Genomic DNA, 144,179 nt, shown 5'->3' on the forward strand with positions numbered 1-144,179 from the left:
GACTCCTATCTGTAAGTACTGCCATTCTCTTGCATTTCAGGGATGACGAAAAAAAAAAAATGTTTTGGGGGGGCGGGGGGGGGGGGGGGGTGTATTATCTTTTACCAGATCCAATGTGTTATATTCTCCTACATTAATTTCACATTTCCACAAATTTCCAAGTGTTTCCTTTCAAATGGTATCATGAATATGCATATCCTTGCTTCAGTTCCTGAGCTACAGGCAGTTAGATTTGGGTATGACATTTTAGGCGATCCTTAAGAGTGCTGCCTTTAAATATTTAATTGAGTTTGATAGTGCTATCATTGTGTGATGCCTGACATTGGTGATTGTCTGTAAATTACGCATTCTGAATTAGATTTCTTGATTCTTCACAATGGCACCCTCTTCTGGTTATCTTAAGTGACACAGGTGAGTTTTATACATAAAGAGTAGCATTCTGGTTGTGAGATGTGGCATAAGTGATGTTATGGGTATAGGCCTATGAAATGCTTTGATTAAGTTCCATTATGTGTCTTTCATATTTGATGGAAAACCATATATATTAAGGCATGAGGGAAGACAGGTCAGATGTTAGGTTCGGACTAGGGAAGGTACAGGTAGAGGAAGACAGGTATAGACCAGAGTCAGATGTAAGGATCAGGGAGGGTACAGGTAGAGGAGGACAGGTATAGACCAGGGTCAGATGTAAGGATCAGGGAGGGTACAGGTAGAGGAGGACAGGTATAGACCAGGGTCAGATGTAAGGATCAGGGAGGGTACAGGAAGAGGAAGACAGGTATAGACCAGGGTCAGATGTAAGGATCAGGGAGGGTACAGGTAGAGGAAGACAGGTATAGACCAGGGTCAGATGTAAGGATCAGGGAGGGTACAGGTAGAGGAAGACAGGTATAGACCAGGGTCAGATGTAAGGATCAGGGAGGGTACAGGTAGAGGAAGACAGGTATAGACCAGGGTCAGATGTAAGGATCAGGGAGGGTACAGGTAGAGGAAGACAGGTATAGACCAGGGTCAGATGTAAGGATCAGGGAGGGTACAGGTAGAGGAGGACAGGTATAGAACAGGGACAGATGTAAGGATCAGGGAGGGTTCAGGTAGAGGAAGACAGGTATAGACCAGGGTCAGATGTAAGGATCAGGGAGGGTTCAGGTAGAGGAGGACAGGTATAGACCAGGGTCAGATGTAAGGATCAGGGAGGATACAGGTAGAGGAGGACAGGTATAGACCAGGGTCAGATGTAAGGATCAGGGAGGGTACAGGAAGAGGAAGACAGGTATAGACCAGGGTCAGATGTAAGGATCAGGGAGGGTACAGGTAGAGGAAGACAGGTATAGACCAGGGTCAGATGTAAGGATCAGGGAGGGTACAGGAAGAGGAAGACAGGTATAGACCAGGGTCAGATGTAAGGATCAGGGAGGGTTCAGGTAAAGGAAGACAGGTAAAGCTAGATGAAACTGGATAGAGTTAATATACTGGATTATATGTTTGATGTGGGGGGGTGAGTGTACGGGGAGTGGGTGAGATTGAGGGTAAGAAGACGGGTGAGGGTAAGGGGAGGGGTGAGGGTAAGGGTGAGAAGAAGGGTGAGGGTAAGGGAAGGGGGTGAGTGTAAGGGGAGGGGTGAGATTGAGGGTGAGAAGAAGGGTGAGGGTAAGGGGAGGTGTGAGGGTAAGGGGAGGGTTGAGGGTGAGAAGAAGGGTGAGGGTAAGGGGAGGGGTGAGTGTAAGGGGAGGGGTGAGATTGAGGGTGAGAAGAAGGGTGAGGCTAAGGGGAGGGGTGAGTGTAAGGGGAGGGGTGAGATTGAGGGTGAGAAGAAGGGTGAGGGTGAGAAGAAGGGTGAGGGTAAGGGGATGAGGGGATGTTTGGGTAAGGGTAGGGGTGAGGGTGAGAAGAAGGGTGAGGGTAAGGGGATGAGGGGATGTTTGGGTAAGGGGAGGGTTGAGGGTGAGAAGAAGGGTGAGGGTAAGGGGATGAGGGGATGTTTGGGTAAGGGGAGGGTTGAGGGTGAGAAGAAGGGTGAGGGTAAGGGGATGAGGGGATGTTTGGGTAAGGGGAGGGTTGAGGGTGAGAAGAAGGGTGAGGGTAAGGGGATGAGGGGATGTGGTAGGGTCAGATTTATTTAGGTCAACATGACTGTTTCCCTTTCTGACTCGTGGTGGGTTGTCACTACTGTAGTAGTTATTGACTAACTGACCTGCTCCACCACTCACACCCATTGGTCACTAGTCCATCCATACAGACAGACAGAGAGGGGTATTTGACCCGTGTGTCCTCAAGGTTGGAAGACATGACAGTGTTCAGGAGCAGCGTTCCGGTACAGGTATGAAACTCTGAAGTTTTGAAAACCTTAACAGACCCAAATTGAAAGCAATTGCATAAAACTGCTATAGATTTGTTCTACTCCTGACTAGTTTGATAGTTATTATGACCCTACCATTTGTTAAACGTATGATATGTCACGAATTACAATTTCTTATTGCTAACAGCTAGGTGGCTAACACTAACTAGCTCTAGGGGTTAAGTTTAGGGGAAGGGTTAGCTAACTTTCTAACTAGTTGCAACGTAGCTAAAAAGTAGTTACAAAGTTGCTAATTAGCTAAAATTGGCCGTGATAAGATTCAAGACATTCGTGTTATAAAGCCACCCATCCACCCCACTTTTGTTTTTGCCTAAATTAACCAGTCTTATGTAACCATACCAAACATAACATATTATACTAATTTGAGTTGTCCCAGATTTACTTTTACTTTGCATTCAGGTCAAAGAGCAACATTTTTGTCTCATCAGACCTTTTTCCAAACTTAAAGGTGGGCCTTTTCTCAGGAGTGGTTTCCATCTGGCCACTCCCATAAAGCCCAGATGGGTGAAGTCCTGTACAGACTTGTCCTTCTGGCAGGTTCTCCCATCTTAGCCAAGGAACTCTTTAGTTCTGCCAGAGTGGTCATTGGGTTCTCGGTCAGTTTCCTGACCAAGGTCCATCTTGCCCGGTTTGGTCGGACGGCCAGCTCAAGGCAGTCTGGGTAGTTTCATATTTTTTCAATTTCCCAATGATGGAGACCACTGTGCTCTAGGAAACTTTCAACACTCTTGATATACGGCCCATCACAATTCTATCTCAGAGATCTACAGACAGTTCCTTGGACTTCATGGTATAGTTTCTGCTCTGACATGCACTGTCAACTGTGGGACCTTATGTAGACAAGTATTGAGATGGCGCCGACAGAGACGGTCACCTCGCTTCAGATCCTTAGAAAACTATGCAGTTATTTGTTTTTTATGTATTATTTCTTACATTGTTAGCCCAGAAAATCTCAAGTGTTATTACATACAGCCAGGAAGAACTATTGGATATAAAAGCTATGTCAACTTACCAACATTACGACCAGGAATACATCTTTCCCGAGGCAGGTCCTTTGTTCGGACCTCCACCCTGGACATGCGATCTTATCCCAGAGGCCGACCCAAAACAACGAGGTCACCGCAGGAGAGGCAGACGGAGCGGCCTACTGGTCAGACTCAGAAGGCGAGTACACCATCCACCGCTTCCGAGCATATTACTCGCCAATGTCCAATCTCCTCAGGAGGCTGAACAAATTTGGCTTGACATCTCAAACCCTCACAAACTTTTACAGATGCACAATCGAGAGCACCCTGTCGGGCTGTATCACCGCCTGGTATGGCAATTGCACCGCCCTCAACCACAAGGCTCTCCAGAGGGTGGTGCGGTCGGCACAACGCATCACCGGGAGCAAACTCCCTGCCCTCTAGGACACCTACAGCACCCAACGTCACAGGAAGGCCAAAAAGATCATCAAGGACAACAACCACCCGAGCCACTGCCTGTTCACCATCCATCCAGAAGGCGGGGTCAGTACAGGTGCATCAAAGCTGGGACCGAGAGACTGAAAAACAGATTCCAACTCAAGGCCATCAGACTGTTAAACAGCCATCACTAACATAAAGAGGCTGCTGCCAACATACTGACTCAAATCTCTGGCCACTTAAATAAATGGACAAAATAAAGGTATCACTAGTCACTTTAAATAACGCCACTTTAATCATTTCTACATATCCTACATTACTCATCTCATATGTATATACTGTATTCTATACCATCTACTGTATCTTGCCTATGCCGCACACCATCACTCATCCATATATTAATATGTACATATTCTATTCACCCCTTTACATGTGTGTGTATATGGTAGTTGTTGTGAATTTGTTAGATATTAATGCATAGTCGGAACTTCAAGCACAAGCATTTCGCTACACTCACATTAACATCTGCTCACCATGTGTATGTGACCAATAACATTTGATTTGTTTCTTTCAAAATGATGTCCAAACAATTGAATTTGCCACAGGTCAACTCCAATCAAGTTGTAGTGACATCTCAAGGATGATCAAAGGAAATTGGATGCCCCCAAGATCAATTTGGAGCATCGGAGTGGGAATAGTTATGTAAATTAGATATTTCTAGATTTCATTTTCAATACATTTGCAAACATTTCCAAAAACATGTTTTCACTTTGTTATTATGGGGTGTGTAGATGGTTGAGAAAAAAATTATTTCATCCATTTTTAATTCAGGCTGTAACACAAAATGTAGAATAAGTCAAGAGGTATGAATTAATACTTTCTGAAGGTACTATATATTTAAGCAATAAGGCACGAGGGGGTGTGGTATATGTCCAATATACCACGGCTAAGGGCTGTTCTTACGCACGACACAATTGCTATTATAAACTGGTTACCAAAGTAATTAGAGCAGTAAAAATACATGTTTTGTCACATCCATGGTATATGGTCTGATATACCACGGCTGTCAGCCAATCAGCATTCAGGGCTCGAACCACCCAGTTTATAATAGACCTTTACTCCCTCTCACTCACACCGTTGTTGAGGAGTAACAACACACACTTCATGTTAAACGAAACACACTTTATTAAAAAATATCACCACAAATTCATCAACATCCTATTATTAGTCCCCTGGGTCCTTCACGAGGGAAGATAAACTGTGCTCTTCAGACAGGGACATCAGTTATTGCTGAGTAGGTGGTGAAAATTTAAACACTACTCTATTTCTCACTTTCTCTTTCACACTCTCTCTCACACACACAATCACTCAGGTGTAGGGGTCAGCACACCAGAGTTGAGGGGTCAGGGTGAGAGGTCAGTGGACTATAGAGTTAAGGGGTTCAGCACGGATGTTCCCCAGGTCCAGCGAAGAATCTGTGTCCTCGTCAATCTCCCCAATCACAGCACTGCAAAACAGAGGAGAGCAGTTGGGCCTGGGTGTACTTCTGTGTGTTGAAGTCTGATCCCTATCCCCCCCCCCCCCCATCCAAAGTGGCCAGTTAAAGTGTCCATTCCCCTCACGGTTTCAGAAATGTTGTCGACACTCAGTCTCTTCACCAATCCAAGTCCTTGATGGGGAGTGAACGGGCACAGTGAGAGGGAGAGGTCATAAGAGGTCGTTTGGGAGAAAGGTGAGAGTTCAGCCAGAGGTCGACATGATACTTACACGTTGTCTCCTCTGACGATGTATAGTCCCAGGACCACCTGCTCCACGCCCTGAGAGGAACTGAACACACGCTCATGACTCTCATCCAGAATCAGGTTGATGGTCTGGTCAAAGCCCTTCAGGGTGCCCTGAACACACAGTCAGTTCAACGGTCCAATCAAAACAGTACACGGACAGTCAGATCAACGGTCCAATCAAAACAGTACACACACAATCAGATCAACGGTCCAATCAAAACAGTACACACACAGATCAACGGTCCAATCAAAACAGTACACACAGATCAACGGTCCAATCCAAACAGTACACACACAAAATCAGGCTTATGGTCCAGTCAAAACCATTCAGACACATACAGATGCACAGATCTGGAGCCAAGTACGGCAGTGAAGTAGCTAGAGCCATACCACTATCATCCGTCCGTCAGATGTAACGATGGCCACTGTACCTGAAACACAACAGCTAAGGAAAACATTTGGTACACTATTTCCAACCTGGTCTCAGGGGTAGACGTAACATATTAAATGTAAATCTGTAACATTCATCATTTGTATAAGTATTCATTTGTGTATGTCCTTCATCCGTCCATGGGCAGCAGGTAGCCTAGTGGTTAGAGCGTTGGACTAGTAACCGAAAGGTTGCAAGATCGAATCCCCGAGCTGACAAGGTAATAAGCTGACGTTCATTGAAAATAAGAATTTGTTCTTAACTGACTTGCCTAGTCAAATAAAGGTAAAATAAATAATTTATATATGTTACGAAATACAATAAGTATGATATGTTACTAATTCCAATTTGTTGTCGCTAGGCTTGGGGTTAAGGTTAGGTTAAAGGGTTAAGGTTAGCTAACATGCAAAGTAGCTAAAAAAAATAGTAAGTAGTTGCAAAGTTACCAACTTAGCTAAAATGCTTAAGTTGTCCGTGATGAGATTCGAACACACAACTTTTGGGTTGCTAGATGTTCGCGTTATACGACCAACCACCCTACTTTAGTTTTTACTTATTGAGTAACGTACTCTCTTATGTAACCATACTAAACGTTTTGAGTGTCCAGGATTTACGTTTACTATATTACGTCTAGTCTATCACCTCGATCAGACCGACAGCGTCAATGCGTTTTGGTGCATTCATTTCCAATGAAACGCTGCGCTTGCCTTGCAACATTGCGTGGTACATACACTGAACAAAAACAACATGTAAAGTATTGGTCCCATGTTTTATGAGCTGAAATAAAAGATCCCAGAAATGATCCATACACACAAAAAGCTTATTTCTCTCAAATATTTTGCACAAATTCGTTTACATCACTGTTAGAGAGCATCTCTCTTTTGTCAAGATATGCCTATCCTGTAAAGTGGATGGATTATCAAGAAGCTGATTAAACAGCACGATCATTACACAGGTGCCCCTAAAAGGTCACCAAAATGTGCAATTTTGTCACAACAATGCCACAGACTTCTCAAGTTTTGAGGGAGTATGTAATTAGCATGCTGACTGCAGGAATGTCCACCAGGGCTGTTGCCAGAGAATTTAATGTTCATTTCTCTACTATAATGTCGTTTTAGAGAATTTGGCAGTACTTCTAACCACAGACCATGTGTATGGCGTTGTGTCGGTGAGTGGTTTGCTGATGTCAACGTTGTGAACAGAGGGTTATGGTATGGGCAGGCATAAGCTACGGCCAACGAACACAACTGCATTTTATCGATGGCAATTTGAATGCAGAGAGATACCGTGACAAAATCCTGAGGCCCATTGTCGTGCCATTCATCTGTTTTAGCATGATAATGCCCGGCCCCATATCGCAAGGACCCGTACACAATTCCTGGAAGCTGAAAATGGCCTACATACTCAGACATGTCACCCATTGAGCATTTTATTTTACCTTTATTTAACTAGGCAAGTCAGTTAAGCGCAAATTCCTATTTTCAAAGACGGCCTAGGAACAGTGGGTTAACTGCCTTGTTCAGGGGCACAGTGGGTTAACTGCCTTGTTCAGGGGCACAGTGGGTTAACTGCCTTGTTCAGGGGCACAGTGGGTTAACTGCCTTGTTCAGGGGCACAGTGGGTTAACTGCCTTGTTCAGGGGCACAGTGGGTTAACTGCCTTGTTCAGGGGCACAGTGGGTTAACTGCCTTGTTCAGGGGCACAGTGGGTTAACTGCCTTGTTCAGGGGAACAGTGGGTTAACTGCCTTGTTCAGGGGAACAGTGGGTTAACTGCCTTGTTCAGGGGCAGAGCGACAGATTTGAACCGGGGCTTCAATCTTGCAACCTTTCTAGTCCAACGCTCTAACCACTAGACTACCTGCCGCCCCAATCGAGGCATATGAGACCAGGCTGCTATTTCATGAGAAGCTGCACATGCAGCAATACTGTTGAGCTTGCACGACAAATCCATAGTTAGCTTGCTATTATAAACTTGGTGGTTCAAGCCCTGAATGCTGATTGGCTGAAAGCCGTTGTGTATCAGACTGTATACCACAGGTATGACAAAACATGTATTTGTACTGTTCTAATTAAATGTGTAAACAGTTTATAATAGCAATAAGGCACCTCGGGGGTTTGTGCTATATTGCCAATATACCACAGCTACGGGCTGTATTCAGGCACTCAGCTTTGAGTCGTGCTAAAGAACAGCGCATATATCCGTGGTATATTGGCCATATACCACACATCCTCGAGCCTTATTGCTTAAATAACACAGTTGGATGAACATGTACCCATGTTTGGCTTCCAAAATCATTTGTATTATCTTTTATCTAACTAGCGCACAGTTACATGTCATTCTACTAAAAAGCCATATGTGATGCTATTGCTAGCAAAGCTCAATCTAGCAGGCCAAAGCACCCACGCATCAATAATCACGCGATTCATCAGCAACAGTCCCATTCAGGGACTGTTCCAGAATTCATTTAGTTCAAAGGATACGGTTGATGTAGCTCTCGAGGGCAGTCGACATGATGACAAAGACTCGTTCAAATCCGCCGGGTTTATTTGGAAAACACAAACGTAGCTCCACCGTAGATCACAACATCGGCGTGCAGGAACAAACCGGAAACAGCATCAGACCAGACTAGATGATTGCAGACCCACTAATGATTTTGGTGTCCAGAAGATGGCGCCGAATCCACAGAAAATGAGTGTCGCACCGTTCTTTCTACCTCAGTGGTGTCGCCCTACCGATCCATGTTTACCAGACCGCCCTTTCTATGGACAATGGGCCTGTTTGACCTTGGATCATAATTAACTCCTGATTAGTATTTGTAGATCAGTCAGTCACTATTTACCCACAATGCATCATGGATTTGATGCTCTCCAGCCAAAGGGACCAGGGTTCTGGTCTTGAAGCATGGTTTCAACTGCTCCTACAGTTTTGCTTCGGTACTGCAGTTTAACTGACATCAAAAGACAATATCCATAGACGGCCACATAGAGAAGTCAGACTAGAAAATTCCTAATAAGACACTTTAGTCATAACCTTTGTGCACAAAACAGCCATTTAATTATTTGAATTATTTTTTTGCCAGTACTCACAGCTGAAGATAGTGGTCCTGTTGGAGAGCGTCACAGCGTGATGTATCGATTGTGACTGAATGATCTACAAATAATGAGTCGTTATTTATGATGCAAGGTGATTTGTAGATCAGTCAGTCAGCAGTCACCTGCAATATCAAACAAGCCCATTAACGTTTTAATATTCATCCAATGTCTGCTATGTTTTCGGATGACGTAATCGCTACTCCCTTTGCGCATTGAGTGCTAGTGCACATGTGATGTTGGTCGTATAAATCAGATGAAACCTGATCATGAAGAATGTCAGGAGATTAAACTGTCGGACATATGGATGCAGTCTCTAGCGCTCATTATACCTCAGTGTCTCCAACACTGCTTCTGTTTCTATGGCATACTGCACCTGGGCAGGCTGCTGAGACCCACCTGGGCAGGCTGCTGAGACCCACCTGGGCAGGCTGCTGAGACCCACCTGGGCAGGCTGCTGAGACCCACCTGGGCAGGCTGCTGAGACCCACCTGGGCAGGCTGCTGAGACCCACCTGGGCAGGCTGCTGAGACCCACTTGGCTCACTGGAGTGACTTCATCAGAATCTTTCACTCTGAAATACATTAGCATGAATGTACATGATTTGTTGTCAAAAAGGCAGTTACTGACATAAATGACATTTTCGGGATTTAAACGTTTTTATTTCTCACTTCTTTACAAATGTATATGACATTAAATAAGGTAATGTGACAGACAGGGCTGTTGTTGTTATCAAATGCACTGGACTGCTTAAAACAGCAGTGTTAAGGTCTCCTATATCTCGTCTGGTTAAAGACAACAGTCCCTGTCAGGAAGTGAGAGGGGGACCTCCTGAAATACCCATCCACACCATGTAACGTAGTGGTACTACTAGATCTCCTCCACCAGAAGACAGAAGTCTGTGCTGTCAGTCAATAGACAAATAATGTCATCTACATGAGCAGTGTCCGTTCATATAAACACATCCATCAGCCTCCAGTCGAGGTCTCTCTCCTGCCTTTAGGCCAGGAGTGGTGAGTTGATATGGAACAAGTGCTGAGCTTGTAGACAGAGGATCGGCAAAGTAAACAAAACTGGGATTTAACGGGATAGGACAGGAGTATTCAGGAATGAGAGCGGTCTATTCCAGGTTTCTGGGATACGGTGTAGTTCATTGGTAGTGGTTGTTCTTTGCCAGCTGAAGCCGCCCTAGCCTGGTCACAGATCTGTTAGAGCTGCCTTGCTCCTTGCTCAACTCCTATAGCCAATCGGCATCACAAAGACCATAGGAGTTGTCAAAAACACATCTGGGACCAGGCTACTGTTCTTCCTCCCATCTCCCCTCACTTTCCCGGCCAGGAGGCCCTGAGGTTGAGCAGGATGAGGACGTCGCAGGGGGCCAGGCGGTAGACCCCCAGCTCGTTGAGGGCTGACACAGGGCTGGGCTGCTGGCCCTCTGGGGTCCCTGGTTCCTCCTCATCTTCCTCAGCCTGCCTCAGGACGTCTCGTAGAAGAAGAGCTGAGCCCACATTCAGACACAGGATGACGCAGGCCTCCTTCACACTGAGGGAGGGAGACATGACCAATCATTTTTACCTAGAAATTATTTGACAAGGAATTCAACCCCTGTGCAGGAGATATAATAACCTAAGGAACTACAAACAAACTGGAGGTCTCTTCTAAAGATTACGGTACAGTGGACAATGTTTTCAGGTGATATTGTCGGCAGAATTGCCATTGTATGTAATGGCCCACTCACTGTTTGAAGAAGTTCTCAGGCCTCTTGCAGTAGTGTCCAAACAGAGGGAAGAGGTTTCTTGTCATGTCGAATTGGAGCTGGGCTGCACCCCCCTCGTTGAAGTGGTTATACAGAATCACCTGAGGGAGACAGGTAGCAGGTCCAGAAGTTAATAGAGATGTGATTACCCCAAAAAAAACACTCTATTGCTTCATCCTATTTCTTACGTCTGTATTTTATCATTAGAATTAGTCAGTAGCCATTGTAGTTTTAATGTATTTGAGAACAGATGTGTCTAATGATGTGTGACAATCTAATTACCTTCTTTTAAGTCACTCCAGACAGTAGTATCTGCGAAATCACTAAAAGTTCAAATATTTAATGAAGTCAACTATCTGATTCATTCCTATTGTAGCAGGCCAGCAGTGTGACTCACATTCTGGTAGAGGAAGAGGTCCAGCCTCTCAGCCAGGTCCTGCCAGCCCATCTGGAAGAGAGGCAGACACAGCATCTGCTGCAGCTGGAGCAGGTGGTCCCTGAGACACTGCATCAGAGGACAGGCTAAACTGGACAGGGACATGGTGGCCTGGTCACACTGGGACGGCAGAGACAACCACCTGGGAGGACAAGGATACACGTTAGTGTCATTCTACTTTTTAACATTTTGTTGTTCAATTGGGTATATGGTGGCTGTAGCTGATGATCTGAGCTCTACTAGATTCTTTCAAGAAATCACATTTCATTCCTACTGTCCAGGCCTACTGTCAGCCTGGGCCTAAACACCAAGCAAAGCAAGGCGACAGTGGGTGCCTAGTGTTTAAAACTCCAAAGATAAGACTACATCTTGAGAGGAACTAGATTCAACAGAAAGAACCCTTCCTCTAAGTGAAGAGTGTCTCCACTGACCTGTCCCTGCAGTAGGGCTGGGCCTTCTTCTGTACGTCCCTCATGACAGCCTCCAGTAACCTGCCCAGCATGTCTCCTCTCAGCCTCTCCAGCAGCCCCAGGAGCCCCTCAAACAGAGACCCCTCCAGAGAGGCCAGACGGCCGGACTCAGTGACCCCCAGCGGCCCCAACAACTCCTCCTCCCCCAGGGCCACAGCTGACTGCTGCAGCTGCAGGAAGAACTGAGGAAGAATAGAGGAGGAGAGTAAAGAAAGTTGAACAGCCTTGAAGAAGACCTCTGGAGCAGTGCACCTGACCACACGACTGAACAGTAGTCCAGGTGCGACAAAACTAGGGCCTGTAGGACCTGCCTTGTTGATAGTGTTGTTAAGAAGGCAGAGCATCGCTTTATTATAGACAGACTTCTCCCCATCTCAGCTTCTACTGCATCAATATGTTTTGTATAGCAACAGTGTGATGACTCCGAGGGGCCACGTACCACGTTGTCTCCCCAGTCCCCCAGCACGGTGGAGATGTAGTTGGCAGCGTTGAGAATAGCACAGTATCTAGCGCCCAGCGGGTTACGGGACTCCTCCTTCATCACCTGGGTGAGGCGGATACGGAAGTCGTCCACCAGCTCTCTCTGTAGCGCCAGGAAACGCAGCTGGGCACGAGGGCAGGGGAGGGCACGGTAGCGGTCTGGTAGGGGGAGTATTAGAGATTGAGAGAGAGGAGCAGGGGGAGAAGGAGGATAGTGGGAGGTGGAGGGGGAGAAAGGGAAAGCAGAGAGAGGGAGGGAGAGAAGGGGAAAGAGAGAGAGAGAGAGAGAGAGTGCAGTAAGTCAGAGGCTGCCTCAACAGCAGGTCGTCCCTCTACGGCAAACAGAGGGAAGAGAAGTGGCAACCACCAAGACAGACAGAGAGAGTGAGACAGACGAGAGAGAGACAGAGAGAGACAAGAGAGAGTGACAGAGACAAGAGAGAGTGACAGAGAGAGGCAGAGAGAGAGAGTGAGACAGATGAGAGAGAGACAAGAGAGAGTGACAGAGAGAGGCAGAGAGTGAGAGGCAGAGAGAGAGAAGAGAGAGTGACAGAGAGAGGCAGAGTGAGAGGCAGAGAGAGAGAAGAGAGTGACAGAGAGAGGCAGAGAGAGAGAGGCAGAGAGAGACAAGAGAGAGTGACAGAGAGAGGCAGAGAGAGACAAGAGAGAGTGACAGAGAGAGGCAGAGAGAGAGAGGCAGCGAGAGAGAGAGAGAGAGAGACAGAGAGAGAGTGAGAGAGAGAGAGAGAGAGAGAGAGAGAGAGAGAGAGAGAGAGCACAGAGAAAGACAGAGAAGAGAGAGAGAGAGAGAGAGAGAGAGAGAGAGAGAGAGAGAGAGAGAGAGAGAGAGAGAGAGAGAGAGAGAGATAAAGTAGTTAATAATCCTACCAGTGATGACCAGCAGTAAGGTCATGAAGGTCTCAGCGCAGTCTGGAGCCTTGAGTTCGTCCATGTCACTGATGTCTTTGTACTGGGAGCTCCAAGCCCCCTCAGCAGACAGCATGGCATCCACCTTCTCTATCGCCACTACAGAGACACACAGTTGGGATGAGCACACATCACACATTCACTAAATCACATACGCTGACATAAACAGAGTCTAACAGAGAAGTCAAATCCCACATAAAATCAATCTCTTTAGTCAGTCCCAAATGGCTTCCTACTCCTTCCCTTCACCCAAACCCTTCAATGTTTGCAGATCTGTAAGGTCGAAGCGATATGGCGGAAGCTCTGCCAGTACACTGCTTATACCTATCCAGCCCCTTCAGATCTGCAGAAATTGGAGGGTTAGGGCCACGGGGAAAGAGTAGGGAACGATGAGAGATGTTCCACTGCTGCCTCTCTCTCTCTCACTCACTCTTCCTCTCCACAGTGAGCCACTTCTGCAGCACGACCTCGTCCAGCAGGACATGCAGCGCTCCGGGCAGGGTGCTGGGGTAGGAGTGGGTGGTGCGCAGCTCCCTCTCGAACTGCAGGATCTCATCCACCAGGTGGCAGAAGAGAGCGTCGTCGTAGAGCAGCCGTGGAGCATCCGAAGCTAGCTTCTCTTGGGCCAGGGTGAGTAGACCGCGACACAGCTCCACCTGGTGGGGACAGGAGGGATGACATGATACTTCAATAGCTATAACCATTAGATTTTATTATATTCATATATATATATGCTTATATCCTCTCATATGACTGTGGACATCAAGAGCTGCTACGATTGACAGATGACTGCAATGGACTCAGCTTGACATTCAGCTTTGAATCTTGGGGGTGAACAAATACTTCAATGGCACATGAAGTCAGGATTGTAGATGATCATTTAGTGGCTGATCCTCTAACCTTGGCGTTGACGTTCGCTCCATTTCTGTCCAGAATGGGCTGGATCTTCTCCTCCATGAAGTTGGAGCTGTTAGCCATCCACATCAGGACCTGGGTCAGGAACCACTCAGGCTGCATGGAGACAGATGGACGTTATTATTATTCTCACAGTCTCTCTGTCTATGTGTGTGTGTCTGTGTGTGTGTGTGTGTGTGTGTGTGTGTGTGTGTGTGTGTGTGTGTGTGTGTGTGTGTGTGTGTGTGTGTGTGTGTGTGTGTGTGGTGTGTGTTGCTCTAACCTTGTTGAGTGAGTTGGTCTGACGGTTTCCAGTGAAGTGGTATCGAAACCTCTTGCTCAGAGGAAGCAACATGATCTGGACAGGAAGAGACAGGGGTGTTGTCGGGGGCAACCCTACACGGGACACAGAGGTTGGCTTCTCTGATATGAGATCATCACTGAGAAACAGGTTAAAGAATCTGGCCAGGTATTCATCTCAGTACAATGTCTCAATGTAAAATGATAACATCAATATCAGTCAATATCTTAGGAAGTGTGTGGGGAACAGTATGTCTGTGACTGGGAATGTATGAAGTATGAAGCTAGTGTATGAAGAAGTGTGCAGAGTGTATATAATGCACTGTGTCTATAACCCAGTCCTGTCTATACCCCAGTCCTGTCTACAACCCAGTCCTGTCTACAAACCAGTCCTGTCTACAACCCAGTACTGTCTATAACCCAGTCCTGTCTACAACCAGTTAGTGTCTATAACCCAGTCCTGTCTACAACCCATTCCTGTCTATAACCCATTCCTGTCTATAACCAGTTAGTGTCTATAACCCAGTCCTGTCTATAACCCAGTCCTGTCTACAACCCAGTCCTGTCTATAACCCAGTCCTGTCTACAACCCAGTCCTGTCTATAACCCAGTCCTGTCTACAACCAGTTAGTGTCTACAACCCAGTCCTGTCTACAACCCAGTCCTGTCTACAACCAGTTAGTGTCTATAACCCAGTCCTGTCTACAACCCAGTCCTGTCTACAACCAGTTAGTGTCTATAACCCAGTCCTGTCTACAACCCAGTCCTGTCTACAACCCAGTCCTGTCTACAACCCAGTCCTGTCTACAACCCAGTCCTGTCTATAACCAGTTAGTGTCTATAACCCAGTCCTGTCTACAACCCAGTACTGTCTATAACCAGTTAGTGTCTATAACCCAGTTAGTGTCTATAACCCAGCCCTGTCTATAACCCAGTCCTGTCTACAACCAGTTAGTGTCTATAACCCAGTCCTGTCTATAACTCAGTCCTGTCTATAACTCAGTCCTGTCTACAACCCAGTCCTGTCTACAACCCAGTCCTGTCTATAACCCAGTCCTGTCTATAACCAGTTAGTGTCTATAACCCAGTCCTGTCTACAACCCAGTACTGTCTACAACCAGTTAGTGTCTATAACCCAGTACTGTCTACAACCCAGTCCTGTCTATAACCCAGTCCTGTCTACAACCCAGTCCTGTCTACAACCCAGTACTGTCTACAACCCAGTACTGTCTATAACCAGTTAGTGTCTATAACCCAGTCCTGTCTACAACCCAATACTGTCTATAACCAGTTAGTGTCTATAACCCAGTCCTGTCTATAACCCAGTCCTGTCTACAACCCAGTCCTGTCTACAACCCAGTATTGTCTATAACCAGTTAGTGTCTATAACCCAGTCCTGTCTATAACCCAGTCCTGTCTACAACCCAGTACTGTCTATAACCCAGTACTGTCTATAACCCAGTCCTGTCTATAACCCAGTCCTGTCTATAACCCAGTCCTGTCTATAACCCAGTAGTGTCTATAACCCAGTCCTGTCTATAACCCAGTCCTGTCTATAACCCAGTCCTGTCTACAACCCAGTACTCTCTATAACCAGTTAGTATCTATAACCCAGTCCTGTCTATAACCCAGTCCTGTCTACAACCCAGTACTGTCTATAACCAGTTAGTGTCTATAACCCAGTCCTGTCTATAACCCAGTCCTGTCTACAACCCAGTATTGTCTAGAACCAGTTAGTGTCTATAACCCAGTCCTGTCTATAACCCAGTCCTGTCTACAACCCAGTCCTGTCTATAACCCAGTCCTGTCTATAACCCAGTCCTGTCTATAACCCAGTCCTGTCTATAACCTAGTAGTGTCTATAACCTAGTAGTGTCTATAACCCAGTCCTGTCTATAACCCAGTCCTGTCTATAACCCAGTCCTGTCTATAACCCAGTCCGGTCTATAACCTAGTAGTGTCTATAACCTAGTAGTATCTATAACCCAGTCCTGTCTATAACCCAGTCCTGTCTATAACCCAGTCCTGTCTATAACCCAGTAGTGTCTATAACAGCGTGTGTATAACCTAGTAGTGTCTATAACAGCGTATGTATAACAGACGATAATGCTAGTGAGTATGTCTTCGACACTGATAACACTATATTGGGGTGAAGGATACGAGGTCTGTAGAGACAGGAGCTGAGCCACCAGTAATTCCAGCTGGCTGTGGAGCTCCTGAGCATTGGCAGGGGGGGAGAGAGACTGGGTGGGAGGAGAGATGAACGGCCAGTGGAGCTGGATCAGCAACTCCTCAAAATCACTGCCAGACAGAGGAGGAGGAGTTCAAAATCCCATTCAGGTCTGAGGGAGCTTGACTTGGGATCATCATAATAACTGTGAATCACCAAGCCCGGTCCTGGAGAGCTACTGGTCCAACACAAATACACCTGGTCAACTAATCATTTACAGTGAATTAGATGGGTTAGTGCCAGGCTGGAACGAAGGCCTGCATGGCTGGTTACTCTCCAGGACCAGGGTTGCTGACCACGGATCTAAATAGAGATCCTAATAACTAACACAGAGTTCTCCTTCTCCAGTCCTTCTGCTCCGGCCCGGCACGCTAACACAACAAACTGCCTGCCCTGTCTGACCCATACATACATACCCAGCCAGTCTGTCCTTAATGATCTTGTGCCAGAAGCGTAGTGTGTCTCTGAGGAAGGCCTGGAGATGAGAGCAGCCAGATTGCTTTAGGCCCACATCTAGACTGGCCATGCTGCCCACCGCCACCACTGCCTCCCATATACTGTTGGTCATCAGACACTGCTGAATGCTGTCACTGTGGGAGGAGAGAACAACATTTAGCAGAACACCTTAACATACAGTAGGATACCATTTTGTGTGTGTGTATTCCAATCAGGTTCCTATCTTTGAATACTGGCAAATATATCGTTCAACTGCAAGAAGAAGAAAATAATAATACTGTTGCTCACCTGAGTTCTTCAATGCGTGACACACACTGCAGGTATTTCATGTGTTTCTCTGTGTTGTCCAGCTGTTCCAGGGTCCGTCCCAGGCTGTCTGCCCAGGGCTGGGCGCCCTGCAGGTGCTGTATCAGGGTGTTGGACAGGACCCTCTCCCGCTGGAGCAAACCTTCCAGAGACACACGGGACTCCTCGGCTGCAGACAGCGCTGCTGCCACCCGCAGCGGCACCGAACTGGACACCGTCAGAACCTGAGAAGGTGGGTGGAGGAAGACCTGTCAACAAGGGAAATGTACGCCCTTAAACTAGCTAGCAGAGGTTAACTACCTGGATAGATCATGTTTGTATGACTTACGTTAACTAGCTGCTGTCAAGGGGCAGAATAATATTCGCATTATTAACGATTCTATTATTTTTCATGCAATAATTGATACAGCATTGAAAGCTTATTTGCGTGTGCAACATGAAGTTAACAACGCGCTTGCTAGCTACCTGCTCCTCCAGCAACTTGTTTTCCGCTGTCAGTTTCTCCAGGAGCGAGCTAACTTTCTTCAGCGACTTCAGATCCCCTCCGATTTCTTTCTCTATCAAGTCGACAACGTAGTCGGGAAGTGCTCCATCCCCCGCTCCTGTTTCGGAGTCTTCATCATTTGTCGATATAGGGCTTTGTAGATCAGATTCATCACTTTGTCCGTTTTGCTGCTCTGCAGAGGGCGCCGCCATCTTTCTTCTGCGTCTCTTCCACGTCAACAGCACGCAGATGTAAACACAGCACCAAACACAACCGTCACCGGCAATACACACCCTCTAGTGGTGACAGTTAGTACTGCGGGACATGTCACGGGTAAACACTTGGGACATTTCCAACTACTACACAATCCATGCTTCCTTCACTCCTCCGTTCATTGGCTTGGAGTAACCAGTGATATCATAAGTGGAGTGGTGAAAGTTTCAGAAGATTAACCGTAGATGTGTTATTTCAGTGATTACTAAAGGAAATTAGGATTGATGTTTTCAAAACAAGACCCTTCAGTGTTGAGTGTCATGTTGACAATCAAGACCTCACAGGAAACAACTGGACATACTGTATGTGCTCAGTTATGTAGTTGTTGAACTAATCCGTTACCCAGAAAGGAACAGTTCTATTCCAGCATCTTATTCTGTCCTATTCTACTGTATCTTAGTCTATGCTGCTCTGACATTGCTCATCCAAATATTTATATATTCTTAATTCCATTCCTTTACTTTAGATTGTGTATATTATTAGATATTACTTGTTAGATATTACTGCACTGTTGGAGCTAGAAACACAAGCATTTTCGCTACACCCGCAATAACATCTACTATACACATGTATGTGACAAATAAAATATGATTTGAACTCAAACATATTGTAGAACACGTACGATCCCTTCTCCTTCATTCGTACATCCTTTTCCTGGGAATGGGGAATATGCTTGAGTCTGTTCCATTACTATCATATGCTTGAGTCTGTTCCGTTACTATCATATGCTTGAGTCTGTTCCGTTACTATCATATGCTTGAGTCTGTTCCATTACTATCATATGCTTGAGTCTGTTCCGTTACTATCATATGCTTGAGTCTGTTCCGTTACTATCATATGCTTGAGTCTGTTCCGTTACTATCATATGCTTGAGTCTGTTCCGTTACTATCATATGCTTGAGTCTGTTCCATTACTATCATATGCTTGAGTCTGTTCCATTACTATCATATTCTTGAGTCTGTTCCATTACTATCATATGCTTGAGTCTGTTCCATTACTATCATATGCTTGAGTCTGTTCCGTTACTATCATATGCTTGAGTCTGTTCCGTTACTATCATATGCTTGAGTCTGTTCCGTTACTATCATATGCTTGAGTCTGTTCCATTACTATCATATGCTTGAGTCTGTTCCGTTACTATCATATGCTTGAGTCTGTTCCGTTACTATCATATGCTTGAGTCTGTTCCGTTACTATCATATGCTTGAGTCTGTTCCATTACTATCATATGCTTGAGTCTGTTCCATTACTATCATATGCTTGAGTCTGTTCCGTTACTATCTTCCTCTGTACAAAATGTGCTCCAGATGTTTTGCGGGGGTTGCATTGACATTGACATTGTTTAACAATTGGCCCTTCTCTGGATTCCTAGGGTCCCAGTGGGGCTGCGTCTCAAATAGCATTCTATTCCCTATATAGTGCACTACTTTTGACAAGGGCCCAAAGAGCACTAGGGAATAGGGTGCCATTTTCGACGTAGTGTGGTGAGGTCATAGTTGTCCAGAAATGGCTAGTTATGTGATTTAATGTTCACTCACGCCTACTTGTGTAACAGTAAAGCTTCCATCCCTCTCCTCGCCCCAACCGGGCTCAAACCAGGGACCCTCTGCACACATCGACAACAGCCACCCTCGAAGCATCGTTACCCATCGCTCCACAAAAGCCGCGGCCCTTGCAGAGCAAGGGGAACAACTCTCTCTCGCTCTCTTTAATGGGGTGTTATTGGCATGGGAAACATATGTTTACATTGCCAAAGCAAGTGAAATAAACAATTAACAAAAGTGAGAAGAAACAAAAAACAACATCAACAACAAACTATTAGAAATAAACAGTAAACAACACAAAGGTTTCATAAAGATACAGACATTTCAAGAGTTATATTATCAGATATGTCCAGTGTTTTAACAATGAGCAAATAGTTGTAGTGCGAATAGTGGGTGAAGATAAATAAACATCAATATTTACAATGTTGTTTGTGCTCCACTGGTTGCCCTTTTCTCAGGGCAACTGGCCACAAATCTTGCTGCTGTGGTTGCACATCTCTCTCTAACTTCCGGAAGAGCCCATTTAAAGAAAATATAAGTCAAGTTCATGGGCGTTGCGTTCATGCGGGCTAGTCCCTCCCATGACACAAAACCCCATTCAGCAGCATGTCAACACACTCATGTTGAGAAGAAGAAGAAACAGTTATTAAAGGAATCGGACAATCTATTTTCTGGACTTAAAGATTCTGGGCTTCAGCTAGACCAACTCTGAAGTGAACTGCTTATCCAAACTGTTGATTAAACCTGTATAAATGTGTAAACCTATATTTTCCATAGTCTAAAACAACCACAGCACCCCCCTTGTCTGCAGGTTTAATAACCAAAGATAAATCTTTCATTAATTCAATAAGTGCCTGTTCTTCTGTTCTAGTGAGATTTTTCTGAATGTGGTTTGTTTGTCTCGTATACACTGACATGGCTTCTTGTTCGACTAACCTACAATAGGTATTAATCGAGGAGTTGTTAACTATGGGACAGAATTTGCTTTTGGGCTTAAAGTGGGTACCAGTTCGTTGATGTGTTTCTTGGCCCGAAACAGTGTTTTGTGAAAACACATGCTTAAGTTTAATCTTGCGAAAGAATTTAAACAGATCTACTTTCGTATCAAATGGTTTATCTGTACATGTAGGTACAAAAGAGAGGCCCTTAGATAAGACTGAGACTTGAGCGTAAGTAAGGTCTTTTTTGGAGAGGTTAATTACCGCGTCCCTGGTTATTAAACCTGCAGACAAGGGGGGCGCTGTGGTTGTTTTAGACTATGGAAAATATAAAGAAGAAATTCAGAGACAACTCAGTAATGAACGTTTCTATAGAAAACTGAGTGTTGATCCCACACAGGTGTTCCAAAGGGATATATGCTCTAATCTGGAGCAAGCCCTATTAAACCACCTTATCTCAAAACCTGAATATGAATATATTTGCTGTAAATGTGCCATACGTCCTTGCCTGTACATTTTACCGAAATTACACAAACCTAAAACACAACAAGGCAATTATCCATAGGCTCAATGCTAGAGCCATTGTCGAACTTTGTAGACGCTTTTATTAAAACTCATGTGCAAGCATTGCCATCTCATGTAAAAGACTCTATAGACTTCATAAACAAGATCTCACCAATAACGGGTTTAAAAGAAGACTTTATTCTGGTCACATTAGATGTGGAGAGTCTATATACCAGCATTCCCCATGTGGAGGGGCTGGCAGCACTAGCTCACTATTTGGGAGACAGAGATACTAATGAATATCCACCAACAAACTTTATTCTAGAGCTGGCAGAATATGTGTTGAAGTATAACTATTTCACGTTTGATAATGAATACTACCTCCAAACGAATGGAATATCGATGGGCTCCACATTCGCTCCGAGCTATGCTAACCTTTATGTGGGTCTTTTTGAGGAACGTTTTGTTAATAATAAAAACGAAAACCCATTTTTGAATAAAATCCTGAAGTGGTATCGATATATTGACGACATTTTTTGCATATGGGAAGGAACTGAACAAGAGCTGTCAGGTTTTATGGCACTACTCAATGACATTGACCCCAATCTCAAATTCACTATTGAAAGTGACACTCAACGTGTTTATTACCTCGATATGTGGATTGAGAAATCAAATGGAACCCTGTTTACAACTCTGTATCGAAAAGAAACAGACAGAAATACTCTATTACAGGGGGACAGCTTCCATCCTGAGCCATTAAAAAGAGGACTTCCTAGAAGCCAGTTTTTCAGACTGGGCCGTATATGCCACTCCACAGAGGTTTATCTAGAAAAAGCAGCGGATATGCGCATTAGGTTTCTAAGTTTTTCACAATGTGTGGATGAAGCTCTTCATTTGGCATTGGGAAAAACACGAGATGAATTGTTACAAAAAAGACCGCTAAAGCAAAAGAACACTCCGTAATGTTCACAACCACATATACTTTGAACTCGCGAAAAGTGGGAGGTGTGGTCAAGAAACACTGGCATGTTTTATCATCGGACCCAGCTTTGCCGGCAGAATTTAAAAAATCCACCACTTATTGTGTATAGAAGAGGTCGCAATTTACACGATAAATTGGTTCATGCCAACTGCCAGCCACGAAAGAAAATCTGCCAGGCTCTTTTACGCCCTCTACCAAATGGTAGCTATAAATGCAGAGGATGCGCACAGTGCAACAATATGATGAAGTGTGAATATTTCTGCCACCCACACACAGGAAAACGGTTTCAAATAAATGATATCATTACGTGCTCCACCACCCATGTTATTTACATTAATAAATGTCCATGTGGGCTGTGCTATGTCGGTAAAACCTCCCGCTCTCTCAAACAGAGAATTAGTGAACATAAAAGTTAAATCAGGAGAAACGACAGGGATTATCCAGTCGCAGTACATTTTAATGACCTAAAACATGACATTTCTACCTTTAGATTTTGTGGCATAGAGAAAGTTAAGATGTCAGACAGGGGAGGTGATATTAATAATACTCTGAGCAAAAGAGAATGTTTTGGGATTTTCACCCTCCAGACATTATTTCCTAAAGGTCTTAATGATGAAATGCCTATATATGTTATGTTGTGAATTTGAACATGAATTATGTGTCTATTTAAGATTACTCTGATGTTTTTCGTATGATGTACACAATGATTAATGAAAACTTGCTATGTCCTCATTGTGGTTTTATGGACGTGTTCAATGCGTCTTATTTATACACGTTTGTAGTGTTTGTGAAATGCATATTGTTATGTTTGGTAGCACTTATTTATTTTTCCTTTGCCTCCAACCCCTTTCCATGCGTGGAACGGATGTGGGTGGGGCTAGGTCTATATAGAGGTGCTGTTTTCAGAAAATTCACAAAAGCTTATTAAATATCAGTGACACTATCAAGAGCAGTGTGCGGTTTCCTTTTTCCTTCATCCTGTTTCAACTGTTGCCATGCACCTGCAATAAGATTGCTCAGATGTGCGAGTGCCTTTTGAATTTTGTTTTATCATAACCAAATATTAAAATGGAAATAATTAATATCTGCGTAAAACGGGCGTTCATTTTCGTCTGTGTCTTGATCGGGGTAAGTTATCGTCCAGTCTATTGGCCTGTTAATATTCGAGTTGATTTTTTATAGGAACAACGTTTTTTAATGTGAGCAGATTTTTTGTAATTATAGCCGGTTATTTTTGTAACTTCTGCGCACGGAGGGGTGTTCAAGCAGTGAGCGTTGCAGTTCACACGCAACTGAATAAAGAGCGGTGCCACTTTCATCAACAATAATGAGCCGATTGATCTATAGTGCAGTATTGAAAGAAACACGACAATAGAAATGTTGTATTTAATGTTGCAATTAGGCTACTGGGCTTTAATCTAACCTTTCACTGGAACACGTTTTAGCTCTGGTTTGTGGCTGTGTTCAGTTTATTTATTTATGTCGGTCTTTTAGTTCCCCTATTTGTTTATTTGCTCAGTATAATCCTCTAGCGCTGCTACATTCTTTAAAATTATGAGTTATGTTTATTCTCATCTTCAAATAGGCCTACTGACCTTAGTTATCACGTTTTATCAGAATATTAGGTTACTCAATAACTGATATTAGATTTTTATAACCAGCTGACTAAGTAAATATCTCAGCTATTCATTTCTTAATAATGTATAATTTCTTAGTCTATTTATAAATGAGCTATAATATATGTAAATACAATTTACTGTCTGCTTACAAACCATTTGTAGATGGTGTTGGTCAAATGCATTATTGAAGTTATGAAGAAATAGATCCCTCAACTCTCCTCTGAAACAAATTACTGTATCAACCTTTACTGTGCAATATCAGTAGAATTCTCAGTATAATACCCTGTACATTGTAATGATTGATTGTATCATGTGTTGTATTCTCTTCAGATCATCAGCACCCTCTTGCTGGCCATCACATTATTTGGACATGGGTACTTCCACAAATCAGAAGAAGTAATTGTTATTTTTATAGCCCCTATTACATTTACTAATTATATCATACACATTTCGTTATAATAATGATGTGTCCATCTAGCCTGGTCCCAGATCTGAGACCAGGCTAGACTTCAGCAGTATCATTGTAATATTATGATTATAAACCCAGAATTGTCATATCATTAATCTGGCTTGTCTTCCTATTCACAGATAGAGATTCTGCCAGGGATAGCAATTCTTTATGTCCTAGAAGCAGCAACCCTGGTCCTGTCAATCTTTGGGGTTTATGGCGCTCGCAAGGAGAAGAAATGGGCTGTGGTTCTGGTAAGCTTGCCAAGACCTGTCCCAAAGTGTTAGCCTGATCCCAGATCTGTTTGTTTGTCTTGGATAGTTATCATAGGAGTTGGCTATACAGCACAAACAGATCTGGGATCTGGCTACTGACGAATCCTCTCCTGCAAACTGTTCCTTTCTGATAAGTAATGGCATGCCATACAATTCAACTGAAAACAATCAACGCTTTTCCCATGACCTGTTTCCAACATGTTTTCCAGAAAGTGTGATAAGGTTTGAATTAACCTTTAGTATTGATTTTGCTTTACAACCCCTATATGTGTATGTAGTTTTCAGTAGGTATGTCACTGGCCAGCCTATACCTGTTTGTGGAGTGCGTGAAAATATATCAATTCAAACACGAGGTACAGTAGTCATATATATATATATATATATATATATATATCACACACACACACACACACACACACACACACACACACACACACACACACACACACACACACACACACACACACACACACACACACACACACACACACAGGTAACTGCCAAAATAAAGGAAACACCAACATAAAGTGTCTTAATAGGGTGTTGGGCCACAGCGAGCCAGAACAGATTTAATGCACCTTGTCATAGATCCTACAAGTGTCTGGAACTCTATTGGAGGGATGCGAGACCATTCTTTCACGATAAATTCCATCATTTGGGGTTCTGTTGATGGTGGTAGAAAACACTGTTTCAGGAGCTGCTTCAGAATCTCACATAGGTGTTCAATTAGGTTGAGATCTGGTGACTCATCAAACCATTCAGTGACCACTCGTGCCCTTTGGATGGTGGCATATCATCCTATGGGGGCATAGCCATGGTAGCCAAAATCATTTTCATACTGTGCATGACACTAAGCATTATGGGATATTAATTGCTTACTTAACTCAGGAACCACACCGTGTGGAAGCACCTACTTTCAATATACTCCATGTCCCTCATTTACTCAAGGGTTTCCATTATTTTGTCAGTTACCTGTTTATATCTTCATTTTCTAATTCAACCTTGAGACAATGTTTGTTTGCTGTTCTGGTGGAAAGATATTTGAGAAGTTATTGTATGATGGTGCAATACATCTGATTCTTGATAATTCAATGTACTGTATCTGTCCATTTCAAATTCAGAACTGATTCTAGGTTTCAGCTGTGAATATAACACTCAATGTTAACTTGATTCATTTCAAGATGGAGGAGTTAATCAGAGAGGAACATCTAGCTATGATGCCTCTAAGTGGAGCGAATCAAACAGATTTAAAAGGGCTATACAACATACAGACTAAGGTAAGTCACCTTTATTTAATGCTTCTTATGGTCACTGCTTGTGCCAATTCACAGCCCCAGAGTGCCAATTCAATGTATGTGTCACGGCCGTCATCGGTTAAGGAGGACCAAAATGCCGCAGGTATGTGTAAACTCATCTTCTTTATTATATGGAAAGAAGGAAAACCCAAAATAAACACGTATACAAAAGAAACACATCGCCAATAAACAGTCCTGTAAGGCTTGATGCTATACACGGAACAATCTCCCACAATTAAACAGACAAACACACCCAACTAATATAGGACTTCCAATCAAAGGCAACACCACACAGCTGCCTTCAATTGGAAGTCCACCCCAATTAACCAAACATAGACATACAACTAACTAGATCAACATAGAAATACGTAAACAAGAAGCAGTGCCCAAAAACCCCGGAATACTTAAATCAAATGCCCTTTTTAGAAAAACACCACCCCTAACCACATAAAACAAATACCCTCTGCCACGTCCTGACCAAACTACAATACCAATTAACCCTTATACTGGCCAGGACGTGACAGTATGTGTGTCTTTAGGGCCGGTTTTCCATATTATGTAAATCTAGGCCTGGACTAAAAGCACTTTCATTGGAGATTTCTCCAGGTTCTTCCAGGACTAGGCCTTAACTATACCTGGTAAATCATGTTTTTATAATGTCTGTTTCCTTCACTTTCAGTTCAAATGCTGTGGGCTCGTACAAGGCTACCAAGACTGGGGCACAGACATCCCCCTCTCCTGTCTCTGTTCTGATGAGGACTCAACAAACTTTAAATGTGTGAGTCTGCTGCGTTAAATAAGTTAACTTGTTGCTGGTGTTATGTGTATGCTGAGGAGGATGGGTTTCAATGTGTCAGTCTGTGTTAAAAATGTTATCACTCAAATATGAAAGTGTAAATCTCTCGTCTTTCGATAAGAGCAATAAAAAAATTGTATTTAAAAAGTATTTTTAAAACAAAATACAAAACAGATGAGGACAGTGATAAGACAACCATACATAAACTGAGGAAGATGTACATGACAAAACTGTAAAAGCAACAAAAACGATAGAACACATTTGGACCAGACAATTATCATGGATGACATGATGCAGCCTAATAAGAAATCATGCAGCTAAAGTAAAGCACTGTTTTAAACCATGTCACATTCTATTTCAGGTTGCTCCTGGTAACAATACAAGATTTGTTATTCACTATCCCAACAGTGATATGTCTGAGGATGATGACCACAAGGGACTAATGGATGAACACATGCTGGTATATAAAGAGGTAAAAACATGTCATTCCACTACACCGGGGATGGGCAACTGGCAGCCATTTTGAAGTCCCTTGGATCAATTAGGCCATGTCAGCTAATATTTTTTAGATTGCTAAATTTGTTTACCGGCCACCTATCGAAACTTGTTATCATGGCTGAATTACCACCCATGGGGTCCCCATTGATGTTGTGTGTCAGTCTCACTCATGTCATATTAAAAACTGCATACATTTCTCACCACCCTATGGCAAAATGTGTAGAATTGCAGCAAACTTGCTTTAAAATGGCAACATTTTCTCTTCACCCAATGTCAAAATGTGTAGAATTGCACAAAATGAACTCTAAAATAAAAATAAATATCTCTCTGCTGTCAAGAAGTAAAAAGTTGATTTTAAATTTTGCGCCAAAGGTTTTGCAGTACTCATTGATACAATTGTAACGAACGTCGTTGGAAGAATGGTCAGATCAAGGCGCAGCGTGGTTTGGGTTCATCATCTTTTTTTAAGGTGAACCAGCAACAAAACAGAAACCAACGAAACGTACAGCCTTGTAGGGCTAAAAAGCAACAATACAGAATCAAGATCCCACAAACAACAGGTGGGAAAAGGCTGCCTAAATATGATCCCCAATCAGAGACAACGATAGACAGTTGCCTCTGATTGGGAACCATACCAGGCCAACATAGAAATACAAAAAACTAGAGTAACCACCCTAGTCACACCCTGACCTAACAAAAATAGAGAATAAAAAGGCTCTCTAAGGTCAGGGCGTGACAACACTAAACTGATATTTGTTCAAGTTCTGATATAATACAGAGCTGTATACTCTTGTTTTTCACACAAAATGACAAACTCTTAATTGTTCCTTTTCAGCCATGTCTTCCCATCTTATTCTCTTTGGTGGGCTATGGAATCAGCCTGATGATAGGAACATTAGTAGCACTTCAAGCATTATGGGTATGTATTTCATATCTATGTCTGTACTATTTAACCTTTCCAGGGTTGGGGTCCATTCAGTTTTTTCAATTCAATCAATTGAAATTCAATTCCCAAATTGAAAATTGTCCATAGTTTTTCATGTGTATTTTTCAATTCAGGAAGTGAATTTCAATTGACTACCTAAATTGAAAGCTTTAGTAGTATTTGTTTCTGTCACGTCCTGACCATAGTAAGATGTTATTTTCTATGGTAGAGTTGTTCAGGGCGTGACAGGGGGTGTTTTGTGTTTTTCTATGTTTTCTATATCTATGTTTAGTTCTAGTTTTCTATTTCTATGTTGTTGTTTTTTGGGATGATCTCCAATTAGAGGCAGCTGGTCCTCGTTGTCTCTAATTGGAGATCATGTTTAAGTAGTTTTTTTTTTCCACCTTTGTTTGTGGGTAGTTATTTTCTGTTTAGTTAGTCTGTGTACCTGACAGAACTGTTGGCTGTTTGTTATTTTGTCTTTAGTATTCTGAGTTAAAATAAATCTTCAGTATGAGCACTCAACACGCTGCGCCTTGGTCCCCTCTCTACGACAGCCGTTACAGTTTCTTATAATTATTACACGCAGGCCGTATGTGGCAGCTAAAAGCTGAATTGCAGTACACAGTACATACAAGTAAACAACAACAATTAAAACATCTGAAAGTCAGGATGCTAACTGAGGATGGATGAATTGACCCCAGCGCTGTACCATAGTGATTTTTACCGTACCTCTCGAGTGTAGGCCTATTTGATTTAACCATTATCTATCACACTCAGCACCTAGTCACCTGCTCCATTCATCCTGACTGAGCCGTTACTGTGTGTCTGGTCCTCAGGATATTGGAGTTGCCCTGGCCATCACAATACTCTGCCAGATGAGAAGAACGGTTAATGTGCCACCTGTGATCTTCACCTCTCAACCACCTCAGTACAGAGAGCTGTGTGACACAGCAGAGAGTGTCTGAAATGAAATGGTCCTCTTATGAAGGATACTCAATGCACTAGTCTGAGTGCCAGTCTGTTTGTGCCATCATGACAACTCCTGTCACTCATTTGTGTCAAGCCAAACATGACAATGAGTGACAAAGAGTTGACTTGGCAATGACAGACTGGCACGATGGCCTTTATTTAACTAGGCAAGTCAGTTACGAACAACTTCTTATTTACAATGACGGCCTACCGGGGAACAGTGGGTTAACTGCCTTGTTCAGGGGCAGAACGACAGTTGGCATTGGCCAGACCACAAACAGATCTGGGATCAGGTTAGCAATGCACTCATATTTTGTACATACTCATAACACACTTGAAAGGACAACTAGGGACATTATTAGACATCTCTGCTGTGTTGTCCAAAGTGTTACTGTTCAACTGTTCAACCATTTAACCATTGTAGTGCCTCAGTGTTGGTTACAGTGTCTTGAATAAAGGGACAAGCATCTTTTATCATTATGGTCCTTCTTTATTCAACAACCATTTCTTCCAATGACTTTTGTCCTCTCCCCATTCTTATTTCAATTTCTGCCTTTGTCTTTTCCTCCTGCTCTCTCCTCTCCCCATTCTTATTTCATTTTCTGCCTTTGTCTTTTCCTCCTGCTCTCTCCTCTCCCCATCCTTATTTCATTTTCTGCCTTTGTCTTTTCCTCCTGCTCTCTCCTCTCCCCATCCTTATTTCATTTTCTGCCTTTGTCTTTTCCACCTGCTCTCTCCTCTCATCCTCCTCTCTCTTCCTCTCTTCTCTCCTCCTCCTCTTTCTTCCTCTTTTCCACCTGCTCTCTCCTCTCATCCTCCTCTCTCTTCCTCTCTTCTCTCCTCCTCCTCTCTCTTCCTCTTTTCAGCCTACTTGGTTCTATCAGACCCTCCACCATTAAAACCTCGCCACTATTCCACTACTTGGCTTTATCAGACCCTACACCCATTAAAACCTCACCACTATTCCACTACTTGGCTTTATCAGACCCTACACCCATTAAAACCTCATCACTATTCCACTACTTGGCTTTATCAGACCCTACACCCATTAAAACCTCACCACTATTCCATTACTTGGCTTTATCAGACCCTACACCCATTAAAACCTCACCACTATTCCACCACTTGGCTTTATCAGACCCTACACCCATTAAAACCTCACCACTATTCCACTACTTGGCTTTATCAGACCCTACACCCATTAAAACCTCACCACTATTCCACTACTTGGCTTTATCAGATCCTACGCCCATTAAAACCTCACCACTATTCCACTACTTGGCTTTATCAGATCCTACGCCCATTAAAACCTCACCACTATTCCACTACTTGGCCCTATCAGACCTTACACCCATTAAAACCTCACCACTATTCCACTACTTGGCCCTATCAGATCCTACACCCATTAAAACTTCACCACTTTTCCACTACTTGGCTTTATCAGACCCTACACCCATTAAAACCTCACCACTATTCCACTACTTGGCCCTATCAGATCTTACACCCATTAAAACCTCACCACTATTCCACTACTTGGCCCTATCAGATCTTACACCCATTAAAACCTCACCACTATTCCACTACTTGGCCCTATCAGATCCTACACCCATTAAAACCTCATCACTATTCCACTACTTGGCCCTATCAGATCTTACACCCATTAAAACCTCACCACTATTCCACTACTTGGCCCTATCAGATCTTACACCCATTAAAACCTCACCACTATTCCACTACTTGGCCCTATCAGAACCTGCACCAGGCCTCTTTTAAACAATAATAGCATACAGACGTAAACACAGCACCAGACCAATGTTTATCTATTATATTGACTATATAGTGACCGCTCTAACAATGGAAATACATCTCCTCAATGATTGAAGGCAGGCGAGATCAGGTTGTACCATTCTAGCCAATGAGAGGACAGACACACGTGTGAAAAACAGGAAAAACTAAGTTGTTTTACTTAAAGTTGCCAGAATGTCACTTGCATCCACTTATATCAGTACATTTGTAACAGCCTAAACATTACGGAACTATTAGATCAAATAAGCCTCACGTATTTGACGCTTCGCTAAGTTCCGCCTCACTTGGTTACTTTTGCAACCTCAGACATTTTCACTGAAGCCCAGTTCCCCATTCAACCACTGTGGAAATCCCCTCACAATGATCTCAAAGTGTGTTTCTAATACACAATGAAATTAAACACAGACTTCACCCTTGCTAACCAGGAAACTCTTGGGTATGTTGTGGTGGACTGTTATTATAATTGCTTCACTGGAACCTGGTCAAAGCTTCTGTCCTCCTCTGGGTACATTGACTTCAACACAAAACCTAGGAGGCTCATGGTTCTCACTCCTCTCCATAGACTTGCACAGTAATTATGAAAACTTCCGGAGGACTTCAGAGCTCTTCCAGCATGGACTGACATGTTGTCCACCCAATCAAAATATCAGAGAATGAATCTAGTACTGAAAGCATAAGCTACAGCTAGCTAGCACTGCAGTGCATAACATGTGGTGAGTAGTTGACTCAATGAGAGAAAAAGACAATAGTTGAACAGTTTTGAACAAATTCATTTCTTCCAAAATTAAGGAGAAGCAAGAGAGAGAGAGATAGCTATGTGTGTTGTATTTTTTTCTTTCACTTTTACTTAGCTAGCGAATGCAGCTAGCTAGTTTAGCCTACCCAAATACCTTGCTCAAATAGAGAAGAATGCTATTTCACCTAGCTGGCTATGGCTATCCAACACTGGAACTCCTTCAAGTCAAGGTAAGCATTTGGTTTTATAAATGTATTGCCACTGGGGCCCTCTGGTGTAACCGCTAAACTGCTTTCTAACTGTATACTGTACTACATGATTGTAACGGGTTTACTAACATGTTAGTTCTAGTAGCTATGTTGACTATGACGTGACAAAGTTATAGGCTGTGTGTAGCGGTTAGCGGTCATGATATGAAGGTTTGGCTTGTAAAGGTTTTTTCTCCTGGTCACAGACAGCTGATGTGTTGTGCACTAAAGTCCACAAGCGAATGGAAAAGGTGAGAGGATGAGAGCGAGTCGATAGTTGCAAGAAGGAATTATATATACAACGAGCAAAGTGTTCATGCTGTTTTTATGTGGCTGCTATGAAAGTGAATTTTGTTTGCGTGTGATAAGGTGTGTGTTCATTCCGCCGATTCTGTTAAAAAACTTTTCTTAAACGGAAGCAAACGGAACGAAACGGATAAATATACCTGAATTTGTCCAATAGAAACTCACATTTGCAACTGTTGGACTAATGATTACATCTTAGATCAGCTAGATGCATGCAAGAGTGTGCAAACGGCTCTGCATATCACCTATAAAGTTGTTTCATATCCTCCTAGGGAGGAGGTGGTCGTATGGTTTCTACTGGACAGGGCCTAACTATACTGGCCCAATAAGCACATGCCCTAGTGATAGCTGTTATTGGACAGTGGTTAGGGTTTGACATTGGTGCTGTTGTCCTGGGTTCAATACTGTATAGGGGAGTCAACCTACTCTCACATTCCTACCAATATATGTTAATGTCATTATTTGGCAGCAGTTAAACACCTATCTGATCTAATTCAAAATGAGTTTGTCAATGATACAAGTTTGTTGTGCGTTGTATATGTGGTGTAGATTTCAAAAAGACCATGGAGTTATTTTTGAGATGCTCAGCTATGTAGAATGAATAAATACTGATCATTTATGAGGTAGTAGCAATGTGGTCAATTATAATTCGTGCACAAGGGGAAAACGTACATATTCATATCGTTTGATGACAAACTCATTTTATATTCGATCAGATAGGTGTGTTGTAACTGATTACAAAACAATGACATTAACATATTTTTGTTCAGTGGGTCTTGAACACAGGCCTCCAAGACCAATGACAAACACCTTTATCACTGTCCCAATAAGGGATATCTCTAGGACATGTTGGCTTATTGGGCCACTATAGTTAGGCCCTGTCCTGTCCAGAACAAACCCTACTCCCTCCTCACTAGGCACTTGTGTAGGTCTGAAACAACTTGATACCTCTGTTAAAAGTACACACAAGAAAAAGGGATTCAAGAGTACCAATTAAACAGGTTAACATGCACCAGCAACATTAGACAACTGTTCTGAAAGCCCTTAAATGGATTAAATAAGTCAATCAAATCAATGACGAGAATGGTCAGATTAATCAGTACATGATATGGACATGGTGGTGTTGCAGGAAGCTAGACATACCGTGAAACAAGAGGTTATGAGTTCAAATCCCAGGTGAGAACTGTAGAATAATAATGATTGTATAAACTAACATGCACAATGTAGTCAAATATCTAATTTGAAAACATGATGTGATGTTAAAAGCATTCTGTGTGAGTATCCCTTACCAACAAAAAGAACCATGAATGGATCAGTGGTTCACCAATCAGAGCCTTGATTGGCATGACAAGGCTTGACGTGTAATGAAACTATTTCTATTTGTTTTGTTCCATCAGGCGACGTCCTGACAACTGATACACAGAAATGTTCTTGCAACGTTCCCATGAAACGTGTCTAGAACATGAATATCTTATGTTCTGAGAACATGAAGACAGCTTGTCTGTCGAAATGTTGGACATAAATATTTTTGCATCTGAGCTAATAGAGCGTGCGGCTCTCCTTTACTTCATACTTGTTTCTGAGAACATAGCAACCATGTTCTGTGTATATTTGGTGGGACGTTGATGGAATATTCTCCTAACCCTTACAAAACTGGACACATGAACATTCTTGCAACGTCCCATTAAACATCAATATTGTACACTGAACAAAAATATAAACGTGTTGATCACATGTTTCATGAGCTGAAATAAAAGATCCCAGAAATATTCAGTCTGCTCAAGTCATTATGCTTTATAGGTGGTGTGGAACGTTCCAGAGGGAGGATTGTTGGAGTCTATTTGACTTGAGCCAGTTTTAGATGCATAATGAGTCTGTTTATAATTACAAAAGCTGTTTATTAGTAGTAATAATATGTTATTGGTTAGGATGTTGTAGCTGGAGAGACAAAGGGAAGTCCAGAAAGTCACTGTATGGCCAGATATGTTATTTCTGTATATTAACATTTCTAAGGAAGTAGGTAAAGAACCACAGACGAGTCTCAGTTCCTGGTAAGATCAGGCGAGTCTCAGTTCCTGGTAAGATCAGGCGAGTTTCAGTTCCTGGTAAGATCAGGCGAGTCTCAGTTCCTGGTAAGATCAGGCGAGTCTCAGTTCCTGGTAAGATCAGGCGAGTTTCAGTTCCTGGTAAGATCAGGCGAGTCTCAGTTCCTGGTAAGATCAGGCGAGTCTCAGTTTCTGGTAAGATCAGGCGAGTCTCAGTTCCTGGTAAGATCAGGCGAGTCTCAGTTCCTGGTAAGATCAGGCGAGTCTCAGTTCCTGGTAAGATCAGGCGAGTTTCGGTGGAACTAGGGCTGGGAGAGACGTGGAATTAACATCGAAGTTAGGACAAAGTTGAAGAGAGAAGAAACCTCTACGAGGGAGGCTAGAGTTGCACATCCCATCAACCCTTCAACTATAGCCTTATCTCTCTCACACACACATCCCTGCCCATAAAGGTCCTGGACTCTGGCTGGGCCACGATTACACCAATAGGGGGACCTGACTCAGTTCCTGCCCAACAACAGAGACTGATTGTATTCCAGACATACAAGGAGGTGACTCCTAATCGAAAGGTATATATATATATATGCTTGTGTGAATTCTATGTGTGCTTGCAGCTGCAGCATCCAGTTTTGGGTGGAATAAATCTAGTCTGAGCTTCCTTTGGTGTCTGATTGGATTTGCACCATAACTTAGAACCTAACATAGAGATAGAAGGTTCCCCTAACTAACGGAAAACTGGACACTCTCAAACATTAGGGTAACATTACGGGTAACTTTACAAAAACTTTCTCCCTAGCAGGGGTGTCATGCACCCCAAAAATCTGAGGATGGACAAAGTACTACACTGGACTTTGTTCAAACTGGAAATCGCATATCCTGAGGCTGCATTTATTGTAGCTGGGGGCTTTAATAAAATACATCTGAGGAGTATGCTACCGAAGTTCTATCAACACATCTCCTGTGTCTACTCGGGCATCGAGAACTCTGGACCATTGTTTCTCCCCCTTCTGGGATGGCTACATGGCCCTCCCCTGCCCTCCTTTCAGAAAATCAGATCACGTCTCCATTTTGCTCCTCCCGTCCTATAGGCAGAAATTTAAACAGGAAGTACCTGTGGTAAGGACTGTTCAATGTTGGTCTGACCAATCGGAATCTATGCTTCAAGATTATTTCAATATTTGACGATCTGACTTGTAGGAAAGGTGGCATCCTATGATTGATCCACGTTGACAGTCTCTAAACTCTTCAGTAAGGCCATTCCACTGCCAATGTTTGTCTATGGAGATTGCATGGCTGTGTGCTCGATTTTATACACCTGTCAGCAGCGGGTGTGACTGAAATAGCTGAATACACATACTTTTGTACATATAGTTCAGCTCTGAGAGCTGTCTGGTTTAAAGACTTGGAACTGCTGCCTTGGGAGGAACCAATAGGGATCCATAATAAACCCCAGGAAGAGTAGCTGCTGCCTTGGCAGGAACTAATGGGGATCCATATTAAACCCCAGGAAGAGTAGCTGCTGTCTTGGCAGGAACTAATGGGGATCCATAATAAACCCCAGGAAGAGTAGCTGCTGCCTTGGCAGGAACTAATGGGGATCCATATTAAACCCCAGGAAGAGTAGCTGCTGCCTTGACAGGAACTAATGGGGATCATTAATAAGTATAAATACAAATGCAAATACAGCACGTGGAATCAATCCCATTGTAGAGAAGCTACCCTCCAGTCTTCAAGAGAAATGGGTGTCACGGGATGAGCTACAAACAGCGACAGCGTGTGGCCTTTCCCCCCTTTTCACTTTTCTCCCTTTTCATCCGCAATGAGACAAACGTGAGGAACGACCCCAGCTTTACCCTTTCAACCTCAAGTACATCCATGACAAGACCAGAGAGACTCCAAGTAAGACATGAAGATTTAATCCCATCTCAGCACACTAAACAGAAGTTGGTAAACCTGCCTACCAGCAACATCCAGTTGAGGACGCAGACGCAGGGTGTCCTATCCACAAGCTACCACACCATCTCAAGAGCTGTAGTGAATTCAGACAAAAGCCTCTGGAAGAACGTAAACGTTTTCTAAAGGACAACTACATTTGCTTTAGATGCTGCGCCTCAACAAGCCATCATGCTGCACAGAGCGTAACAGTAACCAAAATGTTGCAGCTCTTAATGCTGGCCCAGTGCCCTTGGCTATAACAGAGGTTCCTTCATATGCCATAGAGCATGGCGGGAATGGCGACGCTCACTCTCCCATAGGTGTCGGTCATGGGCATTCCCAAGAGCCCATGTTTGTCAGCGCATAAAAAAACAACCATTGCTGAAAATTGACCGCAGAGCAATCAAGCCTCCAGTCCAACCAAGCTCTACAGCCAACCAGCTTCCAGAGCCAGTCAGCGTTTAGAGTCAGCGTTCCAAAACCAACACGTCTTTACAACTAGACAGCTCTCAGAGTTAACCTATATATACAAAATTATGTGGACACCCCGTCAAATTTGTGGATTCAGCTATTTCAGGCAAACCCTTTGCTGATAGGTGTATGAGCACACAGGCATGGAATCTCCATAGACAAACATTGGCAGTAGAATGGCCTTACTGAAGAGCTCAGTGACTTTCTACGTGGCACCGTTATGGGATGCCGACTTTCCAACAAGTCAGTTCGTCAAATGTATGCCCTGCGAGAGCTGCTCCGGTCAACTGTAAGTGCTGTTATTGTGAAGTGGAAACGTCTAGGAGCAACAACGGCTCAGCCGTGAACTGGTGGGCCACACAAGCTCACAGAACGGAACCACCGAGTGCTGAAGCAATTAACATGTATAAATCATCTGTCCTCAGTTGCACCACTCACTACTGAGTTCCAGACTTCCTCTGGAAGCAACGTCAGCACAAGAACTGGTCGTCGGGAGCTTCATGAAATGGGTTTCCATGGCCGAGCAGCCACACCCAAGCCTAAGATCACCATGCGCAATGCCAAGTGTCGGCTGGAGTGACGTAAAGCTCGCCGCCATTTGACTCTGGAGCAGTGGAAACGCGTTCTTTGGGGTGATGAATCATGGCGACTGTGAGCTAGGCCTAATCGCCAATTATCAGTTCCCGAGAGATAGGATTTTTGTTGCATAGGCTGCGTCTCAATCAACATATGTGGCACTTCCGCATCTGCGGTGAAAGGTGACAGAGCTAGAACTGTGTTAGTCAGACCGTGAGACATCACGAAAATCGGTCTTCTCACAAAATTGTCTGTATTGTCTGAACGGTTTGGCCTCCAAACTATTATGACCCCTCTATGGAAAGATGAGACTTTCTCGAACATGTCAGTTGCTCAAGGACACACACAGGCCTCACAAGACTTGAAAATATGAATGGAAGTATATATGGAGATTGTTTACTTTCAAAAATAAAGGGTTAAGTACATTGCATTTGGAAAGTATTCAGACCACTTGACTTTTTCCACATTTTGTTACATTACAGTCTTGTTTTAAAATGTATTAAATCATTTTTTCCTCATAAATCTACACACAATACCCCATAATGACAAAGCGAAAACAGGCTTTAATGAAATGTTTGCTAATTTATTAAAAATAAAATACTGAAATATGACATTTACATAAGTATTCAGACCCTTGACTCAGTACCTGTTGCACCCTCGACAACCACTGTGATTATTATTATTTGACCCTGCTGGTCATCTATGAACATTTTAACATCTTGGCCATGTTCTGTTATAATCTCCACCCGGCACAGCCAGAAGAGGGCTGGCCACCCCTCATGGCCTGGTTCCTCTCTTGGTTTCTTCCTAGGTTCTGGCCTTTCTAGGGAGTTTTTCCTAGCCACCGTGCTTCTACACCTGCATTGCTTGCTGTTTGGTGTTTTAGGCTGGGTTTCTGTAAAGCACTTTAAGATATCAGCTGATGTAAGAAGGGCTTTATAAATACATTTGATTTGATTTGATACTTTGCTGAACCACCTTTGGCAGCGATTATACAGCCTCAAGTCTTCTTGGGTATGATGCTACAAGCTTGGCACACCTGTATTTGGGGAGTTTCTCCCATTGTTCTCTGCAGATCCTCTCAAGCTCTGTCAGGTTGGATGGGAGCGTCTCTGCAGTTATTTTCAAGTCTCTCCAGAGATGGTCAATCGGGTTCAAGTCTGGGCTCTGGCTGGGCCATTCAATGATATTCACAGACTTGTCACGAAGCCACTCCTGCATTGTCTTGGCTGTGTGCTTAGGGTCATTGTCCTAGTGGAAGGTGAACCTTTGCCCCAGTCTGAGGTCCTTAGTGCTCTGGAGCAGGTTTTCATCAACGATCTCTCTGTGCTTTGCTCTGTTCATCTTTCCTTCGCTCCTGACTAATCTCCCATTCCCTGCCGTTGAAAAACATCCCCACAGGATGATGCTGCCACCACCATGCTTCACCGTAGGGATGGTGCCAGGTTTCCTCCAGACGTGACCCTTGGCATTCAGGCCAAAGCGTTCAATCTTGGTTTCATCAGACCAGAGAACTTGTTTCTCATGGTCAGAGAGTCCTTTAGGGTGCCTTTTGGCAAACTCCAAGCGGGCGGTCATGTGCCTTTTACTGAGGAGTGGTTTCTGTCTGGCCACTCTACCATAAAGGCCTGATTGGTGGAGTGCTGCAGAGATTGTTTTCCTTCTGGAAGGTATACAGAGGAACTCTGGAGCTCTGTCAGAGTGACCAAGGCCCTTCTCCTCCGATTGCTCAGTTTGGCCAGGCGGCCAGCTCTAGGAAGAGTCTTGGTGGTTCCAAACTTCTTCCATTTAAGAAAGATGGAGGCCACTGTGTTCTTAGGGACTTTCAATGCTGCAACCATTTTTTGGTACCCTTCCCCAGATGTGTGCCTCGACACAATCCTGTCTCGGAGCTCTACGGACAATTCCTTTGACCTCACAGCTTGGTTTTTGCTCTGACATGCACTGTCAACTGCAACATTGTTTGAAAAACCTGTTTTCGCTTTGTCATTATGTGTCACGTCCTGACCAGTGAAAAGGGGTCATTTTGCCATAGTAGAATGGTGAGGGCGTGGCAGGGGGGTTGTTTTGTGTGTTTTGGGGTTGGTTTGTTTCTAGGGGAATTTGTTCTAGTTTTCATGTTTCATTTTCCATGTGTGGCCGAGTATGGTTTCCAATCAGAGGCAGGTGTCTTTCGTTGTCTCTGATTGGAAGCCATACTTAGGCAGCCTGTTTTCCTTTGGGTTTTGTGGGTGGTTATTTTCCGTTTAGTTATTGTTACCTGATGGAACTGTTGGTCGTTGGTTATTTTGTAAGTGTATTCATTAAAGTATCAAGAATGAACACTATACACACTGCGCCTTGGTCTAATCCTTTCGACGCCTGTGACATTATGGGGTATTGTGTGTAGAGTGAATGGAAGAAAAATATATTTAGTCCACTTTAGAATAAAGCTGTAACAGAACAAAATGTTACAGCTAATACTTTCTGAATGCACTGTACATGTACAATTTGTTTTTATAATAATGTTCTCCGTTTTGCTCTATAACCCCCACAAGCATCTTGAGACTCGTCTACAGTTGGTACAACCGATCTGCCAACTTCTATCTGTAGTGTCCGAACAGTTTGGGCTACACACTAACATGCCCCACTCTCATGAACACGTACATGTTGGTTGTTCTGCTCTAGGATGCCCACAGGCCTCAAGAGACTTGTCTGAAGGTCCCCGGTACCAGTTGAACAAATTTATGGGAGTACTGTATATATGTAGACAGTTTAGTGCCAAAAATAAGGGGTTAAATAATGCTGAAATAAGTATAGTAACATAACATACCCAAACATATTCCCCATTCACAGGAAAAGGATGTACTGATGAAGTCTACGTAGTGTAGGTATTTTACAATCACAGGAGGTTGGTGGCACCTTAATTGGGGAGGACGGGCTTGTGGTAATGGCTGGAGAGGAATCAGTGGAATGGTATCAAATAGATGAAATAAAAGGTTTCCATGTGTTTGATGCCATTCCATTAGCTCCGTTCCAGCCATTATTATGAGCTGTCCCCCCCTCAGCAGCCTCCACTGTTTATAATATGTTTGAAATGCTGTAATAGAGCTATCGCTTTCTGGGTAACAGATCAGATCAATAACAACGTAACTGATCACATATGTCCAGATGTTTTGAGTTGCAATAGTAGATGAACATTTATAGTTTCGTGTGGAAAATTAGGGGTCTAATATTGATCGCCAGTGTGACACTTGATGCTGAACAGGGTCTTGTTTTGAGAACATCCTTCTTCATTCCCTTGAAGTAATCACTGAAATAACACATCTACGGTAAATCTTCTGAAACTTTCACCACTCCACTTATGATATCACTGGTTACATGAACCAATGAATGGAGGAGGGAAGGAAGCATGGATTGTGTAGTATTTGTACATTTCCTGTGACAGGCTCTGCAGTACTATCACCACTAGAGGGGGTGTCGTGACAGTGACGGCTGTGCCTGGCCAGAGAGGAAGAGGCACAGTGAGAGGATTTATTCCGCCCAAAATCTATCCGCATGAGATAAGCCCTTTTTGTATGGCGGTCTATGCGAAAGTGTCGAATTCAATTTCACCCTTCACTAAGCTTCGCCCCAGAATTTTGGCCAATCAATTGCAGCGCTCCAATAGATAGCAACTGTCGTCCAACACCTCGGACAAGTGAGGGCTATGGCAACAACGACGTTTTCTTCAAAACAAATGATGTTTAAATGGCAAAATATTTGAACAGTACACCAGGAGTACTTCTTACTGTTATTCCTGATATGCAGAGCCGGTTGAGTTCTACTTTTGTTACATTGTTTACTAGCTCAGCTGTCAGTCTCATTGAATACCAAACGATGCTAACGCTAGCTAGCTAGCTAGCCACATAATATAACATTTTTAAATGCTTATGTATGTTAGCTAGCTAAGTTAGCAATGTTATGAATGCCAGTGGTGGTCGGTGTTGTTTAAGATGAGGGAGGATTATAAAACAAATTCATGAGCATGGCTTTATTTCTATTACAGCATATTGGATGACTGTCATTCATATTCCATTCCCCCAGCTCAATGTAATATTGATAGGTTTAGGCTTCTACATGATACTCAAGTTTTCCCTGTACCCATCATGAGGTTGCTACAACCTAGCCTATGAATGAAAGTTTACAATGTAGGTGCACAGGTCGAGAGAATTTTAAGTAATCAAGGTGACAGACAGTGACACCTTCAAAACTGCCTTGCACACTCTTGCCTGCATCTAGTCATCTAATCATTAGTCCAACAGTTGCAAATGTGAGTTTCTATTGGACAAATTCAGGTATGTTTATTTCCGTTTCGTTTGCTTCCGTTTAAGAAAAGTTTTAACAGAATCGGAGGAATGAATCAAACGCAAACACAATTCACTTTCATAGCAGCCACATAAAAACAGCATGATCCTTCTCGCAACTATCTACTCGCTCTCCTCCTCTCACCTTTTTCTTTCACTTGTGGACTTTAGTGCACAACACATCAGCTGTCTGTGACCAGGAGAAAAAACCTTTCCAAGCCAAACCTTCATATCATGACCGCTAACCGCTACACACAGCCTATAACTTTGTCACGTCATAGTCAACATAGCTACTAGAACTAACATGTTAGTAAACCCGTTACAATCATATAGTACAGTATACAGTTAGAAAGCAGTTTAGCGGTTACACCAGAGGGCCCCAGTGGCAATACATTTATAAAACCAAATGCTTACCTTGACTTGAAGGAGTTCCAGTGTTGGATAGCCATAGCCAGCTCGGTGAAATAGCATTCTTCTCTGTTTGAGCAAGGTATTTGGGTAGGCTAAACTAGCTAGCTGCATTCGCTAGCTAAGTAAAAGTGAAAGAAAAAAATACAACACATAGCTATCTCTCTCTCTCTTGCTTCTCCTTAATTTTGGAAGAAATGAATTTGTTCAAAACTGTTAAACTATTGTCTTTTTCTCTCATTGAGTCAACTACTCACCACATGCTATCAAATCAAATTTATTTTTATATAGCCCTTCGTACATCAGCTGATATTCTCAAAGTGCTGTACAGAAACCCAGCCTAAAACCCCAAACAGCAAGCAAAGCATGTGAAAGAAGCACGGTGGCTAGGAAAAACTCCCTAGGAAAAACTCCCTAGAAAGGCCAAAAACCTAGGAAGAAACCTAGAGAGGAACCAGGCTATGAGGGGTGGCCAGTCCTCTTCTGGCTGAGCAGGGTGGATATTATAACAGAACATGGTCAAGATGTTAAAATGTTAAAATGTTCATAAATGACCAGCATGGTCAAATAATAATAATCATAGTAGTTGTCGAGGGTGCAACAAGCACGTCCGGTGAACAGGTCAGGGTTCCATAGCCGCAGGCAGAACAGTTGAAACTGGAGCAGCAGCACGGCCAGGTGGACTGGGGACAGCAAGGAGTCATCATACCAGGTAGTCCTGAGGCATGGTCCTAGGGCTCAGGTCCTCCGAGAGAAAGACAGAAAGAGAGAAAGAGAGAATTAGAGAGAGCATATTTAAATACACACAGGACACCGGATAAGACAAGAGAAATACTCCAGATGTAACAGACTGACCCTAGCCCCCCGATACATAAACTACTGCAGCATAAATACTGGAGGCTGAGACAGGAGGGATCAGAAGACACTGTGGCCCCATCCGATGATACCCCCGGACAGGGCCAAACAGGCAGGATATAACCCCACCCACTTTGCCAAAGCACAGCCCCCACACCACTAGAGGGATGTCTCCAACCACCAACTTACCGTCCTAAGACAAGGCCGAGTATAGCCCACAACGATCTCCGCCATGGCACAACCCAAGGGGGGGGGGCGCCAACCCAGACAGGAAGACCACGTCAGTGACTCAACCCACTCAAGTGACGCACCCCTCCCATGGACGGCATGGAAGAACACCAGTAGGCCAGTGACTCAGCCCCTGTAAAAGGGTTAGAGGCAGAGAATCCCAGTGGAAAGAGGGGAACCGGCAAGGCAGAGACAGCAAGAGCGGTTCGTTGCTCCAGCCTTTCCGTTCACCTTCACACTCCTGGGCCAGACTATACTTAATCATAGGACCTACTGAAGAGATAAGTCTTCAGTAAAGACTTAAAGGTTGAGACTGAGTCTGCGTCTCTCACATTGGTAGGCAGACCATTCCATAAAAATGGAGCTCTATAGGAGAAAGCCCTACCTCCAGCCGTTTGCTTAGAAATTCTAGGGACAATTAGGAGGCCTGCGTCTTGTGACCGTAGCGTACGTGTAGGTATGTACGGCAGGACCAAATCGGAAAGATAGGTAGGAGCAAGCCCATGTAATGCTTTGTAGGTTAGCAGTAAAACCTTGAAATCAGCCCTTGCCTTAACAGGAAGCCAGTGTAGGGAGGCTAGCACTGGAGAAATATGATCCATTTTTTCTAGTCAGGATTCTAGCAGCCGTATTTAGCACTAACTGAAGTTTATTTAGTGCTTTATCCGGGTAGCCGGAAAGTAGAGCATTGCAGTAGTCCAGCCTAGAAGTAACAAAAGCATGGATTAATTTTTCTGCGTCATTTTTGGACAGAAAATTTCAGATTTTTGCAATGTTACGTAGATGGAAAAAAGCTGTCCTTGAAACAGTCTTGATATGTTCTTCAAAAGAGAGATCAGGGTCCAGAGTAACACCGAGGTCCTTCACAGTTTTATTTGAGACGACTGTACAACCATCCAGATTAATTGTCAGATTCAACAGAAGATCTCTTTGTTTCTTGGGACCTAGAACAAGCATCTCTGTTTTGTCCGAGTTTAAAAGTAGCAAGATTGCAGCCATCCACTTCTTTATGTCTGAAACACAGGCTTCTAGCGAGGGCAATTTTGTGGCTTCACCATGTTTCATTGAAATGTACAGCTGTGTGTCGTCCGCATAGCAGTGAAATTTAACATTATGTTTTCGAATGACATCCCCAAGAGGTAAAATATATAGTGAAAACAATAGTGGTCCTAAAACGGAACCTTGAGGAACACCGAAATTTACAATTGATTTGTCAGAGGACAAACCATTCACAGAGACAAACTGATATCTTTCCGACAGATAAGATCTAAACCAGGCCAGAACTTGTCCATGTAGACCAATTTGGGTTTCCAATCTCTCCAAAAGAATGTGGTGATCGATGGTATCAAAAGCGGCACTAAGATCTAGGAGCACGAGGACAGATGCAGAGCCTCGGTCTGACGTCATTAAAAGGTAATTTACCACCTTCACAAGTGCAGTCTCAGTGCTATGATGGGGTCTAAAACCAGACTGAAGCGTTTCGTATACATTGTTTGTCTTCAGGAAGGCAGTGAGTTGCTGTGCAACAGCTTTTTCTAAAATTTTTGAGAGGAATGGAAGATTCGATATAGGCCGATAGTTTTTTATAATTTCTGGATCAAGATTCGGCTTTTTCAAGAGAGGCTTTATTACTGCCACTTTTAGTGAGCTTGGTACACATCCGGTGGATAGAGAGCCGTTTATTATGTTCAACATAGGAGGGCCAAGCACAGGAAGCAGCTCTTTCAGTAGTTTAGTTGGAATAGGGTCCAGTATGCAGCTTGAGGGTTTGGAGGCCATGATTATTTTCATCATTGCGTCAAGAGATATAGTACTAAAACACTTTAGTATCTCCCTTGATCCTAGGTCCTGGCAGAGTTGTGTAGACTCAGGACAATGGAGCTTTGGAGGAATACCCAGATTTAAAGAGGAGTCTGTAATTTGCTTTCTAATGATCATGATCTTTTCCTCAAAGAAGTTCATAAATTTATTACTGCTGAAGTGAAAGCCATCCTCCATTTGCGAAGGCTGCTTTTTAGTTAGCTTTGCGACAGTATCAAAAATAAATTTCGGATTGTTCTTATTTTCCTCAATTAAGTTGGAAAAATAGGATGATCGAGCAGCAGTGAGGGCTCTTCGATACTGCACGGTACTGTCTTTCCAAGCTAGTCGGAAGACTTCCAGTTTGGTGTGGCGCCATTTCCGTTCCAATTTTCTGGAAGCTTGCTTCAGAGCTCGTGTATTTTCTGTATACCAGGGAGCTAGTTTCTTATGACAGATGTTTTTAGTTTTTAGGGGTGCAACTGCATCTAGGGTATTGCGCAAGGTTAAATTGAGTTCCTCGGTTAGGTGGTTAACTGATTTTTGTCCTCTGACGTCCTTGGGTAGGCAGAGGCAGTCTGGAAGGGCATCAAGGAATCTTTGGGTTGTCTGAGAATTTATAGCACGACTTTTAATGCTCCTTGGTTGGGGTCTGAGCAGATTATTTGTTGCAATTGCAAACGTAATAAAATGGTGGTCCGATAGTCCAGGATTATGAGGAAAAACATTTAGATCCACAACATTTATTCTATGGGACAAAACTAGGTCCAGAGTATGACTGTGGCAGTGAGTAGGTCCAGAGACATGTTGGACAAAACCCACTGAGTCGATGATGGCTCCGAAAGCCTTTTGGAGTGGGTCTGTGGACTTTTCCATGTGAATGTTAAAGTCACCAAAAATTAGAATATTATCTGCTATGACTACAAGATCCGATAGGAATTCAGGGAACTCAGTGAGGAACACTGCATATGGCCCAGGAGGCCTGTAAACAGTAGCTATAAAAAGTGAGTGAGTAGGCTGCATAGATTTCATGACTAGAAGCTCAAAAGACGAAAACGTCATTGTTTTTTTTTTTGTAAATTGAAATTTGCTATCGTAAATGTTAGCAACACCTCCGCCTTTGCCGGATGCACGGGGGGTATGGTCACTAGTGTAACCAGGGGGTGAGGCCTCATTTAACACAGTAAATTCATCAGGCTTAAGCCATGTTTCAGTCAGGCCAATCACATGAAGATTATTATCAGTGATTAGTTCATTGACTATAACTGCCTTGGAAGTGAGGGATCTAACATTAAGTAACCCAATTTTGAGATGTGAGGTATCACAATCTCTTTCAATAATGGCAGGAAAGGAGGAGGTCTTTATACTAGTGAGATTGCTAAAGCGAACACCGCCATTTTTAATTTTGCCCAACCTAGATCGAGGCACAGACACGGTCTCAATGGGGAAAGCTGAGCTGACTACGCTGACTGTGCTAGTGGCAGACTCCACTAAGCTGGCAGGCTGGCTAACAGCCTGCTGCCTGCCCTGCACCCTATTTCATTGTGGAGCTAGAGGAGTTAGAGCCCTGTCTATGTTCGTAGATAAGATGAGAGCACCCCTCCAGCTAGGATGGAGTCCGTCACTCCTCAACAGGCCAGGCTTGGTCCTGTTTGTGGGTGAGTCCCAGAAAGAGGGCCAATTATCTACAAATTCTATCTTTTGGGAGGGGCAGAAAACAGTTTTCAACCAGCGATTGAGTTGTGAGACTCTGCTGTAGAGCTCATCACTCCCCCTAACTGGGAGGGGGCCAGAGACAATTAATCGATGCCGACACATCTTTCTAGCTGATTTACACGCTGAAGCTATGTTGCGCTTGGTGACCTCTGACTGTTTCATCCTAACATCGTTGGTGCCGACGTGGATAACAATATCTCTATACTCTCTACACTCGCCAGTTTTAGCTTTAGCCAGCACCGTCTTTAGATTAGCCTTAACGTCGGTAGCCCTGCCCCCTGGTAAACAGTGTATGATCGCTGGATGATTAGTTTTAAGTCTAATACTGCGGGTAATGGAGTCGCCAATGACTAGGGTTTTCAATTTGTCAGAGCTAATGGTGGGAACCGTCGGCGTCTCAGACCCCACAACGGGAGGAGTAGAGACCAGAGAAGTCTCGGCCTCCGACTCCGACTCGCTTAATGGGGAGAACCGGTTGAAAGTTTCTGTCGGCTGAATAAGCGACACCGGTTGAGCATTCCTACAGCGTTTCCCTCCAGAAGCCATGAGAAAGATGTCCGGCTGCGGGGACCGTGCGAGGGGGTTTATACTAACGTTACTATCTGTACTTACTGGTGGCACAGACGCTGTTTCATCCTTTCCTACACTGAAATTACCCTTGCCTAACGATCGCGTCTGAAGCTGGGCTTGCAGCACAGCTATCCTTGCCGTAAGGCGATCGTTCTCCTGTATATTATAAGTACAACGACTGCAATTAGAAGGCATCATGTTAATGTTACTTAGCTTCGGCTGTTTGAAGTCCTGACGAACCATGTCCAGATAAAACCTCCGGGGTGAAAAAGTTGAATGAAAAAAGTTGAGTGAGCGAAAAAGTAAAAATATACGGTAATGAAAAAGTAAAAAACCGTCAGGTAGCAAAGTAAGATCGGCAACAAAACGCACACAGCAGCGTAAACAAGTCTGCAAGTTGTGACCGGAAACAGGAAACAACAGTTATGCACTGCAGTGCTAGCTAGCTGTAGCTTATGCTTTCAGTACTAGATTCATTCTCTGATATTTTGATTGGGTGGACAACATGTCAGTCCATGCTGGAAGAGCTCTGACGTCCTCCGGAAGTTTTCATAATTACTGTGCAAGTCTATGGAGAGGAGTGAGAACCATGAGCCTCCTAGGTTTTGTGTTGAAGTCAATGTACCCAGAGGAGGACAGAAGCTTTGACCAGGTTCCAGTGAAGCAATTATAATAACAGTCCACCACAACATACCCAAGAGTTTCCTGGTTAGCAAGGGTGAAGTCTGTGTTTAATTTCATTGTGTATTAGAAACACACTTTGAGATCATTGTGAGGGGATTTCCACAGTGGTTGAATGGGGAACTGGGCTTCAGTGAAAATGTCTGAGGTTGCAAAAGTAACCAAGTGAGGCGGAACTTAGCGAAGCGTCAAATACGTGAGGCTTATTTGATCTAATAGTTCCGTAATGTTTAAGCTGTTACAAATGTACTGATATAAGTGGATGCAAGTGACATTCTGGCAACTTTAAGTAAAACAACTTAGTTTTTCTTGTTTTTCACACGTGTGTCTGTCCTCTCATTGGCTAGAATGGTACAACCTGATCTCGCCTGCCTTCAATCATTGAGGAGATGTACACTGCTCAAAAAAATAAAGGGAACACTTAAACAACACAATGTAACTCCAAGTCAATCACACTTCTGTGAAATCAAACTGTCCACTTAGGAAGCAACGCTGATTGACAATAAATTTCACATGCTGTTGTGCAAATGGAATAGACAACAGGTGGAAATGATAGGCAATTAGCAAGACACCCCCAATAAAGGAGTGGTTCTGCAGGTGGGGACCACAGACCACTTCTCAGTTCCTTTGCTTCCTGGCTGATGTTTTGGTCACTTTTGAATGCTGGCGGTGCTTTCACTCTAGTGGTAGCATGAGACGGAGTCTACAACCCACACAAGTGGCTCAGGTAGTGCAGCTCTTCCAGGATGGCACATCAATGCGAGCTGTGGCAAGAAGGTTTGCTGTGTCTGTCAGTGTAGTGTCCAGAGCATGGAGGCGCTACCAGGAGACAGGCCAGTACATCAGGAGACGTGGAGGAGGCCGTAGGAGGGCAACAACCCAGCAGCAGGACCGCTACCTCCGCCTTTGTGCAAGGAGGAGCAGGAGAAGCACTGCCAGAGCCCTGCAAAATGACCTCCAGCAGGCCACAAATGTGCATGTGTCTGCTCAAACGGTCAGAAACAGACTCCATGAGGGTGGTATGAGGGCCCGACGTCCACAGGTGGGGGTTGTGCTTACAGCCCAACACCGTGCAGGACGTTTGGCATTTGCCATAGAACACCTAGATTGGCAAACTCGCCACTGGCGCCCTGTGCTCTTCACAGATGAAAGCAGGTTTACACTGAGCACGTGACAGACGTGACAGAGTCTGGAGACGCCGTGGAGAACGTTCTGCTGCCTGCAACATCCTCCAGCATGACCGGTTTGGCGGTGGGTCAGTCATGGTGTGGAGTGGCATTTCTTTGGGGGGCAGCACAGCCCTCCATGTGCTCGCCAGAGGTAGCCTGACTGCCATTAGGTACCGAGATGAGATCCTCAGACCCCTTGTGAGACCATATGCTGGTGCGGTTGGCCCTGGGTTCCTCCTAATGCAAGACAATGCTAGACCTCATGTGGCTGGAGTGTGTCAGCAGTTCCTGCAAGAGGAAGGCATTGATGCTATGGACTGGCCCGCCCGTTCCCCAGACCTGAATCCCATTGAGCACATCTGGGACATCATGTCTCGCTCCATCCACCAACGCCACGTTGCACCACAGACTGTCCAGGAGTTGGCGGATGCTTTAGTCCAGGTCTGGGAGGAGATCCCTCAGGAGACCATCCGCCACCTCATCAGGAGCATGCCCAGGCGTTGTTGGGAGGTCATACAGGCACGTGGAGGCCACACACACTACTGAGCCTCATTTTGACTTGTTTTAAGGACATTTCATCAAAGTTGGATCAGCCTATAGTGTGGTTTTCCACTTTAATTTTGAGTGTGACTCCAAATCCAGACCTCCATGGTTTGATAAATTGGATTTCCATTGATTATTTTTGTGTGATTTTGTTGTCAGCACATTCAACTATGTAAAGAAAAAAGTATTTAATAAGATTATTTCTTTCATTCAGATCTAGGATGTGTTGTTTAAGTGTTCCCTTTATTTTTTTGAGCAGTATATTTCCATTGTTAGAGCGGTCACTATCTAGTCAATATAATAGATAAACATTGGTCTGGTGCTGTGTTTACGTCTGCATGCTATTAACGTGGAAAAGAGGCCTGGTGTAGGATCTGATAGGGCCAAGTAGTGGAATAGTGGTGAGGTTTTAATGGGTGTAAGATCTGATAGGGCCAAGTAGTGGAATAGTGGTGAGGTTTTAATGGGTGTAAGATCTGATAAAGCCAAGTAGTGGGATAGTGGTGAGGTTTTAATGGAGGTAGGATCTGATAGAGCCAAGTAGTGGAATAGTGGTGAGGTTTGTCAGGTCGCGTCAATTCGAATCTGGTATCAGAACAAAATAGTCAGCACATAGTAACTTTTGATTTCTAGGTACTTTAATTAATGCAAACACTTGAATGGTAAATGTGTGGCTCGTATATACGGGCTCCCTGTAACACCACGCAGGGCAGACAGAGAACTGGAATGACATTACAAGTTCTTCCTTAAATACTGGACAGACTTAGTTCCCTCTCCCAGAGGGCCTGTCATAGTAGAGGCTAGAATATGGTTTAGACTTATTCCAGCCTATCGTTGGCGTGCAGGTTGGTCCCAACCTCTAGACGCACTCCTGTTTCCTGGCGTAGCTGTTGTCTCTGGCGGATGTCTCATCTTGTGACTGCATAATGCACAGTTCCCTAAAACACTTACACCCCCCCGCATATACCTTTCACCCATATCCTGTTATTGCTATTATTCTACAGAAAAGCTCTTGCAAAACCCTGTTTCTACAGCATCAGCATTCTGTCCACATGACCCACCATCACATGAGCCACTTCCTCTAACATATAGCAGTATTCAATTATCTTATAGTTAAAAACGTATCATTATAGCATCTGTGTTATATTATATAGGTTATGCAAACAGATTGTTATATTATATAGGATATGCACACAAATAGTTGGTCAAATCCTAACAGGTTTTAATGGGTGTAAGGTCTGATAGGGCCAAGTAGTGGAATAGTGGTGAGGTTTTAATGGGTGTAAGATCTGATAGGGCCAAGTAGTGGAATAGTGGTGAGGTTTTAATGGGTGCAGGATCTGATAGGGCCAAGTAGTGGAATAGTGGTGAGGTTTTAATGGGTGTAAGATCTGATAGGGCCAAGTAGTGGAATAGTGGTGAGGTTTTAATGGGTGCAGGATCTGATAGGGCCAAGTAGTGGAATAGTGGTGAGGTTTTAATGGGTGCAGGATCTGATAGGGCCAAGTAGTGGAATAGTGGTGAGGTTTTAATGGGTGTAGGATCTGATAGGGCCAAGTAGTGGAATAGTGGTGAGGTTTTAATGGGTGTAGGATCTGATAGGGCCAAGTAGTGGAATAGTGGTGAGGTATTAATGGGCGTAGGGTTATTTTTCTTTCCTTTTCCCTTCCTTTTTCCCCTGTACTTTTTGTAGGCTAATGAATTCACACTCCAGAACAGTAGGACACGGCCCACACAGTAAGTGGCAACAAGCATCTCTAACAACTGTTTGGGGACTGCCTATGAGTATGTACCACTGGTCTAATATCATACAGTTTAGAGTCGTTCATTACGTCTTCATTATTTTAAACAACTTTTCTCCCTGAGTCAGACTGTATTTGGTCGGTCCCTCTCCTTGTTCGGGCGGCGTTCCGCGGTCGACGTCACCGGTCTTCTAGCCATCACTGATCCATCTTTCATTTGTTTACCTTGTGCCTTTTTTTTGGAGTAAAGTATGTTGCTCACTCATTTTGCTCTCCTGCACCTGACTTCATGCACCAGCTACACTCACCTTCTGACAGACAGACAGACACTCATTTTGCTCTCCTGCGCCTGACTTCATGCACCAGCTACACTCACCTTCTGACAGACAGACAGACAGACAGACACTCATTCTGCTCTCCTGCGCCTGACTTCATGCACCAGCTACACTCACCTTCTGACAGACAGACAGACACTCATTCTGCTCTCCTGCGCCTGACTTCATGCACCAGCTACACTCACCTTCTGACAGACAGACAGACAGACAGACAGACAGACAGACAGACACTGATTTTGCTCTCCTGCACCTGACTTCATGCACCAGCTACACTCACCTTCTGACAGACAGACATACACTCATTCTGCTCTCCTGCGCCTGACTTCATGCACCAGCTACACTCACCTTCTGACAGACAGACAGACACTCATTCTGCTCTCCTGCGCCTGACTTCATGCACCAGCTACACTCACCTTCTGACAGAATTCAGTTGGAAGAAAGAGAAAGACAAGTTGAAGAAACAAGAGAAGGAGGAGAGGAAGAGAAAAGAAGCAGAGACAAAGACAGAGAAGGTAGAACAGAAGAGGAGAGAGAAAGAGCTGAGGGAGTGTGAAAGACAGGAGGAGAAGAGGGTGAAACAGGAAAAGAAGATGAGAGGAAGAGAGAGGAGGATGAGAGGAGAGAGCAGGAGGAAAAGACAAACGCAGAAAATGAAACGAGGATGGGGAGAGGACAAAGGTCATTGGAAGAAATGCCATTTTTGTGTCTGATTGCGACTTTCTGTGATAAAAATCGCAGGCAATTTTGATAATACTGTGATAATTATAAAACAAATTATATTTTGAGAGTTGTTGGTTGTTGTATAAAGAAAGACCATAATGTTATAATACATTTTCATTTTATTCAAGACACTGTAAACAACATTGAGCACTTCAATGTTTAAATGGTTACCAATTATTTACAGAAAAACAAACCACAGGTTTTTACAGAACCGTTGTTGAAAAATCAGTTGGGACAATAATACCAAAGACAGTGCAGTTTGAAGATAGGCAGAAACTGCCTCTCCAATAGAAATACCAATTACACCTGAAGGCGATGTCATGGTGACTAGTTAAGATAGTTAAGCTCATACACAGAAACACATCATCGGGTCTAAAGGTTGTCTCGCGCTGAACTGCGCATGTACAGGCCGTCAAATCAAAGGCACTCCTTCAACATAAAGTTGTTTTTGACTAACATGAAAACGTGTCAGTTTATCAATTTCACGAGGTTGGAGTAATAACCCATTGGAGTAATAACATTGGATCGAATCTAGGTTGTGCCTTTAGATTTTGGGAAAATGAATAACTAAGGAAGAATTTTCCACTCGACATCTCAAACCCCAAACCACAGCCTGGTCTGCTTGGTCTGTTTCACAAGCGTTTCCGGATGTCTCGTGACATTGTGCCTCTGTCAGGAGGTCTATGTGTAGCTGGTGTATAGGAGTCAGGCGCAGGACAGCAGATATGAGTAAATTAACGTATTTTACTCAACATAATATAAATGCAATACAAAAACACCCCACAATAACAGACCTTCCTACATAGAAACAATCACTCACAAACAAACATGGGGGAACAGAGGGTTAAATAATGAACAGGTAATTGGGGGATTGAAACCAGGTGTGTAAGACAAAGACAAAACAAATGGAAAATGAAAAGTGGATCGGCGATGGCTCGAAGGCCGGTCACGTCGACCGCCGAACGCCGCCCGAACAAGGAGAGGGACCGACTTGGGCGGAAGTCGTGACAGCCTCTGGGTTTAGAAACTCTGTGATAATATGTTGGACAAGACAGCAGAGATCTCCAATGTCTAATCATGTCCCATTGGCAGAAGACACGTCACTGCTAGTTGTCCTTTCAAGTATGTGTAACAACAGAAGTTGTCATGGAGAGAAGACCAAGGCGCAGCAGGTATGTGAATACTCATATTTAATTTCAAAAAAGGAGTAAAGCATCCACTTGACAAAACAATAAAGGTAGCAACAGTTCTGCAGGCTATTAAACGCAGTGCAAAAACAATTCCCCACAACCCCAAAGACAAACACACACACCTATATAGGACCTCCAATCAAAGGCAACTCAACACACCTGCCTTCAATTGGAAGTCCCAATCAACAACAGAATCATTCACATACAAAAACTGCCACGTCCTGACCCCAAAACTAATACAATAGTTCCATCTGCTGGTCAGGACGTGACAGTATGTTATGAGTATCAAGGTTGGGGAGTAACTGATTACATGTAATCCTATTAGATGTGATTTGGTTACAAAAAGCTGTAACGCAAAAATATTGTTATCAGATTACAGATACTTTAGGGGGGAAAAAAAATATTTACTGGTTTACTTTTCAATTCAGAAAGGATGTTTGAGATTTTTTTTCTTTTTCTCAATGACATTCAATGCAGCATTGAAAAAAGGCGCAAATTTAAGTTTGTTCCACCTGAGTGTCTGACCACAAGTCAGAGACCACTATGATAACACACCAAATGATGACCACCAATCAGAGACCACTATGATGACACACCAAATGCGTTTGATGGATCCTTTTTTTCTTAAACGGAAAGTAATTAGGTTATGTTACGGAGTTTGGGTAATCCAGGTAACTAGTAACTCTTAACTGATTACATTTAGAAAGTAACATACCCAACCATGATGACTATGTACACCAGGGATCATCGACTAGATTCAGCTGCAGGCCACATTTTTTCTGGAGCGGATGGTCGGGGGGGCCGGAACATAACTACAAATAATTTGTAGACAGCAAACTGACTGGTACATACCGTTTTTATACACCTGTCAGAAACGGGTGTGACTGAAATAGCCGAATACACATACTTTTGTACATATAGTTTAGCTCTGAGAGCTGTCTGGTTTAAAGACTTGTTGGTTTTTGAGGGCTGACTGCCTTAGCAGGAACTAATGTGGATCTGTAATAAACCACAGGAAGAGTAGCTGCATATTCAATTAAATGTAGATTTATTGCTGCACTTCCGCACAATGATTGCTCCTTTTTATCAATCTCATGTTATGTGTGTATCGGTTGTATGGTTGTCACTGTTTTTAATGTTGTCGTTTTGTATTGTTGAACCCTGACTGCACAACAAATCTCCCAATGGGAACAATAAAGATAAGTTGAACTTGAGGGTTTAAGAAAGGATTTTTAACAGTCTGTGATATCAGTGGGCTTAATATTGACTGTCAACATGACATGAAAACATCCTTCAATCAAGTTGTATTTGTCACATGCTTCATCAACAACAGGTATGGACTATTAGTGAAACGCTTACTTACGAGCCCTTCCCACAATGCAGAGAGAAAGAAAAATAGAGAAATAATAGAAGAGTCAAACATGTAATAATAGATATACAATGAGGTATAGAGGTCCTGGATGGCAGGGAGCTCTGCCCCAGTGATGTACCGGGCCGTACGCGCTGCGGTCAACGTGGAGGATGTGTTGTTGCCTACACTCACCACCTGGGGGCGTCCCGTTGGGAAGTCCAAGATCCAGTTGCAGAGGGAGGTGTTCACCAGGATCCAGTTGCAGAGGGAGTGTTTTCAGTCCCTGGATCCTTAGCTTAGTGATGAGCTTGGAGGGCACTATGGTGCTGAATGCTGAACTGTAGTCAATGAACAGCATTCTCACGTAGGTGTTCCTTTTGTCCAAGTGGGAAAGGGCAGTGTGGAGTGCAATAGAGATTGCGTCATCTGTGGATCTATTGGGGCGGTATGCAAATTGGAGTGGGTCCAGGGTGTCTGGGATGAGGTGTTGATGTGATTCATGATAAGCCTTTCAAAGCTTTTCATGGCTACAGATGTGAGTGTTACGGGCCGATAGTCATTTAGGTAGGTTACCTTGGTGTCCTTGGGCATAGGGACTACGGTGGTCTGCTTGCAACATGTAGGTATTACAGACTGGGTAAGAGATTGAAAATGTCCTGGTCCTGGGGCCTTATTATTGTTAACCTGTTTAAAGGTCTTACTCACATCGGCTACGGAGAGCATGATCACACAGTCGTCCTGAACAGCTGGTGCTCTCACTTATGGTTCAGTGTTGCTTGCTCATTCCATTGTAGTAATCACTGAAATAACACATCTCCTGTAAATCTTATGATATCAGTGGTTACTCCAAGCCAAGAAATGGAGGAGGGAAGGAAGCATGGATTGTGTAGTATTTGGAAATACCATATAGTATCATATTTATTTACTGTGCGTTATCATAGTACAATGGCAGTATAATGCATTCAATAAATAAACCCCCCAAGGTCAAAAGAGGTTGGTTGGTGTTATATTGATGAATTTATATACCAGTATGGAAACTTTCTGATAAAGTCAGAGGCAGGCTACTTGTTGGTCTTAGTTTTCTGTAAAGAAAAAGGGAAATAGTTGCTGTAAAAAAGGGGTAATACTTTCTGTTTTAATAGTACCGTTTTTTGCTAATGTTTGGGTTCCTTGTGTTGCCAACCTGAAATGTGGGAGAAAGTGAGGTATATGGTAGCCACATTTTAGGCATTTTGTAATCATTTACACTATTTATAGTCAATGGGTGTTCCGCTTGTTTCGGCACTCTGAGGAAGCCGCTTGCTCTAGTAGTGGTTGCTTCATGCACTCTCTCTCTACAGTGGCTCTCGCGCTAGCCTGCCTAGTCAGTGAGTCATTTGAATGAGTGAGAAAACTGAAGAGAGAAGTAAATATTTTAAACATTATCACAGTGAGCGAGTTATAAAGCATAGGATATGAAACACCAAGTTAAGCGGAGTGTAATGATATAATTGTTATTTTTTGATGAGGTTCTGAGTTGAATTAATTTATAAAAGTCTTATCATAGAGCTAACGTTGGCTAAAGTTATCTCCAGTCAAGCTAGCCTGTCGTAGTAATGGCGACAGGACCAACGAACATTCACACAGAGTGGAAACAAAGGGAAACATTCTAATTTGCTGTTTTAAGGGATATGTTGAGCATTACATTATTAAAATGTATCTATGAGATAAAATGGTAATTTATACCTTTTTACAAATAGTGTTTTAGTACGTTGGATATTTGGAATGTATAAGACTAGCCAAGTCAGTTGAACGAGAGACAGCCAACTGAAAACTGTATTGAAGAGCGAAGCACCAGATAAACTATTTTAAATCTTTAAGGTTTCAGACTCAATTAACAGGTGTGCCTTGTTAAAAGTTAATTAGTGGAATTTCTTTCCTTCTTAATGCATTTGAGCCAATCAGTTGTGTTGTGTCAAGGTAGGGGTGATATACAGAATATATGCCTATTTGGTTAAATACCAAGTCCATATTACGGTAAGAACGACAGTCCATCATTACTTTAAGACATGAAGGTCAGTCAATGCGGAGAATTTCCAGAACTTTTGAAAGTTTCTTCAAGTGCAGTCGCAAAAACCAACAAGCGCTATGATGAAATTGGCTCTCATGAGGACCGCCACTGTAACGCGGGTCGTATGACGGCGACCAAGGCGCAGCGTGTATAGTGCTCATATTTACTTTTTAATGAAAATACTTCAACAAAACAACAAAACGACCGACAACAGTTCTGTCAGGACACTTGCCAAAACGGAAAACAACTACCCACAAAAACCCAGGAAGAAAAACCCCTACTTAAATATGAATCAGAGGCAACGAGGACCAGCTGCGTCCAATTGGAGATCAACCCCAAACAACCCCAACATAGAAATAGAAAAACTAGAACTAAACATAGAAATAGAAAACATAGAAAGACACAAAACACCCCCTGTCACGCCCTGACCTACTCTACTTTAGAAAATGACATCTTACTAGGGTCAGGATGTGACAGCCACAGGAAAGGAAGAACCCAGAGTTAAACAGTTATACTTTGGACAACACAGCAGAGATGTCTAACAATGTCCTTAGTTGTCCTTCCAAGTGTGTTATGGGTATGTACATAATATGAGTACATTGCTAGCCTGATCCCAGATCTGTTTGTGGTCATGCCCATGTTAAATCCATGTCATTGCCAAGCCAACTCTTTGTCACCCATTGTCGTGTTTGGCTTGACACAAATGAGTGACAGGAGTTGTCATGATGGCACAAACAGACTGGCACTCAGACTAGTGCATTGAGTATCCTTCATAAGAGGACCATTTCATTTCAGACACTCTCTGCTGTGTCACACAGCTCTCTGTACTGAGGTGGTTGAGAGGTGAAGATCACAGGTGGCACATCAACCTTTCTTCTCATCTGGCAGAGTATTGTGATGGCCAGGGCAACTCCAATATCCTGAGGACCAGACACACAGTAACGGCTCAGTCAGGATTGATGGAGCAGGTGACTAGGTGCTGAGTGTGATAGATAATGGTTAAATCAAATAGGCCTACACTCGAGAGGTACGGTAAAAATCACTATGGTACAGCGCTGGGGTCAATTCATCCATCCTTCAGTTAGCATCCTGACTTTCAGATGTTTTAATTGTTGTTGTTTACTTGTATGTACTGTGTACTGCAATTCAGCTTTTAGCTGCCAAGTACGGCCTGTGTGTAATAATTATAATAAACCAGTACTACTACTAATGCAAAAAAAAAGGTAGTCAATTGAAATTAATTTCCTGAATTGAAAAATCCACATCCACTACGGACAATTTTCAATTTGGGAATTGAATTTCAATTGATTTGATTGAAAAAACTGAATGGACCCCAACCCTGGAAAGGTTAAATAGTACAGACATAGATATGAAATACTTACCCATAATGCTTGAAGTGCTACTAATGGTCCTATCATCGGGCTGATTCCATAGCCCACCAAAGAGATCAGGATGGGAAGACATGGCTGAAAATGACAAATTAAGAGTTTATCATTTTGTGAGAAAAACAAGAGTATATATGTCCGTATTATATCAGAAGTTTATTGTATCAATGAGTACTGTAAATCATATTTGTGTATCAAACTAGAATTATGGCATTGTAATGGTGTAGTGGAATGACATGTTTTTACCTCTTTATATACCAGCATGTGTTCATCCATTAGTCCCTTGTGGTCATCATCCTCAGACATATCACTGTTGGGATAGTGAATAACACATCTTGTATTGTTACCACGAGCAACCTGAAATAGAATGTGACATGGGTTCATAAAAATATATCAATTGATCTTACCGAAAGACATAACAGATTTATTTAACACAGACTGACACACTGAATCTGATCCTCCTCAGCATACACACAACAACAACATCATCAACAACAACAAGTTAACTTATTTAACACAGACTGACACACTGAATCTGATCCTCCTCAGCATACACACAACAACAACATCAACAACAACAACAAGTTAACTTATTTAACACAGACTGACACACTGAATCTGATCCTCCTCAGCATACACACAACAACAACATCAACAACAACAACAAGTTAACTTATTTAACACAGCAGACTCACACATTTAAAGTTTGTTGAGTCCTCATCAGAACAGAGACAGGAGAGGGGGATGTCTGTGCCCCAGTCTTGGTAGCCTTGTACGAGCCCACAGCATTTTAACTGAAAGTGAAGGAAACAGAACAACAGACATTTTAAAAACACTTAATGATTTCCAGAACTAGAAGGTGTTGAAGAACACTCCATGGAGACATGAAAGTGCTTTAAGTCCAGGACCAGGTTTACATCATCTGTGTCCGGGAAACACATTGCAGACACTTTTTATCCAAAACAACCCCATTTGTACAGTTGCTACCAGCCCTAAAGACACACACATAGAAAAACCTACATCACTGCAAAGGTGGAAGCACACACCCTGTCCTGGATTGGCCGAGACCCTAAGAAGTACTCAATGAAGGTGACTTACGTTAGCTTGAAAGTAGTACATCTTTTCTATATCGTTTTGTTTCGCTCCACTGAGAGGCACCATGGCTAGGTCTTCCTTTCTGCTTAACTCCTCCATCTTGAAATGAATGAGGTTTACATTGAATGTTATATTCACAGCTAAAACCTATACAGTAATCATCTACGACTTTGCTAGGAACAGACTGAATTATCAAGAGTCAGATATATTCCCCCATCATGCTTAATACTATAACATTTAACTATAACTTCTCTAATATATTTTCACCAGAACAGCAAATAAACATTGGCTCAAGGTTGAATTCAAAAGGTAAGATACATATAGGCTATGGACTGTACCTCGTGTTTGGCTTGATATACTTTCACACAAGCCCCAAACAGGTAAAGGCTGGCCAGTGACATACCTACTGAAAACTACACACACATATAGGGGTTGTCAAGCAAAATCAATACAAAAGGTTAATTCAAATCAAAATCACGTCAAACCATATCACACTTTCTGGGAAACATGTTGGAAACAGGTCATGGGAAAATTGTTGATTGGCTTCAGTAGAGTTCTAAGGCATGCCATGACCTGTCAGAAAAGAACCGTTTGCAGGAGAGGAAACGTCACGTCGGTAGACACTTGCCTGGTCCCAGATCTGTTTGTGTTATATAGCCAACCCCTATGGTCATTGTCCAAGACAACACCAACAGATCTGGGACCAGGGAAGCTACCACTTTAGGGCACAGGTCTTGGCAAGCTTACCAGAATCACAGCCCACTTCTTCTCCTTACAAGCTCCATAGACCCCAGAGATTGAAAGGGCCAGGGTTGCTGCTGCTAGGACATACATAACTGTTATACCTGGCAGCATCTTGTCTATCTGTGAATAGGGAGACAAGTCAAATTCATGAAATGGAAATTCTGGGTTTATAATCATAATATTACAATGATACTAATGGACTCTAGCCTGGTCTCAGATCTGTTTATGCTGTATAGCCAACTCCTATGGTTGTTGTCATGCTAAACTCTGTAGGAGTTGGAAAGACAGTACAAACAGATCTGGGACCAGGCTAGATGGACACATCATTATTATAACAAAATGTGTATGACATAATAAGGAAATGTAATAGGGGCTATAAAAATAACAATTACTTCTTTTGATTGGTGGAAGTACCCATGTCCAAATAATGTGATGGCCAGCAAGAGGGTGCTGATGATCTGAAGAGAATACAACACATGATACAATCAATCATTACAATGTACAGGGTATTATACTGAGAATTCTACTGATATTGCACAGTAAAGGTTGATACAGTAATTTGTTTCAGAGGGTGCTGATGATCTGAAGAGAATACAACACATGATACAATCAATCATTACAATGTACAGGGTATTATACTGAGAATTCTACTCAGGCTTCATCATGAGTCATGAGGGATGGAATTATTTACAGGGTTTGTGAGCAGGGGGTTCATGAGTTTACAATATATCATATGTATCATTTATAAATAGCCTATAAATGATGATATGAATAGCTGAAATGTTAATTTAGTTGGCTGTTTACTAATCAAATATACTTACAAACCCTTTGTGGTATGCCGTGTGTCTGAGTTAATAAGCATGACATAACTTTATAACATGCTGCAGCTTAAGTACAATATGCTGAGACAATAAATAAATATGTTGAACACATCCCCACAAGCCACACCTAAAAAAAACAGATTCCAGTGAAAGTTTAAACATGACAGCTGACAGCTCAAAGGGTAACTACGTAGGCTACAAAATGTATATTTTGTTTTAGTTCTTTGTTCAGTAAACTAGATGAGAACAATCGGCGAATATTTTTTTTAATGTAAGCAGCACCTCTCACTGCTTGGGGACCCCACCGAGCGCATAAAAACTAAAAAAGCGCTGCAATAAATGTAAGAATGGAAGTGATATAACAAAACTTGTCTACTGTCATAAGTGACCGATAAAAAAAAACGAGTTCATCAACTGGAATAAAATAAGGCCAATAGACTGGAAGATCACTTACCCCTGTCAAGACACATACGAAAATGAACGCCCGTTTTACCCAGATATTAATTCTTCCCATTTTAATATTTGGTTATGATAAAAACAACATTTTGGATAAGTGGTTCACTTCAGAGAGCGGCTAACTTAAATCCAGAAAAAAGATCGTCCGATGTCTTTAACCGGTTCTTCTTCTCAGCATGAGCGTGTTGACATTGCCTGACGACTCAAACTGAATTATTCCGCTGCTCTATGTTCGCTACATACTTCGGAGAAAAACTAAGGTCCATGGGCGTGGCGTATCGTTTTGCCGGAGCAAGGAGTTTGATGTTGACATACTGCTGAATGGTGTTTTGTTACATGGGAGGGACTAGCCCACATGTTATGTTGGCCAGTGCACGATGGCTAGAGATCAGGCAGGCTAAAAGGAACTACATGGTCAATCTGCATTGGCCCTGCAGCACTTATGGTGATAGCAGCGCAGAACTGTTGACGTTTTGATCCCAGCGCGACCGAAATGAAGCGCCCCGCACGTTTGGCCTCACACGCCAGCAGTGAACACTTTGGGGAAACAACGCTGTGCTGCATATCTCACCGCTTTCTTTCATGTGCTATGCTCTCCTGAAGTCAAATAATCAACACTTCTTCATATTGATTAAATGGATTGTGGTCAGTTAACCAATGGATTAGGCTGTCAATATTACAAGTGCTATGCAACAAACTATATCGTGATTTTCCATGAAGAAACGTTATGTTTCTGCAAAATTTCGGTAGTGCAGGAATCAACCCCCGCAAAATGTTTAAGGCCAAGGCTTCATTTCAGTAGCGCAGGAACATGCAACATAGCTTTTTGTTTCTGCAAGCCTGCTATCGTTCGAGGTGTTTCTGCAAAATGTTCACTGCTATCGTTCGAGGCCAAGGCTTCATTTCGGTAGCACAGGAATCAACCCCCCTCCAGTGTTGTCAACTCCTCAGTAAGGAAAGTAGCTATTGGCTGTCCTAAAAGTCACTAGAAGTTGCTAAATGACGCCATCGCCTAATTTGCATAATTGGCCATGTGCATGTAATTGTGATGGACACTGTATAACTTGGTGGGCGAGACAAAAAGTGAGTAAAAAACACCCTAAATATGTTTAGAACTACAAATGAACTTTCTTCTGTCGATTCTTGTTTTATTTAATGTCACAATTCCAACCCTCCTCCTTTATCCGGGCTTGGGACCGGCAAAAGTGACCCAAAAGAGACACTGGCGGAGTTACTTATTTTTTTATTTATTCGTTTTTTAGCTTAGTTTTCTTAATTTTGTTTGGTTTATAACCTTATGGTCCATTTAGGAGCCTACAACAAGTCACAGTAAAACATGAACATTTTTAACCATAACATATATATATATATATATATATACACACAGGTAACTGCCAAAATAAAGGAAACATCAACATAATGTGGTTTAATAGGGCGTTGGGGCACCACGAGCCAAAAGGGCTTCAATGCACCTTGGCATAGATTCTAACTAGACCTTGAGACAATGTTTGTTTGCTGTTCTGGTGGAAAATATTTGAGAAGTTATTGTATGATGGTGCAATACATCTGATTCTTGATAATTCAATGTACTGTATCTGTCCATTTCAAATTCAGAACTGATTCTAGGTTTCAGCTGTGAATATAACACTCAATGTTAACTTGATTCATTTCAAGATGGAGGAGTTAATCAGAGAGGAACATCTAGCTATGATGCCTCTAAGTGGAGCGAATCAAACAGATTTAGAAGGGCTATACAACATACAGACTAAAGTAAGTCACCTTTATTTAATGCTTCTTATGGTCACTGCTTGTGCCAATTCACAGCCCCAGAGTGCCCCAATGTGTCTTTAGGGCCGGTTTTCCATATTATGTCAATCTAGGCCTGGACTAAAAGCACTTTCATTGGAGATTTCTCCAGGTTCTTCCAGGACTAGGCCTTAACTATACCTGGTAAATCATGTTTTTATAATGTCTGTTTCCTTCACTTTCAGTTCAAATGCTGTGGGCTCGTACAAGGCTACCAAGACTGGGGCACAGACATCCCCCTCTCCTGTCTCTGTTCTGTTCTGATGAGGACTCAACAAACTTTAAATGTTTGAGTCTGCTGTGTTAAATAAGTTAACTTGATTCTGGTGTTATGTGTATGCTGAGGAGGATGGGTTTCAATGTGTCAGTCTGTGTTAAAAATGTTATCACTCAAATATGAAAGTGTAAATCTGTTGTCTTTTGGTAAGAGCAATTCATTTTTTGATTTTATTATTTCTTTCTAAAACAGACGATGAGGACAGTGATAAGACAACCATACATAAACTGAGGAAGATGTACATGACAAAACTGTAAAAGCAACAAAAACGATAGAACACATTTGGACCAGACAATTATCATGGATGACATGATGCAGCCTAATAAGAAATCATGCAGCTAAAGTAAAGCACTGTTTTAAACCATGTCACATTCTATTTCAGGTTGCTCCTGGTAACAATACAAGATGTGTTATTCACTATCCCAACAGTGATATGTCTGAGGATGATGACCACAAGGGACTAATGGATGAACACATGCTGGTATATAAAGAGGTAAAAACATGTCATTCCACTACACCATTGCATTCCCACTGGGCAAAAATTGGTTGAATGAATGTTGTTTCCACGTCATTTCAACCCCAAAAATAAATGTCATGATGTTGAATCAACGTGGAAAACTGATTGGCTATGCCAAAAGTCATCAACGTAAGGGCTTTTTTTCGATTATTTTACCCAACTTTTAACCTTAATCTAATGACATGGTGAATTTTATGGTTGATTTCATGTTGTATCCATGTTAGATGACAACTCAACCGATTGTAAATCAAAACTAGATGCTGAACTGACGTCTGTGCCCAGTGGGTTGTCATACTTCTAGTTTGGTATAGTTACACACAACTACACAAAGTTTACATAATCATTGATACATTTAAATAACAGATACATCAATTCAATCAATGAATGTTTTTTTTGTTCAAATTCTGATATCATTCGGACTTCTATACTCTTGTTTTTCTCACAAAATTACAAATTCTTAATTTTTCACTTTCAGCCATGCCTTCCCATCCTGATCTCTGAAGTAACATTGATAATGAACCTGTTTATAGGAATATTAATAGCACTTAGTGTTATCGGTATGTATTTCCAATCTGTCTTTACTAATTCACCATTCCAGGGTTGGGGTCAATTCAGCTTTCAATTCAATCAATTGAATTCAATTCCTGAATTGGAAAATTGTCCATTGTTTTTTTATGTGGATTTTTCCATTCAGGAAGTGAATTTCAATTGACTATACCTGAATTGAAAACTGATTTGACCCAAATGCACTACCATACTTTTTTTACCATAGGTTTTGAGTGTAGGCCTATTTGATTCAACCATTACTACCTTTCACATTCAGTGAGGCCGGCTGGACGAACCGCCAAATTCTCTAAAACGACGTTGGAGGCAACTTATGGTAGAGAAATTAACATAAAATACTCTGGCAACAGCTCTGGTGAACATTCCTGCAGTCAGCATGCCAATTGCACGCTAGATCAAAACTTGAGACGTCTGTGGCGTTGTTGTGACAAAACTGCCTTTTAATGTCCCTAGCACAAGGTGCACCTTTGTAATGATCATGCTGTTTAATCAGCTTTTCATATGCCACACCTGTCAGGTGGATGTATTATCTTGGCAAAGGAGAAATGCTCACTATCAGAGATGTTAACAAATTTGTGCACAACATTTTAGAGAAATATGCTTTTTGTGCATATGAACAATTTCTGGGTTATTTTATTTCAGCTCATGAAACATGGGACCAACACTACATGTTGCGTTTATATTTTTCTTCAGTTTATATCAGTCGTTTTTTTGGTCCCTAGCATGGCAGGAAAATAAAATTGTTACTATTATGGCAGGAGAAATTGTGGCGGTAGTGACCAAATATATATATTTTTAAATTGTACTAGCTACTGTAAAATGTTGTACTAGCAGCACGTGGTGAAACATGAAAGCATGGTAGTTGTTTACCATGTATTATGATGGTCTGTGTCCCACCATTTTTCTGGTAAAGTGACCAAAAACGTTGTCATTTATGGTACTCACATGATGCAATATTGACTACTCGCCCTGCAACAGCAAAGCATAGGCCTAGTACTCTCTTTAACCCCTTTAGCTCATGGTGAAAAACCACAACACACGTGGTCTAGTAGTGTAGTGTACCCTCTTAAACCTAGGGAGCTGGATAGAGTATGGTGAGAAGAATGACGAAAACTTGAAGATTTAAAATAGTTTATCTGGTGCTTCTCTCTTCAATACAGTTTTCAGTTGTCTCTCTCCCGTTCAACTGACTTGGCTAGTCTTATACATTCCAAATATCCAACGTACTAAAACACTATTTGTAAAAAGGTATAAATTACCATTTTATCTCATAGATACATTTTAATGTAATTCTCAGAATATCCCTAAAAACAGCAAGTTAGAATGTTTCCCTTTGTTTCCACTTTCTGTGAATGTTCGTTGGTCCTGTCGCCATTACTACGGCAGGCTAGCTTGACTGGAGATAACTTTAGCCAACGTTAGCTCTATGATAAGACTTTTATAAATTAATTCAACTCAGAACCTCATCAAAAAATAACAATTATATCATTACACTCCGCTTAACTTGGTGTTTCATATCCTATGCTTTATAACTCGCTCACTGTGATAATGTTTAAAATATTTACTTCTCTCTTCAGTTTTCTCACTCATTCAAATGACTCACTGACTAGGCAGGCTAGCGCGAGAGCCACTGTAGAGAGAGAGTGCATGAAGCAACCACTACTAGAGCAAGCGGCTTCCTCAGAGTGCCGAAACAAGCGGAACACCCATTGACTATAAATAGTGTAAATGATTACAAAATGCCTAAAATGTGGCTACCATATACCTCACTTTCTCCCACATTTCAGCTTGGCAACACAAGGAACCCAAACATTAGCAAAAAACGGTACTATTAAAACAGAAAGTATTACCCCTTTTTCACAGCAACTATTTCCCTTTTTCTTTACAGAAAACTAAGACCAACAAGTAGCCTGCCTCTGACTTTATCAGAAAGTTTCCATACTGGTATATAAATTCATCAATATAACACCAACCAACCTCTTTTGACCTTGGGGGGTTTATTTATTTAATACATTATACTGCGATTGTACTATGATAAAACACAAATAAATATGGTATTTCCAAATACATGATCTCCGTAGCCGATGTGAGTAAGACCTTTAAACAGGTTAACAATAACAAGGCCCCAGGACCAGGACGCGTACTCAGAGCATGCACTGACCAGTTGGCAAGTGTCTTCATTTACATTTTCAATCTCTTACCCAGTCTGTAATACCTACATGTTACAAGCAGACCACCGTAGTCCCTGTGCCCAAGGACGCCAAGATAACCTGCGTAAATGACTATCGCCCCGTAACACTCACATCTGTAGCCATGAAAAGCTTTGAAAGGCTTATCATGAATCACATCAACACCATCATCCCAGACACCCTGGACCTACTCCAATTTGCATACCGCCCCAATAGATCCACAGATGACGCAATCTCTATTGCACTCCACACTGCCCTTTCCCACTTGGACAAAAGGAACACCTACATGAGAATGCTGTTCATTGACTACAGTTCAGCATTCAGCACCATAGTGCCCTCCAAGCTCATCCAGGGACTGAAAACACTCTCTCTGCAACTGGATCCTGGTGAACACCTCCCTCTGCAACTGGATCCTGGTGAACACCTCCCTCTGCAACTGGATGCTGGTGAACACCTCCCTCTGCAACTGGATGCTGGTGAACACCTCCCTCTGCAACTGGATCCTGGTGAACACCTCCCTCTGCAACTGGATCCTGGTGAACACCTCCCTCTGCAACTGGATCCTGGTGAACACCTCCCTCTGCAACTGGATCTTGGACTTCCCAACGGGACGCCCCCAGGTGGTGAGTGTCGGCAACAACACATCCTCCACGTTGACCGCAGCGCGTACGGCCCGGTACATCACTGGGGCAGAGCTCCCTGCCATCCAGGACCTCTATACCTCATTGTGTATCTATTATTACATGTTTGACTCTTCTATTATTTCTCTATTTTTCTTTCTCTCTGCATTGTGGGAAGGGCTCGTAAGTAAGCATTTCACTAATAGTCCATACCTGTTGTTGATGAAGCATGTGACAAATACAATTTGAAGGATGTTTTCATGTCATGTTGACAGTCAATATTAAGACCACTGATATCACACACTGTTAAAAATCCTTTCTTAAACCCTCAAGTTATCTTTATTGTTCCCATTGGGAGATTTGTTATGCAGTCAGGGATCAACAATACAAAATGACAACATTAAAAACAGTGACAACCATACAAACGATATGGAGCGAGTTTGGAGCGAGCAGTCGCACTACGCATCGCTCCACAGGTAATATTACACTTCACTACATTACAACGGCTTGATTTGTTTGATCTGAGCAATTCTTCTTAGCTAGCTACATAGCTGTCTTTGTATCAAAGATAATTGTGTAGTTTAGAGTAATTGAGTAATTATCGAGGCTAGCTATCTTCGTCCTCCTAACGTAGCCAACACTGCTAGCTGCTAGCTAGCTAGTCATCACTGCTAGCTAGCCAACTTCTACCGACTAGCAGCACTGCAGAAACTATTACATTACAACGTAACGACTTGATTAGTGTGGTATTAGTGTTAGTTAGCCAGCTACATAGTTGTCTTTGCTGTCTCTGTATCTAAGATAATAGTGTAGTTTGAGTAATTATCGAGGTGAGCTAGCCAGCCGCGGCGCCAGACTTAGTCAACACACCTAGTCATCATTAACCCACTGCTAGCTAGCCAACCGTTACCGACTAGCAGCGCTGTAGATACTAATACTAATACTTTACAACGGAACGATTTGACTAGTGCAGTGTTAGCTAGCTAGCTACTTAGTTGTCTTTGTCATAGCTTGATAATTGTGTAGTTTAGTAATTACCGAGGTTAGCTAGCCAGCCATCGAGGTTAGCTAGCCAGCTATTTCCGTCCCCCGCGACACCATTTATCCTAACCCAGCCAACTATTACCGACGAGTAGCATTGTAGAAACCAAATACATTACTAGGAACGTCTTGATTAGTGTTATGTTAGCTAGCTAGCTACAAAGTTGCTTTGTATCATGACAAGGTGTAGTACTGAAACTATCGAGGTTACCTAGCCAGCTACACGTTCAAAGTCTACAACGCAGCCACTGCTAGCTAGCCTACTCCACCAGCCAGCAGTACTGTATCATTTTCGTCATTTTAGTCAATAAGATTTTTGCAACGTAAGCTTAACTTTCTGAACATTCGAGACGTGTAGTCCATTTGTCATTCCAATCTCCTTTGCATTAGCGTAGCCTCTTCTGTAGCTTGTCTACTATGTGTCTGTCTATCCCTGTTCTCTCCCCTCTGCACAGGCCATACAAACGCTCCACACCGCGTGGCCGCTGCCACTCTAACCTGGTGGTCCCAGCACGCACGACCCACGTGGAGTTCCAGGTCTCCGGCAGCCTCTGGAACTGCCGGTCTGCGGCCAACAAGGCTGAGTTCATCTCAGCCTATGCTACCCTCCAGTCCCTAGACTTCCTGGCGCTGACGGAAACATGGACTACCACAGATAACACTGCTACTCCTACTGCTCTCTCCTCGTCTGCCTACGTGTTCTCGCATACCCCTAGAGCATCGAGCCAGCGGGGTGGTGGCACTGGAATCCTCATCTCTCCCAAGTGGACATTCTCTCTTTCTCCCCTGACCCATCTGTCTATCTCCTCATTTGAATTCCATGCTGTCACAGTTACCAGCCCTTTCAAGCTTAACATCCTTATCATTTATCGCCCTCCAGGTTCCCTTGGAGAGTTCATCAATGAGCTTGACGCCTTGATAAGTTCCTTTCCTGAGGATGGCTCACCTCTCACAGTTCTGGGTGACTTTAACCTCCCCACGTCTACCTTTGACTCATTCCTCTTTGCCTCCTTCTTTCCACTCCTCTCCTCTTTTGACCTCACCCTCTCACCCTCCCCCCCTACTCACAAGGCAGGCAATACGCTTGACCTCATCTTTACTAGATGCTGTTCTTCCACTAATCTCATTGCAACTCCCCTCCAAGTCTCCGACCACTACCTTGTATCCTTTTCCCTCTCGCTCTCATCCAACACTTCTCACTCTGCCCCTACTCGGATGGTATTGCGACGTCCCAACCTTCGCTCCCTCTCTCCCGCTACTCTCTCCTCTTCCATCCTATCATCTCTTCCCTCTGCTCAAACCTTCTCCAACCTATCTCCTGATTCTGCCTCCTCAACCCTCCTCTCCTCCCTCTCTGCATCCTTTGATTTTCTCTGTCCCCTATCCTCCAGGCCGGCTCGGTCCTCCCCTCCTGCTCCGTGGCTCGACGACTCACTGCGAGCTCACAGAACAGGGCTCCGGGCAGCCGAGCGGAAATGGAGGAAAACTCGCCTCCCTGCGGACCTGGCATCCTTTCACTCCCTCCTCTCTACATTTTCCTCTTCTGTCTCTGCTGCTAAAGCCACTTTCTACCACTCTAAACTCCAAGCATCTGCCTCTAACGCTAGGAAGCTCTTTGCTACCTTCTCCTCCCTCCTGAATCCTCCTCCCCCTCCTCCCTCTCTGCGGATGACTTCGTCAACCATTTTGAAAAGAAGGTTGACGACATCCGATCCTCGTTTGCTAAGTCAAACGACACCGCTGGTTCTGCTCACACTGCCCTACCCTGTGCTTTGACCTCTTTCTCCCCTCTCTCTCCAGATGAAATTTCGCGTCTTGTGACGGCCGGCCGCCCAACAACCTGCCCACTTGACCCTATCCCCTCCTCTCTTCTCCAGACCATTTCCGGAGACCTTCTCCCCTACCTCACCTCGCTCATCAACTCATCCTTGACCGCTGGCTACGTCCCTTCCGTCTTCAAGAGAGCGAGAGTTGCACCCCTTCTGAAAAAACCTACACTCGATCCCTCCGATGTCAACAACTACAGACCAGTATCCCTTCTTTCCTTTCTCTCCAAAACTCTTGAACGTGCCGTCCTTGGCCAGCTCTCTTGCTATCTCTCTCAGAATGACCTTCTTGATCCTAATCAGTCAGGTTTCAAGACTGGGCATTCAACTGAGACTGCTCTTCTCTGTGTCACGGAGGCTCTCCGCACTGCTAAAGCTAACTCTCTCTCCTCTGCTCTCATCCTTCTAGACCTATCTGCTGCCTTTGATACTGTGAACCATCAGATCCTCCTCTCCACCCTCTCCGAGCTGGGCATCTCCGGCGCGGCCCACGCCTGGATTGCGTCCTACCTGACAGGTCGCTCCTACCAGGTGGCGTGGCGAGAATCTGTCTCCGCACCATGTGCTCTCACCACTGGTGTCCCCCAGGGCTCTGTTCTAGGCCCTCTCCTATTCTCGCTATACACCAAGTCACTTGGCTCTGTCATATCCTCACATGGTCTCTCATATCATTGCTATGCAGATGACACACAATTAATCTTCTCCTTTCCCCCTTCTGATAACCAGGTGGCGAATCGCATCTCTGCATGTCTGGCAGACATATCAGTGTGGATGACGGATCACCACCTCAAGCTGAACCTTGGCAAGACGGAGCTGCTCTTCCTCCCGGGGAAGGACTGCCCGTTCCATGATCTCGCCATCACGGTTGACAACTCCCTTGTGTCCTCCTCCCAGAGTGCTAAGAGCCTCGGCGTGACCCTGGACAACACCCTGTCGTTCTCCACTAACATCATGGCGGTGACCCGATCCTGTAGGTTCATACTCTACAACATTCGCAGAGTACGACCCTGCCTCACACAGGAAGCGGTGCAGGTCCTAATCCAGGCACTTGTCATCTCCCGTCTGGATTACTGTAACTCGTTGTTGGCTGGGCTCCCTGCCTGTGCCATTAAACCCCTACAACTCATCCAGAACGCCGCAGCCCGTCTGGTGTTCAAAATTCCCAAGTTCTCTCACGTCACCCCGCTCCTCCACTCTCTCCACTGGCTTCCAGTCGAAGCTCGCATCCGCTACAAGACCATGGTGCTTGCCTACGGAGCTGTGAGGGGAACGGCACCTCCGTACCTTCAGGCTCTGATCAGGCCCTACACCCAAACAAGGGCACTGCGTTCATCCACCTCTGGCCTGCTGGCCCCCCTACCTCTGCAGAAGCACAGTTCCCGCTCAGCCCAATCAAAACTGTTCGCTGCTCTGGCACCCCAATGGTGGAACAAGCTCCCTCACGACGCCAGGACAGCGGAGTCAATCACCACCTTCCGCAGACACCTGAAACCCCACCTCTTTAAGGAATACCTGGGATAGGATAAAGTAATCCTTCTAACCCCCCCTTAAAAGATTTAGATGCACTATTGTAAGTGGTTGTTCCACTGGATATTATAAGGTGAATGCACCAATTTGTAAGTCGCTCTGGATAAGAGTGTCTGCTAAATGACTTAAATGTAAATGTAAATGTAACATGAAACAATAAGATTGATATAAAGGAGCAATCATTGTGCTGAAGTGCAGCAATAAATCAACATTTAATTTAATGTGCAGATTCAGAAAGTTTATGGGCTGTGGGATAAAATAGTTATTGTATCTGTTGCTATTGAGTTTGGGAAGTCTAAAACGTCAACCTAAGGGGAGAAGTACAAAATGGTCAAGGAGGAGGTGATCAGGACAGTCTAGGATACTGTTAGCTCTCCCCACCACATGCTTTCTGAATGTCACTGAGAGCTGTGCCTGTTGCACCCTGATGACCTGTCTGGCCACCTTAACCACACTGTCTGGCCACCTTAACCACACTGTCTGGCCACCTTAACCACACTGTCTGGCCACCTTAACCACACTGTCTGGCCACCTTAACCACACTGTCTGGCCACCTTAACCACCCTGTCCAATCTAAACAGTCTCATCATTGTCTTGCTGACATTAAAACAGTTCATCTTTGTCAACAACAAAACGCCGCTGCTGTCCCTTTATACAGACGGCCTCTGTGTTCTCCTTAAACGTCAACTATTGTCCAGCACTGTTCCCAGGTACTTGTAGGTACTGACCAGCTCAATGTCCTTTCCCATGACCACAGTGGGTGTGGGGTTCAGTGGCTGCCTTCTAAAGTCAATGGCCATATCTTTAGTTTTGGAGACATTCTGTTGGAGGAAGAAGTTTTCACACCATGACACAAAGTCATCTACCAGAGGCCCATGCTCAGACTCTCCATCCTGTAGTAGACTGACGATGACAGTCATCAGCAAACTTTATGATGTGCCTGTTTTCATATTGGCTACCACAGTCATTACTGTATAGTATGTACAGGAGAGGAGAGAGCATGCAACCTTGTGGTGATCCGGTGGAGTAGGCAGAGCTGCTTTGACCTGACACCATTAACTCCCACTTGTTGGGACCGGTCATTAACTCCCACTTGTTGGGACCGGTCATTAACTCCCACTTGTTGGGACCGGTCATTTACTCCCACTTGTTGGGACCGGTCATTAACTCCCACTTGTTGGGACCGGTCATTAACTCCCACTTGTTGGGACCGGTCATTAACTCCCACTTGTTGGGACCGGTCATTTACTCCCACTTGTTGGGACCGGTCATTTACTCCCACTTGTTGGGACCGGTCATTAACTCCCACTTGTTGGGACCGGTCATTAACTCCCACTTGTTGGGACCGGTCATTTACTCCCACTTGTTGGGACCGGTCATTTACTCCCACTTGTTGGGACCGGCCATTAACTCCCACTTGTTGGGACCGGCCATTTACTCCCACTTGTTGGGACCGGCCATTAATTCCCACTTGTTGGGACCGGTCATTAACTCCCACTTGTTGGGACCGGTCATTAACTCCCACTTGTTGGGACCGGTCATTAACTCCCACTTGTTGGGACCGGTCATTAACTCCCACTTGTTGGGACCGGTCATTAACTCCCACTTGTTGGGACCGGTCATTAACTCCCACTTGTTGGGACCGGTCATTTACTCCCACTTGTTGGGACCGGTCATTTACTCACACTTGTTGGGACCGGTCATTTACTCACACTTGTTGGGACCGGTCATTTACTCACACTTGTTGGGACCGGTCATTTACTCACACTTGTTGGGACCGGTCATTTACTCACACTTGTTGGGACCGGTCATTAACTCCCACTTGTTGGGACCGGTCATTAACTCCCACTTGTTGGGACCGGTCATTTACTCCCACTTGTTGGGACCGGCCATTAACTCCCACTTGTTGGGACCGGCCATTTACTCCCACTTGTTGGGACCGGCCATTAATTCCCACTTGTTGGGACCGGTCATTAACTCCCACTTGTTGGGACCGGTCATTAACTCCCACTTGTTGGGACCGGTCATTAACTCCCACTTGTTGGGACCGGTCATTAACTCCCACTTGTTGGGACCGGTCATTTACTCCCACTTGTTGGGACCGGTCATTAACTCCCACTTGTTGGGACCGGTCATTAACTCCCACTTGTTGGGACCGGTCATTTACTCCCACTTGTTGGGACCGGTCATTTACTCCCACTTGTTGGGACCGGTCATTTACTCCCACTTGTTGGGACCGGTCATTAACTCCCACTTGTTGGGACCGGTCATTTACTCCCACTTGTTGGGACCGGTCATTAACTCCCACTTGTTGGGACCGGTCATTTACTCACACTTGTTGGGACCGGTCATTTACTCACACTTGTTGGGACCGGTCATTTACTCACACTTGTTGGGACCGGTCATTTACTCCCACTTGTTGGGACCGGTCATTAACTCCCACTTGTTGGGACCGGTCATTAACTCCCACTTGTTGGGACCGGTCATTTACTCCCACTTGTTGGGACCGGTCATTTACTCACACTTGTTGGGACCGGTCATTTACTCACACTTGTTGGGACCGGTCATTTACTCACACTTGTTGGGACCGGTCATTAACTCCCACTTGTTGGGACCGGTCATTAACTCCCACTTGTTGGGACCGGTCATTTACTCACACTTGTTGGGACCGGTCATTTACTCACACTTGTTGGGACCGGTCATTTACTCACTTGTTGGGACCGGTCATTTACTCACACTTGTTGGGACCGGTCATTTACTCACACTTGTTGGGACCGGTCATTTACTCACACTTGTTGGGACCGGTCATTAACTCCCACTTGTTGGGACCGGTCATTTACTCCCACTTGTTGGGACCGGTCATTAACTCCCACTTGTTGGGACCGGTCATTTACTCCCACTTGTTGAGACCGGTCATTTACTCCCACTTGTTGGGACCGGTCATTAACTCCCACTTGTTGGGACCGGTCTTGGCCTGGGACACAGAAGCACAAACTTTAGAACCTGAGATGGTGGGTGGAGGAAGCCCAGCTAGCAATGAAGAATCGGCCCAGAAGCGGCCCCCTGATTGAATCGACCTGGAATCGGGTGTCGGACTCAGCCCGAAATTAAAATGAATGACTGCCAAGAATCGTCCTGTTTCCGTCTACGTGAACTCAGTCGACTTTTGGCAGTATCTTACCAGAATCCCCCAGAAGCGGCCAGATGCAAATTTAAATAAACATATACAAAATTACAGAATTTAGTAATTTTAAATATTACTAATATAGATTTTATGCATACAAATTATACCCATCCACCCAAAAAAATGTGTGTTGGTGGAAACACCGTACACCTGGTGACCTGTCAGCATGCATGCTCCTAGCCCACCACAGGAGTCGCTACAGCGCCATGGGAGGAGGACATATCAGCCTGCCAAACCTTCCCCTAACTCGGACGACGCTAGGTCAACTGTGCAGGTCTCCTGGTCGTGGCCGGCACGGGTATCGAACTAGCATCTGTAGTAATTTGTAAATCGCTCTGGATAAGAGCGTCTGCTAAATGACTTAAATGTAATGTAAATGCAACGCAGTTTGCACTGTGATGCAGTGTCGTAGACCGCTGCGCCACTCGGGAGGCTTCATCCACCAAGATTTTAATGCTTATCAATTGCCATGCACAAAGTTTCAAAATACTAAAATACTACTTAAACAGGCCTCTCTTAAAATACTTTAATTTAAATGTTAATTGTATTTTTTGATCACAGAAACAATGAGAAAATATGGAAAAATAAATAAATAATGAAATGTTAATTATATAAAGCAGTCTGTGTAATCATCTGCCAGAGAGTAGCCCCAATCGGCCCGAGACCCAAGTAATACATTTGGGACAGATAACTCTCACCGGAATCAGCGCGAGCTCAATCCCCGCATCCTAGCGAGAAGTAATAGTGCCAAAGGCATGACGTCGGCCGAGTCTAACGCTCAACCGGAATCGGCCCAGATCCACCGTGCTACCTGGGAGACCTGTCAGAAAGGGAAATGCACACCCTTAACTAGCTAGCAAAGGTTAGCTAGCTGGATAGATCATGTTTTATTACTTACATTAAATTAGCTGCTGTCAAGGGCAGATTAATACTCTCATAATTAACTATTCTATTATTTTAATTCAATAATTGATTCAGCATTGAAAGCTTATTTGAGTGTGCAACATGAAGTTAACAACGCGCTTGCTAGCTACCTGCTCCTCCAGCAACTTGTTTTCCGCTGTCAGTTTCTCCAGGAGCGAGCTAACTTTCTTCAGCGACTTCAGATCCCCTCCGATTTCTTTCTCTATCAAGTCGACAACGTAGTCGGGGAGTGCTCCATCCCCCGCTCCTGTTTCGGAGTCTTCATCATTTGTCGATATAGGGCTTTGTAGATCAGATTCATCACTTTGTCCGTTTTGCTGCTCTGCAGAGGGCGCCGCCATCTTTCTTCTGCGTCTCTTCCACGTCAACAGCACGCAGATGTAAACACAGCACCAAACACAACCGTCACCGGCAATACACACCCTCTAGTGGTGACAGTTAGTACTGCGGGACCTGTCACGGGTAAACACTTGGGACATTTCCAACTACTACACAATCCATGCTTCCTTCTCTCCTCCGTTCATTGGCTTGGAGTAACCAGTGATATCATAAGTGGAGTGGTGAACGTTTCAGAAGATTACATTTACATTTACATTTGTCATTTAGCAGACGCTCTTATCCAGAGCGACTTACAGTAGTGAATGCATACATTTCATTTCATGCATTTTTTGTATTTTTATAAAAAGCTTTCAAATGAAACAAGCAATTTTACACACGGTAAAAAGTAGTTATCTTGACAATACTGCGTTCCAAAAGAGTAGCAGATTTTAACATTAAACATGTTTGGCTTTACCTTAGGCATCCCTCTCAAGCCCTGTACACTGAGAAGGGACAATAGCAGATAAGGTCAGCTCTAGCAGAGATACAGTGAGCTCAAAGTATTGGGACAGTGTGTTTTGTTTTGGCTATGTACTCCAGCACCTTCGATGCAGACGGTCAGCTTTAATTTGAAGGTATTTTCATCCATATGAGCCGTTTAGAAATGACAGCACTTTTTGTACATGGACTCTTTCCCCCCCCCCCCCCCCCCCATTTTAGGGGCCCAAAAGTATTGTGACAAGTTCACTTGTGTGTATCAAAGTTATCAAAAGTTTATTTGGTCCCATATTCTTAGCACACAATGATTACATCAAGAATTGGATTCATTTGCTGTTTTGTTTGTGTAATTTTGCTAGCTAGCTAATTTGTCCTATTTAGCTAGCTTGCTGTTGCTAGCTAATTTGTCCTGGGATATAAACATTGAGTTCTTATTTTACTTTAGATTAACCGTAGATGTGTTATTTCAGTGATTACTAAAGGAAATTAGGAGTGTTAGGAGTGTTAATTAGGAGTGTTGAGTGTCATGTTGACAATCAAGACCTCACAGGAAACAACTGGGCATACTGTATGTGCTCAGTTATGTAGTTGTTGAACTAATCTGTTACCCAGAAAGGAACAGTTACTTTCCAGCATTTCAAACCTACTGTAAAATAACTATGCCCACCTATCCTTCCTTTGTACATCATTTTCCTGTGAATGGGGAATATTCTTGAGTCTGTTCCGTTACTATCATATGCTTGAGTCTGTTCCGTTACTATCATATGCTTGAGTCTGTTCCGTTACTATCATATGCTTGAGTCTGTTCCGTTACTATCATATGCTTGAGTCTGTTCCGTTACTATCATATGCTTGAGTCTGTTCCGTTACTATCATATGCTTGAGTCTGTTCCATTACTATCATATGCTTGAGTCTGTTCCGTTACTATCATATGCTTGAGTCTGTTCCGTTACTATCATATGCTTGAGTCTGTTCCGTTACTATCTTCCTCTGTACAAAATGTGCTCCAGATGTTTTGCGGGGGTTGCATTGACATTGTTTAACAATTGGCCCTTCTCTGGATTCCTAGGGACCCAATGGGGCTGCTTCTCAAATAGCAATTTATTCCCTATATAGTGCACTACTTTTTGACCATGGGCTATAGAGCACTAGGGAATAGGGTGCCATTTTGGACGTAAAGTGGTGAGGTCAGAGTTATCCAGAAATGATTTCATGTTCACTCAGGCCTCCTTGCTCTGGACTGGACCTCTGGATTCTGGATTCACGTAGTAGATGCTTTGTTCTGTCAAGACAACAGATAGGAGGGCAGACAATAAACACATCAATATTTACAATGTTGTTTGTGCTCCACTGGTTGCCCTTTTATCAGGGCAACTGGCCACAAATCTTGCTGCTGTGGTTGCACATCTCTCTCTAACTTCCGGAAGAGCCCATTTAAAGAAAATATAAGTCAAGTTCATGGGCGTTGCGTTCATGCGGGCTAGTCCCTCCCATGACACAAAACCCCATTCAGCAGCATGTCAACACACTCATGTTGAGAAGAAGAAGAAACAGTTATTAAAGGAATCGGACAATCTATTTTCTGGACTTAAAGATTCTGGGCTTCAGCTAGACCAACTCTGAAGTGAACTGCTTATCCAAACTGTTGTTTTTATTATAACCAAATATAGAAATGGGAAGAATTAATATCTGCGTAAAACGGGCGTTCATTTTCGTCTGTGTCTTGATCGGTGTAAGTGAAAGTTCATTCTATTGGCCTGGTCGTATTCGAGTAGATAAACCATTTTTTATAGGAGCAGGTCGCCAATTATGACTGTAGATACACGTTTTTTAATACGACATTATTTGTTTACATTATTGCTGGTTATTTTTGTAACTTCAACGCAAGCAGTGAGAGTTGCCGTTTACACGGGACGCTATAAAGAGTGGTGCCGCTTTCATCAACAATAATGAGCCGATTGTTTTATAGTGCAGTATCAAAACAAGCACTGAAATTAAATTGAAATGTTGTATTTAATGTTGCAATTAGGCTACTGGGCTTTAATCTTTCACTGGAACACGTTTTTTAGCGCTGGTTTGTGGGTGTGTTCAGCTTATTTATTTATTTTTCAGCCTTTTAATTTGTCCACTATTTGTTTTTTAGCTGCTAAATATTTTAAAGTTATGAGTTATGTTTATTCTCATCTTCAAATAGGCCTACTGACCTTAGTTATCACGTTTTTGTCAGAATATTAGGCTACTCAATAACTGATATTAGATTTTTATAAACAGCTGACTAAGTAAATATCTCAGCTATTCATTTCTTAATAATGTATAATTTCTTAGTCTATTTATAAATGAGGTATAATATATGTAAATACAATTTACTGTCTGCTTACAAACCATTTGTAGATGGTGTTGGTCAAATGCATTATTGAAGTTATGAAGAAATAGATCCCTCAACTCTCCTCTGAAACAAATGACTGTATCAACCTTTACTGTGCAATATCAGTAGAATTCTCAGTATAATACCCTGTACATTGTAATGATTGATTGTATCATGTGTTGTATTCTCTTCAGATCATCAGCACCCTCTTGCTGGCCATCACATTATTTGGACATGGGTACTTCCACAAATCAGAAGAAGTAATTATGTTATTTTTATAGCCCCTATTACATTTACTAATTATATCATACACATTTCGTTATAATAATGATGTGTCCATCTAGCCTGGTCCCAGATCTGTTTGTGCTGTCTTTCCAACTCCTACAGTGTTTAGTATGACAACAACCATAGAAGTTGGCTATACAGCATAAACAGATCTGAGACCAGGCTAGACTTCAGCAGTATCATTGTAATATTATGATTATAAACCCAGAATTGTCATATCATTAATCTGGCTTGTCTTCCTATTCACAGATAGAGATTCTGCCAGGGATAGCAATTCTTTATGTCCTAGAAGCAGCAACCCTGGTCCTGTCAATCTTTGGGGTTTATGGCGCTCGCAAGGAGAAGAAATGGGCTGTGGTTCTGGTAAGCTTGCCAAGACCTGTCCCAAAGTGTTAGCCTGATCCCAGATCTGTTTGTTTGTCTTGGATAGTTATCATAGGAGTTGGCTATACAGCACAAACAGATCTGGGATCTGGCTACCGACTTGACATCTCCCCTACTGCAAACTGTTCCTTTCTGATAGGTAAGGGCATGCCATACAACTCAAATGAAAACAACGCTTTTCCCATGACCTGTTTCCAACATGTTTTCCAGAAAGTGTGATAAGGTTTGAATTAACCTTTAGTATTGATTTTGCTTTACAACCCCTATATGTGTATGTAGTTTTCAGTAGGTATGTCACTGGCCAGCCTATACCTGTTTGTGGAGTCCGTGAAAACATATCAAGCCAAACCCGAGGTACAGTAGTCTGTATATATACACACACACAGGTAACTGCCAAAATAAAGGAAACACCAACATAAAGTGTCTTAATAGGGTGTTGGGCCACAGCGAGCCAGAACAGATTTAATGCACCTTGGCATAGATCCTACAAGTGTCTGGAACTCTATTGGAGGGATGCGAGACCATTCTTTCACGATAAATTCCATCATTTGGGGTTCTGTTGATGGTGGTAGAAAACGCTGTTTCAGGAGCTGCTTCAGAATCTCACATAGGTGTTCAATTAGGTTGAGATCTGGTGACTGAGACGGCAATGGCATGTGGTTTACATTGATCGTTTTCATGCTCATCAAAGCATTCAGAGACCACTCGTGCCCTTTGGATGGGGGCATATCATCCTTTTTATTATATTGAACCTTTATTTAACTAGGCAAGTCAGTTAAGAACAAATTATTATTTACAATGACGGCCTAGCCCCCCCCCCAGCCAAATCCTCCCCCCCGGCCAAACCCTCCCCTAACCCAGACGACACTGGGCCAATTGTGCGCTGCCCTATGGGACTTCCAATCACAGCCGGTTATGATACAGCCCGGGATCGAACCCGGGTCTGTAGTGATGCCCCTAGTACTGCTGTGCCTTAGACCGCTGCACCACTCGGGAGCCCTAGCCATGGGGAAATAGCCATGTCATGGTAGCCAAAATCATTTTCATACTGTGCATGACCCTAAGCATTATGGGATATTAATTGCTTAATTAACTCAGGAACCACACCTGTGTGGAAGCAGCTACTTTCAATATACTCCATGTCCCTCATTTACTCAAGGGTTTCCATTATTTTGGCAGTTACCTGTATATATCTTAACTTTCTAATTCAACCTTGAGAGAATGTTTGTTTGCTGTTCTGGTTAAAAGATATTTGAGAAGTTATTGTATGATGGTGCAATACATCTGATTCTTGATAATTCAATGTACTGTATCTGTCCATTTCAAATTCAGAACTGATTCTAGGTTTCAGCTGTGAATATAAAACGCAATGTTAACTTGATTCATTTCAAGATGGAGGAGTTAATCAGAGAGAAACATCTAGCTATGATGCCTCTAAGTGGAGCGAATCAAACAGATTTAGAAGAGCTATACAACATACAGACTAAGGTAAGTCACCTTTATTTAATGCTTCTTATGGTCTCTGCTTGTGCCAATTCACAGCCCCAGAGTGCCAATTCAATGTATCTTTAGGGCCGGTTTTCCATATTATGTAAATCTAGGCCTGGACTAAAAGCACTTTCATTGGAGATTTCTCCAGGTTCTTCCAGGACTAGGCCTTAACTATACCTGGTAAATCATGTTTTTATAATGTCTGTTTCCTTCACTTTCAGTTCAAATGCTGTGGGCTCGTACAAGGCTACCAAGACTGGGGCACAGACATCCCCCTCTCCTGTCTCTGTTCTGATGAGGACTCAACAAACTTTAAATGTGTGAGTCTGCTGCGTTAAATAAGTTAACTTGTTGCTGGTGTTATGTGTATGCTGAGGAGGATGGGTTTCAATGTGTCAGTCTGTGTTAAAAATGTTATCACTCAAATATGAAAGTGTAAATCTCTCGTCTTTCGATAAGAGCAATAAAAAAATAAATATTTTTAAAACAAAATACAAAACAGATGAGGACAGTGATAAGACAACCATACATAAACTGAAGAAGATGTACATGACAAAACTGTAAAAGCAACAAAAACGATAGAACACATTTGGACCAGACAATTATCATGGATGACATGATGCAGCCTAATAAGAAATCATGCAGCTAAAGTAAAGCACTGTTTTAAACCATGTCACATTCTATTTCAGGTTGCTCCTGGTAACAATACAAGATGTGTTATTCACTATCCCAACAGTGATATGTCTGAGGATGATGACCACAAGGGACTAATGGATGAACACATGCTGGTATATAAAGAGGTAAAAACATGTCATTCCACTACACCGGGGATGGGCAACTGGCAGCCATTTTGAAGTCCCTTGGATCAATTAGGCCATGTCAGCTAATATTTTTTAGATTGCTAAATTTGTTTACCGGCCACCTATCGAAACTTGTTATCATGGCTGAATTACCACCCATGGGGTCCCCATTGATGTTGTGTGTCAGTCTCACTCATGTCATATTAAAAACTGCATACATTTCTCACCACCCTATGGCAAAATGTGTAGAATTGCAGCAAACTTGCTTTAAAACGGCAACATTTTCTCTTCACCCCATGGCAAAATGTGTAGAATTGCAGCAAACTTGCTTTAAAACGGCAACATTTTCTCTTCACCCAATGTCAAAATGTGTAGAGTTGCACAAAATGAACTCTAAAATAAAAATAAATGTCTCTCTGCTGTCAAGAAGTAAAAAGTTGATTTTAAATTTTGCGCCAAAGGTTTTGCAGTACTCATTGATACAATTGTAACGAACGTCGTTGGAAGAATGGTCAGATCAAGGCGCAGCGTGGTTTGGGTTCATCATCTTTTTTTAAGGTGAACCAGCAACAAAACAGAAACCAACGAAACGTACAGCCTTGTAGGGCTAAAAAGCAACAATACAGAATCAAGATCCCACAAACAACAGGTGGGAAAAGGCTGCCTAAATATGATCCCCAATCAGAGACAACGATAGACAGTTGCCTCTGATTGGGAACCATACCAGGCCAACATAGAAATACAAAAAACTAGAGTACCCACCCTAGTCACACCCTGACCTATCAAAAATAGAGAATAAAAAGGCTCTCTAAGGTCAGGGCGTGACAACAATAAACTGATATTTGTTCAAGTTCTGATATAATACAGAGCTGTATACTCTTGTTTTTCACACAAAATGACAAACTCTTAATTTTTCCTTTTCAGCCATGTCTTCCCATCTTATTCTCTTTGGTGGGCTATGGAATCAGCCTGATGATAGGAACATTAGTAGCACTTCAAGCATTATGGGTATGTATTTCATATCTATGTCTGTACTATTTAACCTTTCCAGGGTTGGGTTCCATTCAGTTTTTAAGAGGCAGCTGGTCCTCGTTGTCTCTAATTGGAGATCATATTTAAGTATTTTTTTTTTCCACCTGTGTTTGTGGGCAGTTATTTTCTGTTTAGTTAGTCTGTGTACCTGACAGAACTGTTGGCTGTTTGTTATTTTGTCTTTAGTATTCTGAGTTAAAATAAATATTCAGTATGAGCACTCAACACGCTGCGCCTTGGTCCCCTCTCTACGACAGCCGTTACAGTTTATTATAATTATTACACGCAGGCCGTATGTGGCAGCTAAAAGCTGAATTGCAGTACACAGTACATACAAGTAAACAAGAACAATTAAAACATCTGAAAGTCAGGATGCTAACTGAAGGATGGATGAATTGACCCCAGCGCTGTACCATAGTGATTTTTACCGTACCTCTCGAGTGTAGGCCTATTTGATTTAACCATTATCTATCACACTCAGCACCTAGTCACCTGCTCCATCAATCCTGACTGAGCCGTTACTGTGTGTCTGGTCCTCAGGATATTGGAGTTGCCCTGGCCATCACAATACTCTGCCAGATGAGAAGAAAGGTTGATGTGCCACCTGTGATCTTCACCTCTCAACCACCTCAGTACAGAGAGCTGTGTGACACAGCAGAGAGTGTCTGAAATGAAATGGTCCTCTTATGAAGGATACTCAATGCACTAGTCTGAGTGCCAGTCTGTTTGTGCCATCATGACAACTCCTGTCACTCATTTGTGTCAAGCCAAACATGACAATGGGTGACAAAGAGTTGGCTTGGCAATGACAGCAATGGAGTTGTCATTGTCCAGACCACAAACAGATCTGGAATCAGGCTAGCAATGCATCCATATTATGTACATACTCATAACACACTTGAAATGACAACAAGGGACATTATTAGACATTAGACATCTTTGCTGTGTTGTCAAAAGTATTACTGTTCAACTGATTATCCATCTGACTGCCAGCAAGAGTCTTCTTATTGGCTGTCAAGGGTTCTATAAAACCTGTGGTTTGTTTTTCTGTTGTAAATAATTAGTAACCATTTAACCATTGAAGTGCCTCAGTGTTGGTGACAGTGTCTTGAATAAAGGGAGAAGCGTCTTTTAAGATTATGTTCCTTTATTCGACAACCAACATCTTTAAAAAAATTATATATTTTGTTTACTAAACCCAACTGTATAATCAAAATGACTTTGCCATTATCACAGGAAGTCACAATCAGACTCGGACAAAAATGGAATTTCCTCCAATGACCTTTGTCCTCTCCCCATCCTCTATTCATTTTCTGCCTTTGTCTTTTCCTCCTGCTCTCTCCTCTCATCCTCCTCTCTAACTCTTTTCCTCCTGCTCTCTCCTCTCATCCTCTTCTCTCTAACTCTTTTCCTCCTGCTCTCTCCTCTCATCCTCCTCTCTCTTCCTCTCATCTTCTTTTCCTGTTTCACCCTCTTCTCCTCCTGTCTTTCACACTCCCTCAGCTCTTTCTCTCTCCTCTTCTGTTCTACCTTCTCTGTCTTTGTCTCTGCTTCTTTTCTCTTCCTCTCCTCCTTCTCTTGTTTCTTCAACTTGTCTTTCTCTTTCTTCCAACTGAATACAGTCTGACTCAGGGGGAAAAGTTGATTAAAACAATGAAGAAGTAATGAAGGACTGTAAACTGTATGATATTAGACCAGTGGCTGTAGCCCGGGTACCAGTCAGTTTAGCTATCATTCCACTCCTTGCCACTCCTTGTCATGCTAAACATTTGGCAGTACAAGGGGTGGAATGTTAACTCAACAGACTGGTACCCAGGCTACTGTGGTACCTACTCATAATATAATTTTACGTTAATTCAATAAACTACTTTGTTCTATTTACCTGTGTGGCAGAAGCTTCCTTGGCAATGTGCTGCGCTGCTGTGGTTCCATCGTCATGGCTCCCCAAATGACCTGCATTGCACTGTAAAATCACAGGAGGGCAGTAGATATTAACTCATCAAGTTAGTTAGATGCACACATCCTAGAGAGAGAGAGAGGGGCCTAGCCTGTTCCCAGATCTGTTTGTGTTATCATGTGTTTGGCATGACAAGCAGAGGCATGATGGCACAAACAGACTGGTTCCCAGGCTAAGAAGGGCCCTTGATACTTCTACAGATACTTCTATCAGTAGCATTTCATCTGTCTACAAACCGTAACTCTAACCTTAACCCTAATCCTTATTTTAAACCTTACCCTAACCGTAACTTTAGCAAGCAGTTGCTTATGAACAGATAGTTTGTTTGTTATCCCCCGTTTTTCACAGCAGGAAAACATTTGAATTATTATGTGGGTTATAATTAATGGACATTTTTTGTAGGGCTTGATACATTTTTCATTAGGGCAAATCAAGTTGGACATTTTTTAAGTGGAAATTACAAACTTTAGAATACTTTTTTAAACCTTGAATACACTACAAGTTTGCACAGATGGACTATCCAAATAACCTAGATTAAGAAGGGTCTTTTCTACTGGTGCATGGTTCTCGCCATGTTTCCATTGCTTTTCATGCCCTGCAAGTCAATGATGGTATTAAGCACGTCAATAGTCTCCCTCAGATGCATGTTCTCTTCCTCCATTGCATTTCTCTCAGTGCTCCACCTCCCCCTCTCTCCTCCTCTTCCTCCTGTCCCACTCTCTGCTCCTCCAGTTCCCTCACCCACTCTTCTCTCTTCTTGTTCTTCTCCTCCATCTTCTCCAGTTCTCTCGCTCTCTCCATCGCTAGATCCAGGAGTTTGCTGAGTGACTCGATCTCCTCCTGCGCTGCCTTGCTCTCCTCTTTTATCCACTCTCTGTCCTCTATCTCTTTCTTTTACAATTATTTGATCATCTTACTCACACTCCTAAACCTCACCATTACCCCCAACATACTTTCCTGACGGTACTCCAGCTATAGCTGGTACTCCAGCATATCTCTCTCTAGCTGTTCCACTCTAACCAAAGCTTCTTCTGGTTAACTCTGTTATCCTCTAAATCTATCATCTCCTTTTCCTTCTTCTGGTTAACTCTGTTATCCTCTAAATTTATCATCTCCTTTTCCTTCTTCTGGTTAACTCTGTTATCCTCTAAATTTATCATCTCCTTTTCCTTCTTCTGGTTAACTCTGTGCACCGTTTCTCTCTCTCCTTCTCCAGCTGCAGCTCTATCTCTTCCTTCTCTTCTGCTCTCTCCATCTCCACTGTGCACCGTTTCTCTCTCTCCTTCTCCAGCTGCAGCTCTATCTCTTCCTTCTCTTCTGCTCTCTCCATCTCCACTGTGCACCGTTTCTCTCTCTCCTTCTCCAGCTCTATCTCTTCCTTCTCTTCTGCTCTCTCCATCACCACTGTGCACCGTTTCTCTCTCTCCTTCTCCAGCTGCAGCTCTATCTCTTCCTTCTCTTCTGCTCTCTCCATCTCCACATGCACCGTTTCTCTCTATCCTTCTCCAGCTCTACCTCCTTCTCTTCTGCTCTCTCCATCACCACTGTGCACCGTTTCTCTCTCCCCTTCTCCAGCTCTATCTCTTCCTTCTCTTCTGCTCTCTCCATCTCCACATGCACTGTTTCTCTCTCTCCTTCTCCAGCTGCAGCTCTATCTCTTCCTTCTCTTCTGCTCTCTCCATCTCCACATGCACTGTTTCTCTCTATCCTTCTCCAGCTCTACCTCCTCCTTCTCTTCTCTTGTCCTCCTCAACTCTGCCTCTAACAACCTTCTCTCTCTCCATCTTAATTAGATGCCATTCCAACTCCCCGTCTTGCTTCAGATGTCCGTCTCCGTCTCTCAGACTGCTTTATCTCTGCACTACATTCTTCCCTTTCTCTTCCTGATTCTCTCAGTCTCTTTCTGTATCACAGATCTTAATGGATCACACTCCCCCGCTGCTTGTATTGCCCGGTCTACTGCAAGCTCCAGCCTTTCTTTCTCATCCAGTTCCCCTTATTTCTTCTCTTCATCCATCTATTCCCTCTTCTTCTGAAACTAATTTTCTTCTACTTTTAAGTTTTCTTTCTTTTTATTTTGATAGTTTCTTTTTCCCCCAAACTCTTTCCTAGTTTTTCCTGGAGATCCTCACTCGTCATCTCATACTCTCTGTCACTGTCCCCAAGACTCTGCAATGGTAACCAAGCCATTGCTCCACCAATCCACAAGGAGTTATGTTGTGGTGGAGAATGTTTTGATTTAAGTGTTCTGGAAGATGATATTCATTTGAATATAATGTTTCATTCAAAGCAACTGCTTTACAGTTCTGAGTTCCAACATTGAATAGAATGTGAGGCAGAGTTTCCACAAATACTGAAAGTTGTTTTTCTCAGTTAAAAACAATAATGATAACATGATATATAATTATAATATATCAAAACGGTTTATCTGTTTTTGTATCTATTTTGTTATCTATTTAATTTTGAAAGTGTTTTAACAAAGTCTTTTTAACATATTGTATCCAGGTTTTGAGAGCAATGTCAATGAGAACTGAAACACTACATTTCCCACAATACCACAGGTGGGGGCTCACGTGACGATTAGCAGGTAGGGCGGGATTAAATTGTTTGCGGTGCAGTTGGACAGTTAAGGGTGGGCGGGTAGAGAGAGACGGAAAAACATAGTGAGGGCGGGAAGGCAACAGGTGGATGGAGAAAGAGAAAGTCATCCACTAACAAAGACAATCTGGAGGAGAAAGATGGCAGCTCTTTTGACAGTGTAAAGGAGACTCAATCTGTTTCTTATTCTGTGTGGAAGAGTAGTGCTTACTATTGGCTGTTCAGTGCACTCTGTTGCCGTTGGAAATGAACTGGGGCAACACCTGAGAAGGAGGCTGGTCGGGAGCAGAAAGGGAATGATTTGAGCCGCTGTTATCCTCACCTGGTGGATGTAAGGGAGGGAGAGGGAGAGAGGCCTGATTGGAGGGAACATTCTGGGCTTGACTGAAAGACCTGTGCTCAATTCTTAACAGGTACAAGTCAACAAGAGACCCTATGTCATCAGTGATTATAACCTAGCCACAACCATAGCATTGTAAGGCAGACATCAGGCACTTGCTTATAACACTGTTGTAACATAGTCCTAGCATTGTGACGTGTGTTGGTGTGGCTCCCAGGCCCAGACAGCCCGCTCCTCTTCACGATGCAGCAGCCAACTGGAGGAGTGGAGCAGCAGGACGAATCCTTTGATTTCCTGTTCAAGATCATCCTGATTGGAGATTCCAACGTGGGCAAGACCTGCGTGGTCCAGAGCTTCAAGTCAGGACAGTTCTCAGAGAGGCAACAGAACACCATAGGCGTGGACTTCACCGTGCGGACAGTGGACATCGAGGGCAAGAAAATTAAGGTAAGGAAGTCAGCCTCAAACCTTTAGAAGAAATGGTGCTTTATAGAACTAAAAAGGGTTCAATGAAAGTCAGCCTAACCCTAAACCTAACCCTACAGTCACTGTCACTCCAGCAAGCTGTTGCATAGCAACAGAGCTGCAGTTGGTAGTTTGTTGATAGTTTGAACATCTACAACACATCTTCTGTTGTTGACTATACACATAACTTATAACTGAAATGTCAAAGTGTTGCCTCCTGATCAGATTAGTTGCTGTCTGAATACTTCAGTTTCCAGGCCATTAGAGTGGTTGGTGTAAAATACAGCTGTTGTCTTGTGATACTGCCAAGAAGGCTTTGCAGGCCTTAATTAAGTTGACACTTAATACAAGTTGGACCAGCATTTCATGAGGGACTCGCCTTTCTGGTTCTCCTACAACACATCAGTCATTCCTCTTTCTCTTCCCTGACCAAAAACGTCAGTACCTATTGAGGTCAAACTACTGTATGCTTGAATAGGAAACTCTATGAGGGGCTAGCTACACTCTTATCATTGTTTTTACTATCTAGAACCTTAAAGGCTTTTTGGTTGCAGGTAGAATGCTTTTGTGTTCCATGTAGAACCATTTCTACAGATGGTTCTACCTGAAGCCCAAAACGGTTCTAACTGGAATCAAAAAGGGTTCTCCTATGGGTCAGCAGAAGAACTCTTTTGGAACCGTTTTTTCTAAGAGTGAAGGTTTAAATACTTTCGAGATACTTTAGGTTTAAATGATTTTGTAGCTGGAGGGCACCTCCCTCCCTCCTCTACCTACACCTGCTAACTGTATTGTTCCCCAAACCTGCCAGACAAGGTGATAGGAAGGTATTTATGGTGCGCTCTCTTCCTCTTACCAACCATAGAGAAACACTCTTAGAAAAAAGGGTTACAAAAGGATTATTCCACTGTCCCCGTAGGAGAACCTTTTTTGGTTCCATGTAGAAGCCTCTGTGGAAAGAACCAAAAAGGGTTCTATGGGGACAGCCAAATAGCCATTTTGGGTTGTAGATAGCACCTTTTTGTTTAAGAGTGGTATCTGTACATTATTACTAGAGGGGCCTACTGTGTGTCATATACCTCCTTCATTCTAGAATGGCTTCTATTTCATTCTGTGTTACTGACCGTATCCTCAACCAACTGACCTTTGACACAGGAAGGAAGGAAGAGCAGGCAAGTGGATGGCTTCAGAATGTATCTCAGTCTGGGGCTCTGTCCCAGAGCGCACCCTATTCCTAATCTAGTGCACTACTTTTGACCAGGGCCCATGTCTCTGGTCGAAAGTAGTGCACTATATAGGGAATAGGGTGCCATTTGGTTTATGGCCACTCTGTGTGAATAGGGCCTTGTTGCCTCAACTGACCGCACATCAGAACGTATGCAAATCATGCATGATGACAACACTAGACCATTGTTGCTATCCCTGTACCACACACAACTCCACGTGACGACTGTAACCACACAACGAGACAGATCAATGCAAACAGCATTTATTGAGACTGCTTGTACTATTTACTGACAGGAACATGGATATTATTCTGCTGTAAAGAGTTCTATTTACTGACAGGAACATGGATATTATTCTGCTGTAAAGAGTTCTATTTACTGACAGGAACATGGATATTATTCTGCTGTAAAGAGTTCTATTTACTGACAGGAACATGGATATTATTCCGCTGTAAAGAGTTCTATTTACTCACAGGAACATGGATATTATTCTGCTGTAAAGAGTTCTATTTACTGACAGGAACATGGATATTATTCTGCTGTAAAGAGTTCTATTTACTGACAGGAACATGGATATTATTCCGCTGTAAAGAGTTCTATTTACTGACACGAACATGGATATTATTCTGCTGTAAAGAGTTCTATTTACTGACAGGAACATGGATATTATTCCGCTGTAAAGAGTTCTATTTACTGACAGGAACATGGATATTATTCTGCTGTAAAGAGTTCTATTTACTGACAGGAACATGGATATTATTCTGCTGTAAAGAGTTCTATTTACTGACAGGAACATGGATATTATTCCGCTGTAAAGAGTTCTATTTACTCACAGGAACATGGATATTATTCTGCTGTAAAGAGTTCTATTTACTGACAGGAACATGGATATTATTCCGCTGTAAAGAGTTCTATTTACTGACAGGAACATGGATATTATTCCGCTGTAAAGAGTTCTATTTACTGACAGGAACATGGATATTATTCCGCTGTAAAGAGTTCTATTTACTGACAGGAACATGGATATTATTCCGCTGTAAAGAGTTCTATTTACTGACAGGAACATGGATATTATTCTGCTGTAAAGAGTTCTATTTACTCACAGGAACATGGATATTATTCTGCTGTAAAGAGTTCTATTTACTGACAGGAACATGGATATTATTCCGCTGTAAAGAGTTCTATTTACTGACAGGAACATGGATATTATTTCGCTGTAAAGAGTTCTATTTACTCACAGGAACATGGATATTATTCTGAAGTAAAGAGTTCTATTTACTGACAGGAACATGGATATTATTCTGCTGTAAAGAGTTCTATTTACTGACAGGAACATGGATATTATTCTGCTGTAAAGAGTTCTATTTACTGACAGGAACATGGATATTATTCTGCTGTAAAGAGTTCTATTTACTGACAGGAACATGGATATTATTCTGCTGTAAAGAGTTCTATTTACTGACAGGAACATGGATATTATTCTGCTGTAAAGAGTTCTATTTACTGACAGGAACATGGATATTATTCCGCTGTAAAGAGTTCTATTTACTCACAGGAACATGGATATTATTCTGCTGTAAAGAGTTCTATTTACTGACAGGAACATGGATATTATTCCGCTGTAAAGAGTTCTATTTACTGACAGGAACATGGATATTATTCCGCTGTAAAGAGTTCTATTTACTGACAGGAACATGGATATTATTCCGCTGTAAAGAGTTCTATTTACTGACAGGAACATGGATATTATTCCGCTGTAAAGAGTTCTATTTACTGACAGGAACATGGATATTATTCCGCTGTAAAGAGTTCTATTTACTGACAGGAACATGGATATTATTCCGCTGTAAAGAGTTCTATTTACTGACAGGAACATGGATATTATTCTGCTGTAAAGAGTTCTATTTACTCACAGGAACATGGATATTATTCTGCTGTAAAGAGTTCTATTTACTGACAGGAACATGGATATTATTCCGCTGTAAAGAGTTCTATTTACTGACAGGAACATGGATATTATTTCGCTGTAAAGAGTTCTATTTACTCACAGGAACATGGATATTATTCTGAAGTAAAGAGTTCTATTTACTGACAGGAACATGGATATTATTCTGCTGTAAAGAGTTCTATTTACTGACAGGAACATGGATATTATTCTGCTGTAAAGAGTTCTATTTACTGACAGGAACATGGATATTATTCTGCTGTAAAGAGTTCTATTTACTGACAGGAACATGGATATTATTCTGCTGTAAAGAGTTCTATTTACTGACAGGAACATGGATATTATTCTGCTGTAAAGAGTTCTATTTACTGACAGGAACATGGATATTATTCTGCTGTAAAGAGTTCTATTTACTCACAGGAACATGGATATTATTCTGCTGTAAAGAGTTCTATTTACTGACAGGAACATGGATATTATTCCGCTGTAAAGAGTTCTAATTAGTTTCTTTAGTCACTTTGCATGAAAACGGCAGTTCTCTTGCTCCAGGCAGTTCTCTTGCTCCAGGCAGTGCTCTTGCTCCAGGCAGTGCTCTTGCTCCAGGCAGTGCTCTTGCTCCAGGCAGAAATGGAGTTGCAGGGTGTTTTGCTTCCCGCCCTATAGAGGTGTGTCATTGTTAAACACAGGAACCAGTGGAAATCCCCTGTGCATCACTGCACACATCCTGTATATAAGCTATCCCTCCCAAAGCCAGAGACATGTTTAGTACATTACAACTACAGCACATATGAATCAAGACATAGATAATCCCTACAGTAGCTTTTGGAAGCATATAAAATATGTTTTATCCAACAAGTTCTCCTGTGCTTGTGTACATGTTGTGTGGCTGATTAGGAGAAAGAGAGATGAACGGAGTTAACAGGGGTTTTAGAGGAAGACAAAGATAAAGTCTGTGAGGAGAGTGATAAAGAAACCAATGCAGGTTAAGACCAGGTGAGCATGGGAGATTAGGAACTCTGGTGCCAGGTGTGTCAGGTTGCTATGGCAGTTGTTGCTATGCTAACATGAAGAGAGGAGCAGGTCAGGCAGAGGCTGAAGGAGATGCCTCAGACGTACAGTGGCATATTGCAGCCTTTTTTTAACATTTACAGTACATCATAATTTTGTTAAGGTGCCATTTCAGTAGTGCTGCCTTCACACAGAGTATTGTTCCCTCCAGGAGTATATTAGACTGTGAGATCATTGTTTTGTATTGTTCCCTCCAGGAGTATTTTAGACTGTGAGATCATTGTTTTGTATTGTTCCCTCCAGGAGTATTTTAGACTGTGAGATCATTGTTTTGTATTGTTCCCTCCAGGAGTATATTAGACTGTGAGATCATTGTTTTGTATTGTTCCCTCCAGGAGTATATTAGACTGTGAGATCATTGTTTTGTATTGTTCCCTCCAGGAGTATATTAGACTGTGAGATCATTGTTTTGTATTGTTCCCTCCAGGAGTATTTTAGACTGTGAGATCATTGTTTTGTATTGTTCCCTCCAGGAGTATATTAGACTGTGAGATCATTGTTTTGTATTGTTCCCTCCAGGAGTATATTAGACTGTGAGATCATTGTTTTGTATTGTTCCCTCCAGGAGTATTTTAGACTGTGAGATCATTGTTTTGTATTGTTCCCTCCAGGAGTATATTAGACTGTGAGATCATTGTTTTGTATTGTTCCCTCCAGGAGTATATTAGACTGTGAGATCATTGTTTTGTATTGTTCCCTCCAGGAGTATATTAGACTGTGAGATCATTGTTTTGTATTGTTCCCTCCAGGAGTATATTAGACTGTGAGATCATTGTTTTGTATTGTTCCCTCCAGGAGTATATTAGACTGTGAGATCATTGTTTTGTATTGTTCCCTCCAGGAGTATATTAGACTGTGAGATCATTGTGTTTGTGTGTGCGATATTTATCTAATTCTGTGTGTGTCTGTGTAAAACAGATGCAGGTATGGGACACGGCTGGACAGGAGCGTTTCCGGACCATCACCCAGAGTTACTACCGCAGCGCCCACGGCGCCATGATCGCCTATGACATCACACGCCACGGAACCTTTGACTCCGTGTCCAATTGGATCAGGGAGGTGGAGCTGTACGGCGCGGCCAATGTAGTGCTCTGTCTCATTGGTGAGTGGGAGCAAAAATATTTGCTAACGCTATGTGGATGGGCCATTGTTTTTAATTGAACTGTTTGTTCTATCATTTGTATTTCTATAATTGTGATGTAAAGATTTGAAATAAAAAGGTTTCCGGGCCTCTCTCAGAAAAGAGCTTCAAACCTTTAAAATACTTTAACCCCTGACCCCTTCCTGTTCAAATAAAGGTTTTTGACAAATCAGTTCTAAAAACAAAACTTTAAACACCTATTTCTCTCCCTCCCAGGCAACAAGTCACATTTCCAACAATGTCCTTCCTCTCCCTCCCAGGTAACAAGTCTGACCTGGAGTCTGAGCGTCAGGTGTTGTTCCAGGAGGCATGCTGTATGGCTGAGGAGAGAGGCATCCTGGCAGCGTTAGAGACCTCAGCTAAGGAGGCCCAGAATGTGGACGATGCCTTCATGATGATGGCCCGCGAGCTGCTGGCACGCAACGGCATGGCCGTCCGGCAACAGGCCCCTAGCAACAATGACTCGCCCCGCGTCCTGCTCCGAGCCAACTCACGACCAATCAACGGGCCAGCGGTGATCACAGACAAGAAGACGTGTTGCTGACATAGAGAGGAGGAAGGACAACAGAGGGAGTTTAAGAATGGATACCTGGGGGGACATGTGTGTGCCACTGTGTTGCCTGGAGGAGGACAGAATAAGGCAGGGATCATCAACTAGATTCAGCCGTGGGACGATTTTTTTCTGGAACGGATGGTCGGAGGGCCGGAACACAATTACAATTCATATGTAAACCACAAATTGACCGCCAGAAGCCCAAACAGATATAGTTTGACTAAAACATAATCTTTTCAAACCTTGCTCACATTTGTATACGATCACGTATCTCTCTATTATGCGTGGGAATACTTGGGAACAGATTTCTTCAATTAAAATCACTTGGAGCTGATTTCCTGGTGTTTCTACAATCTTTAATGTCCAACAATGAAAATTACACAAAGAAATATATATATATAATATATCTTCTTCTTTTTTTTAACTTGGGGGGCCAAATAAACCCACCGGCGTGCCGCCAGCTGGGGAACCCTGGAATAGGGGAAGCTGAGACTGTTACCCAGTACACACACACCTTTTTTGTGGGTGCCTTTAGGTACTATTGACCTATGACCTATGCAGTGGTGTAACGCAGTTTCTCAAACCCCCGACCCCCCCCCCCCCCCCACAAGGTACGAGCAATTTAATAAAAAAATGCTCTGTAGCGTTTTATAGCTGATCTCAGGCTCTTTTCCATATTCTGCTGAGAGAACACGTTGCTGTTTTAGTTCTCGGGGATTCTTTAAAGACGCGACAATCTCAACTTTTTCCCACGATTGTTTCACTCTAACATTAGATTATTCAAATATGTAATACAAATCTCCAAACTTCTTTTTGATTAGTTTTCTAGATGTAGGACATAAAACAACATTTATAAAACAAACATCACCCCTACGTCTAACATAGCAAATATTACAATTCTTTAAGCATCTGTTGCAGAACAATTCAAATATTTTGTCTGAATATTGACAACAACAACAAAATCTTAAGGGGTAGTTGGCAACAGATACTGATACTGCCTCTAAAAATACGAGTTCAATAAAAAAAAAAGTAAAATATGGAAAATGATTAATTTCAGCACTCGGAGTTGGCGTTAGACAAAAACCTGACAGAGTTGATGCTTAACAGAGTGGACAAAAAATGATGCTTAACAGAGTGGACAGAAATTGATGCTTAACAGAGTGGACAGAAAATGATGCTTAACAGAGTGGACAGAAATTGATGCTTAACAGAGTGGACAGAAATTGATGCTTAACAGAGTGGACAGAAATTGATGCTTAATTCAAGTGGTATACACAGTAGCAATTATGTTTTACTCAGTTGCTTTATGACTCTAAATCCTCATTTAAAGAATATTTCTCTCACAACTGAGATTTGGTGAACTACGTCAGATTATTCTAAAATCTGAAATGAATCAGGAATGAGGAGGGTCAGCTATGCCATAAGGACTCCTTGTCCATCTCCTCGTTAGATTACGATAGAATATGAATTTTGGTTCAAATATGTTACATTTAAGTCACAGAGGGCTATTGCATAAAACTACATAAGATCATGTTTCAGTTAATATCCATTATTGGGGAGTTAATTTTGGGGAGTTTGAAATTGGGATCCTTTGCTCAGGACAGGGCATTTCCAGGCATAGAGCCGACATGGAAATGAATAATATTGAAAGTATTTAGAAGATTTGAAAAAAAACTATTATTGTGGGGGTGCGTGCTATGCCAGGGGATCTATGACACTGTGACCTTGTGAGTGTCCCGGGGGGGAGTGGACTGGAGCAGTGGATGAAACACTACATTACTGCTCCACCTGCTGCTATCCATGTTGTTGCTGAAAGCCTACAGTGCCTGAACGGTGCCTGAACAGGACCTGAACAGGACCTGCACATTGCCTGTAGTGTGACTCCCAGCAGCTTCCTCACACAGAGCAAGCTATGGTATTGGATTAGAACAAACGTGCACATCAGTGACGTACTACTGACGTCTCCAGAGACATTTTCATTTGTGATGATTTATGTACAATGATGCCTAATATGTGACCGTCATTGGTCAGTGGTCATACGTTATACTATTGTTATAGACATTCAATTAGATTTTCATTTGAGGCCATGTGGCAGAAAGTGATAAGGGAAGCTAGTGGGTCTGGGAAGGTGTGATGTATTTTGTATCTTTTGTATTGTTTCTCAAAGATCAAATAAAATCAACAACAAAAGAATACATAGATTGTAAAAGATGATTTGCAGTAATTCGTTGAGGAAAAAGGTTGAGGTTCAGTTTGAACTAAGTGCTGCACTACGGGCTTTTCAAGTCGGGCCTTTGGAAAAGTACGATACCTGTGTGTCAGTAAGGAGAATAAGGACATGCGTACACTTTGGTAAGACACTGAAAACCGGTGTAACTCTCTGGATACCACTAGAGGGAGTAGTAGGTCTACATTCACTTATCCACTTCGGAGCATCAGAAGAAGAGAGAACGAAGCAGCTCCATCATTATGAGTCAAGTGAAGCATCATTGACAACAGCCACAGTATTTCTGCCTGGATACTGTAACTCCTAGACCTGCTATGACCTAACATCACAGGGCCTCTTGTTGCTAAAAAAAGTATAGACTCATTTATCCAAATACGGAAATTCTGTTGAAATGTGTATGGCCTGCCAAACCATCCTGCTTTTGACATAATACTTCTACTCTCGACAAAGAACTCGGCAACATCTGGACGAAATGTGAGTTTGGAGAATGCACATAGCTTGGCAGTGAATACCTGGAGAGAGCCTTTGATTCTGCAGCAGGTATGACAGTACCAGGAGAGAGCCTTTGATTCTGCAGCAGGTATGACAGTTAGTACCAGGAGAAAGCCTTTGATTCTGCAGCAGGTATGACAGTTAGTACCAGGAGAGAGCCTTTGATTCTGCAGCAGGTATGACAGTACCAGGAGAGAGCCTTTGATTCTGCAGCAGGTATGACAGTTAGTACCAGGAGAGAGCCTTTGATTCTGCAGCAGGTATGACAGTTAGTACCAGGAGAAAGCCTTTGATTCTGCAGCAGGTATGACAGTTAGTACCTGGAGAGAGCCTTTGATTCTGCAGCAGGTATGACAGTTAGTACCAGGAGAGAGCCTTTGATTCTGCAGCAGGTATGACAGTTAGTACCAGGAGAGAGCCTTTGATTCTGCAGCAGGTATGACAGTTAGTACCAGGAGAGAGCCTTTGATTCTGCAGCAGGTATGACAGTTAGTACCAGGAGAGATCCTTTGATTCTGCAGCAGGTATGACAGTTAGTACCTGGAGAGAGCCTTTGATTCTTCAGCAGGTATGACAGTTAGTACCAGGAGAGATCCTTTGATTCTGCAGCAGGTATGACAGTGAGTACCAGGAGAGAGCCTTTGATTCTGCAGCAGGTATGACAGTGAGTACCAGGAGAGAGCCTTTGATTCTGCAGCAGGTATGACAGTTAGTACCAGGAGAGATCCTTTGATTCTGCACCAGGTATGACAGTTAGTACCAGGAGAGAGCCTTTGATTCTGCAGCAGGTATGACAGTTAGTACCAGGAGAGAGCCTTTGATTCTGCAGCAGGTATGACAGTTAGTACCAGGAGAGAGCCTTTGATTCTGCAGCAGGTATGACAGTTAGTACCAGGAGAGAGCCTTTGATTCTGCAGCAGGTATGACAGTTAGTACCAGGAGAGAGCCTTTGATTCTGCAGCAGGTATGACAGTTAGTACCAGGAGAGAGCCTTTGATTCTGCAGCAGGTATGACAGTTAGTACCAGGAGAGATCCTTTGATTCTGCAGCAGGTATGACAGTGAGTACCAGGAGAGAGCCTTTGATTCTGCAGCAGGTATGACAGTTAGTACCAGGAGAGAGCCTTTGATTCTGCAGCAGGTATGACAGTTAGTACCAGGAGAGAGCCTTTGATTCTGCAGCAGGTATGACAGTTAGTACCAGGAGAGATCCTTTGATTCTGCAGCAGGTATGACAGTTAGTACCAGGAGAGATCCTTTGATTCTGCACCAGGTATGACAGTTAGTACCAGGAGAGCTCCTTTGATTCTGCAGCAGGTATGACAGTTAGTACCAGGAGAGAGCCTTTGATTCTGCAGCAGGTATGACAGTTAGTACCAGGAGAGAGCCTTTGATTCTGCAGCAGGTATGACAGTTAATACCAGGAGAGATCCTTTGATTCTGCAGCAGGTATGACAGTTAGTACCAGGAGAGAGCCTTTGATTCTGCAGCAGGTATGACAGTTAGTACCAGGAGAGAGCCTTTGATTCTGCAGCAGGTATGACAGTTAGTACCAGGAGAGATCCTTTGATTCTGCAGCAGGTATGACAGTTAGTACCAGGAGAGAGCCTTTGATTCTGCAGCAGGTATGACAGTTAGTACCAGGAGAGATCCTTTGATTCTGCAGCAGGTATGACAGTTAGTACCAGGAGAGCTCCTTTGATTCTGCAGCAGGTATGACAGTTAGTACCAGGAGAGATCCTTTGATTCTGCAGCAGGTATGACAGTTAGTACCAGGAGAGCTCCTTTGATTCTGCAGCAGGTATGACAGTTAGTACCAGGAGAGATCCTTTGATTCTGCAGCAGGTATGACAGTTAGTACCAGGAGAGATCCTTTGATTCTGCAGCAGGTATGACAGTTAGTACCAGGAGAGCTCCTTTGATTCTGCAGCAGGTATGACAGTTAGTACCAGGAGAGATCCTTTGATTCTGCAGCAGGTATGACAGTTAGTACCAGGAGAGAGCCTTTGATTCTGCAGCAGGTATGACAGTTAGTACCAGGAGAGATCCTTTGATTCTGCAGCAGGTATGACAGTTAGTACCAGGAGAGAGCCTTTGATTCTGCAGCAGGTATGACAGTTAGTACCAGGAGAGAGCCTTTGATTCTGCAGCAGGTATGACAGTTAGTACCAGGAGAGAGCCTTTGATTCTGCAGCAGGTATGACAGTTAGTACCAGGAGAGCTCCTTTGATTCTGCAGCAGGTATGACAGTTAGTACCAGGAGAGAGCCTTTGATTCTGCAGCAGGTATGACAGTTAGTACCAGGAGAGATCCTTTGATTCTGCACCAGGTATGACAGTTAGTACCAGGAGAGAGCCTTTGATTCTGCAGCAGGTATGACAGTGAGTACCAGGAGAGATCCTTTGATTCTGCAGCAGGTATGACATTGTGGCATACCCACATGAGATAACATTTTCACACATTACCTGTGTAGGAGTTAGTTTGAATCACTGTTGCTTCTAGCTAAGATGATCTACTTCCTGCAGGCTTTGATCAATTAGTAAATAGGTGTTATTACTGCGCCGTTGGAGCTAGAAACACAAGCATTTCGCTGCACCTGCGATAACATTTGCAAATCTGTGTATTCGACCAATAAACTTTGATTTGATTTGAAATCATGTGATGCTGCTTTCAGCCTTACCAATGTATACTGCAATGTCCCTTGGTGGGATGAATAAAGTACTACTAACTACAACGACCATTACTACTGCTTTCAGTGTTATTATTATTATTATTATAACAACAATCAAAAGCAACATGACCATGGGTCTTTTTTTAAAATGGAATTTTATGAGGCACCGACTGAAACAGATATGGTTTAAATGTATAGTTTTCAGATGCGTTGAAAAGCAACACAACTGAACCTGTCACGGGCTGGCTCGAGGAACAACAGGAGAATCTGTCGTGACAGAACCCAGGTATGTGAACCCCTGTGACCTGTAATGAGAAACACATCCAGGGACACCCAATGAATGTCCAGCAGTATTACGCCTAAAGCTATTCCAGCTTTCCTGTTCCCAGCTCCACATAACAGGGGCATTACTGTTATCTGACGCCTTAGTTGGTTCCCGCATGGATAGTGAAGTAACAAAAGAACTTGCCCTACTGAGAACTGAACGACATCGAAACAAACAATCTATCAAACTAAACAGACATCACTTTTCTGGCAACACACAACCCTCTGGAGTGGGGAAATCTCTTCTGAAACATCTGTAGCTAAACTGTCCTGTCCATTCAATGAGAATAAGGCAGGAGGAAGAGTGTTTTGTTAGGTGGATGGAATGTCTACCATGTTGAGTCTGTCAGGAAATAACAACTTTCAGCACCGACACAGTTAATGGGGGTGGCAGCAGAGCCAAGTGGTTAGAGCGCAAGATCAAATCCCCGAGCTGACAAGGTACAAATCTGTTGTTCTGCCCCTGAACAAGGCAGTTAACCCACTGTTCCCCGGTAGGCCGTCATTGAAAATAAGAATTTGTTCTTAACTGACTTTCCTAGTTCAATAAAGGGTAGGAGACTGAGAGGTGTTTGAATGGAGTTATTTAACTAGGCAAGTCAGTTAAGAACAAATTCTTATTTTCAATGACAGCCTAGGAACAGTGGGTTAACTGCCTTGTTCAGGGGAACACTGGGTTAACTGCCTTGTTCAGGGGAACAGTGGGTTAACTGCCTTGTTCAGGGGAACAGTGGGTTAACTGCCTTGTTCAGGCGCAGAACAACAGATTTTTACCTTGTCAGCTCAGGGATTCCAACTTGCAACCTTTCAGTTACTAGCCCAACACTCTAATCACAAGGCTACCCTGCTGGTTACTAGCCCAACACTCTAACCACTAGGCTACCCTGCTGGTTACTAGCCCGACACTCTAACCACAAGGCTACCCTGCTGGTTACTAGCCCGACACTCTAATCACTAGGCTACCCTGCTGGTTACTAGCCCGACACTCTAACCACTAGGCTACCCTGCTGGTTACTGGCCCAACACTCTAACCACTAGGCTACCCTGCTGGTTACTAGCCCAACACTCTAACCACTAGGCTACCCTGCTGGTTACTAGCCCAACACTCTAATCACTAGGCTACCCTGCTGGTTACTAGCCCAACACTCTAACCACTAGGCTACCCTGCTGGTTACTAGCCCAACACTCTAATCACTAGGCTACCCTGCCACCCCAATACACCACAGGGGGATATTTGATGGATAGGGGGCAAAGGAGAGAGAGAGAACACTAGAGAGAGAGAAAGAACATTAGAGAGAGAGAGAGAACATTATAGCGAGAGAGAGAGAACATTAGAGAGAGAGAGAACATTAGAGAGAGAGAGAACATTAGAGAGAGAGCGAGAAATAACATTATATAGAGAGAGAGAACATTAGAGAGAGAGCGAGAAATAACATTATATAGAGAGAGAGAGAGAACATTAGAGAGAGAGAGAACACTAGAGAGAGAGAGAACATTAGAGAGAGAGAGAGAACATTAGAGAGTGAGAGCAAGAGAGAAAGAAACAACCAGAGAGAACGTGAGAGAGAAACAAAGAAAGAAAGAGAGAGAGAAAGTGAGAGAGAAACAAAGAAAGAGAGAGAGAGCGATAGAAGGAGAAAGAAAGAAAAAGTGATCACTACAGATAGAAGGAAAAGCTTTCAGTGGGGTGATCCGTCTAGAATAATTGTCCCATTGCTGGACACCATGTCTGCTGAAGACGGATGGAAGCAATTACCACAGTCTGTTTGCCAGAAGCCCAGGAACCAGAGTCTGGGTCCCTACAAAGATGCTCTATCCCTACAGAGAGGCTGACGAAATAGAAAAAGAGGCTGACGTTTACAAGGATATATAAGAAAGCATTCCTCCTCTGGGGGCCCCGGTGTTACCTCTGGTTTCATCCCAGCCACAGTCATGCCAAAGCAGCCACTTCCTCCAGGACGCTCCACGTGGGTGTGGAGCTTCCAAGACATAAGCCATTTCCGCTTTAGCTACACACACAACCTATAGAAGAGCCACGCTTCACATCTAATAGATGAGTGTACCAAACATCGATGAGGAAAGTCGCTTTGTATTCCTTTGAGAAGTTCTATTAGGACATTTTTGAGAAACCACATGACCAAAAGTATGTGGACACCTGCTCGTCAAACATCTCATTCCAAAATCAAGGGCATTAATATTGAGTTTGTCCCCCCTTTGCTGCTATAACAACCTCCACTCTTCTGGGAAGGCTTTCCACTAGAAGTTAGAACATTGCTGCGGGGACTTGCTTCCATTCAGCCACAAGAGCATTAGTGAGGTCGGGCACTGATGTTGGGCAATTAGGCTTGGTTCACAAGTCGGCGTACCAATTTATTCCAAAGGTGCCTGATGGTGTTGAGGTCAGGGCTCTGTGCAGGTCAATCAAGTTCTTTCACACCAATCTCAACAAATAATTTCTGGATGAACCTCGCTTTGTGCATAGGGGCATTGTCATGCTGAAACAGGAAAGAGCCTTCCCCAAACTGTTGCCACAAAGTCGGAAGCACAGAACTGTTTGGAATATCATTGTATGCTGTAACGTTAAGATTTCACTACAGTGGAACTAAGGGGCCTAGCCCAATTCCTCCTCCACCAAACTTTACAGTTGGCACTATATATTGGGGCAGGTTGCATTCTCCTGGCATCCACCAAACGCAGATTCGTCTGTCAGATTGCCAGATGTTCAGCAATGAAAACCCATTTCATGAAGCTCCCGACGAACAGTTCTTGTGCTGACGTTGCTTCCAGAGGCAGTTTGGAACTCGGTAGTGAGATTTGCAACCGCGGACAGACGATTTTTAAGCACTACGCTTGTGTGGCCTACCACTTCGCGGCTGAATTGTTGCTCCTAGACGTTTCCACTTCACAATAACAGCACTTACAGTTAACGGGGCAGCTCTAGCAGGGCAGAAATTTGATGAACTGACTTGTTGGAAGGGTGGCATCCTATGACTGTGCCAGCTGGAAAGTCACTGAGCTCTTCAGTAAGGCCATTCTACTGGCAATGTTTGTCTATGGAGATTGCATGTCTGTGTGCTCGATTTTATACACCTGTCAGCAACGGGTGTGGTTGAAACAGCCAAATCCACTCATTTGAAGGGGTGTCCACATACTGCTGTATATACAGTGTATGTCATGGCTCTGCGGTTAATGATAGTGTAGTTACTATGTGTATTCACTCTATAAATGTAGACTGTCATTAAATATGATGTGGAGTGGTACCCTCATGGGTTTAAAAGACCAATAATATTGAGACTGTAGATGGTAAAAATACTTTTGAAATAATAATAATAAGACAAAGTGGCCTGTTTTTGTTTTATTTTCAACCAGTGAGACTTTAGGCGTATGAATTGCTGAAAAGTAGTTAGTGTTGTTTCCTTCATGGTTATTAAACGGCATCTTGAAATAGTTTAATTCTGTTTTAATGTGAGCATTCACAACATATTTCACCATGTTTTCCTCCCACTTTGGTCAGAAACACACTGGAACACACTGTTTATATATATATATATATATGAGCTTTTTTCTGAGATACCCTGTGATTAATCGAAACCCAAAATTACAGCTTCTGAACACGCAGATCTTGGAAGGACATGGTGCGGAATAGCCCAGCCCAGAACTCAAACTATGGAAACAGACCTACAGACAACAATGACACTCAATGGAAACATCCAGAGCTCTCATCACCTAATCAAGAAAGGTGTTTACTAGCAGCCCAACAGGAGACCTCTAGAGAAACAAGCTGGCCCTCCCTTGAGCTGGTACAGTATGTGTCTGTTTGAGACTTTACAGTGACACAGTCTGCTAAGACTTTACAGTGACACGGTCTGCTGAGACTTTACAGTGACACAGTCTGCTGAGACTTTACAGAGACACGGTCTGCTGAGACTTTACAGTGACATGGTCTGCTGAGACTTTACAGTGACACGGTCTGCTGAGACTTTACAGTGACACGGTCTGCTGAGACTTTACAGTAACACGGTCTGCTGAGACTTTACAGTGACACGGTCTGCTGAGACTTTACAGTGACACGGCCTGCTGAGACTTTACAGTGACATGGTCTGCTGAGACTTTACAGTGACATGGTCTGCTGAGACTTTACAGTGACACGGTCTGCTGAGACTCTACAATGACACGGTCTGCTGAGACTTTACAGAGACACGGTCTGCTGAGACTCTACAACGACACGGTCTGCTGAGACTTTACAGAGACACGGTCTGCTGAGACTTTACAGAGACACGGTCTGCTGAGACTCTACAGTGACACGGTCTGCTGAGACTTTACAGAGACACGGTCTGCTGAGACTTTACAGAGACACGGTCTGCTGAGACTCTACAGTGACACGGTCTGCTGAGACTTTACAGAGACACGGTCTGCTGAGACTTTACAGTGACACGGTCTGCTGAGACTTTACAGAGACACGGTCTGCTGAGACTTTACGGAGACACGGTCTGCTGAGACTTTACAATGACACGGTCTGCTGAGACTTTACAGTGACACGGTCTGCTGAGACTCTACAATGACACGGTCTGCTGAGACTTTACAGAGACACGGTCTGCTGAGACTTTACAGAGACACGATCTGCTGAGACTTTACAGAGACACGGTCTGCTGAGACTTTCCAGAGACACGGTCTGCTGAGACTTTACAGTGACACGTTTGCTGAGACTTTACAGAGTCATGGTCTGCTGAGACTTTACAGTGACACGTTTGCTGAGACTTTACAGAGACACGGTCTGCTGAGACTTTACAGAGACACGGTCTGCTGAGACTTTACAGAGACACGGTCTGCTGAGACTTTACAGTGACACGGTCTGCTGAGACTTTACAGAGACATAGTCTGCTGAGACTTTACAGAGACACGTTTGCTGAGACTTTACAGAGACACGGTCTGCTGAGACTTTACAGAGACACGGTCTGCTGAGACTTTACAGAGACACGGTCTGCTGAGACTTCACAGTGACACATTTGCTGAGACTTTACAGAGACACGGTCTGCTGAGACTTTACACAGAGACACGGTCTGCTGAGACTTTACAGAGACACGGTCTGCTGAGACTTTACAGTGACACGGTCTGCTGAGACTTTACAGTGACACGGTCTGCTGAGACTTTACAGTGACACGTTTGCTGAGACTTTAAAGTGACATGTTTGCTGAGACTTTACAGTGACACGTTTGCTGAGACTTTACAGAGACACGGTCTGCTGAGACTTTACAGAGACACGGTCTGCTGAGACTTTACAGTGACACGGTCTGCTGAGACTTTACAGAGACACGGTCTGCTGAGACTTCACAGTGACACGTTTGCTGAGACTTTACAGAGACACGGTCTGCTGAGACATTACAGAGACACGGTCTGCTGAGACTTTACAGAGACACGGTCTGCTGAGACTTTACAGTGACACGGTCTGCTGAGACTTTACAGTGACACGGTCTGCTGAGACTTTACAGTGACACGGTCTGCTGAGACTTTGCAGTGACACGGTCTGCTGAGACTTTACAGAGACATGTTTGCTGAGACTTTACAGAGACACGTTTGCTGAGACTTTACAGAGACACGGTCTGCTGAGACTTTACAGAGACACGGTCTGCTGAGACTTTACAGTGACACGTTTGCTGAGACTTTACAGAGACACGGTTTGCTGAGACTTTACAGAGACACGGTCTGCTGAGACTTTACAGAGACACGTTTGCTGAGACTTTACAGAGACACGGTCTGCTGAGAAAGACAACTGTGTGTTAGTGTGTGTGAAGGTATTTCCTTCCCAGCTGAAAGCAGGTATTGTGTTGTGTGCAGCGCTTGTATAGAGCTTGGTTGCAGTTATTTTCTGCTTCTCTGGTTTCTGCTAGGTTAGGATACAATCCCAGAGAACCCATCATGGTTCCCAGCTCAGATACAAGGCCAGCTCCAGCTGTAAATACCCAGGACCTCCCATAGGGGCAAAGCTCTGTCTGCTCTGTTTTGAATCACAAATCCCCACTGTCCAATCAGACTTCAGCGTCTGCGTCCCAAATGGCCTCCTATCCCCTATGTAGTGCACTACTTTTGACCAGGGCACACAGCAAATAGACTCTCCCATAGGTCTCCGGTCAAACGTAGTACACTATTTGGGAATAGGGTGCCATTTGGGATCGCCCAGTGTCTCAGCTTAACCCCCCCGTCGGCTCCTAAACCTCAAGATGCCATGCTTTAAAGGCCAATTCAGCAAGATCCTAAAAGCTCTTCTCAGTAAAATACGTTATGAATGTCAGTGGGGCTCACTGTTAACACAGTCAGTGAGGCTGCTGCCATATGAACTGCTGCTGGAGTTTTTTAATGGGCCTAGTCTACTACTGATTACTTGTGCAGACAACATGCAGCTTGAATGGCCATACAGGGGATTCAGTGTCTCTAAGGAGTTATTGAAGGGGGACGGTGGAGAGGAGCTGCACAGTCAGCAAGGTGGAAGTAATGGAGCAGATGGAGCATGAGACAACCCACTGTGGTCACCTATGGGCTGTTCTATTGACCTTTGACCCCAGCCAGCTGTGTGAAACTCTAGACTTCTCTGGACAGACACCAACGTCTGAAATTGCAATGTTATGTAACACATTCTGGATGTAACTTATGGTGATATGTATGTGTTTGTACATGGGTATGTGAGCCTGTGGGACAGACGCAGAGTTTAAAGGTCAAACATGCTCTAGCTTATTGAAAGTCAGAGGGAGTGATTTGTGGATACGGGGCCTTCAGGGATAATGATGTAGATGATGTCAGTAATCACAACAGAAGATGGAGTCGTGCCTACTGTTCTGATCTCATGCATCAGGTGGTTGACTGAAGAAGCATAACGGAGCATCACAGTGGGCTGGTAGTAGAGAAGCCTCCCACATCCAGGATCTGAAGACAGCAGAGACTCTGGATAGTTGATACCTCAGAACCTCCAGCTCTGTTTCCTCCTTTCACCAAGCAGACCTATCAAAGGCAGGCTGCAGCATCTGCCTTGCCAGGGAAGAGCAGGGAGTCTGTCCAGGGGAGAGCAGGGAGTCTGGCAAGGGAAGAGCAGGGAGTCTGGCAAGGGGAAAGCAGGAAGTCTGGCAAGGGGAAAGCAGGAAGTCTGGCCAGGGAAGAACAGGGAGTCTGTCCAGGGGAGAGCAGGGAGTCTGGCAAGGGCAGAGCAGGGAGTCTGGCAAGGGAAAAGCAGGAAGTCTGGCCAGGGAAGAACAGGGAGTCTGGCCAGGGGAGAGCAGGGGGTCTGGCCAGGGGAGAGCAGGGAGTCTGGACAGGGGAGAGCAGGGAGTCTGGCCAGGGGAGAGCAGGGAGTCTGGCCAGGGGAGAGCAGGGGGTCTGGCCAGGGGAGAGCAGGGAGTCTGGACATGGGAGAGTAGGGGGTCTGGCCAGGGGAGAGCAGGGAGTCTGGCCAGGGGAGAGCAGGGAGTCTGGACAGGGGAGAGCAGGGGGTCTGGCCAGGGGAGAGCAGGGAGTCTGGACTAGTGTTGGAAGGATATCCATTAGCACTATGGGGAAGCAATAAGAGAGTGACAGACGGGAACACAGACAGATGAGATCATATGGTGGAATAGACTGTGATAGTAGGAGTTGTTGGGTTGTCTCTGGTTTGACTGGAAAAGCTGAGGGAGGGAAAGCAGTGGAGAGAAGCCCAAAGAGGAAGAAAGGAAGAGAGAAAGAGAAGGAGAGAGGAACCACAGCTGAAGTGTGTGGGTGCTCTCTCTCTGTTTTCTGTCTCTGTCTGTCTCTGTCTCTCTGTCTCTGTCTCTGTCTCTCTCTCTCTGTTTTTTCTATCTCTGTCTATCTCTTACACACACAAATACACATGCACAAACATGACAAACATGGTGGGACAGAGATACAGTGCCTTGCGAAAGTATTCGGCCCCCTTGAACTTTTCGACCTTTTGCCACATTTCAGGCTTCAAACATAAATATATAAAACTGTAATTTTTTGTGAAGAATCAACAACAAGTGGGACACAATTATGAAGTGGAACGAAATTTATTGGATGTTTCAAACTTTTTTAACAAATAAAAAACTGAAAAATTGTCCGTGCAAATTTATTCAGCCCCTTTACTTTCAGTGCAGCAAACTCTCTCCAGAAGTTCAGTGAGGATCTCTGAATGATCCAATGTTGACCTAAATGACTAATGATGATAAATAGAATCCACCTGTGTGTAATCAAGTCTCCGTATAAATGCACCTGCTCTGTGATAGTCTCAGAGGTCCGTTTAAAGCGCAGAGAGCATCATGAAGAACAAGGAACACACCAGGCAGGTCCGAGATACTGTTGTGGAGAAGTTTAAAGCCGGATTTGGATACAAAAAGATTTCCCAAGCTTTAAACATCCCAAGGAGCACTGTGCAAGCGATAATATTGAAATGGAAGGAGTATCAGACCACTGCAAATCTACGAAGACCCGGCCGTCCCTCTAAACTTTCAGCTCATACAAGGAGAAGACTGATCAGAGATGCAGCCAAGAGGCCCATGATCACTCTGGATGAACTGCAGAGATCTACAGCTGAGGTGGGAGACTCTGTCCATAGGACAACAATCAGTCGTATACTGCACAAATCTGGCCTTTATGGAAGAGTGGCAAGAAGAAAGCCATTTCTTAAAGATATCCATAAAAAGTGTCGTTTAAAGTTTGCCACTAGCCACCTGGGAGACACACCAAACATGTGGAAGAAGGTGCTCTGGTCAGATGAAACCAAAATCGAACTTTTTGGCAGCAATGCAAAACGTTATGTTTGGCGTAAAAGCAACACAGCTCATCACCCTGAACACACCATCCCCACTGTCAAACATGGTGGTGGCAGCATCATGGTTTGGGCCTGCTTTTCTTCAGCAGGGGCAGGGAAGATGGTTAAAATTGATGGGAAGATGGATGGAGCCAAATACAGGACCATTCTGGAAGAAAACCTGATGGAGTCTGCAAAAGACCTGAGACTGGGACGGAGATTTGTCTTCCAACAAGACAATGATCCAAAACATAAAGCAAAATCTACAATGGAATGGTTCACAAATAAACATATCCAGGTGTTAGAATGGCCAAGTCAAAGTCCAGACCTGAATCCAATCGAGAATCTGTGGAAAGAACTGAAAACTGCTGTTCACAAACGCTCTCCATCCAACCTCACTGAGCTCGAGCTGTTTTGCAAGGAGGAATGGGCAAAAATTTCAGTCTCTCGATGTGCAAAGCTGATAGAGACATACCCCAAGCGACTTACAGCTGTAATCGCAGCAAAAGGTGGCGCTACAAAGTATTAACTTAAGGGGGCTGAATAATTTTGCACGACCAATTTTTCAGTTTTTATTTGTTAAAAAAGTTTGAAATATCCAATAAATTTCATTCCACTTCATGATTGTGTCCCACTTGTTGTTGATTCTTCACAAAAAATTACAGTTTTATATCTTTATGTTTGAAGCCTGAAATGTGGCAAAAGGTCGAAAAGTTCAAGGGGGCCGAATACTTTCGCAAGGCACTGTATCAAGTGTCTTTCTGGATGTCCATGGATGGTGTAGCGTGGAAGATCCAACATGAAGCAAAATACCGTATGTGTCTGAAGTCTATATGCCCATATGATTACACTATGTTAGTCATAAACATCATGTAGTTTGATTCCTATAACAGATGTTAGTCATAAACATCATGTAGTTTGATTCCTATAACACTATGTTAGTCATAAACATCATGTAGTTTGATTCCTATAACAGATGTTAGTCATAAACATCATGCAGTTTGATTTCTATAACACATGCAGCTCGGCCTCCCGAGTGGCGCAGAGGTCTAAGGCACTGCATCGCAGTGTTGTGGCGTCACTACAGCCTGGGGTTCGATCATTACCGGGCCGTGACCGGGAGTCCCATAGGGTGGCGCACAATTGGCCGAGCGTCGTCCAGGTTAGGGGAGGGTTTGACCGGGGGGGGGCTTTACTTGGCTCACCACGCTCTAGCGACTCCTTGTGGCGGGCCGGGCACCTGAAGGCTGACGGCGGTCGTCAGTTGAACTGTGTTTCCTCCATCACGTTGGTGCAGCTGGCTTCCGGGTTAAGTGAGCGGGGGGTTATGAAGCGTGGTTTGGCGGGTCATGTTTCGGGGGACGCATGACTCGACCTTCGCCTCTCCCGAGCTCAGACACTACCATTCTGCTGTACTCTGAGGGGACACTACCATTCTGCTGTACTCTGAGGGGACACTACCATTCTGCTGTACTCTGAGGGGGACACTACCATTCTGCTGTACTCTGAGAGGGACACTACCATTCTGCTGTACTCTGAGGGGACACTACCATTCTGCTGTACTCTGAGGGGGACACTACCATTCTGCTGTACTCTGAGGGGACACTACCATTCTGCTTTACTCTGGGGGGGACACCGCCATTCTGCTGTACTCTGAGGGGACACTACCATTCTGCTGTACTCTGAGGGCGACACTACCATTCTGCTGTACTCTGAGGGGGGACACTACCATTCTGCTGTACTCTGAGGGGGGCACTACCATTCTGCTGTACTCTGAGAGGGACACTACCATTCTGCTGTACTCTGAGGGGACACTACCATTCTGCTGTACTCTGAGGGGACACTACCATTCTGCTATACTCTGAGGGGGACACTGTCATTCTGCTGTACTCTGAGGGGACACTACCATTCTGCTGTACTCTGAGGGGGGACACCGCCATTCTGCTCTACTCTGAGGGCGACACAACCATTCTGCTGTACTCTGAGGGCGACACAACCATTCTGCTGTACTCTGAGAGGGACACTACCATTCTGCTGTTCTCTGAGGGGGACACTACCATTCTGCTGTTCTCTGAGGGGGACACTACCATTCTGCTGTTCTCTGAGGGGGACACTACCATTCTGCTGTTCTCTGAGGGGGACACTACCATTCTGCTGTTCTCTGAGGGCGACACTACCATTCTGCTGTTCTCTGAGGGGACACTACCATTCTGCTGCACTCTGAGGAGGGACACTACCATTCTGCTGTTCTCTGAGGGGACACTACCATTCTGCTGTTCTCTGAGGGCGACACAACCATTCTGCTGTTCTCTGAGTGGACACTACCATTCTGCTGTACTCTGAGGAGGGACACTACCATTCTGCTGTTCTCTGAGGGCGACACTACCATTCTGCTGTACTCTGAGGAGGGACTACCATTTTGCTGTCCCACATGTGTCAGTCCAAAATACAACCACTGGAGATCTTGGGCTGCCATGCTGGCTAAATCTGGAACAATTATTACCACCTGTACTTTGTGGGTTTTGGAGCCTGTAAGATGGATAGCACACTAAAATGGAAAGGACAGTTGGACTAAATGAAGCAGCGCTCATACAGTCACTTTGAGATCACTTCCTAGAGTTAAGAGTCTTGACGCCAAAGTGTTAAGGTTGAAGGTTTAACAGCCACTCTGTTTCTAATTGGTCTCCTGACGGTGTCCTGCTGTTAGTGATTCTGTCTGTGTTACACAGAGGCTCTTATGGTACCCTACTGCCTAACATAGACCCCTGTGGGCCCTGGTCAAAAGCAGTGCACTATGTTGGGAATAGGGTGTAATTTAGGACGCAGCCAGACTAAGTGATATAGAGGAGCAGCGTGTGGGTGCCAGTCTGTTGCTGCTGTCTTGCCAACTCCTTATGGAACACATGTTTGGCTTGACAATGACAGCAACGGAGTTGGAAAGAACACAAACAGGTCAGGATAAAACGGAGTACCATGTTGGTGGGGCACAGAACAGCAATTTGTCTCAGTAGTAACATGTTGGCCCACCCATGTCCTGGGGTATCTCAGTAGTAACATGTTGGCCCACCCACGTCCTGGGGTATCTCAGTAGTAACATGTTGGCCCACCCATGTCCTGGGGTATCTCAGTAGTAACATGTTGGCCCACCCATGTCCTGGGGTATCTCAGTAGTAACATGTTGGCCCACCCATGTCCTGGGGTATCTCAGTAGTAACATGTTGGCCCACCCATGTCCTGGGGTATCTCAGTAATAACATGTTGGCCCACCCATGTCCTGGGGTATCTCAGTAGTAACATGTTGGCCCACCCATGTCCTGGGGTATCTCAGTAGTAACATGTTGGCCTACCCATGTCCTGGGGTATCTCAGTAGTAACATGTTGGCCCACCCATGTCCTGGGGTATCTCAGTAGTAACATGTTGGCCCACCCATGTCCTGGGGTATCTCAGTAGTAACATGTTGGCCCACCCATGTCCTGGGGTATCTCAGTAGTAACATGTTGGCCTACCCATGTCCTGGGGTATCTCAGTAGTAACATGTTGGCCCACCCATGTCCTGGGGTATCTCAGTAGTAACATGTTGGCCCACCCATGTCCTGGGGTATCTCAGTAGTAACATGTTGGCCCACCCATGTCCTGGGGTATCTCAGTAGTCATAATGCCAGTGGTAATATAGTCATACTAATGGATTGACTTGATATATTTTCCGGGTGCTCAAAGCGCATGACATTGTACAGTGCCAAACCCCACTAGAATGAGTGCAGCAATATTGATGCAGTAGATAAGTACAGAAGATATTAACTAGAGGTCAGAACCAGGTCCACCTTCTTCTGACAGATATTTGATCCAGTCTAGGGACCTGGATGAGAATACATCTGTTCTGACAGATATTTGATCCAGTCTAGGGACATTGATGAGAATACATCTGTTCTGACAGATATTTGATCCAGTCTAGGGACATTGATGAGAATACATCTGTTCTGACAGATATTTGATCCAGTCTAGGGACATTGATGAGAATACATCTGTTCTGACAGATATTTGATCCAGTCTAGGGACATTGATGAGAATACATCTGTTCTGACAGATATTTGATCCAGTCTAGGGACATGGATGAGAATGCATCTATTCTGACAGCACACAGGCCATAGATGAAGTACACCCACAGCACAGTACATAACCATTTGGAGCCCAGTTTTCACAGATACAGTGTCAGGCACTGTGTTGTCCTGTCTACCACCCGTCTATGGTTGGAAAATGAACTAACGTGTACTCCTTAACATCTCTCCAGCAGACTGGACATTCATTAAGTCTTTCCAGTGACATGGCGATGGAAGTATTTATTTTCATTCGCCATCTCTCTATCAACACAATCGGTCGTCATGGAAACCGGTGTGTCATGGCGAACTTTGACTGATCAGCAGAGCTCCTGTGGTGTCATCAGTACAGCTCATTGGTACAGCTCATCGGTACAGCTCATCGGTACAGCTCATCGGTAAAGCTCACTAGTGCAGCTCACTAGTACAGCTCATCGGTACAGCTCATCGGTACAGCTCATTGGTACAGCTCACTAGTGCAGCTCACTAGTACAGCTCATCGGTACAGCTCATCAGTACAGCTCATCGGTACAGCTCATCGGTGCAGCTCGTCGGTGCAGCTCACTGGTGCAGCTCATTTGTACAGCTCATCGGTGCAGCTCACTCGTGCAGCTCACTAGTACAGCTCATCGGTGCAGCTTGTCGGTGCAGCTCACTAGTGCAGCTCACTTGATTCCTGCTCATCGGTACAGCTCATCGGTACAGCTCATCTGTGCAGCTCATCGGTACAGCTCATCTGCGCAGCTCATCGGTACAGCTCGTCGATATAGTTCATCGGTGCAGCTCACTAGTGCAGCTCATCGGTACAGCTCATCAGTAGAACTCATCGATGCAGCTCATCGGTGCAGCTCATCGGTACAGCTCATCGGTGCAGCTCATCGGTACAGCTCATCGGTACAGCTCATCGGTGCAGCTCATCAGTACAGCTCATCGGTACAGCTCATCAGTAGAACTCATCGATGCAGCTCATCGGTTCAGCTCATCAGTTGAACTCATCGATGCAGCGCATCAGTACAGCTCATCGGTGCAGCTCATCGGTACAGCTCATCGCTGCAGCTCATCGGTACAGCTCATCGGTGCAGCTCATCGGTACAGCTCATTGGTGCAGCTCATCAATAGAACTCATCGTTACAGCTCATCGGTACAGCTCATTGGTGCAGCTCATCAGTAGAACTTATCGGTACAGCTCATCGGTACAGCTCATTGGTGCAGCTCATCAGTAGAACTTATCGGTACAGCTCATCGGTACAGCTCATCGCTGCAGCTCACACACAAGTGGAGGTGAAGCAGAATGAAGCTATGGCCAATAGAACTTTGTGGGGTTTTCTCACTGACCTCAAGGCCCTTTTCCTTTTGTAAATCTCAGGAGATTTACAAATCCAAGACGTGTCCTGGATAGTTCTGTAATCAACCTACTTTCCATGTCACCTTTCTTAACGTTACTGAGAAGTTTTTAGGGCTTAATGCTCCATTTAAAGAAAACAGATGCTGAATGTAGTTAGAAAGCCTGGTATTAGAGAAAAAGTGAGTGAGATACATTCATATATTATCCTCACTGACTTTAGGACCTCTGAAAGAGAGGAGTTATGATGACCCAAATATCTCATGGTCATTGACCATACCTCTCCCATGTCTCTCCCTATCCCTCCCTTCCTCCATCTTTCTCCCCCACCAACATCCCCCACCAACATATTTTTCCCCCATCCTGCTCTTCCCCCCTCTCTTCCTCCTCTCAACAGAAGATGACATTCCACTGGTGAGCAGCAGAGTGAAGAGGTCTGGATTGGGGTGTAGGGGTGTAAGTCTGAGAGCCTGGTGAGTCAGTCAATCATATTTCAGAACAGACAGAGAACCACACCACTGGCGCCACATCAGTACAGAGCAGAGAGGCTAGAGAGGGGAGGGTTACACACAGACAGACAAACACACACACACACACACACACAGTACCCTGTCCGCATCACACTGGAGAGCAGATGTCAGAGTGAATGGTTTATGCTCCATGGTAAACTGCCTGGAGTCACACAGCAATCCTTTTCCATTCTTCAGTCTGTGTTTACTCTACACACAACATGTACCATCCTTCATACATCTAACAGACATCCAACCAGAAAAAGGGTTGGCAAAGAGACAAAGCAGAACGTTTCCTTTTAGCCAGCATGAAACAAAGAGAGAGGATGAATGGGTGTTAGATTAGATCCTCCATGTTTTGTGGAGATTCATAACTATCCTGGGGTTTGTTTATAGCTGGATCAGAGAGAGAGAGAGACAGAGAGAGAGAGGGGGAAAGAGAGAGAGAGGGGGAGAGAGAGAGAGGGGGAGAGCGAGCAAGAGAGGACAGAGAGAGAGGGAGCGAGAGAGAGGGGGGGACTGTCTGTGTGTTCTTTAGAGGTGTTTTGAACAATGGTACAGGATATTTATTTATGGAGTGAGGACACCAAGGTGGTCATGGGATAAGACAGATGTTCTAAAATAATAATTAAGATGACACATAATCCTTCTAACACTCTGATACCTGTGATCCCATTCCTCTTGTCTAAACCCTGGTTCTCTGCCAAAGAGGAAAGAGAAAGGGGGATTCCTAGTCAGTTGATACCTAGTCAGTTGCACAACTGAATGCATTCAATCAAAATGTGTCTTCCGGATTTAACCCAACCCCTCTGAATCAGACTGTCAGGCTCGGTAACAGAAGGGGTTCAAGCCCTGTGAGTCTTAAACATTTCATGATAATCTCTCCTGTTGACTGGTGAAGAGAAAGAGACAGGTGTGTTGTATCTCAATGATGACCCAGGCCCACACAGACACAGCCACTCACTGACAGACACACAGACGGCCCTACATTCCTGCTGGAGACTTAAAGTACATTGTGAATGACAGGGAATAACACAGGGATAACTAGCCTTCTGGTCCAGGCTGTGGAGAGGAGAGAATGAAATGGAATGTATTCCGTATGGGGGGGCTGGAAAGAGGGAATTCATTAGTTCCAGAATCTTCTAGGGGAGAGTGGGGTAGGATGAGCCAAAGGGGTAAGTTGAGCCACCCTTGTTTCTAGGAAACCATAGACAAAATTAATTATTTGAGCAAATATTTAGGAAATATATATATATATTTTTGGTAGTTTTTTATCCCCTTTTTCGTGATATCCAATTGCGATCTTGTCTCATCGCTGCAACTCCCCAATGGGCTCAGGAGAGTCATGAGGTCAAGTCATGAGTCCTCCGCCAAACCCAGTTTCTTAACACCTGCCCGCATAACCCAGGAGGGCAGCCGCACCGATGTGCTCGAGGACACACAGTTCAACCGACGACCGAAGTCAGCCTGCAGGCGCTCGGCCCGCCACAAGGAGTCGCTAGAGCGTGATGAGCCAAGTAAAGCCCCCCCCCCCGACCAAACCCTCCCCTAACCCGGACGACGCTCGGCCAATTGTGCGCCGCCCTATGGGACTCCAGGTCACGGCTGGTTGTGACACAGGATCGAACCCAGGTCTGTAGTGACGCCTCAAGCGTGGGCTAATATAGTCAAAATGTTTGCCTTGGGGTAGGTTGTGTCAATGGTTGAGCCAATGGCAAGTTGAGCAAGTGTTGTCTTCCCAGGCATAACGCAAGGCATTATCTCTAGGATATGAGGTAAAAACAAGGCCTGGCCTGTGTTAAAAGTGTAACAAAAAGTACAATGTGTTTGTTAGGTGTTAAGCCTGTGTTGAAAGATACTTAAAATAGGCCTCCCGAGTGGCGCAGCGGTCTAAGGCACTGCATCGCAGTGCTAGAGGCATCACTACAAATCCGGGTTTGATCCCGGGGTGTGTCGCGACCGGGAGACCCATGAGGCACTGCACAATTGGCCTAGCGTTGTACGGGTTAGGGGAGGGTTTGGCTTGCCTGGATGTCCTTGTCCTATCGTGCTCTAGCAACTCCTTGTGCCGGGTGCATGCACACTGACTTTGGTCGGCCGCTGTACAGTGTTTCCTCTGAAACACTGTGTTTGGGAAATAAAGATAGACAATATTCCATTCAGTTGTGCCGGGTAATGTCAGGAAAAGAGGTCCTTCTGCATTCCTTCGATATTTTCAGTAGAGGTTGTGCATCAATATTGAATTTTAAAAGCCTGTTATATTAAAATGACAAAATTCGATTTTTATTTGCTAAAGTGCCCAAATTCTTGATGTTGACATGTCGCTCTGTGCACCCTCTGTGACTTCTAGGAAGATTTTAACCCATTTAAACCCCGCATTTCTCCACATTCTCATCATCATTGTAAAGCCCTAGTTATTTTGTTGCTTTGACAATGTCATTTTGGGGCAGCAGGTAGCCTGGTGGTTAGAGCATTGGGACAGTAACCAAAAGGTTGCTAGAGCGGATCCCCGAGCTGACAAGATAAAAATATGTCGTTCTGCCGCTGAACAAGGCAGTTAACCCACTGTTCCTAAGCCGTCATTGTAAATAAGAATTTGTTCTTAACTGACTTGCCTAGTTAAATGAAGGTTAACTAATTCTGAAGATTATTATTCATGTCATGTGATCAATGATTTATCTAATCACATGAAATGTCTGTCTCCCCGTTTCTTGAACTGAGCGGGTCGGGCATAACACGTCAACCCTGTTAGCCATAGATAGACAGGCTAGAAATGTTTTTACAATAAATAACAAATGTGAAGCATTCAATTGCCCCTCCCTGTTGTACACAACAAGCTTCAATTCCCTCTGTCACAAGGGGATTTGTGGCTGATTTAAGAAGAAATCATCAACCCTGTTAAGGTTAACCCTGTTACGGTCAACCCTGTTACGGTCAACCCTGTTAAGGTTAACCCTGTTACGGTCAACCCTGTTACGGTCAACCCTGTTACGGTCAACCCTGTTACGGTCAACCCTGTTACGGTCAACACTGTTAAGGTCAACCCTGTTACGGTCAACCCTGTCACGGTCAACCCTGTTAAGGTTAACCCTGTTACGGTCAACCCTGTTACGGTCAACCCTGTCACGGTCAACCCTGTTAAGGTTAACCCTGTTACGGTCAACCCTGTTACGGTCAACCCTGTTACGGTCAACACTGTTAAGGTCAACCCTGTTATGGTCAACCCTGTTAAGGTCAATCCTGTTACGGTCAACCCTGTTAAGGTCAACCCTGTTACGGTTAACCCTGTTACGGTCAACCCTGTTAAGGTCAACCCTGTTAAGGTCAACCCTGTTACGGTTAACCCTGTTACGGTCAACCCTGTTACAGTCAACCTTGTTCAGGTCAACCCTGTTACTGTCAACCCTATTACTTTATTTGGCACTTAATAGGCACTTACGTATTTTTTTTATTTAACCTTGAGATGGGAGAATGTGTTGCTCGTTCTGAAATTTTTTGAAAATCAGGTGAAATAAAACTTTTTTTTAATGAAGTTACACTGTACCTTAATGTACTCATTTGGTGGAACGACCCAGCTCCCAGCCACTGATAGGCTGTGAGGCTAAAGACCACACCCAGCTCCCAGCCACTGATAGGCTGTTAGGCTAATGGAGTGTGTGAGGCTAAATATTAAGGGTTTTGTTTTTGTTTTCATTCAGGAAGAAGGGAAGATCCATTTCACTTTTCATCTCAAGTGCTAGTCATGAGTGGTGCCAAACTAGCAAATGTATAAACACTACCACGACTTATTATAGTATTATTCCACACACATGCTTGTGATACTGTAACAACATTATCCTAGGTTAGTAATACAACTTGAAGGAGTGTGTACTGGACTGTTGGAATGTCCCAAAGAGGAAGGTTGTGTGTGTGTGTGTGTGTGTGTGTGATTGTGTGTGTGATTGTGTGTGTGTGTGTGTGTGTGTGTGTGTGTGTGTGTGTGTGTGTGTGTGTGTGTGTGTGTGTGTGTTTCCATGATTCAGGGTGTGCTGTATACACTGAGCTACACAGTTAGAGTTAAACAATGCTTCTGTTTGATTTACAGTGACAGCACAAATACAACAAATCTCTCTCACACTGATCCCTCTACTTTGAGCTTTCCTTTTTCTCCCTCTCTCTCTCTCTGGGAGTAGAGTGGCTGTCTTTTTCCATGGTTGTGGTCAGAAAGCTCTCAGTGAAGTGTGGAGGAATGGCTACAATCACTTCCTTCACTCTTTCACAGCGTCTCTTGACTGTCTGTGAGTGTGACTGTCTGTGAATGTGTGTGTGTGTGTGTGTGTGTGTGTGTGTGTGTGTGTGTGTGTGTGTGTGTGTGTGTGTGTGTGTGTGTGTGTGTGTGTGTGTGTGTGTGTGTGTGTGTGTGTGTGTGTGACTGCACAGAGTCATAAACAGCTGACAACATTAATAAAGCCACTGTACAACGTGCCACGGTGCTACAACACTGTAATTCACCACAGACTTATTTCTTCTGATTTTTATTGAGCATTTATTTTTAAATAAGAGCTAAAACTCCATAAAATATACAATTAAAGAAACAAATAGTAAAAACTTAATTGACTTGTAACATCAGGGTCATGGCAACACTGAAAACGAATCATCAGGCAGTGAGGTCACCCTCCAATGATAGACAAGGGGGAGGTGTTGACAGTGTGGTCACCCTCCAATGATAGACAAGGGGGAGGTGTTGACAGTGAAGTCACCCTCCAATGATAGACAGGGGGAGGTGTTGACAGTGGGGTCACCCTCCAATGATAGACAAGGGGGAGATGTTGACAGTAGGGTCACCCTCCAATGATAGACAAGGGGGAGGTGTTGGTAGTTGGTCTTTTATGCTTTTGACATTAAAGTGAATGAATAGGTTTAGATTGTTTAATTAAAAGCTGAGCTTAAATGTCAACAGAGGTATGTCATTCAAGATTAAATCTGGGATATTTTATCAATGGAAAGATAACTAATAAAGTACATCTGAAGTGGTCCATTACATCTTTCTGTTTCAATCACGTTGAATGGTAGATCTATCCAATGGTGACTTCACTGTTTCATGTTTTCATGTTTTCAGGACATAAGAACAACCCATGCCTCTGAGGAGGACAACGACTTTCTCCCAGGAGCCTGTAGAACTGCAGTACACGCACAGACACAGACACACCATAACATACACACACAGTGCCATGCCATCTCAACACCAGAGAAACTAAGCAGCCATGTATCACATTCATGCAGACTGGGGCACATTAAGAGAGAGTTATTTGAAAGCCGGTAATAGGAACCAGATTGCTCCTTTAATTAGCGTGTCTCAGTGTGACACTATGCCCCATTATCCTGCTGCCTACAGCTACAACATGTGGAAACAAGCCCAGCAATAGGAAGTGATGTTGGAGGAACCGGTCTAGACGGACGGACATGGATGTCGAGAGGACCACGGGGGTCTAGGCTGGGCTGTGGAGGGAGGAGAATCAATAGCACCACTCACACAGTTCTCAACTTGTCACAGAAGGAGACAGAGACGTTTTGAACAGGTTTTCACCAGGATTAGGGCAAGATTTCCTCATCATGGAGAAAACTATCAGACTCCTACTGCGCCTTGCATGGCCAGTCAACAGATTGTCATAACTTGTTGTAATGGGATATATTATACTGTTGTTATGACAACGTTATGGCTTGATGATGATGGTTGTTACAATGACCTACAGAATCTCCCACCACCAAAGGACCAAGCAGCGTGGAATGGACCAGTGGACTTGGGAGGAGATACTGGGCGGGAAAGGACCCTGAAGGCGGGCTGGGGAGTATCGCCATCCTAAAGAGGAGATTGAGGCAGCGAAAGCGGAGCGGCGATATTGCGAGGCACTATACCAACCATGAGGCAGGTGCGAGAGGCAGCTGCCAAAAATCTTTGGGGGGGGGGGCACACGGGGAGATTGGCAGAGTCAGGGTGGAGACCTGAGCCAACTCCCAGTGCTTACCGTGGGGAGCGAGTGACTAAGCAAGCACCGTGTTATGCGGTGATGCGCACTGTGTCACCAGTGAGCATTCACAGCCCGGTGCGATCTGTGCCCGCGCCCCGCATTTACCGAGCTAGGTTCAGCATTCAGCCAGGAAGGGTGGTGCCAGCTCAGCACTCCTGGTCTCCAGTTTGCCTTCTCGGTCCAGGATATCCTGCGCTGGCTCTGCGCACTGTGTCGCCAGTGCGTATTCACAGCCCAGTGCGTCCTGTGCCAGCGCCCCGCATTTGCCGTGCGAAAGTAAGCATCCAGCCAGGACGGGTTGTGCGAGCCCTACGCTCAAGACCTCCAGTGCGCCTCCATGGCCCAGTATATCCTGTGCCTGCTCTTCACACTTGCCCTGAGGTGCGTGTTACCAGTCTGGCGCCACCTGTGCCAGCCCCACGCATCAGGCCTCCAGTGCGCTTTCCCAGTCCAGAGCTTCCGGTGACAGTTCCCAGTCCAGAGCTTCCGGCGACAGTTCCCAGTCCAGAGCTTCCGGCGACAGTTCCCAGTCCAGAGCTTCCGGCGACAGTTCCCAGTCCAGAGCTTCCGGCGACGTTTTACAGTCCAGAGCTTCCGGCGACGTTTTACAGTCCGGAACCTCCTGAGACGGCCTACAGTCCAGAACCTCCTGAGACGGCCTACAGTCCGGAACCTCCTGAGACGGCCCACCATCCGGAACCTCCTGAGACGGCCCACAGTCCGGAACCTCCTGAGATGGCCCACAGTCCGGAATCTCCTGAGACAGCTCACAGTCCGGAACCTCCTGAGAAGGCCCACAGTCCGGAATCTCCTGAGACGGCCCACAGTCCGGAATTTCCTGAGACGGCCCACAGTCCCGAACCTCCTGAGACGGCCCACAGTCCGGAATCTCCTGAGACGGCCCACAGTCCGGAACCTCCTGAGAAGGCCCACAGTCCGGAATCTCCTGAGACGGCCCACAGTCCGGAATCTCCTGAGACGGCCCACAGTCCGGAACCTCCTGAGAGTGTCCACAGTCCGGAACCTCCTGAGAGGGCCCACCGTCCGGAACCTCCTGAGAGGGCCCACCGTCCGGAACCTCCTGAGAGGGCCCACCGTCCGGAACCTCCTGAGAGGGCCCACAGTCCGGAGCCTCCAGCGACGTCCTCCAGTCTGGAGCCTCCAGCGACGTCCTCCAGTCCGGAGCCCCCAGCGACGTCCTCCAGTCCGGAGCCTCCAGCGACGTCCTCCAGTCTGGAGCCTCCAGCGACGTCCTCCAGTCCGGAGCCCCCAGCGACGTCCTCCAGTCTGGAGCCTCCAGCGACGTCCTCCAGTCTGGAGCCTCCAGCGACGTCCTCCAGTCCGGAGCCCCCAGCGACGTCCTCCAGTCCGGAGCCCCCAGCGACGTCCTCCAGTCCGGAGCCCCCAGCGACGTCCTCCAGTCCGGAGTCTTCAGCGACGGTCTGCAGTCCGGAGTCTTCAGTGACGGTCTGCAGTCCGGAGTCTTCATCGGCGGTCTGCAGTCCGGAGTCTCCAGCAGTGGTCTGCAGTCCGGAGTCTCCAGCGGCGGTCTGCAGTCCAGAGTCTCCAGCGGCGGTCTGCAGTCCAGAACCTCCAGCTGCGGTCTGCAGTCCAGAACCTCCGGTGATGATCCACGGTCCAGGTCCTTCGGCGACGATCCATGGTCCGGTGACACAAAAGCGGAGGGATCAGCAGGCGGAGCGGGGGTTACGCCCCGAATCGGAGCCGCCTCCTCTGCTGGAGGATCCGCGGGATGAGAAGGTTTTTCATACTGCACCAGAGCCGCCATAGACATTAGTCACCCACCCTAACCCTAACCCTCCCTTTTTTTCTTTTTTTGTTGTTGTTGTTGTTTTAGGTGCATTCGGAGTCCGCACCTTTGGGGAGGGGGTACTGTCATGTCCTGACCATAGAAAGCTGTTATTTTCTATGGTAGAGTAGGTCAGGGCGTGACAGGGTTTTTTTCTAGTTTATGTTCTAGTTTTGTATTTCTATGTTGGGTTTTGTTTGGGATGATCTCCAATTAGAGGCAGCTGGTCATCGTTGTCTCTAATTGGAGATCATACTTAAGTAGGTGTTTTTCCCACCTGGGTTTGTGGGAGATTGATTTTGAGTAGGTGTATTTTGTAACTCTTCGTCACGGTTTGTTGTTTTGTTCTTTCAGTTTATATGTATGTATTGCATAGTTTCACAGTTTAATAAAGAAAATGTGGAACGATACACACGCTGCGCTTTGGTCCGCTCCTTCATCCTACGACTGTCACGTTTGTCGTATGGATTGGACCAAAATGCAGCGGGAATATGTATTCTCATCTTCTTTTTATTTTGAAGAAGGAGAAACAACTAAATACGTATACAAAAAAGAACAAACCGAAACAGTCCTGTCAGGTGCAACAAACACTAAACAAGGAACAACTACCCACAAAATCCCATAGAAAAACACCCCTCTTAAATAGGACCTTCAGTTAGAAGCAACGAGGAGCAGCTGCTTCCAATTGAAGGTCCACCCAATAAACATTACATAGAAATAGACATACTAGAACTAACATAGAAATAGACTAATAAAGAACATAGCCCAACAAATCCCGAAACACTCTAAACAAACACCCCTCTTAAATATGAACATAGCCCAACAAACCCCGAAACACTCTAAACAAACACCCCCTGCCACGTCCTGACCAAACTACAATAACAAATTACCCCTTAACAGGTCAGGACGTGACAACGACGACCGTGACAGCTGTAGGATACAGCCGATAAAATAGGAGTGTGTCTTTGTTTAAGCATGGCCCCATCTCATTGCTTTGGTGCATTTACACAAAGCTCATTTAGGACAATATTGACATCCTGACCCGTAGTACTAGACAGGGGAGGAAGTTAGCCTAGCGGTTAAGAGCATTGGGCTAGTAACCAGAAGGTTGAATTGTTATCCACGTCGGCACCAACGATGTTAGGATGAAACAGTCAGAGGTCACCAAGCGCAACATAGCTTCAGCGTGTAAATCAGCTAGAAAGATGTGTCGGCATCGATTAATTGTCTCTGGCCCCCTCCCAGTTAGGGGGAGTGATGAGCTCTACAGCAGAGTCTCACAACTCAATCGCTGGTTGAAAACTGTTTTCTGCCCCTCCCAAAAGATAGAATTTGTAGATAATTGGCCCTCTTGCTGGGACTCACCCACAAACAGGACAAAGCCTGGCCTGTTGAGGAGTGACGGACTCCATCCTAGCTGGAGGGGTGCTCTCATCTTATCTACGAACATAGACAGGGCTCTAACTCCTCTAGCTCCACAATGAAATAGGGTGCAGGCCAGGCAGCAGGCTGTTAGCCAGCCTGCCAGCTTAGTGGAGTCTGCCACTAGCACAGTGTCGTGTCTTTGGGGTACCATTAAACTGAAGACATGTTTATCAATTAACTCCCTGTAATTATTATCACGCGATTAAACTGATTAATCGTTTAATTGTAATTAACTAGGAGATCGGGGCACCAAGGAGAATATTCAGATTACAAAGCTATGATTTTCCTAATATAACTTTTCTATATTATAATATTATATTCTATTATAGTATAGGCCGATTATCTTCTGGTTTAAATGGTGTATTTTACCTCGAGTTCAGTCTCATTCCAAACGTCGTAAATTGTTGTATCCTCACGAACCCAGTCTTTACTAAAATCATCCATACATCAATTGTCTTAAAACCTGTTAGGGCTAGGGGGCAGTATTGACACGGCTGGATAAAAAACGTACCCGATTTAATCTGGTTACCACTCCTACCCAGTAACTAGAATATGCATATACTTATTACATATGGATAGAAAACACCCTAAAGTTTCTAAAACTGTTTGAATGGTGTCTGTGAGTATAACAGAACTCAAATGGCAGGTCAAAACCTGAGAGATTCCTTTACAGGAAGTGGCCTGTCTGACCATTTCTGGAACTTCTTTGCCATCTCTATCTTTTACTAAGGATCTCTGCTCTAACGTGACACTTCCTACGTCGTCCATAGGCGCTCAGAGCCCGAGAAAAACCTGAATGTCGTCATCCCAGCCCCAGGCTGAAACACATTATCGCCTTTCTCAAGTGGCCGATCAAGGGACTCTGGGCTTAGGCGCGTGACCTGACCGCCCCCGTCTTTGTGATTTTTTCCTCTGTTTGCCGAAAAGGAGATTCCCGGTCGGAATATTATCGCTTTTCTACGAGAAAAATGGCATAAAAATTGATTTTAAACAGCGGTTGACATGCTTCGAAGTACGGTAATGGAATATTTAGAATTTTTTTGTCACGAATTGCGCCATGCGCGCGACCCTTCTTTATCATTTCGGATAGTGTCTGGAACGCACGAACAAAACGCCGCCATTCGGATATAACGATGGATTATTTTGGACCAAACCAACATTTGTTATTGAAGTAGCAGTCCTGGGAGTGCATTCTGACGAAGACAACAAAAGGTAATCAAACTTTTATAATAGTAAATATCATTATGGTGAGTGCTAAACTTGCCGGGTGTCTAAATAGCTAGCCCGTGATGCCTGGGCGATGTACTTAGAATATTGCAAAATGTGCTTTCACCAAAAAGCTATTTTAAAATCGGACATATCGAGTGCATAGAGGAGGTCTGTATCTATAATTCTTAAAATAATTGTTATGCTTTTTGTGAACGTTTATCGTGAGTAATTTAGTAAAATGTTAGCGAATTCCCCGGAAGTTTGCGGGGGGTATGCTAGTTCTGAACGTCACATGCTAATGTAAAAAGCTGGTTTTTGATATAAATATGAACTTGATTGAACAAAACATGCATGTATTGTATAACATAATGTCCTAGGGTTGTCATCTGATGAAGATCATCAAAGGTTAGTACTGCATTTAGCTGTCTTCTGGGTTTTTGTGACATTATATGCTAGCTTGAAAAATGGGTGTCTGATTATTTCTGGCTTGGTACTCTGCTGACATAATCTAATGTTTTGCTTTCGTTGTAAAGCCTTTTTGAAATCGGACAGTGTGGTTAGATTAACGAGAGTCTTGTCTTTAAATAGCTGTAAAATAGTCATATGTTTGAGAAATTGAAGTAATAGGATTTTTAAGGTTTTGAAAATCGCGCCACAGGCTTCAAGTGGCTGTTACGTAGGTGGGACGAATTCGTCCCGCCTAGCCCATAGAGGTTAAAATCATTTATTTACTACACTAAGTAATTAACAGAAAACATACAAACGGTAATTATCGTCACAAAGGATTTGTAGGGTAATGTGCCCTAATGGCTAACAGGCATGGCTGGTCTGTTAGACAATGGGTCATAAACGGTCAGCTGAGGAGGTACACAGAGTTCATTAATATTAACAATTGACAATTGAACGCTCACTCATTCGGGAACAATTGCAATCAATATATATTTACGCTCAGTGTGTCGTCGGGATCCTTGTTCGAGCGTCGTTCTGATGGAGAGTTCTCTCTCTCTCTCTCTCTTTTAGAATGGTACTTTCAAAGCGACATTCATTAATGTCGTTATAGAATGGATGTTTCGTTGGTCCTCGCGTTCAATGATATAATTTACTTAGCTGTAGACTAATAATTAATATCAAAGACTTGTTCTTATTCTGTCGCTATCAATAGTCTAAAAGTTAACCACGTGGTATAGTTCACTTTCAGTAGAGGAATTGGATGGTAAAACCTATTGGCCATGGAGTGGAGGCCTGGTCTGGAGAAATGTAGCTCAGGGTATAGTTTTATAGTGACCCTTGAACAGGCTTGTCAAATGACGCCTGGTCCTGTCTGTGTCCCTTGGGGGCGTGCCGATGGCTGAGTGAAGCTTGGTACAGAAATCCAATTCTATCACATTAACATCAGTACATAGCATCTCAATGTATTACAAATAGCTTTATCCTTATTAATACATTTTATACAACCATTATGATTCAAGTCTCAAGCTGAGGCTATTATATAAACAGTGTTATGGTAATATGGCTATATTGTCTCTTCTGAGTATCACAAAATTGTACCAAGCGGACCAGTTCGTAGCTGGATTCTTCACCAATCTTCCATACCTTCTCCAGAACACAAATGTCGCTTGGCTCCCCAATTCTGTGAGTTGGAAGAATTTCCTGTGTCTCTCTATGGGCCATGTGGCCAGAGACTTCTCCTGGAATTTTACCACTCCTTCACACAGGGACTGGGTGGGGGAAGGTAGGTTGGGGGATGGTGCAAAAGGGAGGGGGTCAACTGTCCTCCCTGTACCAAAAGAGGCCAACGTCATGACAACAGTCAGCGTAGTCAGCTCAGCTTTCCCCATTGAGACCGTGTCTGTGCCTCGATCTAGGTTGGGCAAAATTAAAAATGGCGGTGTTCGCTTTAGCAATCTCACTAGTATAAAGACCTCCTCCATTCCTGCCATTATTGAAAGAGATTGTGATACCTCACATCTCAAAATTGGGTTACTTAATGTTAGATACCTCACTTCCAAGGCAGTTATAGTCAATGAACTAATCACTGATCATAATCTTGATGTGATTGGCCTGACTGAAACATGGCTTAAGCCTGATGAATTTACTGTGTTAAATGAGGCCTCACCCCCTGGTTACACTAGTGACCATACCCCCCGTGCATCCGGCAAAGGCGGAGGTGTTGCTAACATTTACGATAGCAAATTTCAATTTACAAAAAAAAACACTGACGTTTTCGTCTTTTGAGCTTCTAGTCATGAAATCTATGCAGCCTACTCACTTTTTATAGCTACTGTTTACAGGCCTCCTGGGCCATATGCAGTGTTCCTCACTGAGTTCCCTGAATTCCTATCGGATCTTGTAGTCATAGCAGATAATATTCTAATTTTTGGTGACTTTAACATTCACATGGAAAAGTCCACAGACCCACTCCAAAAGGCTTTCGGAGCCATCATCGACTCAGTGGGTTTTGTCGAACATGTCTCTGGACCTACTCACTGCCACAGTCATACTCTGGACCTAGTTTTGTCCCATGGAATAAATGTTGTGGATCTTAATGTTTTTCCCCATAATCCTGGATTATCGGACCACCATTTTATTGTGTTTGCAATTGCAACAAATAATCTGCTCAGACCCCAACCAAGGAGCATTAAAAGTCGTGCTATAAATTCTCAGACAACCCAAAGATTCCTTGATGCCCTTCCAGACTCCCTCTGCCTACCCAAGGACGTCAGAGGACAAAAATCAGTTAACCACCTAACCGAGGAACTCAATTTAACCTTGCGCAATACCCTAGATGCAGTTGCACCCCTAAAAATGTAAAACATCTGTCATAAGAAACTAGCTCCCTGGTATACAGAAAATACAAGAGCTCTGAAGCAAGCTTCCAGAAAGTTGGAACGGAAATGGCGCCACACCAAACTGGAAGTCTTCCGACTAGCTTGGAAAGACAGTACCGTGCAGTATCGAAGAGCCCTCACTGCTGCTCGATCATCCTATTTTTCCAACTTAATTGAGGAAAATAAGAACAATCCGAAATTTCTTTTTGATACTGTCGCAAAGCTAACTAAAAAGCAGCATTCGCAAATGGAGGATGGCTTTCACTTCAGCAGTAATACATTTAGGAACTTCTTTGAGGAAAAGATCATGATCATTAGAAAGCAAATTACGTACTCCTCTTTAAATCTGGGTATTCCTCCAAAGCTCCATTGTCCTGAGTCTGCACAACTCTGCCAGGACCTAGGATCAAGGGAGATACTAAATTGTTTTAGTACTATATCTCTTGACCTCCAAACCCTCAAGCTGCATACTGGACCCTATTCCAACTAAACTACTGAAAGAGCTGCTTCCTGTGCTTGGCCCTCCTATGTTGAACATAATAAACGGCTCTCTATCCACCGGATGTGTACCAAGCTCACTAAAAGTGGCAGTAATAAAGCCTCTCTTGAAAAAGCCGAATCTTGACCCAGAAATTATAAAAAACTATCGGCCTATATCGAATCTTCCATTCCTCTCAAATATTTTAGAAAAAGCTGTTGCACAGCAACTCACTGCCTTCCTGAAGACAAACAATGTATACGAAACGCTTCAGTCTGGTTTTAGACCCCATCATAGCACTGAGACTGCACTTGTGAAGGTGGTAAATGACCTTTTAATGACGTCAGACCGAGGCTCTGCATCTGTCCTCGTGCTCCTAGATCTTAGTGCCGCTTTTGATACCATCGATCACCACATTCTTTTGGAGAGATTGGAAACCCAAATTGGTCTACATGGACAAGTTCTGGCCTGGTTTAGATCTTATCTGTCGGAAAGATATCAGTTTGTCTCTGTGAATGGTTTGTCCTCTGACAAATCAATTGTACATTTCGGTGTTCCTCAAGGTTCCGTTTTAGGACCACTATTGTTTTCACTATATATTTTACCTCTTGGGGATGTCATTCGAAAACATAATGTTAAATTTCACTGCTATGCGGACGACACACAGCTGTACATTTCAATGAAACATGGTGAAGCCCCAAAATTGCTCTCGCTAGAAGCCTGTGTTTCAAACATAAAGAAGTGGATGGCTGCAAACTTTCTACTTTTAAACTCGGACAAAACAGAGATGCTTGTTCTAGGTCCCAAGAAACAAAGAGATCTTCTGTTGAATCTGACAATTAATCTGGATGGTTGTACAGTCGTCTCAAATAAAACTGTGAAGGACCTCGGCGTTACTCTGGACCCTGATCTCTCTTTTGAAGAACATATCAAGACTGTTTCAAGGACAGCTTTTTTCCATCTACGTAACATTGCAAAAATCAGAAACTTTCTGTCCAAAAATGATGCAGAAAAATGAATCCATGCTTTTGTTACTTCTAGGCTGGACTACTGCAATGCTCTACTTTCTGGCTACCCGGATAAAGCACTAAACAAACTTCAGTTAGTGCTAAATACGGCTGCTAGAATCCTGACTAGAACCAAAAAAATTGATCATATTACTCCAGTGCTAGCCTCCCTACACTGGAGTCCTGTTAAGGCAAGGGCTGATTTCAAGGTTTTACTGCTAACCTACAAAGCATTACATGGGTTTGCTCCTACCTATCTTTCCAAGTTGGTCCTGCCGTACATACCTACACGTACGCTACGGTCACAAGACGCAGGCCTCCTAATTGTCCCTAGAATTTCTAAGCAAACGGCTGGAGGTAGGGCTTTCTCCTATAGACCTCCATTTTTATGGAATGGTCTGCCTACCCATGTGAGAGACGCAGACTCAGTCTCAACCTTTAAGTCTTTACTGAAGACTTATCTCTTCAGTAGGTCCTATGATTAAGTATAGTCTGGCCCAGGAGTGTGAAGGTGAACGGAAAGGCTGGAGCAACGAACCGCCCTTGCTGTCTCTGCCTTGCCGGTTCCCCTCTTTCCACTGGGATTCTCTGCCTCTAACCCTATTACAGGGGCTGAGTCACTGGCTTACTGGTGTTCTTCCATGCCGTCCATGGGAGGGGTGCGTCACTTGAGTGGGTTGAGTCACTGACGTGGTCTTCCTGTCTGGGTTGGCGCCCCCCCCTTGGGTTGTGCCATGGCGGAGATCTTTGTGGGCTATACTCGGCCTTGTCTTAGGACGGTAAGTTGGTGGTTGTAGACATCCCTCTAGTGGTGTGGGGGTTGTGCTTTGGCAAAGTGGGTGGGGTTATATCCTGCCTGTTTGGCCCTGTCCGGGGGTATCATCGGATGGGGCCACAGTGTCTCCTGATCCCTCCTGTCTCAGCCTCCAGTATTTATGCTGCAGTAGTTTATGTGTCGGGGGGCTAGGGTCAGTCTGTTACATCTGGAGTATTTATCTTGTCTTAACCGGTGTCCTGTGTGAATTTAAATATGCTCTCTCTAATTCTCTCTTTCTTTCTCTCTCTCGAAGGATCTGAGCCCTAGGACCATGCCTCAGGTCTACCTGGCATGGTGACTCCTTGCTGTCCCCAGTCCACCTGGCCGTGCTGCTGCTCCAGTTTCAACTGTTCTGCCTGCGGCTATGGAACCCTGACCTGTTCACCGGACGTGCTTGTTGCACCTTCGACAACTACTATGATTATTATTATTTGACCATGCTGGTCATTTATGAACATTTTAACATCTTGACCATGTTCTGTTATAATATCCACCCGGCACAGCCAGAAGAGGACTGGCCACCCCTCATAGCCTGGTTCCTCTCTTTTTCTTCCTAGGTTTTTGCCTTTCTAGGGAGTTTTTCCTAGGGAGTTTTTCCTAGCCACCGTGCTTCTTTCACATGCATTGCTTGCTGTTTGGGGTTTTAGGCTGGGTTTCTGTACAGCACTTTGAGATATCAGCTGATGTACGAAGGGCTATATAAATACATTTGATTTGATTTGATTTGATCAACGAGCTGGCAAAGTGGAAAAATCTACCGTTCTGCTCCATGGGCGCCGATGACGTGGATGTCCATTAAGGCAGTCCCCCCTCACCTCTCTGATTCAGAGGGGTTGGGTTAAATGAGGAAGACACATTTCAGTAGAATACATTCAGTTGTACAACTGACCTGGTATCCCCATTCCCTCCTACAAGGGGGTTAGAATATGTAACATGAACATCCACATCATCCACCTCTCTCCACCAGTCAATGGTTTGGAATGTAATGAAATAGGGGTCGAGGTAAAGGGTTTGTCATGTCACATTGCTTCATCAACATCCTGGAGAGCACCACTCAAATCCCACACAGCTGTGTCAACACCACAGTAGAATAAGCATTCAGAAAGAGATACCTAAATGAATCATTAATGCAAGGCAGTAACATTTTTCCACACTGTGTGTCGTCATTGTATGGCTGTTTCGGGTTTGGGAATATTCGTGTCTAGCCGCCGTGGTAACAAACGTGATTTTCTTGTAACAGTGACACAAGCTAGAGTGGATTCTTTACCTTAAACACACACAGACAAAGACCTTGAAAAGTGCCTCCCGAGTGGGCAGTGGTCTAAGGAACTGTATCGCAGTGGTCTAAGGAACTGCATCACAGTGGTCTAAGGAACTGCATCACAGTGGTCTAAGGAACTGCATCCCAGTGGTCTAAGGAACTGCATCACAGTGGTCTAAGGAACTGCATCACAGTGGTCTAAGGAACTGCATCACAGTGGTCTAAGGAACTGCATCCCAGTGGTCTAAGGAACTGCATCACAGTGGTCTAAGGAACTGCATCGAGGTGGTCTAAGGAACTGCATCGAGGTGGTCTAAGGAACTGCATCACAGTGGTCTAAGGAACTGCATCGAGGTGGTCTAAGGAACTACATCGAGGTGGTCTAAGGAACTGGATCGAGGTGGTCTAAGGAACTGCTTCACAGTACTAGCGGCGTCACTACAGATCCGGGAGATCCATGAGGCGGCGCACACTTGGCCCAGCGTCGTCCGGGTTAGGGGAGGGTTTGGCCGGCTGGGATGTCCTTGTCCCATCGCGCTCTAATGACTCCTTGTGGCACGCTGACTTTGGTCGCCAGTCAGGATGAGGTGCGGCTTGGCGGGTTGTGTTTCGGAGGATGCATGGCTCTCGACCTTCGCCTCTCACAAGTCTGTACGGGAGTTGCAGCGATGGGACAAGACTGTAACTACCAATTGGGGAGAAAAAGGGGTAAAAAGTACAAACAAAAAATACAAAAAAATGTTTTCATTAAAACGATGTTTAAAATGTAGACTAGATTACCAGTTCAGACAGTTGGTTGTGTAGACCAGATTACCAGTTCAGACAGTTGGTTGTGTTGACTAGATTACCAGTTCAGACAGTTGGTTGTGTAGACTAGATTACCAGTTCAGACAGTTGGTTGTGTAGACTAGATTACCAGTTCAGACAGTTGGTTGTGTAGACTGGTTGGTTGTCTGACATCAGTGTTTGGAGAACGGTTTTCTTTGTTCCTCACAGGCATGTAATCTGAGAGAGACTTCCATCTGTCGAGAGCAGGCCAGGACACGCACATGCATGCCCACAACCTCCTGTATCTACCACCTCCTGTCTCTACAATCTCCTGTCTCTAAAACCTCCTGTCTCTACAACCTCCTGTCTCTACCACCTCCTGTCTCAACAACCTCCTGTATCTACCACCTCCTGTCTCAACAACCTCCTGTCTCTACAACCTCCTGTCTCAACAACCTCCTGTCTCTACAACCACCTGTCTCTACAACCTCCTGTCTCTACAACCTCCTGTCTCTACCACCTCCTCTCTTTACAACCTCCTGTCTCTACAACCTCCTGTCTCTACAACCACCTGTCTCTACAACCTCCTGTCTCAACAACCTCCTGTCTCTACAACCTCCTGTATCTACCACCTCCTGTATCTACCACCTCCTGTCTCTACAACCTCCTGTCTCTACAACCTCCTGTATCTACCACCTCCTGTCTCTACAATCTCCTGTCTCTAAAACCTCCTGTCTCTACAACCTCCTGTATCTACAACCTCCTCTCTCTACAACCTCCTGTCTCAACAACCTCCTGTCTCAACAACCTCCTGTCTCAACAACCACCTGTCTCAACAACCACCTGTCTCTACAACCTCCTCTCTCTACAACCACCTGTCTCTACAACCTCCTGTCTGTACAACCTCCTGTCTCTACAACCTCCTGTCTCTACAACCTCCTGTCTGTACAACCTCCTGTCTCTACAACCTCCTGTCTCTACAACCTCCTCTCTCTACAACCTCCTGTCTGTAAAACCTCCTGTCTCTACAACCTCCTGTCTCTACAACCTCCTGTCTCTACAACCTCCTGTCTCTACAACCTCCTGTCTCAACAACCACCTGTCTGTAAAACCTCCTGTCTCTACAACCTCCTGTCTCTAAATCCTCCTGTCTCTACAACCTCCTCTCTCTACAACCTCCTGTCTCTACAACCTCCTGTCTCTACAACCTCCTGTCTCTACAACCTCCTGTCTGTAAAACCTCCTGTCTGTAAAACCTCCTGTCTCTACAACCTCCTGTCTCTACAACCTCCTGTCTCTAAATCCTCCTGTCTCTACAACCTCCTCTCTCTACAACCTCCTGTCTCTACAACCTCCTGTCTCTACAACCTCCTGTCTCTACAACCTCCTGTCTGTAAAACCTCCTGTCTGTACAACCTCCTGTCTCTACAACCTCCTGTCTCTACAACCTCCTGTCTGTACAACCTCCTGTCTCTACAACCACCTGTCTGTAAAACCTCCTGTCTGTAAAACCTCCTGTCTCTACAACCTCCTGTCTCTACAACCTCCTGTCTCAACAACCACCTGTCTGTACAACCTCCTGTCTGTACAACCTCCTGTCTCAACAACCACCTGTCTGTAAAACCTCCTGTCTCTACAACCTCCTGTCTCTAAATCCTCCTGTCTCTACAACCTCCTGTCTCTACAACCTCCTGTCTCTACAACCTCCTGTCTCTACAACCTCCTGTCTGTAAAACCTCCTGTCTGTAAAACCTCCTGTCTCTACAACCTCCTGTCTCTACAACCTCCTGTCTCAACAACCACCTGTCTGTAAAACCTCCTGTCTCTACAACCTCCTGTATCTACCACCTCCTGTATCTACCACCTCCTGTCTCTACAACCTCCTGTCTCTACAACCTCCTGTATCTACCACCTCCTGTCTCTACAATCTCCTGTCTCTAAAACCTCCTGTCTCTACAACCTCCTGTATCTACAACCTCCTCTCTCTACAACCTCCTGTCTCTACAACCTCCTCTCTCTACAACCTCCTGTCTGTAAAACCTCCTGTCTCTACAACCTCCTGTCTCTACAACCTCCTGTCTCTACAACCTCCTGTCTCAACAACCACCTGTCTGTAAAACCTCCTGTCTCTACAACCTCCTGTCTCTACAACCTCCTGTCTCAACAACCACCTGTCTGTAAAACCTCCTGTCTCTACAACCTCCTGTCTCTAAATCCTCCTGTCTCTACAACCTCCTGTCTGTAAAACCTCCTGTCTGTAAAACCTCCTGTCTCTACAACCTCCTGTCTCTACAACCTCCTGTCTCTACAACCACCTGTCTCTACAACCTCCTGTCTCTACAACCTCCTGTCTCTACAACCTCCTGTCTGTACAACCTCCTGTCTCTACAACCACCTGTCTGTAAAACCTCCTGTCTGTAAAACCTCCTGTCTCTACAACCTCCTGTCTCTACAACCTCCTGTCTCAACAACCACCTGTCTGTACAACCTCCTGTCTGTACAACCTCCTGTCTCAACAACCACCTGTCTGTAAAACCTCCTGTCTCTACAACCACCTGTCTCTAAATCCTCCTGTCTCTACAACCTCCTGTCTCTACAACCTCCTGTCTCTACAACCTCCTGTCTCTACAACCTCCTGTCTCTACAACCTCCTGTCTGTAAAACCTCCTGTCTGTAAAACCTCCTGTCTCTACAACCTCCTGTCTCTACAACCACCTGTCTCTAAATCCTCCTGTCTCTACAACCACCTGTCTCTACAACCTCCTGTCTCTACAACCTCCTGTCTGTAAAACCTCCTGTCTGTAAAACCTCCTGTCTCTACAACCTCCTGTCTCTACAACCACCTGTCTCTAAATCCTCCTGTCTCTACAACCACCTGTCTCTACAACCTCCTGTCTCTACAACCTCCTGTGTCATTCCACATTAGTGCCTGCTGGTCTATCTGAAGAAACCAGAAGGTTTATGTCAAGTGTGGTTGTGCTCAGCCTTGGTCCTGAGGGCATCTTAAAAAAGTAAAAACAAGTTATGGGTAATAATAATAATAGCACCAGAAAGAGGCCCTGGTGGTTGTGAGTTAAATGAAAGACATTCTGTCTCTTGTGGGGCAAGATTTTCCTCACATCCATTATGACATCATCCCCCTGTCCCGTTGATGGCAGGGTGTTGTCTTGGTGATAGATTCCATGTTGGCCAAAAGGTTCTGCAGCCGCGAGAATTTGGGAGCAGAGTGGAACAGACAGAGTAGAATGGAACAGCCGTGGAATTTCTGATTTCTCCCTGGAAACAGTCTAACCTGGTACTGATTCCAGGCCTGTCTGAACGGCCATCTGACCTCAGAGGAAGAGACAGCTGTGATAGGTCTATGCCCTCCAGGAGGGCCCAAATACTGTTTGAATGCGTCTCCTAAACCACAGCAATATACACAGGGAGGGGGGCAATGATGTGAAGGAAACTGCAGCTAGAGACTTCAGCCAGGGAAAAGGAGGGAGATAAATTACATGCTACCCTTCTTTGGGTTCTTGTGTTTCTTCTCTGTTAGCAGTTTTGGATGTGATTTGCTTTGTAATGTAATTTTCTGTTTCTTTCGATTTATTTATCTAATGTTCTCATGTATTATACTGTAGTGTTACCAACAATATGGTACCATTTACTATATTGTAGTGTTACCAACAATATGGTACCATTTACTATACAGTAGTGTTACCAATAATATGGCAAAAAATAAATAACTAAATAAATACATTCTTTTTTTATTTTTTTTAGATGTATGAAATGTATGCATTCACTACTGTAAGTCGCTCTGGATAAGAGCGTCTGCTAAATGACTAAAATGTAATGTAAAACGTTACCATTTACTATACTGTAGTGTCATCAACAGGTAGAACCCAAAAAGGTTCTACCTGGAATCAAAAGAGTTCTACCTGGAACCAAAAAGTTTTCTTTAATTGGTTTTCCTATGGGGACAGCCAAGAACCCTTTAAGGTTCTAGATAGCACCTTTTTTTTCTATGAGTGTATGGCTCTTGTCAAAGGTAGTGCACTATAAAGGGAATAGGGTTCCATTTGGGACATAAGCCAAATGACTTTGATTGACTACTACTGACTGGGAATGTTGTTTTCTTTATGGGAGACATTCTATAACATGTCTTTGCTGTCATCTGTCTGTGTAAGGGGGGGAGGAATAGACAGACATGTGTAGGACAGTGAAATAACAGATGTTGCCTTGCTCTTTTTCCCAGAGGTCTGCAGTGCTGATAGAGGCAACTCTAGCCAGCACAGGCGGCTGGTGGCACCTTGATCATTTCATAAATGTATCTCCTCAGGATGTGACTGATGTAGTGGTGGAAGGTTGTCAAGGTTGTGCTGAACTCATCTTCAAGGGAGAAATGTGTCCGCCCAAGCAAGCTTCCATGATTACATCACCCCTCTCGACCTCCTCTTGAGATAAGAGAGAAATGTCATTGTTAATTAAAGGCTTCAAACCTGCCTGAACCCAGGAGTATCCTGTTGTAGTGGCAGAGTCAGCTATCATTGTATTAATTGTTTGTTTCATAGTCATATAACAGATGGTTATATAACACAGGCAGTTTGTCTGAGTTGATTGTGTCCCCATGTCAGTCCTGCATCTTTTCCAACATTACAGAAACAATGTATTTCCAATCCGCTGTATGTGGAAGAAAGCCAAGTGAAAAAGCCTGAGAAACTGGGAGGAAAGCTAACACAAAAAACATGTTTTGGCAAAAATACAGTCTAATATCCATATACTAACACAAAAGCATCATATCTCAAACAATGGACTGTTTAAGTGTTCTGGTAAGGACATATTTTTCTTAGGGAAAGCTGTGGAACCTGTGAGATGTGACATACTGCTAATTTAAACGCATATCTCTTATAGGTTGGGATTTTAAACGATCAAATCAATGTAAATTCCACTCAAGCAAAAAAACAACAGAGGATTGTAAAACTCAAGATAAACCATTAGGTTCTCATCTTGATCTTCTTAAATCAATGTCAAGACACCTTCCCTAAAAATAAAAGCTCTGACTCTGCTGACTTATTAAAGTAAAAATGTACTTACTGTGACTGAGATATGTGGTTGTTCCACCTAGCTATCTTAAGATGACTGCACTAACTAAGTAACTCTGGATAAGAGTGTCTGCTAAATGACTAAAATGTCAAATGTAAATGTCTTCTTTCCCAAACCTACAACAGATTCCACAAGACCTGTGTCCAAGGAATCTCAGTATATCTCAGCTTATACTTCCCCCTCTCCACCCTACATTACCTTGAAATGGTTTGAAGTGTTTAATGAGAGGCACATCCATTCACCCATGGCTAACCATGGCGATGTGCTCTAATCCACCAAGAGCTTTAGTATTGTTATCTGGAGAGAGAGAGAGAGAGAGAGAGAGAGAGAGAGAGAGAGAGAGAGAGAGAGAGAGACAGAGAGAGAGAGACTATGCGCCGACAAGCTAAGCGTCAGTATAGAGACAAAGTGGAGTCGAAAACACGGACTACAAAAGATAAACCAGCCCCGTCGCGGATCACGATGCCTTGCTCCCAGACAGACTGAACAACTTCTTTACTCGCTTTGAGGACAATACAGTGCCACTGACACGGCCCGCTGCCAAAACCTGCGGGCTCTCCTTCACTGCAGCCAACGTGAGTAAAACATTTAAACGTGTTAACCCTCGCAAGGCTGCAGGCCCAGACGACATCCCCGGCTGCGTCCTCAGAGCATGCGCAGACCAGCTGAATGGTGTGTTTACGGACATATTCAATCAATCCTTATTCCAGTCTGCTGTGCCCACATGCCTCAAGAGGGCCACCATTGTTCCTGTTCCCAAGAAAGCTAAGGTAACTGAGCTAAATGACTACCGCCCTGTAGCACTCACTTCTGTCATCATGAAGTGCTTTGAGAAACTAGTCAAGGATCATTTCACCTCCACCCTACCTGTCACACTAGACCCACTCTATTTTGCTTACCGCCCCAATAGGTCCACAGACGATGCAATCACCATCACACTGCACACTGCACACTGCCCTAACCCATCTGGACAAGAGGAATACCTATGTAAGAATGCTGTTCATCGATTACAGCTCAGCATTCAACGCCATAGTACCCTCCAAACTCGTCATTAAGCTCGAGACCCTGGGTCTTGACCCCGCCCTGTGCAACTGGGTCCTAGACTTCCTGACGGGCCGCCCCCAGGTGGTGAGGGTAGGTAACAATATCTCCACCCCGCTGATCCTCAACACTGGGGCCCCACAAGGATGCGTTCTCAGCCCTCTCCTGTACTCCCTGTTCACCCACGACTGCGTGGCCATGCACGCCTCCAACTCAATCATCAAGTTTGCAGACGACACTACAGTGGTAGGCTTGATTACCAACAACGACGACGGCCTATAGGGAGGAGGTGAGGGCCCTCGGAGTGTGATGTCAGGAAAATAACTTCACACTCAATGTCAACAAAACAAAGGAGATGATCGTGGACTTCAGGAAATAGCAGAGGGAGCAGCTCCCTATCTACATTGACGGGACAGTAGTGGAGAGGGTGGAGAGTTTTAAGTTCCTCGGCGTACACATCACGGACAAACTGAAATGGTCCACCCACACAGACAGCGTGGTGAAGAAGGCGCAGCAGCGCCTCTTCAACCTCAGGAGGCTGAAGAAATTCGGCTTGTCACCAAAAACACTCACAAACTTGTACAGATGCACAATTGAGAGCATCCTGTCGGGCAGGTATCACCGCCTGGTACGGCAGCTGCTCCGCCCATAACCGGAAGGCTCTCCAGAGGGTAGTGAGGTCTGCACAACGCATCACCGGGGGAAAACTACCTGCCCTCCAGGACACCTACACCACCCGATGTCACAGCAAGTCCAAAAAGATCATCAAGGACAACAACCACCTGAGCCACTGCCTGTTCACCCCGCTATCATCCAGAAGGCGAGGTCAGTACAGGTGCATCAAAGCGGGGACCGAGAGACTGAAAAACAGTTTCTATCTCAAGGCCATCAGACTGTTAAACAGCCATCACTAACACAGAGAGGCTGCTGCCAACATACTGACTCAACTCCAGCCACTTTAATAATGGAAACATTTATGTAATCAATTTATCACTAGTCACTTTATATAATGTTTACATACCCTACATTACTCATCACATATGTATATACTGTACGCTATACCATCTACTGCATCTTGATGTAATGTATCACTAGCCACTTTAAACAATGCTGCTTTATATGTTTCATACCCTACATTACTCATCTCATATGTATATACTGTACTCCATACCATCTACTGCATCTTGCCTATGCCGTTCGGCCATCACTCATTTATATATTTTTATGTACATATTCGTATTCATTCCTTTACACTTGTGTGTATAAGGTAGTTGTTGTGGAATTGGTAGATTACTTGTTAGATATTACTGTATGGTCGGAACTAGAAGCACAAGCATTTCGCTACAATTGCATTGACATCTGCTAACCATGTGTATGTGACAAATAAATTTGATTTGATTTGCCTATCTCTGTGGTCTTACCAGGGGCAAAAATCTGATATCAACTTTGGAGGGGACAATTACATGAAATTTTCTCAAGAGCAATTCCTGAGGGGGACACCAAAAGTAGTGCTGTAACACATAGCCTACAGTGTAATATGGTAAATGTATATTGAGGAACCAAAGAAATAAGGTGTTTGCCGTACTCCTAACTACCGGTACCCAAAACTACACAACTAATCACAACAGCAATACCATTGCCTTTAACAAATCTTAGTTCAGTCACCAGTTTAAGTTGAGAGTGGGGGTATCCATGGCATTTTCCAATTATGTTCCTATTTTACAAGTAAAAAAAATTGAGAACCTTTCATAATGTTGCCAAACAAAGACTCAACAAACTTACCTGAGACTCCCTGTCTCTGCCAGTCTGTCCCTGCATATCTGTCCCCAACTCTGCTGTCTGTGTGCCATCTGTTGCCTGCTCTGCCTAATGACATCATTGTGAAACATTTCCATTAGAATTTCATTTCTTTCTTATGAACATTTTATCAAGTAGTCTTTGAGATATTAGGCTACTAGGGTTCTTACTTTGCGTTTTGGTGTACTGAAAAATACTCTGATGTCCGTCTTTTATTTTTCTGCCATTTTTCTACCTGGCTGGCTGGCTGGCTACACACACACATTGTGTAGGTTATTTACAGTAGGAGATGGGCTTCTATCATCTTATCTTCTATCATTCTATTTGGGCTTCGATCTAAAAGGTAGCTAGCAAATGTGAAACGGATTAAAATGACAAGAGTTGACAGCTGTATGAGTTCACCATTTACACAACATATGCTGCAACCTTTTGTAATTTTAATAGTTTGTTTCATATTGGCTGGCTTCCAACAATAGCTGAATTTGCAAAGCTAGCGAGCACCAATTCCATTTCAGTGGTGTTTGCTATAATCTTTGCTACCCAGGTTAAATAAAGGTGAAATAAAATAAATAAATAAAAGTTCCCTTGCGACAATTTAGCTTCTGCAACGAGACCATTAAATATATTTAAGACAATGGTAGAAGAGAGTGTAGTTCTGTTCAGTTTGGACTTCAGTTTATCGCTAACCTTATCACAGGGACTTTGAAGCACTAACTTACATCATCTGCATGCTGATCTTGGAATAAATTGACGATAGCATCTTTGACGATGCCACATAAATGGAATAGGTACTAGCTAGCTTAATACTTAATATTTGCGCGCTAGCTCTGCATATTCAGCTAGTGTGTGTGCGTGATTGACTGGATTAACCTCACGTCAGTTACGTTCATTGAGTGCCTTTCAGACAGTAGATACGACCTCTCTGTTACCCAGCAAGCTAAGGAACTGGCAGTGGATCAAACCATTGTGAGGCAAAGGGTGGGGGGGGGGGTCGCAATCTTTTGAAACTTAAAAACGTGCTATTAAGTGTCTATAATCAGCACAATTGCTTTCATTGCGTATTATTAATATTATTTAAATTACATAGTTATGTTTCAGTGATATATTGGGGTGGACAAATCATATTTTTCCCAGGATGGGGGGGTCGTGTCCCCCCCGTCCCCCCCGGGATTTTCGCCTCTGGATCTTAAAGAACACTCCACAACAAATTTTAATGATGGCCGGTGTGTTTGTGTGTGTGTGTTTGTGTGTGTGTCATGTGTTCATTAGCAGCCGACTCATGTTATCCATAAAACTATACCTGAAGGAGACTGCCAGCCTCCTCTGTTTCTGTTTCGGGAGATATACATGTGGGCTTATACAGTCATACATTCCAACGATTTGATGCAGCCTGGTCTGAGTAATCATTAACATTCAGTAGTAATTACTATATCTGTTGTTTGTGAGCCTCTTCCTCCTCCTCCTCCTCTTCCTCCTCCTCCTCTTCCTCCTCCTCCTCCTCCTCCTGCTCTTCCTCCTCCTCCTCCTCCTCTTCCTCCTCCTCCTCCTCCTCTTCCTCCTCCTCCTCCAACAGCCTGACACTCTATGAGGACAGGACAGGCTAGGAGCTGGGCTGGAGGCGGGCCAGTTACTCAACACTGGAGAGACGGGTTTCTCCCCTCCTCGCCTGCCTGCCTGTCTGCACAGAACAGAGCAGAGGAACTGTGTCATGTGTAATTTAATACCAGACGCAGGCTGACTGAGCCTCACTGCACACAGAGAGCCCCCTCAAAGCCTGAGAGGCAGGCAGGAGAGGCAGGCAGGAGAGGCAGGCAGGCTAAGCAGGCAGACTTCCAGGGTCCGGCTCAGCCCTCCATGACAGGACAAAGAGCAGGGGATGAGGGACCGACCAGAGCCCTAGTGGAGGACCGACCAGAGCCCTAGTGGACCCATCAACCGCTCCCTCTCCCCTTGGCCAGGTACCAGAACCCCCCCCCCCCCCCCCCTCTCTCTCTCTCTGTTCTGTTTCCTCTGTTACAGTAGTACAGTCACAGTGTTGAAGGCAGCCAATAGTGTAATGGAGATTTACTGTACTAGAATGGGCAGTAGCAGCACTTTCCTAAAGTGAACAGAACAGCACAGAATTCTGCACTGTAAGAGGTTTTAGACATGCCACTGTAAGAGGTTTTAGACATGCCACTGTAAGATATTTTAGACATGCATGCTTGCACTCATTGCCTATTGATTATTTTGTCCAGGACATATTGCAATTTAAGCTGTTGCCTTTTTTTCTTAAGTGGAACATTTTCTCTTGTAAGAAGAGAAGTGTATGTGCTGTTTGTGCACTTGAGGTGTAAATGTCTCTGGCCGTGTTCCAACGCAATCCCCGTACCCTCTCCCTCTGGGAATGCTGTGAAGAACAGGGCTCTGGTAAACATCCCCTGTCACGGTTTCTTTCTCTAGATAACACTGGGTTCAAGGCTTCAGGGCACTTTCTGAAACGCCAGCTTTCTGAAACAGGAGCAACTGAGAGGAAGTGTGTGGTAAAGGATCATACTGAAGGTTTTTAAGGATTAGTGCTCAGTGCTGTATGTTTCTGTTTGAGTGTTCTCTCTGGGAGTCGGAATGCCACCCTAAAGGCAAGAGGGGATACACCACATGAAGCACTGCAACCCTAAAGCCAAGAGGGGATACACCACATGAAGCACTGCCACCCTAAAGCCAAGAGGGGATACACCACATGAAGCACTGCAACCCTAAAGCCAAGAGGGGATACACCACATGAAGCACTGCAACCCTAAAGCCAAGAGGGGTTACACCACATGAAGCACTGTATCACTTCATCAGTGAGGGAATCAACTGGCTTGTCTTACTTCTTCTCGTTTATGTTTTTAAGCTCCTTCTCTCCCTATTTTTTCACTTATCTCTGGAAGAGCAAGAATAACATGGCGCTTTCAATGATCCCTGTGATAAATACAATTTCACATGTATTTATTTGATAAACTTTCCCCCTGCCTGCATGCCTGTGAGAGAGAGTTCAAGTGTTGTAATTAGTGCTCCGTGCTGTGTAAGCGTTCTCTGAGGATTGTGCTGTGGGGAACACATACAGACTCTGTCTGCCTCCCAAATGCCCATAGGGCTCTGGTCAGAAGTAGTGCACTACGTGGGGAATGGGGTGCCATTTTGGACACACTGACTGAACACCTCAGGCAACCTGAAAGGAAACTCAGTCAGATCAGGTCACGGTGGGGAATGAGCTTGGTTTGGGTGGCAGCATTGTCGACGGGGAAATGAAAATAAAAACTCCAGTACAGTACAGTCCTTGTGTTCTGCACCACTTCTTATGGACGTTCTTTCTTCTCTGTTTCCATCCCCAGTGCCCTATTCTGTGTTAGTGAAGCACTGAGAGACAGGCTGTGTAGGCAGCCACCCTGCGCTGTAGCTTTAAGGCTGGCTGCTGCTATAATGAGGCTGTTCACTGATCCGTCCAGGTCCTGCTAGGGGAACTACCTACACTGGTTTAGCATTAGAACACTCCCCTGGGGTGTTTCACTTGCACAACATCCATTGTCCAAGAATTACAGTCTAGAATAGACCAACAACTTGGAGTCAATGTTGAGACAACGTTGTGTGGTGGTTGTGTGTTTGCTGTTCTTTCACATCAACTGAGTTCCTCAGTTCAAGCACTTTGGTTGGACAGCGAGGAACCGACAGCGTACAGTATGCTTTCCTTTGCATTACTAAACAGCTCAGCACACACAGCCCAGTCTGCCTCCTATTGGTCAGTGCTGTGTGTGTTGTGTTGAAGCCTGTGTGACCCCAGCTGTCTCTGTTAAATCTATCAGCAGCATCACACTGGGTTCTCCAGCCCCCGCGAGCCCCCGCCGAGCCCCCGAGAGCCCCCGCCGAGCCCCCGCTCTCTAGCTGTACAGAGCATTAGTCTCACTCCCCACGGCCCTCAGATTGTGTCGGCCGGTTCATTCGCCCATTTGCACTTTGACCAGCATGCCTGATGCCTGGCTACTCCTCCAGCTAGAGGTATATAACATCTGTTATTACCACAGGGAGTTGGTCTGGGATGGAGGTTGGCCAGTGAATTACAGTGCAGGACATGA

At 44.1% G+C, this 144,179-nt stretch overlaps 7 protein-coding genes and 1 long non-coding RNA gene across 14 annotated transcripts in view; 5 read left to right on the top strand and 3 right to left on the bottom strand.

Annotated features, from left to right (window-relative positions):
* Positions 1-2,183: 2,183 nt before the first annotated feature.
* On the top strand, positions 2,184-4,338 carry LOC145861429 (uncharacterized). 2 transcript variants are annotated; one of them, XR_014381231.1, is made up of 3 exons: positions 2,184-2,320; positions 3,409-3,523; positions 3,633-4,338. It is a non-coding gene; the product is annotated as an uncharacterized LOC145861429 (long non-coding RNA). The 2 variants fall into 2 exon arrangements; XR_014381232.1 differs by having other exon boundaries at positions 2,212-2,320; positions 3,387-3,523.
* A 591-nt stretch (positions 4,339-4,929) lies between these two features.
* Positions 4,930-8,821, bottom strand: LOC145861428 (U6 snRNA-associated Sm-like protein LSm8). The gene is made up of 4 exons (XM_082964157.1): positions 8,459-8,821; positions 5,937-5,977; positions 5,530-5,657; positions 4,930-5,269 (listed from the first exon to the last, which is right to left on the bottom strand). The coding sequence occupies exons 1-4, from the start codon at positions 8,487-8,489 to the stop codon at positions 5,179-5,181; spliced, it is 291 nt and encodes a 96-aa protein (XP_082820283.1). The 5' UTR covers positions 8,490-8,821; the 3' UTR covers positions 4,930-5,178.
* An 886-nt stretch (positions 8,822-9,707) lies between these two features.
* Positions 9,708-18,057, bottom strand: rint1 (RAD50 interactor 1). 2 transcript variants are annotated; one of them, XM_082964155.1, is made up of 13 exons: positions 17,788-18,057; positions 17,305-17,546; positions 16,977-17,150; positions 16,491-16,631; positions 14,314-14,470; positions 14,037-14,147; positions 13,567-13,792; positions 13,098-13,235; positions 12,169-12,368; positions 11,691-11,911; positions 11,221-11,401; positions 10,806-10,924; positions 9,708-10,609 (listed from the first exon to the last, which is right to left on the bottom strand). In XM_082964155.1, exons 1-13 carry the CDS (start codon positions 18,016-18,018, stop codon positions 10,390-10,392), a joined length of 2,361 nt encoding a protein of 786 aa, XP_082820281.1. In that variant the 5' UTR covers positions 18,019-18,057; the 3' UTR covers positions 9,708-10,389. The 2 variants fall into 2 exon arrangements, with proteins under 2 accessions (XP_082820281.1, XP_082820280.1); XM_082964154.1 differs by having other exon boundaries at positions 17,305-17,570; positions 17,788-18,053.
* A 4,916-nt stretch (positions 18,058-22,973) lies between these two features.
* LOC106597683 (tetraspanin-8) lies at positions 22,974-29,350 on the top strand. Of its 3 annotated transcripts, XM_045700292.2 has the most exons (9): positions 22,974-23,176; positions 23,998-24,063; positions 24,256-24,369; positions 24,669-24,743; positions 25,572-25,667; positions 26,365-26,463; positions 26,843-26,953; positions 27,815-27,898; positions 28,744-29,350. In XM_045700292.2, the coding sequence occupies exons 1-9, from the start codon at positions 23,117-23,119 to the stop codon at positions 28,870-28,872; spliced, it is 834 nt and encodes a 277-aa protein (XP_045556248.1). In that variant the 5' UTR covers positions 22,974-23,116; the 3' UTR covers positions 28,873-29,350. The 3 variants fall into 3 exon arrangements, with proteins under 3 accessions (XP_045556248.1, XP_082820282.1, XP_045556249.1); XM_082964156.1 differs by lacking the exon at positions 26,365-26,463; XM_045700293.2 differs by lacking the exon at positions 24,669-24,743.
* A 27,481-nt stretch (positions 29,351-56,831) lies between these two features.
* LOC106609823 (tetraspanin-8) lies at positions 56,832-76,030 on the bottom strand. Of its 2 annotated transcripts, XM_045700289.2 has the most exons (10): positions 75,769-76,030; positions 75,433-75,554; positions 60,299-60,364; positions 59,910-60,026; positions 59,501-59,575; positions 59,166-59,261; positions 58,763-58,861; positions 58,314-58,424; positions 58,065-58,148; positions 56,832-57,602 (listed from the first exon to the last, which is right to left on the bottom strand). In XM_045700289.2, exons 4-10 carry the CDS (start codon positions 60,015-60,017, stop codon positions 57,474-57,476), a joined length of 702 nt encoding a protein of 233 aa, XP_045556245.2. In that variant the 5' UTR covers positions 60,018-60,026; positions 60,299-60,364; positions 75,433-75,554; positions 75,769-76,030; the 3' UTR covers positions 56,832-57,473. The 2 variants fall into 2 exon arrangements, with proteins under 2 accessions (XP_045556245.2, XP_045556244.2); XM_045700288.2 differs by lacking the exons at positions 75,433-75,554; positions 75,769-76,030 and adding an exon at positions 61,182-62,549.
* A 1,922-nt stretch (positions 76,031-77,952) lies between these two features.
* tsn8 (Tetraspanin-8) lies at positions 77,953-83,965 on the top strand. The gene is given in 9 exon segments (NM_001141205.1): positions 77,953-78,207; positions 79,035-79,100; positions 79,375-79,488; positions 79,789-79,863; positions 80,902-80,997; positions 81,222-81,320; positions 81,690-81,800; positions 82,725-82,808; positions 83,373-83,965. Coding segments are annotated over 9 exon segments (834 nt in total). The 5' UTR covers positions 77,953-78,147; the 3' UTR covers positions 83,502-83,965.
* A 3,452-nt stretch (positions 83,966-87,417) lies between these two features.
* Positions 87,418-96,317, top strand: LOC106596871 (ras-related protein Rab-19). Its single transcript, XM_045700282.2, has 4 exons — positions 87,418-87,800; positions 87,945-88,174; positions 93,347-93,530; positions 93,830-96,317. The coding sequence occupies exons 2-4, from the start codon at positions 87,971-87,973 to the stop codon at positions 94,111-94,113; spliced, it is 672 nt and encodes a 223-aa protein (XP_045556238.1). The 5' UTR covers positions 87,418-87,800; positions 87,945-87,970; the 3' UTR covers positions 94,114-96,317.
* A 45,382-nt stretch (positions 96,318-141,699) lies between these two features.
* The window catches only part of LOC106591571 (leucine-rich repeat-containing protein 17), an 18,580-nt gene continuing 16,100 nt past the window's right edge, over positions 141,700-144,179 (top strand). The window contains exon 1 of one of the 2 annotated variants that reach the window (XM_082964159.1): positions 141,700-142,043. Coding sequence is in view for 1 of the 2 variants with exons in the window: in XM_082964158.1 (XP_082820284.1) it covers positions 144,070-144,179 (110 nt within the window). In the remaining variant the exon portion in view is untranslated. Of the gene's footprint in view, positions 142,044-144,061 lie in introns of those variants that run through there. The other variant, XM_082964158.1, reaches the window with a different exon arrangement.

Source organism: Salmo salar, chromosome 17 (assembly GCF_965601325.2).
Source record: "Salmo salar chromosome 17, fSalSal1, whole genome shotgun sequence".
Taxonomy (NCBI): Eukaryota; Metazoa; Chordata; class Actinopteri; order Salmoniformes; family Salmonidae; genus Salmo; species Salmo salar.

What these genes read in the sequence shown, in the direction of transcription:
- LOC145861428 (XM_082964157.1), bottom strand. Translation starts at nt 8,489, where the DNA reads ATGTCGACTGCCCTCGAGAGCTACATCAACC. An exon ending in CCTCGAGAGCTACATCAACC is followed by an intron (nt 5,978 to 8,458) that starts GTATCCTTTGAA and finishes GTTGTGTTTCAG; the next exon opens with GTACAGTGGCCATCGTTACA. An exon ending in ATCGTCAGAGGAGACAACGT is followed by an intron (nt 5,270 to 5,529) that starts GTAAGTATCATG and finishes TCTGTTTTGCAG; the next exon opens with TGCTGTGATTGGGGAGATTG.
- LOC106609823 (XM_045700288.2), bottom strand. Translation starts at nt 61,241, where the DNA reads ATGGGAAGAATTAATATCTGGGTAAAACGGGCGTTCATTTTCGTATGT. An exon ending in TGTACTACTTTCAAGCTAAC is followed by an intron (nt 58,862 to 59,165) that starts GTAAGTCACCTT and finishes CTTCACTTTCAG; the next exon opens with TTAAAATGCTGTGGGCTCGT. An exon ending in TAGCACTTCAAGCATTATGG is followed by an intron (nt 57,603 to 58,064) that starts GTAAGTATTTCA and finishes TCTGGTCCTCAG; the next exon opens with GATATTGGAGTTGCCCTGGC.
- rint1 (XM_082964154.1), bottom strand. Translation starts at nt 18,018, where the DNA reads ATGGCGGCGCCCTCTGCAGAGCAGCAAAACGGACAAAGTGATGAATCT. An exon ending in AGACCAACTCACTCAACAAG is followed by an intron (nt 14,148 to 14,313) that starts GTTAGAGCAACA and finishes GTCTCCATGCAG; the next exon opens with CCTGAGTGGTTCCTGACCCA. An exon ending in GAGCGAACGTCAACGCCAAG is followed by an intron (nt 13,793 to 14,036) that starts GTTAGAGGATCA and finishes TGTCCCCACCAG; the next exon opens with GTGGAGCTGTGTCGCGGTCT.
- LOC106597683 (XM_045700292.2), top strand. Translation starts at nt 23,117, where the DNA reads ATGGAAATAATTAATATCTGCGTAAAACGGGCGTTCATTTTCGTCTGT. An exon ending in TCGTCTGTGTCTTGATCGGG is followed by an intron (nt 23,177 to 23,997) that starts GTAAGTTATCGT and finishes TATTCTCTTCAG; the next exon opens with ATCATCAGCACCCTCTTGCT. An exon ending in TATACAACATACAGACTAAG is followed by an intron (nt 25,668 to 26,364) that starts GTAAGTCACCTT and finishes CTTCACTTTCAG; the next exon opens with TTCAAATGCTGTGGGCTCGT.
- LOC106596871 (XM_045700282.2), top strand. Translation starts at nt 87,971, where the DNA reads ATGCAGCAGCCAACTGGAGGAGTGGAGCAGCAGGACGAATCCTTTGAT. An exon ending in TCGAGGGCAAGAAAATTAAG is followed by an intron (nt 88,175 to 93,346) that starts GTAAGGAAGTCA and finishes TGTGTAAAACAG; the next exon opens with ATGCAGGTATGGGACACGGC. An exon ending in TGTAGTGCTCTGTCTCATTG is followed by an intron (nt 93,531 to 93,829) that starts GTGAGTGGGAGC and finishes TCTCCCTCCCAG; the next exon opens with GTAACAAGTCTGACCTGGAG.